This window comes from Stegostoma tigrinum, chromosome 8 (genome assembly GCF_030684315.1).
Source record: "Stegostoma tigrinum isolate sSteTig4 chromosome 8, sSteTig4.hap1, whole genome shotgun sequence".
Taxonomy (NCBI): domain Eukaryota; kingdom Metazoa; phylum Chordata; class Chondrichthyes; order Orectolobiformes; family Stegostomatidae; genus Stegostoma; species Stegostoma tigrinum.
In genome coordinates, this window is record NC_081361.1 from 99,894,618 (window position 1) to 100,038,796 (window position 144,179).

Below are 144,179 nucleotides of genomic sequence, written 5' to 3' on the forward strand. Positions count from 1 at the left end.
CTGTACAAAACTCTGGTGCGGCCGCACTTGGAGTATTGCGTACAGTTCTGGTCACCGCATTATAAGGAGGATGTGGAAGCTTTGGAAAGGGTGCAGAGGAGATTTACTAGGATGTTGCCTGGTATGGAGGGAAGGTCTTACGAGGAAAGGCTGAGGGACTTGGTGCTGTTTTCATTAGAGAGAAGATTGAGAGGGGACTTAATTGAAACATATAAAATAATCAGAGGGTTAGATAGGGTGGATAGAGAGAGCCTTTTTCCTAGGATGGTGACGGCAAGCACGAGGGGGCATAGCTTTAAATTGATGGGTGAAAGATATAGGACAGATGTCAGAGGTAGTTTCTTTACTCAGAGAGTAGTAAGGGAATGGAACGCTTTGCCTGCAACGGTAGTAGATTCGCCAACTTTGGGTACATTTAAGTCATCATTGGATAAGCATATGGACGTACGTGGAATAGTGTAGGTTAGATGGGCTTCAGATCGGTATGACAGGTCGGCACAACGTCGAGGGCCGAAGGGCCTGTACTGTTCTATGTTCTATAATATTATTTAAATGGGGACGAACTTCAGAAAACGACAGCACAAAGGGGTTTTGAATTTGGTTTTAATAGTCACCAAGAACACCCAAGATAGTTGACCACCAGTTTCCTTCCACCTAAGCAATCTTGTTATACTTTTGATAATTATCGCCTTTCAAAAGTTTCCACTGAGCCCATTGCTGCCAAACTCACAGCTAGTGCAATCTAATCACTCATTGCATGAAAGTGTTTTTCTCACGTCCCTCTTGCTTGTTCTGCCAATTACCTCTTAACTCCTCCATCCGCGGCAAGGCTCCTCCAAACTTCTCCACCGCAATCTCTCATGATTTGAACATCTCTACTGACTCTACTCTCAACCTTCTATTCTAGAAGAACAACCACAGCTTCTCCAAACTCTTTGTAGGAACCATTCCCATGAATTTTTGCTGCACCTTTCTAATTCCTTCTCATCCTTCCAAAAGCAATGCTCAGAATAGTCTGCATTGCTCCAGTTAAGGCCCAACTTGTGTTTAGCAGAGGTTCATGATAACTAACTTGCTTTTGTACTTTATACTCCTATTACAAAGCCCAGGTTTCAGATGTCTGATTGATCACTCTCTCATCCTGTCTAGCCACCTTCACTGATTTGTGCTCTTCTCTCCTGAGGACCCACTGCTCCTTTGCTCACTTGATTTTGACAATTCTCATTCTTCCTACCAGGATGGAATTCCCTCCCTCATGGCATTGTGGGTATGTCTACATCTCATGGCCTGCAGTGGTTCAAGAAATCACCTCACCACCACTTTCTCAAGGCAACTGGGAACAGGGGCAATAAATGCTAGGCCCAGCCAGCAACACCCACATCCTATAAATGAACAAAAAAATGAATCATTTCATACTTCCCAACATTAAATTTCAGCTGCTATTTGTCTTCCCAAGCTACGTCTGTCAGGCACAAGACACATGAATGGCGGAAGTGGCTCAAAGGGCCAACCCCCTTCCCATTTCCTTAGACCATGGCTCATCATCTACCTCAACACCATTCACCTGCACTACTGCCTTATCACTTGATGCCATTTAGTCTCCAGAATGCTATCCATAAAGTAGCAGCATCACTCAGCTCAATCTCATTAGACACAGAAAAGAGTTGAACTTTAGAAGGAACGTGACAGTGACAACTATCCTTGACATAAAGGTAGCATATGACCGAGTGCAACCCTTGCAAAGCTGGACTCATTAACAACATGGGGGAAAACTCTCTGCTGCTTGGAGTTATGCTTAACATAAAGATGGTTGGACTTACCGGAAATCAGTAATCATAGCTCCAAGACACCTCTGCAAGAGTTCCTCAGGGTAGTGTCCTAGGCCCAACTATATACCGTTGCTTCTTAAATGACCTCCCCTTCATCATCGCCACATTATAGGAAGGATGTGGAAGCTTTGGAAAGGGTGCAAAGGAGATTTACCAGGATGTTGCCTGGTATGGAGGGAAGGTCTTATGAGGAAGCGCTGAGGGACTTGAGGCTGTTTTCATTAGAGAGAAGAAGGTTAAGAGGGGATTTAATAGAGACACACAGGACGATCAGAGGATTAGATAGGGTGGACAGTGAGAGCCTTTTTCCTCAGATGGTGATGGTGAGCACGAGGGGACACAGCTTTAAATTGAGGGGTGATTGATATAGGACAGATGTCAGAGGTAGGTTCTTTACTCAGAGAGTAGTAAGGGTGTGGAATGCCCCGCCTGCAACAGTAGTAGACTCGCCAAGTTTAAGGGCATTTAAATGGTCACTGGATAAACATATGGATGATAATGGAATAGTGTAGGTTAGATGGGCTTCAGTTTGGTTTCACAGGTCAGCGCAACATCGAGGGCTGAAGGGCCTGCACTGTGCTGTAATGTTCTATGTTCTATAAGGGTGGGGATGCTCGCTGATGATTTCACAGTGTTCAGCACCATTCAACTCTCCTCAAATGCTGAAGCCGTCAATGCCCAAACACAGCAGGCCAATACACTACTCTAGAGAATTGGGAGAAGTTGGGGCTACTTTCTGTAGAGAAAAGAAAGAGGGGCAAAGGTTTAAAACGTCTTGTAAAAGAAACAAATGTGAAATGAGAACATTTTCCACACGATGAGTAGTTAGGGTCCAGGACATACTGCTTAGGAGTGTGGTAGAGGGAAGTTCAACAGAGAAATTCCAAAGGATACAAAATGATTGGTCAAATAGAAACAACTCTGTGGGATTGCAGGGAAAGGGCAGGAGCTTAGCACCAAGTCAAAATATTCAGAGTCTTGTCTGCTTCTGCACTATAACAATTCTCTGATCAGCATTAGAAAAGATAGGAGGCAACTTTGAGTGTAACATAAACACCAGCAATGGACTGGTCGGAATGGCCTGTTTCTGTGCCTTCAGGCCTCTGTGATGTGTTACATTGTTCATTTTACAAGGAAATTAAAGCTTTTTTTGACTGGGAAATGCTGACCTTCAGCAGGACTGGATATCCTTATACATGAGCCTACAAAGTTAACATGCAGGTACCACAATCAGTTACAAAATACATAACAAAAACCTCCATGAGAACTGCTCAGCATGAAACATTCTTACACTGCATGAGCTGAGAACCTGCCTTCAAGCACTCACTGGGCCAAATGGCCTCCTTCAGTATTGTAAATGTCCATGATTCACTCAGGGATGGATCTTATGAATGACTTGTTTTTTATTTATTCCCAGGATGAGGGCGTCACTGGCGAAGTCAGCGTTTACCACCTATCCCAGAAGGTTAAGAGTAAACCACATCGCCGTGGGTCTGGAGTCACATATCGTCCAGACCAGTATGGATGATGGTTTCCTTCCCTAAAGGACATTACTGAACCGGATGGATTTTTACCCTCAACAATGCATCCATGGTCATCATTAGACGCTTAATTCTAGATATTTTATTGGATTCAAATTCCGCCATCTGCCAAAGCAGGATTTAAACCAGGGTCCCCAGAATGTTACCTGAGTCTCTGGATTAACAGTCCAGCAACAATTCCACTAGGCCACTGCTACAGAGGGAGTGCAATATTTGCCAGACTACTGAGCTATGTAGACATTTGATAGGACCAGACCCATATTCCCTGGAATTTCCACAAATGAGATATGGAATTTAAACACAAATTTCCTCAGGGGTTTAAAAAGGTGGATGCTGAGAAAATGTACCTCCTGGTTGGGGACTCTAGAACAGCATCTCAGTATAAGAATAAGAGGCCAGCCATATGAGACAAGGAGAAATTTCTTCACTCGGCTTTGTGAATCTGTGGAATGCTTTACCTCCACATTTTGAAAACTTTTTCACTAAATACACTCAAGACAGAGCACTGGGAATGAAATGATGTGGTGATAATGCAAGAACATACAGGTAAGGCAGATGATCAGTCATGACCGTTTCAATGGCACAAACAGGCTCAAAGCCATTTTGTTCCTATTTCCCACGTTATAACCTGTGTTGAGAATATCTGGTGACAGATTTCGTTTCTATGATTAATCTTATCAATAAGTTCAAAAGATTAAGAAAGCAACTTGAATGCTTTTTTAACAAATAAAAGACCAAGCCCCTGCCTTGTCTTGTACTGATGTACCAATTACAGTAAACCTGCAAACTCCATGACTCCACAAGCTAAATTCAGTCACACACTGGATAGGATTGAGAGAGCCCTCTGGTGACTGAAGTTTCTAAAGTTGGTAAAGTACACCAACCTTTAACTCTCTCCTTCCCCAATCCTGTCACAGCTACAGCTCGTTGTTCGAAAGGATGGCACAAAAACAGGGTTTGATTCAGTTTTGTAATTCAGATTGCAAGCTTCATCTCTAAAAGGTTTCTCTTCACAAGTTTCACCACTATTCTTATGCACCCGTGATATTTTTCACCTAATTATTTTAAACGTAGATACTGCTAAATTCATGTGATAGGATTCTCATGCAAGGTTCTATCATCTAAAGGAATACAGTTCACACCTAAACCTGCTGCCTGATCCTACATGAGCTGCTGTTTCTCCTGCAAAGCCATGGTAAATTAATGCTGCTCATGTCAACTTTATTGCAATGTCATTTTACTATTTCCTTGAAAACCTACAGCAGAGAATGCAGGGCTAAATTACTGCCCATTTCTTTCCCAAATTAAGCCATTAGAGGTAGAAAGAGCAAGAGTTTAATTAAGACCAACATGCCTGTACTTGCAAATGAAAAGCTTCTTTAGATGCATTTTATTCACTTGAAGCTTCTGCAACTAGAAACATGTAAAGCTGTAGTATTACAAAATACTACAGCACAGAAACAGGCCATTCGACCCAATGGTCTGTTCTGTTATTTATGCTCCACATTAGCCTTCTCTCCCCTTCACTGAATCCTCTTAGAATATCCTTCTGTTCCTTTGTCCATAATCTGCTCATCCAGCTTTAAATGCAGTTATGTTGTTTGTTCAATCAATACTGGTGTAAGTTCTGTTCACAAAGTAAAGATAATTCTCCTGAATTCCACATTGGGTTTATTAGTGACTATTTTACATTAATGAACTCCACTTCGAGTCTGTCTTCACTGTATACATCACATACACCCTTGGCCACATCATCCCATTCAGGGCAGGGTTCACCTGTAACCACAAACCTGTGACTTTCAATGGCAACTGTGACTGAATACTAGAACATCAAGACGATACTAGAACAAGTACAGGACAAGCCTGTGTGTAGGCTGTGCTAAGATATTTTACATTGTGTTCTGTCATTAGAGACGTTGTATCTCTAATTGGGAACAAACTAAACCTGCTTCACAGTACTTGAGTCATCTGTACAGACACCAGTTTGACCGCTACACGAGCCAAACTGGAACACTGGCAAAGTTTCTACTTAAATCAACACCAGCTGCATCATGTCCAAGTGCCAACTTTCTCAGTTTAAAAAAAGTTGTGTCAAGTCCACACTGAAAGGTCAGCACTTCTAAACCATTGTGCTGCTGCTTTCTGTCAGCACTCTGCAAAGGTTCAACTCTTATTTATTTGAAAAGGACGAGTGAACAATAGATTAAGTTTTAGTTTGAAGAATTTCCCACTGCACAATCCACACAGCAATCGCAACAAGTTTTGCTCCTGCATCTTTAATCCAGAGTGCTTGTCTTCAGGCTGAATAAGGTAAACTCCACGGAGAAGGGACTTGTCCAGTTAACCTTGCCTTCAATCTTTTAAGGAAAACTCCTGCCTGAGAATGCGCTTTTCCTCTTCAACAAAACTTTTCTCCCTGTTGGCTTGTCCCTGATTTCGCTTACGTTTTTCCTTCTGCTGAAACGTTTCAATCTTGCGTTTCTTTGCAGACAAGTCATTCCCATCTTCTTCATCTGAAAGCAGAAAAATATTCACCCACATAAACTCAGTTTGATATCTAATGATCACATGAAAACCAACTACAATAGATTTCTTAGTTTCAGTTAGAAGTGGCCTGACTTGCAGCAAATAGAGTTAGGCAAATAAAACAGCCAATATCTTTTATTTAATTCATTCACAGTATGAGAGTGTCACTGGCCACTTACTGCCCATCCCGAATTGCCCAGACAGCAGTTAAGAGTCATCCACATTGCTGTGAGCCTGAAGTTTCATGTAGGCCAGGCCAGGTAAGTTAGGCAGACTTCCTTCACTAAAGGGCATTAGTGACCCAGATTTTCTTGACAATCAGCAATGGTTTCATGAGACTCTTAATTCCAGATCTGCCGTGGCAGGATTCGAATCCGGGTGCCCAGAACATTACCTGGGTCTCTGGATTAACCCTAACCCTATCGCCGTCACTTCCCTCTCGAGACATTTACCATAGGGAGAGTTCAACCTCCATTGCAATTCTGAGCTTTCATTTAGATAACAGCAAGAACCCAAAACAAGAAGGAAAATAGTGGAGGAAAAATTAAGTTCAAGTTTTTGGAATTTGGCTCAAATGGAAACAAACTGATGAATGATCCTGAAGCATATCTGGAGAGAGGCTAATGGTAATCTTTCAACCCTCTGTTCTGTTTGAGCTGGATTATTCAATGCATTCATACAAAAATCTAGACAGATTTTTCACAAGACTATCTTTTCCCTCACACACTCCATTAATTACCATAGAATAGTAACAGATTAATTGAATTTTGAGAAGATTGTTGCGGTGACACGCACGAGAATTCCTAGAAGCATGGCATTCCAACCGGAACTCCATCAACAAACACATTGATTTGGAGCCAATCTACCACCCTCTGAGAAAAAGAACAGGAAATGATATCACCAACACAGGAAATGATATCACCAACACAGGAAATGACATCACCAACCCAAGGAAACCTAAACATATAAATAGAAAGCGGGACATAACACCAGCGCTTCGTCGGAGGCTCACTGATGATGTTACATAGAATGGTGACGAAACGTCTGAAAAATGAACCTTCCAGCTCAGCGAGCAAACTCACATCCAGATTAATTGAAATGAAGTGGCCAATTAGGAATCTTCCAAAGTTGGCCTTACTCATGGATATGAGAATGTATCCATACAGAATACAACCAGTCCTGCAAAAGCTCACACAGGTAATTTGGAAAGCTCATAACTAAATTATAGATACAATTGAAAAATAACAAAAAACACAGAAAATAATTTTCAGATTGTCTTTTAACTTAAAAGTCCACAGCTTTCAGGAGATTTTCAAAAAAGCTTTAAGACCAGAGAAGTCTTGTTCAATCAGTAATGGCAGGAAGGAATCAGAAGCTGAAGTCTGAGAAGTAGTCAGGAGGATAGGAATCTTATAGCACAATGAACTGGCCAATAGGTCATGACGTCTGGGTGCCTACCCCCAGTATAAGGACAGCTGTAGATGAGATAGGAGGATGGTGGCCAGTGACTATGACACCCGAGAGACAGTCACTAACAGCTCTGGAAGTTGACTACTTGGAAGGCCATTGGACAACGTGAGCAGAAACAAACAGCTTAGATAACCAACAGAAAACAAAGGCCGGTTTCTTCCCATCAACCCTACTAGCCTCATTACGTGAATTATCACAATTAAAACAGCCTTCACTGGCCATGTCCTTGCAAATCTCTTCAACCCTTTCTGCTGCATGATCACATCATGCTGGATGTTGGTTAACAGATCTGGTTTGCGGTACAGAACCACCTCTCGGCTCTTAAATTCTAGGCAGTGTGATCAAGGAAGGAGAATACCCGACATGCTTTCCTAACTGCAACAGCTTCTGTCAATCATCTATCCGTGTGAGTAAGTTCACAGAATTATGACAGAGGCCAGGTCCCCATCACTTGGCATCCACAAACCTCTGGGCTCAGGATCTTCCTGAAACAAACTGACATTTAACATGGAATGTATTTAAACACAGTTAAAGTGTGCCAAGTGTTTGAGCCACTGGGGCTTGCTCCTACCTGAATCGGAGATTTCGGGCTCCTCTGGAAGCAAGGTGCGCTGTGGAGCATCCTCACCATTGTCCTGGTACATACATGACCACTTAACGGCCATGTCCACCCCTGAGGGTGGCTTTTTCTCTTCCGCTGCATATGTGTCAGGTGGAGGCACAGCATTTGTTTTCCAGACCTTGAACTCTCTTGGAGGCTGTCAAATGAGCAGAAAAATTTAGCCATGTAAACCATCAGGACAGAAAAATAAACAAACAATCCTTTCACTAAAAACAATCTTAGTTATATCAATAAAAGCCATGCTCTGATGGAAGGCCATCAAACCAAAAGGTCAACTGTTTTTCCTCTCACACGCTGCCTGATCTGCTTACTTTCTCTTCCATTTTTAAATTCTTACTGCATTTATATTAGGTATTGGGAGCGGGAGGCTGCTGGTCAGCTCAGTTGGCTGGAAGGCTGGTTTACAATGAAGACTAATATCAAGTGTTAGCATGAAGATCTCTCTTCTCAACCTCTCTCCTCACCTAAGGCATAGTGACCCTCAAATCATCACCAGTCACCGCTCGCTAATGCAACTAACACCTGAAGAAGGGCCGAGGCTCTGAAAGCATGTGGTTTCAAATAAACCTTCTGGACTATAACCTGGTGTGGTGTGATTTCTGACTTTATCTATGCCAGTCCAACGTTGGCACTTCCACATCATCTCTCCAATAACAGAGTAACTCCATGGTCCAGCAGGGCTATGAAGACTTGACCTGTAACTTTAACATATTACAAAGATGGTTCATATTTAATATTGCTTGGGTGGACTGAAGTTTTTAAAGGATTGAAGAGGTAACAAGTAGGTTAAACCAGGGAAACCCAGTGGATGTTATCTATCTAGACTTCCAAAAGGCCTTTGATACAGTGCCTCACGGGAGGCTGCTGAGCAAGGTGAGGGCCCATGGTGTACGCGGTGAGCTACTGGCTTGGATTGAGGATTGGTTGTCTGATAGAAGGCAGAGAGTTGGGATAAAAGGCTCTTTTTCGGAATGGCAACCGGTGACAAGTGGAGTCCCACAGGGTTCAGTGTTGGGATTGCAGCTGTTCACCTTGTATATTAATGATCTGGATGAAGGGACTGGGAGCATTCTGGCGAAATCTGCCGATGATATGAAGATAGGTGGACAGGCAGGTAGTACTGAAGAGGTGGGGAAGCTGCAGAAAGATTTAGACAGTTTAGGAGAGTGGTCCAGGAAATGGCTGATGAAATTCAATGTGAATAAATGTGAGGTTTTGCATTTTGGAAAAAAGAATACAGGCATGGACTATTTTCCAAATGGTGAGAAAATTCGCAAAGCAGAAGTACAAAGGGATCTGGGAGTGTTGGTCCAGGATTCTCTAAAAGTTAACTTGCAGCTTGAGTCTGTGAGAGAGAGCGCCTGTGTGTGAGAGAGAGAGAGCGAGCGAGCGCATGTGTGAAAGAGAGAGAGCGCGTGTGAGAGAGAGAGCGCGTGTGTGAGAGAGAGAGCGCGTGTGTGAGAGAGAGAGCGCGTGTGTGAGAGAGAGAGCGCGTGTGTGAGAGAGAGAGCGCGTGTGTGAGAGAGAGAGCGCGTGTGTGAGAGAGAGAGCGCGTGTGTGCGAGAGCGTGAGAGAGTGTGCGCGCGTGTGAGAGCGCGCGCGACAGAGAGCGCGCGAGAGAGAGCGCGCGAGAGACAGAGCGCGCGCGAGAGAGCGCGCGCGAGACAGAGCGCGCGCGAGACAGAGCGCGCGCGAGACAGAGCGCGCGCGCGGGACAGCGCGCGAGACAGCGCGCGAGAGAGAGCGCGTGTGTGCGAGAGCGCGCGAGAGAGCGCGAGAGAGAGCGCGCGAGAGAGCGCGAGAGAGAGCGCGAGAGAGAGCGCGCGAGAGAGCGCGCGCGCGAGACAGAGCGCGCGCGCGAGACAGAGCGCGCGCGAGACAGAGCGCGCGCGAGACAGAGCGCGCGCGAGACAGAGCGCGCGCGAGACAGAGCGCGCGCGAGACAGAGCGCGCGCGAGACAGAGCGCGCGCGAGACAGAGCGCGCGCGAGACAGAGCGCGCGCGAGACAGAGCGCGCGCGAGACAGAGCGCGCGCGAGACAGAGCGCGCGCGAGACAGAGCGCGCGCGAGACAGAGCGCGCGCGAGACAGAGCGCGCGCGAGACAGAGCGCGCGCGAGACAGAGCGCGCGCGAGACAGAGCGCGCGCGAGACAGAGCGCGCGCGAGACAGAGCGCGCGCGAGACAGAGCGCGCGCGAGACAGAGCGCGCGCGAGACAGAGCGCGCGCGAGACAGAGCGCGCGCGAGACAGAGCGCGCGCGAGACAGAGCGCGCGCGAGACAGAGCGCGCGCGAGACAGAGCGCGCGCGAGACAGAGCGCGCGCGAGACAGAGCGCGCGCGAGACAGAGCGCGCGCGAGACAGAGCGCGCGCGAGACAGAGCGCGCGCGAGACAGAGCGCGCGCGAGACAGAGCGCGCGCGAGACAGAGCGCGCGCGAGACAGAGCGCGCGCGAGACAGAGCGCGAGCGAGAGAGAGCGCGCGCGAGAGAGAGCGCGCGCGAGACAGAGCGAGAGAGAGCGCGCGCGAGACAGAGCGAGAGAGAGCGCGCGCGAGACAGAGCGAGAGAGAGCGCGAGAGAGAGCGCGAAAGAGAGAGCGCGAAAGAGAGAGCGCGAAAGAGAGAGCGCGAAAGAGAGAGCGCGAAAGAGAGAGCGCGAAAGAGAGAGCGCGAAAGAGAGAGCGCGAAAGAGAGAGCGCGAAAGAGAGAGCGCGAAAGAGAGAGCGCGAAAGAGAGAGCGCGAGAGAGAGCGCGAGAGAGAGCGCGCGAGAGAGAGCGCGAGAGAGAGCGCGCGAGAGAGAGCGCGAGAGAGAGCGCGAAAGAGAGCGCGCGAGAGAGAGCGCGAGAGAGAGCGCGAGAGAGAGCGAGAGCGCGCGCGAGAGAGAACGAGAGAGAGCGCGCGCGAGAGAGAACGAGAGAGAGCGCGCGCGAGAGAGAACGAGAGAGAGCGCGCGCGAGAGAGAACGAGAGAGAGCGCGCGCGAGAGAGAACGAGAGAGAGCGCGCGCGAGAGAACGAGAGAGAGCGCGCGCGAGAGAGAGCGCGCGCGAGAGAGAGCGGGCGCGAGAGAGAGCGGGCGCGAGAGAGAGCGGGCGCGAGAGAGAGCGGGCGCGAGAGAGAGCGGGCGCGAGAGAGAGCGCGCGCGAGAGAGAGCGGGCGCGAGAGAGAGCGGGCGCGAGAGAGAGCGGGCGCGAGAGAGAGCGGGCGCGAGAGAGAGCGGGCGCGAGAGAGAGCGCGCGCGAGACAGAGCGCGCGCGAGACAGAGCGCGCGCGAGACAGAGCGCGCGCGAGACAGAGCGCGCGCGAGACAGAGCGCGCGCGAGACAGAGCGCGCGCGAGACAGAGCGCGCGCGAGACAGAGCGCGCGCGAGACAGAGCGAGAGAGAGCGCGCGCGAGACAGAGCGAGAGAGAGCGCGCGCGAGACAGAGCGAGAGAGAGCGCGCGCGAGACAGAGCGAGAGAGAGCGCGAGAGAGAGCGCGAGAGAGAGCGCGAGAGAGAGCGCGAGAGAGAGCGCGAGAGAGAGCGCGAGAGAGAGCGCGAGAGAGAGCGCGAGAGAGAGCGCGAAAGAGAGCGCGAAAGAGAGAGCGCGAAAGAGAGAGCGCGAAAGAGAGAGCGCGAAAGAGAGAGCGCGAAAGAGAGAGCGCGAGAGAGAGAGCGCGAGAGAGAGAGCGCGAGAGAGAGAGCGCGAGAGAGAGAGCGCGAGAGAGAGAGCGCGAGAGAGAGAGCGCGAGAGAGAGAGCGCGAGAGAGAGAGCGCGAGAGAGAGCAAGAGAGAGCGCGCGCGCGAGAGCGAGAGAGAGCGCGCGCGAGAGAGCGAGAGAGAGCGCGCGCGAGAGAGAGAGCGAGAAAGAGCGCGCGCGAGAGAGAGCGCGCGCGAGACAGAGCGAGAGAGAGCGCGCGCGAGACAGAGCGAGAGACAGCGCGCGCGAGACAGAGCGAGAGAGAGCGCGCGCGAGACAGAGCGAGAGAGAGCGCGCGCGAGACAGAGCGAGAGAGAGCGCGCGCGAGACAGAGCGAGAGAGAGCGCGCGCGAGACAGAGCGAGAGAGAGCGCGCGCGAGACAGAGCGAGAGAGAGCGCGCGCGAGACAGAGCGAGAGAGAGCGCGCGCGAGACAGAGCGAGAGAGAGCGCGCGCGAGACAGAGCGAGAGAGAGCGCGCGCGAGACAGAGCGAGAGAGAGCGCGCGCGAGACAGAGCGAGAGAGAGCGCGCGCGAGACAGAGCGAGAGAGAGCGCGCGAGACAGAGCGAGAGAGAGCGCGCGCGCGAGACAGAGCGAGAGAGAGCGCGCGCGCGAGACAGAGCGAGAGAGAGCGCGCGCGCGAGACAGAGCGAGAGAGCGCGCGCGAGACAGAGCGAGAGAGAGCGCGCGCAAGACAGAGCGCGCGCGGGGGAGAGAGCGTGCGGGGGAGAGAGCGCGCGGGGGAGAGAGCGAGACAGAGCGTGCGCGAGAGCGAGAGAGAGAGAGCGAGAGAGAGAGCGAGAGAGAGCGCGCGAGAGAGAGAGCGCGCGCGAGAGAGAGCGAGAGAGAGAGCGAGAGAGCGAGCGAGAGAGCGAGCGCGAGAGAGAGCGAGAGAGCGCGCGCGAGAGAGAGCGAGAGAGCGCGCGCGAGAGAGAGCGAGAGAGCGCGCGCGAGAGAGAGCGAGAGAGCGCGCGCGAGAGAGAGCGAGAGAGCGCGCGCGAGAGAGAGCGAGAGAGCGCGCGCGAGAGAGAGCGAGAGAGCGCGCGCGAGAGCGAGCGAGAGAGCGCGCGCGAGAGCGAGCGAGAGAGCGAGCGAGAGAGCGCGCGCGAGAGCGAGCGAGAGAGCGCGCGCGAGAGAGAGCGCGCGCGAGACAGAGCGAGAGAGAGCGCGCGCGAGACAGAGCGAGAGAGAGCGCGAGAGAGAGCGCGAGAGAGAGAGCGCGAGAGAGAGAGCGCGAGAGAGAGAGCGCGAGAGAGAGAGCGCGAAAGAGAGAGCGCGAAAGAGAGAGCGCGAAAGAGAGAGCGCGAAAGAGAGAGCGCGAAAGAGAGAGCGCGAAAGAGAGAGCGCGAAAGAGAGAGCGCGAAAGAGAGAGCGCGAAAGAGAGAGCGCGAAAGAGAGAGCGCGAGAGAGAGCTCGAGAGAGAGCAAGAGAGCGCGCGCGAGAGCGAACGAGAGAGAGCGCGCGCGAGAGCGAACGAGAGAGAGCGCGCGCGAGAGCGAACGAGAGAGAGCGCGCGCGAGAGCGAACGAGAGAGAGCGCGCGCGAGAGCGAACGAGAGAGAGCGCGCGCGAGAGCGAACGAGAGAGAGCGCGCGCGAGAGAGAACGAGAGAGAGCGCGCGCGAGAGAGAACGAGAGAGAGCGCGCGCGAGAGAGAACGAGAGAGAGCGCGCGCGAGAGAGAACGAGAGAGAGCGCGCGCGAGAGAGAACGAGAGAGAGCGCGCGCGAGAGAGAACCAGAGAGAGCGCGCGCGAGAGAGAACCAGAGAGAGCGCGCGCGAGAGAGAGCGAGAGAGCGCGCGCGCGAGAGAGCGAGAAAGAGCGCGCGCGCGAGAGAGCGAGAAAGAGCGCGCGCGAGAGAGAGCGAGAGCGAGAAAGAGCGCGCGCGAGAGAGAGCGCGCGCGAGACAGAGCGAGAGAGAGCGCGCGCGAGACAGAGCGAGAGAGAGCGCGCGCGAGACAGAGCGAGAGAGAGCGCGCGCGAGACAGAGCGAGAGAGAGCGCGCGCGAGACAGAGCGAGAGAGAGCGCGCGCGAGACAGAGCGAGAGAGAGCGCGCGCGAGACAGAGCGAGAGAGAGCGCGCGCGAGACAGAGCGAGAGAGAGCGCGCGCGAGACAGAGCGAGAGAGAGCGCGCGCGAGACAGAGCGAGAGAGAGCGCGCGCGAGACAGAGCGAGAGAGAGCGCGCGCGAGACAGAGCGAGAGAGAGCGCGCGCGCGAGACAGAGCGAGAGAGAGCGCGCGCGCGAGACAGAGCGAGAGAGAGCGCGCGCGCGAGACAGAGCGAGAGAGAGCGCGCGCGCGAGACAGAGCGAGAGAGAGCGCGCGCGAGACAGAGCGAGAGAGCGCGCGCGAGACAGAGCGAGAGAGAGCGCGCGCGAGACAGAGCGCGCGCGGGGGAGAGAGCGTGCGGGGGAGAGAGCGCGCGCGAGAGAGAGCGAGACAGAGCGAGAGAGAGCGCGCGCGAGACAGAGCGAGAGAGAGCGCGAGAGAGAGCGCGAGAGAGAGCGCGAGAGAGAGCGCGAGAGAGAGCGCGAGAGAGAGCGCGAAAGAGAGAGCGCGAAAGAGAGAGCGCGAAAGAGAGAGCGCGAAAGAGAGAGCGCGAGAGAGAGAGCGCGAAAGAGAGAGCGCGAAAGAGAGAGCGCGAGAGAGAGCGCGAGAGCGCGCGCGAGAGAGAGCGAGAGAGAGCGCGCGCGAGAGAGAGCGAGAGAGAGCGCGCGCGAGAGCGAACGAGAGAGAGCGCGCGCGAGAGAGAACGAGAGAGAGCGCGCGCGAGAGAGAACGAGAGAGAGCGCGCGCGAGAGAGAACGAGAGAGAGCGCGCGCGAGAGAGAACGAGAGAGAGCGCGCGCGAGAGAGAACGAGAGAGAGCGCGCGCGAGAGAGAACGAGAGAGAGCGCGCGCGAGAGAGAACGAGAGAGAGCGCGCGCGAGAGAGAACGAGAGAGAGCGCGCGCGAGAGAGAACGAGAGAGAGCGCGCGCGAGAGAGAACGAGAGAGAGCGCGCGCGAGAGAGAACGAGAGAGAGCGCGCGCGAGAGAGAACGAGAGAGAGCGCGCGCGAGAGAGAACCAGAGAGAGCGCGCGCGAGAGAGAACCAGAGAGAGCGCGCGCGAGAGAGAGCGAGAGAGCGCGCGCGCGAGAGAGCGAGAGAGAGCGCGCGAGAGAGAGCGAGAGCGAGAGAGAGCGCGCGCGAGAGAGAGCGCGCGCGAGACAGAGCGCGCGCGAGACAGAGCGCGCGCGAGACAGAGCGCGCGCGAGACAGAGCGCGCGCGAGACAGAGCGCGCGCGAGACAGAGCGCGCGCGAGACAGAGCGCGCGCGAGACAGAGCGAGAGAGAGCGCGCGCGAGACAGAGCGAGAGAGAGCGCGCGCGAGACAGAGCGAGAGAGAGCGCGCGCGAGACAGAGCGAGAGAGAGCGCGCGCGAGACAGAGCGAGAGAGAGCGCGCGCGCGAGACAGAGCGAGAGAGAGCGCGCGCGCGAGACAGAGCGAGAGAGAGCGCGCGCGCGAGACAGAGCGAGAGAGAGCGCGCGCGCGAGACAGAGCGAGAGAGAGCGCGCGCGCGAGACAGAGCGAGAGAGAGCGCGCGCGCGAGACAGAGCGAGAGAGAGCGCGCGCGCGAGACAGAGCGAGAGAGAGCGCGCGCGCGAGACAGAGCGAGAGAGAGCGCGCGCGCGAGACAGAGCGAGAGAGAGCGCGCGCGAGAGCGAGAGAGAGAGAGCGAGAGAGAGAGAGCGAGAGCGCGCGCGAGAGAGAGCGCGCGCGAGAGAGAGCGCGCGCGAGAGAGAGCGCGCGCGAGAGAGAGCGCGCGCGAGAGAGAGCGCGCGCGAGAGAGAGCGCGCGCGAGAGAGCGCGCGCGCGAGAGAGCGCGCGCGCGAGAGAGCGCGCGCGCGAGAGAGCGCGCGCGCGAGAGAGAGCGCGCGCGAGAGAGAGCGCGCGCGAGAGAGAGCGCGAGAGAGAGCGAGAGAGCGCGCGAGAGAGAGCGAGAGAGCGCGCGCGAGAGAGAGCGAGAGAGCGCGCGCGAGAGAGAGCGAGAGAGCGCGCGCGAGAGAGAGCGAGAGAGCGCGCGCGAGAGAGAGCGAGAGAGCGCGCGCGAGAGAGAGCGCGCGAGAGAGAGCGAGAGAGCGCGCGCGAGAGAGAGCGAGAGAGCGCGCGCGAGAGAGAGCGAGAGAGCGCGCGCGAGAGAGAGCGAGAGAGCGCGCGCGAGAGAGAGCGAGAGAGCGCGCGCGAGAGAGAGCGAGAGAGCGCGCGCGAGAGAGAGCGAGAGAGCGCGCGCGAGAGAGAGCGAGAGAGCGCGCGCGAGAGAGAGCGAGAGAGCGCGCGCGAGAGAGAGCGAGAGAGCGCGCGCGAGAGAGAGCGAGAGAGCGCGCGCGAGAGCGAGCGAGAGAGCGCGCGCGAGAGCGAGCGAGAGAGCGCGCGCGAGAGAGAGCGAGAGAGCGCGCGCGAGAGCGAGCGAGAGAGCGCGCGCGAGAGCGAGAGAGAGCGCGCGCGAGAGAGAGCGCGCGCGAGAGAGAGCGCGAGAGAGCGCGCGAGAGAGAGCGAGAGAGCGCGCGCGAGAGAGAGCGAGAGAGCGCGCGCGAGAGAGAGCGAGAGAGCGCGCGCGAGAGAGAGCGAGAGAGCGCGCGCGAGAGAGAGCGAGAGAGCGCGCGCGAGAGAGAGCGAGAGAGCGCGCGCGAGAGAGAGCGAGAGAGCGCGCGCGAGAGAGAGCGAGAGAGCGCGCGCGAGAGAGAGCGAGAGAGCGCGCGCGAGAGAGAGCGAGAGAGCGCGCGCGAGAGAGAGCGAGAGAGCGCGCGCGAGAGAGCGAGAGAGAGCGCGCGCGAGAGAGCGAGAGAGAGCGCGCGCGAGACAGAGCGAGAGAGCGCGCGCGAGACAGAGCGAGAGAGAGCGCGCGCGAGACAGAGCGAGAGAGAGCGCGCGCGCGACAGAGCGAGAGAGAGCGCGCGCGAGAGAGAACGAGCGAGAGAGAGTATATGAGTGTATATGTGGGTGAGTGTGTATATGTGGGTGAGTGTGTATATGTGGGTGAGTGTGTATATGAGTGTATATGTGGGTGAGTGTGTATATGTGGGTGAGTGTGTATATGAGTGTATATGTGGGTAAGTGTGTATATGAGTGTGAGTGTGTGTATGAGTGTATATGTGTGTGAGTGTGTATATGAGTGTATATGTGGGTGAGTGTGTGTATGAGTGTATATGTGGGTGAGTGTATATGTGGGTGAGTGTATATGTGGGTGAGTGTATATGTGGGTGAGTGTATATGTGGGTGAGTGTATATGTGGGTGAGTGTGTGTATATGAGTGTATACGTGGGTGAGTGTGTATGTGTGTATATGTGGGTGCGTGTATATGAGTGTATATGTGGGTGAGTGTGTATATGTGGGTGAGTGTGTGTATGTGGGTGAGTGTGTGTATGTGGGTGAGTGTGTGTATGTGGGTGAGTGTGTATATGTGGGTGAGTGTGTATATGAGTGCATATGTGGGTGAGTGTGTATATGAGTGTGAGTGTATATATGAGTGTGAATGTGTGTATGAGCGTATATGTGGGTGAGTGTGTATATGAGTGTATATGTGGGTGAGTGTGTACATGAGTGTGAGTGTGTGTATGAGTGTATATGTGGGTGAGTGTGTATATGAGTGCATATGTGGGTGAGTGTGTATATGAGTGTGAGTGTGTATATGAGTGTGAGTGTGTGTATGAGTGTATATGAGTGTATATGTGGGTGAGTGTGTATATGTGTGTGTGTGTATATGTGGGTGAGTGTGTATACGAGTGTATATGTGGGTGAGTGTGTATATGTGGGTGAGTGTGTATATGTGGGTGAGTGTGTATATGAGTGTATATGTGGGTGAGTGTGTGTATGAGTGTATATGTGGGTGAGTGTATATGTGGGTGAGTGTATATGTGCGTGACTGTATATATGAGTGTATATGTGTGTGTGTGTATATGTGGGTGAGTGTGTGTATGAGTGTATATGTGGGTGAGTGTGTGTATGAGTGTATATGTGAGTGAGTGTGTATATGTGGGTGAGTGTGTATATGAGTGTATATGTGGGTGAGTGTGTATATGAGTGTATATGTGGGTGAGTGTGTATATGAGTGTATATGTGGGTGAGTGTGTGTATGAGTGTATATGTGGGTGAGTGTATATGTGGGTGAGTGTATATGTGGGTGAGTGTATATGTGGGTGAGTGTATATGTGGGTGAGTGTATATGTGGGTGAGTGTATATGTGCGTGACTGTATATATGAGTGTATATGTGTGTGTGTATATGTGGGTGAGTGTGTGTATGAGTGTATATGTGGGTGAGTGTGTGTATGAGTGTATATGTGAGTGAGTGTGTATATGTGGGTGAGTGTGTGTATGAGTGTATATGTGGGTGAGTGTGTATATGAGTGTATATGTGGGTGAGTGTGTATATGTGGGTGAGTGTGTGTATGTGGGTGAGTGTGTGTATGTGGGTGTATATGTGGGTGAGTGTGTATGAGTGTATATGTGGGTGAGTGTGTATATGTGGGTGAGTGTGTATATGAGTGTATATGTGGGTGAGTGTGTATATGTGGGTGAGTGTGTATATGTGGGTGAGTGTGTATATGTGGGTGAGTGTGTGTATATGAGTGTATATGTGGGTGAGTGTGTATATGAGTGTGAGTGTGTATATGAGTGTATATGTGGGTAAGTGTGTATATGAGTGTGAGTGTGTGTATGAGTGTAGATGTGGGTGAGTGTGTATATGAGTGTATATGTGGGTGAGTGTGTATATGTGTGTGAGTGTGTATATGAGTGTATATGTGTGTGAGTGTGTATGTGGGTGAGTGTGTGTATGAGTGTATATGTGGTTGAGTGTGTATATGTGTGTGAGTGTGTATATGAGTGTATATGTGGGTGAGTGTGTGTATGAGTGTATATGTGGGTGAGTGTATATGTGGGTGAGTGTATATGTGGGTGAGTGTATATGTGGGTGAGTGTATATGTGGGTGAGTGTGTGTATATGAGTGTATACGTGGGTGAGTGTGTATGTGTGTATATGTGGGTGTGTGTATATGAGTGTATATGCGGGTGAGTGTGTATATGTGGGTGAGTGTGTGTATGTGGGTGAGTGTGTATATGTGGGTGAGTGTGTGTATGTGGGTGAGTGTGTGTATGTGGGTGAGTGTGTGTATGTGGGTGAGTGTGTGTATGTGGGTGAGTGTGTATATGTGGGTGAGTGTGTATATGTGGGTGAGTATGTGTATATGAGTGTATATGTGGGTGAGTGTGTATAGAACATAGAACATAGAACAGTACAGCACAGAACAGGCCCTTCAGCCCACAATGTTGTGCCGACCATTGATCCTCATGTATGCACCCTCAAATTTCTGTGACCATATGCGTGTCCAGCAGTCTCTTAAATGACCCCAATGACCTTGCTTCCACAACTGCTGCTGGCAACGCATTCCATGCTCTCACAACTCTCTGCGTAAAGAACCTGCCTCTGACATCCCCTCTATACTTTCCACCAAACAGCTTAAAACTATGACCCCTCGTGCTAGCCATTTCTGCCCTGGGAAATAGTCTCTGGCTATCAACTCTATCTATGCCTCTCATTATCTTGTATATGTGGGTGAGTGTGTATATGAGTGTATATGAGTGTATATGTGGGTGAGTGTGTATATGAGTGAGAGTGTGTATATGAGTGTATATGTGGGTGAGTGTGTATATGAGTGTGAGTGTGTGTATGAGTGTATATGTGGGTGAGTGTGTATATGAGTGTATATGTGGGTGAGTGTGTATATGTGGGTGAGTGTGTATATGTGGGTGAGTGTGTATATGAGTGTATATGTGGGTGAGTGTGTACATGAGTGTGAGTGTGTGTATGAGTGTATATGTGGGTGAGTGTGTATATGAGTGCATATGTGGGTGAGTGTGTATATGAGTGCATATGTGGGTGAGTGTGTGTATGAGTGTATATGTGGGTGAGTGTGTATATGAGTGTGTGTATATGAGTGTATATGTGGGTGAGTGTGTATATGTGGGTGAGTGTGTATATGTGGGTGAGTGTGTATATGAGTGTATATGTGGGTGAGTGTGTATATGTGGGTGAGTGTGTGTATATGTGGGTGAGTGTATATGTGGGTGAGTGTATATGTGGGTGAGTGTGTATGTGGGTGAGTGTGTATATGAGGGTGAGTGTGTATATGTGGGTGAGTGTGTGTATGTGGGTGAGTGTGTGTATGTGGGTGAGTGTGTGTATGTGGGTGAGTGTGTGTATGTGGGTGAGTGTGTGTATGAGTGTATATGTGTGTGTGTGTATATGTGGGTGAGTGTGTGTATGAGTGTATATGTGGGCGAGTGTGTATATGTGGGTGAGTGTGTGTATGTGGGTGAGTGTGTGTATGTGGGTGAGTGTGTATGTGGGTGAGTGTGTGTATGAGTGTATATGTGTGTGTGTATATGTGGGTGAGTGTGTGTATGAGTGTATTTGTGGGTGAGTGTGTATATGTGGGTGAGTGTGTATATGAGTGTATATGTGGGTGAGTGTGTATATGTGGGTGAGTGTGTGTATGTGGGTGAGTGTGTGTATGTGGGTGAGTGTGTGTATGAGTGTATATGTGGGTGAGTGTGTATATGTGGGTGAGTGTGTATATGAGGGTGAGTGTGTATATGAGGGTGAGTGTGTATATGAGGGTGAGTGTGTATATGTGGGTGAGTGTGTATATGAGTGTATATGTGGGTGAGTGTGTATATGTGGGTGAGTGTGTATATGTGGGTGAGTGTGTATATGTGGGTGAGTGTGTGTATGAGTGTATATGTGGGTGAGTGTGTGTATGTGGGTGAGTGTATGTGGGTGAGTGTGTGTATGTGTGTATATGTGGGTGAGTGTGTATATGTGGGTGAGTGTGTATATGTGGGTGAGTGTGTATATGAGTGTATATGTGGGTGAGTGTGTATATGTGGGTGAGTGTGTGTATGAGTGTATATGTGGGTGAGTGTATATGTGGGTGAGTGTATATGTGGGTGAGTGTGTATGTGGGTGAGTGTGTGTATGTGGGTGAGTGTGTGTATGTGGGTGAGTGTGTGTATGTGGGTGAGTGTGTGTATGTGGGTGAGTGTGTGTATGTGGGTGAGTGTGTGTATGTGTGTATATGTGGGTGAGTGTGTGTATGTTGGTGAGAGTGTGTATGAGTGTATATGTGTGTGTGTATATGTGGGTGGGTGTGTGTATGTGTGTATATCTGGGTGAGTGTGTATATGAGTGTATATGTGGGTGAGTGTGTATATGTGGGTGAGTGTGTGTATGAGTGTATATGTGGGTGAGTGTGTGTATGTGGGTGAGTGTGTGTATGTGTGTATATGTGGGTGAGTGTGTATGTGGGTGAGTGTGTATATGTGGGTGAGTGTATATATGAGTGTATATGTGGGTGAGTGTGTATATGTGGGTGAGTGTATGAGTGTATATGTGTGTGTGTGTATATGTGGGTGAGTGTGTATATGTGGGTGAGTGTGTATATGTGGGTGAGTGTGTATATGTTGGTGAGTGTGTATATGTTGGTGAGTGTGTATATGTTGGTGAGTGTGTATGTGGGTGAGTGTGTATGTGGGTGAGTGTGTATGTGGGTGAGTGTGTATATGTGGGTGAGGATGTGTATATGAGTGTATATGTGGGTGAGTGTGTATAGAACATAGAACAGTACAGCACAGAACAGGCCCTTCAGCCCACAATGTTGTGCCGACCATTGATCCTCATGTATGCACCCTCAAATTTCTGTGACCATATGCATGTCCAGCAGTCTCTTAAATGACCCCAATGACCTTGCTTCCACAACTGCTGCTGGCAACGCATTCCATGCTCTCACAACTCTCTGCGTAAAGAACCTGCCTCTGACATCCCCTCTATACTTTCCACCAAACAGCTTAAAACTATGACCCCTCGTGCTAGCCATTTCTGCCCTGGGAAATAGAATTGATAGCCAGAGACTATCTATGCCTCTCATTATCTTGTATATGTGGGTGAGTGTGTATACGAGTGTATATGTGGGTGAGTGTGTATATGAGTGTGAGTGTGTATATGAGTGTATATGTGGGTGAGTGTGTATATGAGTGTGAGTGTGTGTATGAGTGTATATGTGGGTGAGTGTGTATATGAGTGTATATGTGGGTGAGTGTGTATATGTGGGTGAGTGTGTGTATGTGGGTGAGTGTGTGTATGAGTGTATATGTGTGTGTGTATATGTGGGTGAGTGTGTGTATGAGTGTATATATGTGGGTGAGTGTGTATATGTGGGTGAGTGTGTGTATGTGGGTGAGTGTGTGTATGTGGGTGAGTGTGTGTATGTGGGTGAGTGTGTGTATGAGTGTATATGTGTGTGTGTGTATATGTGGGTGAGTGTGTGTATATGAGTGTATATGTGGGTGAGTGTGTATATGTGGGTGTGTGTATATGAGTGTATATGTGGGTGAGTGTGTATATGTGGGTGAGTGTGTATATGTGGGTGAGTGTGTGTATGAGTGTATATGTGGGTGAGTGTGTATATGTGGGTGAGTGTGTGTATGTGGGTGAGTGTGTGTATGTGGGTGAGTGTGTGTATGAGTGTATGTGGGTGAGTGTGTATATGTGGGTGAGTGTGTGTATGAGTGTATATGTGGGTGAGTGTGTATATGAGTGTATATGTGGGTGAGTGTGTATATGTGGGTGTGTGTATATGAGTGTATATGTGGGTGAGTGTGTATATGTGGGTGAGTGTGTATATTTGGGTGAGTGTGTGTATGAGTGTATATGTGGGTGTGTGTGTATATGTGGGTGAGAGTGTGTATGAGTGTATATGTGGGTGAGTGTATATGTGGGTGAGTGTATATGTGGGTGAGTGTATATGTGGGTGAGTGTATATGTGGGTGAGTGTATATGTGGGTGAGTGTATATGTGGGTGAGTGTGTATATGAGTGTATATGTGGGTGAGTGTGTATATGTGGGTGAGTGTGTATGTGGGTGAGTGTGTGTATGTGGGTGAGTGTGTGTATGTGGGTGAGTGTGTGTATGAGTGTATATGTGTGTGTGTGTATATGTGGGTGAGTGTGTATATGAGTGTATATGTGGGTGAGTGTGTATATGTGGGTGTGTGTATATGAGTGTATATGTGGGTGAGTGTGTATATGTGGGTGAGTGTGTATATTTGGGTGAGTGTGTGTATGAGTGTATATGTGGGTGAGTGTGTATATGTGGGTGAGAGTGTGTATGAGTGTATATGTGGGTGAGTGTATATGTGGGTGAGTGTATATGTGGGTGAGTGTATATGTGGGTGAGTGTGTATATGAGTGTATATGTGGGTGAGTGTGTATATGTGGGTGAGTGTGTATGTGGGTGAGTGTGTGTATGTGGGTGAGTGTGTGTATGTGGGTGAGTGTGTGTATGAGTGTATATGTGTGTGTGTGTATATGTGGGTGAGTGTGTATATGAGTGTATATGTGGGTGAGTGTGTATATGAGTGTATATGTGGGTGAGTGTGTGTATGTGGGTGAGTGTGTGTATGTGTGTGTATGTGGGTGAGTGTGTATATGTGGGTGAGTGTGTATGAGTGTATATGTGGGTGAGTGTGTATATGTGGGTGAGTGTGTGTATGTGGGTGAGTGTGTGTATGTGGGTGAGTGTGTGTATGAGGGTGAGTGTGTATATGAGTGTGTATGTGTGTGAGTGTATATGTGGGTGAGTGTGTATATGTGGGTGAGTATGTGTGTGAGTGTGTGTATGTGGGTGAGTGTGTGTATGAGTGTGATTGTGTGTATGAGTGTGAGTGTGTGTATGAGTGTGAGTGTGTGTATGAGTGTGTGTATGAGTGTGAGTGTGTATGTGGGTGAGTGTGTGTATGAGTGTGAGTGTGTGTATGAGTGTGTGTGAGTGTGTATGAGTGTGAGTGTGCATGTGGGTGAGTGTGGGTCAAACTGCGGTCCTTCCTGTTCCCTGGTGTCCACTTTGTTTCTGTCCGGGTACATGCGCAGGTCATTGTTGAAGAATAAATACACTTTTGACCTTCCGGACTCTGCTCTCACCTCCTCCGGGGCCCTCACGACCCGCTTCTCCCAGTTGATGAGGCCGCTCCCCGGCCTGCCCAGGAAGCTGGGTCTGGAGACGCTGCTGAACAGCTCGTCCGGCCGGGGCAGGGCGGCCTGCGAGCCCGGGACCTGGGCCCGGGCCTGGTCACCGCCACCGCCCGGCTCCGGGACACCCACATCCGGCTCCGGCTCGCTGTCCGACCCCGAACTCCCGTAAGCGGCGAAATAGGAGAGAGGGTCCCGGTCCGCCATAGCCACCGGCACCGGCCGCCAAGGAGGCAGCGAGTGAACAACAGTGAACCCACTCAATCTGACGGGCTCGACCTCCCACACTCACCGCCCCCTGCAGGACACCATGGGAATGGGCTCTGCCCTCCCTGACTTACCGCCCCCTGTGGGTCGCCAGGGGAATGAGTTCTGACATCCGAGACCCACTGCCCCCTACGGGTCGCCAGGGGAATGAGTTCTGACATCCGAGACCCCCTGCCCCCTACGGGTCGCCAGGGGAATGAGTTCTGACATCCCAGACCCACTGCCCCCTATGGGTCTCCAGGGGAATGAGTCCTGACGTCCCAGACCCAATGTCCCCTACGGGTCTCCAGGGGAATGAGTTCTGACATCCCAGACCCACTGCCCCCTATGGGTCTCCAGGGGAATGAGTTCTGACATCCCAGACCCACTGCCCCCTATGGGTCTCCAGGGGAATGAGCTCTGACATCCCAGACCCACTGCCCCCTATGGGTCTCCAGGGGAATGAGCTCTGACATCCCAGACCTACTGCCCCCTATGGGTCTCCAGGGGAATGAGCTCTGACATCCCAGACTCACTGCCCCCTATGGGGCTCCAGGGGAATGAGTTCTGACATCCCAGACCCACTGCCCCCTATGGGTCTCCAGGGGAATGAGTTCTGACATCCCAGACCCACTGCCCCCTACGGGTCGCCAGGGGAATGAGCTCTGACATCCCAGTGTTAAAAAAATAAAGAAAACCCACAAACAGAAACTTGTCGACACACAGAATGTAGAACACTGAAAGAGTGATTTATCCCACAGCCATATTTCATGGGAGGAAGTGGAGTACATACTAGGTCAAGATGGAAATACAGAGAAAGTTTCTCATGGTTTTCGTAATAATTTGGGGCATATTGTTTTTCCTCTTAAAATAATATCAGGGCAGCAATAATTTAAAGGTATAATGAACCAAAACAGACCATCAGGTCTCCACCCCCTTCCATTCCCTCCAGAGAAATCAAGTTCAACTGTCGTTTGCTGGTAAAGTCCAGTTTTGGAAAGATTCCTTAGTTATTGGTGTGCTGCTGGGTCTAGGGTATGGAGGTGTAATGAGGGCTGGGATAGGTTGGAATTTTTATCACTGGAGTGTAGGAGTTTGAGGGGTGACCTTGTTGTAGAAACACAGAATCCCTACGGTGTGAAAGCAGGACATTCAGCCCACTGTGTCCACACTAACCCCTGAAGAGCATCCCGCCCAGATCCAGCCCCGTACCCCTAACCCTGCATTTCCCATGGCTAACCCACCCAGCCTGCACATCCCTGGACACTATGGGCAACACAGTATGGCCAATCCTCCCACACTGCACATCTTCTGGACTGTGGGAGGAAATCAGAGCATCCAGAGGAAACCCATGCAGTCACGGGGAGAACTCCACACAGACTGTCACCTGAGGGTAGATTTGAACCTGGGTCCGAACCACTGAGCCACCCCATAACTGTAGGGGTTTATAAAGCCATGAGGGTCATGGAAAGGACAAAAATGGCTAAGGTCATTTTCCCAGGGCAGGGGGGGTCAAACCTAAAGGGTGTTTTTAAGATGAGAGGACAAAGATTTAAAAGGGATATGACAGGGAACGTTTTCAGACAGCAGGTGGTTTGTAAGTGGAATGAACTGCCAGAGAAAGTGGCACAATCAGAATATTTAAAAGACATTAGGACAGGTACATGAATACAAGCAGTTTGGAGGGATATGGGCCCAAAAGCAGGCAAGTGGGACTGGTTCGGTTTGGGAAACTTGGTTGGCCATGGATGGGTTGGACTCTGGGTCTATTTCCGTGCTGTACAGCTCTATGACTTTTGACCAATGTCCTGTACAACCACAACATGGCATCCCAGCTCCTAAATTCAATGAAAGCCGAAAGAACAGCGGATGCTGTAAATCAGGAAAACAAAGTTGCTGGAAAAGCTCAGCAGGTCTGGCAGCATCTGTGAAGGGGAAAACAGAGTTAATGTTCGGGTCCAGTGACCCTTCCTCAGAACTCCTATGCTCAATGATCTGAGCAATGAAGACAAGCATGTCAAATGTCTTCTTTACCACCTTGTCTACCTGTGACTCACCTTTCATAGCTTCAGTAGTTTGAGTGAGTGTGAGGTAGCAGAGAAAGAATGGTGTAAGCTCTGCTGCTTCAGTGGGATTCCTTCACTGCCAGCCATTCCCCTAACCATCCTGATCACTGGCACCTTCCTGAGCTAGGAATTTTAATTACCTTTTAGAATTGCCTTGTTCTTCCTGCAGACCACTGCTTGTCTCAACAGCTGTACTACTGTTTCTAAGGTGAGGTCTTCCATAGACTACAATCATTCTGATTGAAATTCATCAGCTATACTGGCCATAATGTAGCCTTGTATTAAATCTGGATGGGAAATGCTGATGAATCTCACTTAGATTTATTGCAGTATAAGGAAAACGTCACCTTAGAAAAGGTGGCATTTGTGGTCACCACAATTACAAGGTGTGCACTCACTGATGATTTCCTACATTAAAGATTAAGACCATTCGTTACATTGAGTAGTTCAAAGCTGTTTTAAGAACTGCAGAATCAATGGAATGTGTTCTTTTCTAAACATCTCTCAGACGTAAGAACTGAAATGTTACTCTGCCCTCATATTATTGAATTCCTACATTGCAGAAAGAGGCCATTCAGCCCATTAAATCTGTACTGGTCCTCCAACAAGCATCCCACCCACACCCATTCCCCAGTTTATCCCCTGATTTCCTACAGACAATCCACCTTACCTACATATCTTTGGACTGTGGGAGGAAACTGGAATACCCAGAGGAAACCCATGCAGGCACAGGGAGAACGTGCAAACTCCACACCGAGGGTGGAATCGAACCTGGGTCCCAGACAATGTGAGGCAGCAGTGCTAACGACTGAGACACCGCACCACTCCATGTGGTTCAGGGTTGTGTTTTGCACAGAGAGTCAATGTGCTGAGTGTTGAGCAGGGCAGACAGCTGAATGCAAATGGGGCAGTGAGTGAGGCTCTGAGTACAATGATATCAGAAACACCAACACCTGTACATGTGCCTATCAGTAGAGCATCTGATGTACGTCAATGATACTAACACCAATAACATGCTGTACCAGGGCTATAACCAGGAGAAGCCTTGTCATGGAATCTGCTCTTTCCCAGTTCTCACTGCTCCTCATTTTGAAGTTCTCATCGTTAATGCAATAACATCAGCTGCTGTTCCTGTGGAGTAGCTCATTAATTCATTCGGCTTCACATTTAAGTGATTCTGTACCTTGAAAGCCTTTTTCACCAAAGTGCCCTGTTTTGAGTTGGAGTTGACCCTTCTGTATGTCGAAACTCTTTGGAGTTTGTAAATTTGGGTTTCACAGCTTTTCTAAGAGATCAAACGATTGATCTAAAGTCCTGAATTTACCTGCCTGTGTGTGTGGCTCGCCAGTGCTTCTCAGAGTCTCACTGCAGCACTGTCCAGCCCTGGGGGCCTCAGGGAATCTCTTGGCTGCTAATTATTCCCAGCTGATTCGATGAGGGAGGGGGCAAGTGCTGAAAACTGTTCTTGTGGAAAATAAAAGCTGATGGTGTGGGGGGGGGGGGGGGCGGGGGCTAACATTCCAGCATGAAGACTGGTTGGCTGGCAGAAAACAGGCAGGATGTGACCCGTGAAATCCGACAGGGGTTTGCAGCCTGATATAATTTATGTCGATGACTTAGATGAAGGGAGTGAACATGCAGATGCTAAATTAACAAATAACACCAAATGAGGGGCAACAATATGTAAGAAATAAGGTTACAGGAGAATGAATGGCAAAAATCTGACTGATGGTGCAGAAGTTTTATTCTGGCAGGAAGAGTTACAAAAATCAACATTAATTAAGAGAGAATGGCTGCAGAATTCCAGGGAGCAGAGGGATTTGGAGTGTTCTGAGTCACAGAAAATTAGTTTGCACAGACAGCACATAATCAAGGCCGGAATCAATGAAAAGCTCTCCTTTATTTCAAGAGAAATTCAACATGGAAGTGTGGATGTTATGATCCAATTGGACAGGGCATTGGTGAGACCACATCTGGAATACTGTGTGCAGTTTTGGACTCCCTATTTAGATAAGGATGTAAATATGTTAGAAGTAGTTCACAGGAGGTTTGCTGGATTGATCCTGGGAATGAGTGCGTTGTCTAATGAGGGAAGATTGGACAGACTGGGCTTGTTTCCCTTGGAGTTTAGGAGGGTGAGGGGTGACCTGATTGAAGTGTATCAGATCCTGAATGGTCTTAACCATATGGATACGGAGAAAAAATACTTTTCTCTCAAAGTTTGGAACATTTTGCCACATGAGGTGGTAATGACAGGGTTGAATATCAATTATTTCAAAGGCAGAGGTGGCTAGATTGTTGTCGGGTAGGGAATTGGGGGATTATCAGGGAGGAATGTGGAACCTGGAGCAGATCAACCACCATCTCATTGAATGGCAGAGGGGGTTTAGTAGCAAAAAGTGGAAGTGGGTCATTTCCCCTGTCAACTCGAATGTAAGGGTGTACATGGCAAAGTGGGAGACACCATCTCATCAAACAGCTGATCAGGCACAAACATAGGCATTTCTTGCCTTTGACCCTGCTCTGTCCCAGCTTCTTTGTTGGCATGGTTTGAGATATTTCTTCACAACGCCATAGTTGTGTGACCCTGCACTATAGAAAATTGTGTTATAAAGAAATTGCTTTGGAAAGTTGCTGTATGTGTACAGCAGAAAGTTCACATTATCCAAGCAACGCCCCACTATTCATCAATCATGTTACAGCCACGATAACAAGGAATGGTGCTGGACGAACACAGCAGGCCAAGCAGCATCTGAGGAGCATGAAAGCTGACGTTTCGGGCCTCAGCCACAGCCAATTCGCCTTTAGGAAACACGTGTTATAGCAGATAACCAAGTGTAATGCTGGGTGAACACAGCAGGCCAAGCAGCATCTCTCCTCCACCCCTCATCCCAAGTACTGAGCATTTGCCACCAGGCATTCAGTTTCAGTTTTCATGCCAGTCTTGGTTAAAGCAGGTTCTAGAGCAGATAGCCCTATTGCCTGAGGAAATCTGATCCGAGTGTGTGTGCTGACAATGATCCTTTGCTCTCCTGGTTTACTTAGCTTGGAAGTTTCACTTGGAAATGCATGAGGAACAATCCTTGAGCTGAAAGGGGAAAAGCAGGGGATTTGAACATCAGAAACAATTCACAGAGACCAATGCCAAGTTTACAATTTAGAAATACTGTATTTTAACTGATTAAATCGTAAGAAAAGTCCATCACCATTTACCAGGAGGTTGCTTATTCTAATGCATTACATTCCACCAGCTAATTGCTGACAGCCATTATAATCAAATGACCAACAGAACTGAATCTCAGAATTGACTAGTGATTGATACCAAAGTCCCGAGTTATCATTAAACCCTGAGATAACTATTTACACGAGGAGTTGAATTAAATACCCCACATCGACTTGATGGAGCGAATGGCCTAGTTCTGCTCCCACACCTTATGGTCATGTCAGAAACTGGAACGTTTGACTCAAATTCTAAAATGTTCCATTTAAATCAAGAGTCTCATGAACTTGTTGTGAATCAGTTTCGAACGCCTCTTCAGCGTACAAGCTGATCCATTTTACAGAACGCTGGGAAAACGATAAAACCGAGACTCACAGCTGCTTAGTAATGTACAGTCAGTGGAGCTGTGAATAGTGCAATTATCTTCTGGGATCACCCTGATCATGTCTCACAATTTTACGAGTAGAGACAGATCCATAATAGCAGTCCACTCAAAACATCAATCTCCGAAGTACCTTAAAAGTCTGTTCTTTCACAAGATATTCGTCACGACACATTATGTACAACGTTCCTCATTTATTAATGGAATTAAACACCCAACAAGTTCTCCCAGAACAGCAAGAATGAGGGCCCCACGCATGACAGCAGTTGGGAGTTAAAATATTTTGTATTGAACAGGTTGAAATACCAATAAGTACAGTATGGAGACCTCCCTGTTCCCATTTTGTTCAGTCAGAAGGCTGGATCAGAGAATTTGGAGTTTTCTTTTAAATCTAGAAGGAAAACAGTGCTCAAAATCAGAGTAGATAGGGAGAAACATTTCTGAAGAAGGGTCTAGGCCCGAAACGTCAGCTTTCCTGCTCCCCTGATGCTGCTTGGCCTGCTGTGTTCCCCCAGCTCCACACCTTGTTATCTCAGGCAGGGAGAAATATTGGTGGAAGAGTTGAGAACGACATGGCACAGATTTAAAGTGATTGACATCATGAAGGTCTGAGTCAGAGGCAGAGACAGGTCCAACTGAGGCGTTCAAAACAGAATTGGCCTACTCCTTGAAATGGAACAATTTGCAGGATTACGAAGGAGAAGGCAGGAGAATGGCACTAGTTTGGGAAAGGCAGCACAGATTCAGTGGGCTGAATAGCCTCCCCTTGGACTGTAACAGGTTTACAACTATTGTTGAAAACAGATATTTTGTTTTCGATTAGCCTATTGGGACAAGGTGCACCAATTCAAAGGAATAACCAACATTTAGACTGCATGAGCAAAGACTGTTGATCGGTAGAGACATTACCATGGAGATTGCACCTATTAATAAGACCATAAGACACAGGAGCAGAAATTAGGCCATTCGGCTCATCGAGTCTGCTCCACCATTCAATCATGACCGAGATGTTCATCAGCCCCATTCTCCCACTTCCTCCCCATAAGCCTTGATCCCCTAATGGTGATTGACAATTCACTGCCAGGCTTTTTCTAAACTTGAAATCAGGCCAAATTGACTGTGTTTGGTCAGGGCTGGGAAGTGAACCTGCAAATATTGTCCAATTATTTTGATGACTTGACCCAGGCACACTGTGTTAATGCATTCTGCCTGCCAACAGGGTCCTGCCCTGTAATATAGACAACTTCCAGTAAACACTGTGAGCCTGAACATTGTCCTTCGCGCACTCAGGGCTATCCAGCATACAGTGTTCAATTAGAGAATCACACTAAAAGTTACAGAGTGGGTCATGGATTTTGTGAATGTGGCCGTTTTGGGTACAGGGTCAGTGCTGTGCTTGGTTTGAACAGCCAAATAGACTGTTGTTTGATGTAATCCACCAGAACATATTATTTAAATAGAAAAAGACTTCCAAAAGCTATGGAACAGAGGGGCTTGAGAGCCTCCGTACATGAATCCCAAAAAGATAGTGTTCGAGATCACTGAAAAATAAGAAAGGCAGATGGAGTTTTGTTCTTTATATCAAAGGGAATGAGATATAAAAATAGGAAAGTGTTGCTAAAAGTTTACAAGGAATTAGTCAGACTACTGCAGAGTTTTGGGCCCTTATTTAAGGAAAGAAAGACTGGCATTGGAGAGTCTAGAGAAAGTTCATTAGGCTGATACCAGGTGTGGAGTCTGTGTCTAATGAAGTGATGGTGGGTGGAGTGGGCCTGGGCCCGTTGGAGTTTTGAAGAATGACTGCAGACACTATTGAAACACATCGGGGGCTTTAACAGGGTCGATGCGAAATGTTGTTTCTGCCTGTGGGCGAGTCTAGGGCCAGAGGGCATCATCTCAGAGTAAGGGGTCATCCATTTAAGAGAGATGAGGAGGAATTTCTTCTGTCATAGGTGAGTGAGTCTGTGGAGCTCTTTACCACAGAGGACTGTTGAGGCTGGGTTATATCTTTAAGGCTGAGACAGACAGATTTTTAATCAGTAAGGGAATCAAGGGTAATGGGGAGAGGGTAGGAAAATAGAGTTGAGGATTATCACGAACATGTTGAATGGCAGAGAAGACATGATGGGCTGAATGGCTCCTTCCTATGAAAACGGTGTAAGATACACTCCTCATGGAATTGAGCAAAGCAGCGTGAGCACTAGGCTCAATTCTATAACCACTTCATCTACTTGAGATTGTGTGTAGTCAACTCTGTTCTGAACCCAGCTCACTCTGGCTGTTGCCCTAAGCTGCCCTCTGGCTTTTCCGCTAGGATTCCATGTGTAACTCGGAATGGAATCTTGGAGCCTTCCCGAAATGTAGATCTTCGGTAAACTTTACTCCCACCCTGTGAGTGAAGAGGGAGGGAAGGCAGCTGAGTGGTGACTGAATAGAGGCATTTATCCTGACGGAAGATTTTGATGCGGTGAATGTTTTTTTTGTGGAGAAAAGTATAACCAGAAGTCATCAATATAAGATCATCACCAAGAAATCCAATTGGGAGTTCAGAAGGAATCACTTCACCCAGGCAGTAGTGAGAATGTGCAGATCAAAGTTTGAAAACACAGGCCAACAGATTTAAGAACAGCTTCTTCCCCGCCGTTATCAGACCTACGAACGGACCCCTCATATATCAGAGCTGATCTTTCTCTGCACCTTCTCTGCAGTTGTAACACTACATTCTGCTCTATTACCCTGATGTACTTATATAATGGATGATTTGCCTGAATAGCAAGCAAAACAATACTTTTCACTGTATCTCAGTACATGCGATAATAATAAATGAAACCACATGGAATGGCAATGCTCCCCAGTATGGAGAGATTGTCCTACGATCAATGGCTAAAATGGTTGGGACTCTGCTCACTGGAGTTTAGAAGATTGAGAGGTGATCTCATTGAAAAATATCGGATTCTTAAGGGGCTAGACAGGGTCAATGCTGAGGGGATGTTTCCCCTCATGGGAGAGTCTAGGACAGGAGGGTATAGTCTCAGAGTAAAGGGCCACCAATTTAAGACTGAGATGAGGAGGGATTTCTTCTCCCAGAGGGTTGAGTGTCTTTGGAACTCCTTGCCTCAGAGAGCTGTGGGGGCAGAGTCCTTGTGTCTATTCAAGGCTGAGATAGACAGATTCGTGATCAGGGGGAATCAAAGTCACGGGGAAAAGGTAGGAAAGTGATACGAGGAATGTCATAACAGGGTCGAGGGACAGAATGGCCTACACCTGTTGCTATTTCTTGTGGTGTCATCCTGTTCATTTCAACCACTCCATAAGTACTTTTAGGGGAAGCTGGAGAGGCCTGTGAACAGGGATTGAATAGAGGGTGATGATGATAAGAGTTGGAGGAGGGAAGTTGGAGGGGCAAATGGAGTTTAACGACTGGCCAGATATGGAAGGGCCCATTGGCCTGTTAGTGTATCCTCCACAACCTGATGGAAAAGTGAAGGTCTCTGTCCTTTTCAGGGTGTGTTTAGTTGGACTCCTCGTTTGATGGACTGCAGAGGTCTGCAACAAAATACATCCTAAAGCTTTCCAGCGGTACATTCAAATACAAGAAAACCAGTGAGTTAGTAGATAAAGTGAAGCATTAACAAAACCAAAAATGGCACGTTAAAAATGAAAAAATAGCACAAATGTTTCTAACTACAATTTCATGAAACGTGTGCTGTACATTTGCGACATGTTGATACGGGGAAAATGCTCTGATGTAGGAGATCCCACTTTCAGATCGCAATAATGTTCCACTTCCTCATTTCAGAGGATCAATTAAACTGTTTACACAGCAGCAGCGAGTCTCCTAGAACCAGACCCATCCTGACCATCCAAGGTCAAGGAGCAGTATTAATCTAGCTCCCTGTTGTCTGAAGTTTGTGCATTAAATAGCTGCTGAGTTCATCTACATAACACCCATTAATTTACTTTCAAGACACTTTTGTTCAGTATGAAGTGTATTTGGAGGGGTCTGGAAAGTTGTGATAAGGCAACAAATAATTCACACATTTTCTTCCCCCCAAATTTTATGGAGATTTCTATAGAAAAAACACAGGAGCCCACTCACATCTTTCCTGTTTTACCTCCAGTCATCTGGCAGGATAAAAGATTTGAGAACATTATTCCTTCTCAGGTTAGGTTTCTACTTGTTAATACATCTATAAAAACCAAAAGAATTTCTATCGCAAATAAATCAACACCAACAGGCCCCATGATGATGATTAGGTAGCAGAAAATGAACGTTTGAATTTCCTATGTACAGATTTAAAACAAATAAAATGCAAGTGAGTGAATAGAATTAAACTGGTTATGTCAGTATGAGCGTGGCTAACTATAGAGTCAAAGAGCAGAAATTATCTCCCCTCTCTGAGGTGGTGAAAAGGGGGAATAATTGGGCAGATCGGCCCTGGAGAGAAACCTGGCCAGTTATACCTGTTGGAAACTTCCTTGTTGTGCTGGCAACGAAGGCCCTTATGTGGATAATGATTGGCCATTTATGGGCCTTGACTCACTAGTTCCCCAATCACCTGCTGGCAGAGCTGGCCCAGTGAATGTGAAAGAGGGTGTTCTCCCACTGCCCCAGCCTGGGGTGGGTGGTGGTGTACAAGGTCATTTGGGTGCAGCGCACACACACGCGCACAGTGCTCTGGCCCAATCTTATCGCCTACTGCAACCCCATAAAGGTTCTCCCCTGTCAGTGTCCTGGTGCCTGTACCGCAGGGGCAGGAGCATGGCACCACCCAGTATCCTGTGGTATTACAGCCTCAGGCCACAGAGCTTATCGCCACAAAGAACGCAAGGGTCTCCTTCTCCTAGTTTGTGGAAGGTCCATGTGCACACTCACATGCACGCAGTCAGGCGTGTGCTCACACACACACACACACACACACACACACACACAGACACACACACCAGATAATGAGACAGCACACGTGCACAAACACAGTCAGCCACATGTGCACACACACACACAGACGCAGTCAGACACACAGACACAGACGCAGTCAGACACACAGACACAGACGCAGTCAGACACACACACACAGACGCAGTCAGACACACAGACATGCTGACCCAGAGTAAGTACAGTTACCAGTGACACTTTGCCAGCTCCTACAGCTGCTGGAAAGCTCAGAAAGATGGGAATAACTGCTTCTTGCTGTGGAGAGGAGGGGCTTTGCTCGTAGGAAATGGAACACAAAAACATAAGGCAATTATACATTTACAAAAGCAACCAGTATTGTACCCAAATTTAACAAAGACATATAGAGCCATAAACATCGGACTCTGTGTGATTTTCAACATCGATATCCATGGGTTTTCAGCGCAGGTCAGTTTCAGGAGGGTGACTGGTCACGGTGCACGGGAACGCAGAGGCAAAAACACAGCGTCACTGGAATTACTGCAGGCTCTATCAGCCTCTGCTTCAAGTTCAGGGGGAAGGGAAGGAGCTCCTGGCTCCCCTGGCCTGGGCAGGGATAATGTCGTAGGCATGGTTTCCACATTGCTCAGTGTGCCTGCCTTCTCCAACAAAGACACAGATTTCAAATCCAACGGAGAGAGAGTGGGCGAGGCCGACGGCACTGGGCTGTATTCACCTTCAGGATGAAACAGGATGTTAGCTTCTGTCCTCTGACTGTTGGACTCAATGGATGGGAACACCGACAGGTTGTTGGTTCCAGATATATCTTTGGACATCTCATAACTGCTCGAGAAAGTTCCTGCTTCAAGGGGAAGAAAAAGAAATGAGGAGAGAGATCAACCAAACAGGATGAATACTGATTCAACATTGTTTGCTATTAAATTGTTTAATTCCAAAGTGCAAGAGGCTGGTGAAGAAATTGCAGGGGCCCTGGCTGATATATTTGCATCATCGTTAGCCACAGAAGACCGGACGGTAGCAAATGTTGTTCAGGAAGAGCTGCAAAGAAAACCCTGGGAATTATAGACCGGTAAGCTTAACATTTACAGTAGTTAAGTTACCTGAGAAGATTCTGGCGGATAAGATATGCATGCATTTAGAAAGACATAGTTTGATTAGGATGGATCAGAATGGCTTTGTGTCTGGGTAATCATGCCTCATAAATTTGTTAGAGTCCTTTGATGAAGTGTCCAGGAAGGTTGATGAGGGAAGGGCAGTAGATGTATTCTATATGGATTTCAGTAAGACCTTTAAGGTTCGATGTGGTAGGCTGATGTGGAAGGTTAGATTGTGTGTAATTCAGGAAAAGTTGGAAAATTGGATACACAGGATAATAAAGTGCAGAGCTGGATGAACACAGCAGGCTAAACAGCAGCTCCTAAGATGCTGCTTGGCCTGCTGTGTTCATCCAGCTCCACACTTTGTTAATTCGGATTCTCCAGCATCTGCAGTTCCCATCATCTCTGATACAAATCGGATACACAATTGGCTCGATGATAGGAAGCAGACAGTACTGGTGGAAGGACACTTGTTGGACTGGAGGCCTGTGACTTGTGGTGTGCCTCAGGGGTCAGTGCTGGGCCCATTGTGTTTGCTATTGATATCAATGATTTGGATGAGAATGTACAAGGCATAATTAGTAAGTTTGTGGATGACACTAAAATAGGCAGTATTGTGGACAGTGAGGAGAGTTATCAGAAATTGCAGCAGGATGTTGATCATCCAGGGAAGTGGGCTGAGAAATGGCAAATGGAGTCTAATGTAGATAAGTGTGAGGTATTGTGTTTTGGGGGAGTCAAATCAAGGCAGGAGATTTAACATAGAACATAGACATAGAACATAGAACATTACAATGGTAGGGCCTGAAGGAGTGTAGTGGAACAGGGGAATCTTGGAGTTCAGGTGCACTGTTCCCTGAAAGTGGAGTCACAGGTAGACAGGGCAGTGAAGAATGGTTTGGATGCACTGGCCTCCATCAGTCAGGGTATTGAGTAGGGAAGTTGGGAAGTTATGTTGCAGTTGTACAGGATATTGGTGAGGCTGCATTTCAAGTATTGTGTTCAGTTCTGGCCACTTTGCTATAGGAAGGATGTTATTAAACTGTAAAGAGTGCAGAAGAAATTTACAGGGATGTTGCCAGGACTCGAGTGACTAAGTTAGAGGGAGAGGTTGGACAAGCCAGGACTTTTTCTTTAGAGTGTAGGAGACTGAGGGGGTCTCTTACAGAAGTGTATAAGATCATGAGAGACAGGGATAGGGTGAATGCACTCAGTCTTTTTCCCAGGATTGGGGAATCAAGGACCAGAGGGCATCAGTTTAAGGTAAGAGGGGAACGAATACATGGGAACCTGAGGGGAAACTTTTTTACGCAGAGGGTGCTACGCATATGGAATGAGCTGCCAGCGGAAGTGGTTGAGGTGGGTACATTAACAACATTTAAAAGGCATTTGGACAAATACACAAATAGGAAAAGTTTAGAAGGATATGGGCCAAGTGCAGGGAATTGGGGCTAGCGTGGATGGACATTTTGGTCAAAATGGACCAGTTTGGTCTCTGTGCTGTAGGACTCTATGATTCCATGCCTCAAAGAATATTTATTTGAAGAATGCTAATCTAGTTAAAGTTGCAAATCTAGAGACAAGCTTGAAAAAGGCCAGATTTTCAATCCAGCTAAGCCCAAGTACAAAAATATTCCAGCTTGGCAAACCCTGTTCATAGTGTCATACATAGAACATTACAGCACAGTGCAGGCCCTTCAGCCCTCGATGTTGTGCCAACCTGTGAAACCAATCTGAAGTCCATCTAACCTACACTATTCCATTATCATCCATATGTTTATCCAATGACCATTTAAATGCCCTTAAAGTTGGTGAGTCAACAGGAACAGCATAGTACAGGATGGAAACAGGCCCTTTGGCCCAACTGGTCCTTGCTATCCACATTTCCTAAACTGAACTAGTCCCATTTGCCTGCATTTGGCCCATATCCTTCTAAACCTTTCCCATCCACTATCCCAGCACCTCCTCCTGCCTTACTGTTCTTTTGTGCTTTGGGATTTTCACTGGATTTGTGTAATCCATTAAAAATGACAGTAAAGAGGGAATGGTGGCCGCACACAGCCTACACGATGAAGTAAAAAAGGTTTGGCGTGACCAAGGACAAACTGTACTGGAGGTTCCCCACTTTGCAAAGAGATCAACGCATCCTTTGATGTGATGAGAGAGCAGAAAATCTAGTTCTTTTTACCTTTCTGGATCAGCTTTTCATTTTTAATCTTCTGCACCTCGTCTGTTATTCTCTGAACGAGGAAGTTCTGTGTACCCTCGCGCCTGATGGAGTTGATCAGCGTGTCCAACCCTTTTGGGTTCTCTGCCAGGTAATCCAGTAACTTTCCGGTCTTTCGTCTGTTCAATCCCTGGTAGGAAATCTCCTCTGTATCTTCCTTCGACAATATCCTTTTCGCTCGCAGGTAATCAAAATGCCTTTCCGCAATGACTTTCTCACAAAGGTATGGCCTCAGTTTCTCTAAAACCTGCAGTCGAGAGGTGAAAGATGTGAGCAAAAACAGTCAGTGTTTCCGAGCAAATCCTAACCCCTGTCTCTGCTTCTTTAACACAGCATCTCTCTCTACAAAGCTGCTCAGTTTTGAGAGGAATCCTCATGAACATCGGAAAAAGGTTGAAACTGTGGTGAACAATGACGAACATTTGCCTTTCTTTAGGACCAAAGCTAAAAAAGTAGGTCTCTCTCTCTCTCCTTTCTCTCCGATTTGATCACCAGATCAGCTCAGGGACAACGTTCTCTTTTTGTTTTGTTTCAAGGAATTGACTTTGCTCGTTAGCAGAACTCTGCACAAACGAAACCCTCAGAATGTGATCGGAGATGGATGAGATCTAACCTCGAGGAGAGGGGTTTAAAAAAGACACAAGGGGAATTTTTTCTTTTACACAGAGTGTGGTTCGAACGTCCTGAGGAAGTGGTGGATACGGGCACAGTTGCAATGTTTAAAGGACATTTGGATAAGTACATGAAGAGGAAAGGTTTGGAGGGATATGGGCCAGGAGCAGGCAGGTGGGACTCATTTAGTTTAGGATCATGGTCAGCTCAGACTGGTTGGACCAAAGGGTCTGTTTCTGTGCTGTGTGGCTCTATGATTCTTGAAGCTTCAGAGTGCCTTATCCCAATACTTGAGAACTTTCTGCTGGTCCTGAGCTCTCACACCGTTACAGTGTGCACAGTTCAGGACAGGCTCTAATAAGATATAGACCTTCATAGAATCCCGACAGTGAGAGGGCAGGCCATTCTGCCTATCAATCCCATACTGACATGCCCCCAAAACAACCCCTGTCATTTCTGCCTAACCTGCACATCTTTGGACTATGGGAGGAAACTGGAACACCCTGGAGGAAACTCACGCAGACACAGGTGAGAGCCTACAAGCTCCATACAGATAGTCACCCAGGCTGGAACTGAGCCCAGGTCCCTGGCCTTGTGAGGCCAGGGTGCAAACCACTGAGCCACCATGCTCAGCGGAGCAGAATGAGGCCGTTCAGCCCATCCAATCTGGAGACCGATCAGAACCCAGTCAGAGAGGAGGCTCAGGGACCCCAGCCAAAACAAAATTCAAAAACAAGAGGTGGACAGGCATAGAAAGAAATTCGAAAATATGAATGGAAATTTTGTCTTTGCTTCAAGCAAGCTGAAATACCGAGGTTTGGATGTGTAGCGGCAATAAAAAGTCTCATTTACAGGACCTCGCGAAGGATCCTTTGCCGGCACAGATCCATGGGAACATCACCACCGACAACTTCCTGTCTCACCACTCCTTCAGTGCCACTGAGTCAAATTCCTGCAGCTTCCTTTCTAATAGCACCGTTGGTGTGCCCACACCACACAGACAGTTCAAGAACATGGCTCGCCAACACCTTCTCAAAGGGCAATAAGGTGGGGGAAGGGGGTGCGTATTGACAGCTGATCCAACCCACTGATGCCTACATCCTGTCTACAAATGCAAGGGAAAAACACAACCAGACAGCACTGCCCAGATCTGTGACCATCCCTCAGGAAGGATGTGTTGATTCTGGATGGGCTAAGTTCATCAGAATTGTATTGGAGGTATTGAAGGAGGCAGTGTCATAGTGGTTAATTGACTGGATCAGCCACCCAGAAGCCCAGGATCTTAGGTCCTGGGTTCAATTTCCTCTGTGGTAGACAGCGAAATAGGAATTCAATAAACATCTGGAATTAAAAGCTAAATCAATGGCAACCATGTGACTGCCATCACTTGTTAATAAGTTAGAAGTCATATGACACCAGGTTATGGTCCAACAGGTTTACCTAAAGATCACAAGCTTTCGGAGAGCTGCTCCTTCGTTAGATGATGACAAAGTTACTAGTGGTGTACCGCAAGGGTCCAGTTACTAGTGGTGTACCACAAGGGTCCCTGTTACTAGTGGTGTACCGCAAGGGTCCAGTTACTAGTGGTGTACCACAAGGGTCCCTGTTACTACTGGTGTACCGCAAGGGTCCCTGTTACTAGTGGTGTACCGCAAGGGTGGGTGTTGGGTCCACTGCTGTTTGTCATTTTTATAAATGACCTGGATGAGGGCGTAGAAGGATGGGTTAGTAAATTTGCAGACGACACTAAGGTCGGTGGAGTTGTGGATAGTGACGAAGGATGCTGTAGGTTGCAGAGAGACATAGATAAGCTGCAGAGCTGGTCTGAGACGTGGCAAATGGAGTTTAATGCAGACAAGTGTAAGGTGATGCACTTTGGTAGGAGTAACCGGAAGGCAAAGTACTGGGCTAACGGTAAGATTCTTAGTAATGTAGATGAGCAGAGAGATCTCGGTGTCCGTGTTCACAGATCCTTGAACTTGACTGCCAGACTACTCGGACCCCTTGGCATCAGGGTAGCCCACAAACCCACCAACACACTAAAACAGCAGCTAATGAACTTAAAAGACCCTGTACAGACAACAAATAAAACGAACGTCATCTACAAAATACCTTGCAAGAACTGTGACAAACACTACATTGGACAAACAGGCAGAAAGCTAGCCACCAGGATACATGAACATCAACTAGCCACAAAAAGACATGACCCACTATCACTAGTATCCTTATATACAGATGAGGAAGGACACCACTTTGATTGGGACAACACATCCATCCTAGGACAAGCCAAACAGAGACACGCACGAGAATTCCTAGAAGCATGGCATTCCAACCGGAACTCCATCAAGAAACACATTGGCTCCAAATCAATCTACCATCCCCTGAGAAAAAGAACAGGAAATGACATCACCAACCCAAGGAAACCTAAACAGATAAATAGAAAGCGGGACATAACACCAGCGCTTCGTCGGAGGCTCACTGATGATGTTACCTAGAATGGTGACGAAATGTCTGAAAACTAACCTTCCAGCTCAGTGAGCAAACTCACATCCACAGATCCTTGAAAGTTGCCACCCAGGTTGACAGGGCTGTTAAGAAGGCATACAGTGTTGTAGCTTTTATTAATAGAGGGATCGAGTTCTGGAACCATGAGGTTATGGTGAAGCTGTACAAAACTCTGGTGCGGCCGCACTTGGAGTATTGCGTACAGTTCTGGTCACCACATTATAAGAAGGATGTGGAAGCTTTGGAACGGGTGCAGAGGAGATTTACTAGGATGTTGCCTGGTATGGAGGGAAGGCCTTACGAGGAAAGGCTGAGGGACTTGAGGTTATTTTCTTTAGAGAGAAGAACATTGAGAGGTGACTTAATTGAAACATATAAAATAATCAGAGGGTTAGATAGGGTGGATAGGGAGAGCCTTTTTCCTAGGATGGTGACGGCGAGCACGAGGGGGCATAGCTTTAAATTGAGGGGTGAAAGATATAGGACAGATGTCAGAGGTGGTTTCTTTACTCAGAGAGTAGTAAGGGAATGGAACGCTTTGCCTGCAACGGTAGTAGATTCGCCAACTTTAGGTACATTTAAGTTGTCATTGGATAAGCATATGGACGTACATGGAATAGTGTAGGTTAGATGGGCTTGAGATCGGTATGACAGGTCGGCACAACGTCGAGGGCCAAAGGGCCTGTACTGTGCTGTAATGTTCTATGTTCTAAGTCTACCCCAGTCTAACACTGGCACCTTGTTATTAAAACCAGCCTGCTTCACTAATGCCATTTGCCATCCTTAGCTCAGAGATAATAGGAACTGCTGACGCTGGAGTCTGAGAGAACAAGGTGTGGAGCTGGATGAACACAGCAGGCCAGGCAGCACCAGAGGGGCAGGAAAGCTGACATTTCGGGTCGTGAGATGGTGTGCCTACATGTGACTCCAGACCGTGGTTGATTCTGACGCTCTCTGAAATAACGAAGCAAACACTTGGTTCTAATAGCAGTTAGGGACGGGCAACAAACATTGGCTGACAACTAAATTAACAGACAGCTCAGTGTCATTACAAGGCTCAATGCTGTTCAGTGAAATTGACATCGGAGCATTCTTGTGATTGCCCTGATGAACACAACACGAAATATGGCACCGCATCTTGCTTTTCTGAAAAATCTGAAGTGAGGAATACGCTGATTGAGTAAGATGAAGAGGAGTGGAATAATATAACAGTGAAATGGCCTCTTTCTTTGCTCTACATATTTTGTGATGTGAACTTTAACTTCACAGCCCACTTTTGAAATGACTCAGATGCACAGAAAAACACTCAGAAGTGATATTTATACTTCACATCTAGACCGGTATCTCAAAGCTAATTTATTCACACGCAAATGACTTCCACCCTTAACAGAGTGAGTTATTTTGAACGTAGAGGGAAACTCCCTCGGCATCAGCATATATCAAATTTACACAGTAAAGCATGAAAAATAAATACAGGATTCCAAACACTGACTAAAATAGTCTCGTGCAGCTTTTGATACACACACACACGCATACACACAGAGTCAATATTTAAGAATTATGATCAATTTTTTTGCCAAACAATTTCTAAATGAGGTAAACAATGTATCCGACATTATGCTAAACCAAACTCAGGTCTTTTACTAATCTGAAGGGCCGTTGTCCTCCTGCTAACATCAGACACTGTCTGTTCATATGCTGTGATGAATTGTGTGAAATTATTTGCTGCATGGGAAGTTCATGCAGTGATATTTTAAGCTCATTGAGCAACAACATCATGCACTTATACCATGCTTTTAATATTGTACAATGTTTGGAGGATTGTTATCAAAACGGGCCTGATCCCACATCACCTGAGGGAATAGGACAGGTGTCTGAATGCTTGCTGTAAGGCTGAGGTTTTAGAGAGCTCCTTAAATGGGGACAGCAGAGCTCAGAGCTTCAGGTACTCAGTCTGCTTTGTTGCGGCTTCCTTTGCATCAGCTTTGTGCGGGTTTTCTTGCCATAAATTCCTGTCATTTTGTACCAAAAACTACCTCATCCACAGTCACATTTCTCAATGCAAACCCTGGCTATACACTCAGTGGAAACGATCTCCAAAATGTTCATTTCTTTATCGAAATGTTAATCATTTTCTACATTACAGCGGGGCCTACACTCCTAATGTTGCGCCGTTGGTTTGACTGCTCTCTCTAAGATATTCTGAGGTCATTGTTGCTGCTGCATAACGTCCTTTTAAAGTTGGTGTCTTAGAATCAGAATGTGGCCATTCAGCCCCTGGGGATGGTTCTACAATTTCATTCAATGGGAGTTAATTTGTATCACAGCTCCACCTACCTAGTGTGATTCCAAAAACCTAATAAGAAACTTTTCTTCTTAGAAGTTCAATCTTAGCTTGCTATTTTTAACTCCCCATTCTCCCATTGACGCAAAAGTTTTATGTAGGAGACAGGGAGAGATTTTCCACTGTGCTCGGTGAGGAAATTGTTCCTGACATCACCCTTGAATGGCCTAGTTCCAATATGCTGGCTCCTTCTGGTTGCGACATTCCACAACCAGAGTTTGGGGGATCTATGGCACAGAACAAAGGCTATTCATTCCATTGAATACACACCAATCAAAAAACAACCACCTTAACTATTCTAATCCCATTTCCCAGCACTTGGCCCATTGCCTTGTACGCCTTGGCATCGCAAGTGCACATTTATACACTTCTTCAATGTGATGAGGGTTTCTGCCTCTCCCACCCTTACAGGCTGAGTTCCAGACTCCCATCACCTTCTGGGTGAAAACATTTTTCCTCATATTCCCTCTAAACCTCCTGCCCCTTCCCTTAAACCCATGCCCCTGCTCAGTGAATCCGTCCATCCAGGGGAAAGGTTTCCTCCTGTCTATGCCCTTCATCATTTTCTCCATCTCGATCCTCTAAGGAAACCAATCCCAAACTGTCCAATCCCTCTCCAGCCCTGGCAACATCTTGGTAAATCTCCTCTCCCCTCTCCCCCGTGCTATCAGACCCCTTTAGTAAAGTTGGTTTCAGAATTAATCCAAAGAAAATACTTTCTCTCTATCCACCATCGCTTTTTATTCATTTTAAACCTCTCTCAGTGTAACATGTAGATTGGCATTGCAGCCTGTCCTCAATTTCTTTTCCAATTCATTCACGGGAGGTGCAGTGCCATCCAAGAGCCAAATTACAACTAACGGGAGATGTTTCAATTTGGAGTTTTGTTCAGAGAGATGTACAATCGTTTACAGGGCCCATTCTTTACAGAAAGGACCCTGTTCAAGCTCGGCACCTTGCTGAATTTCCCGGAAGCACGGCCCACCTATTTCTCATCCTGATTTCTCCATGGCAACTCCTTGGCCAAGTTAAGTTGACTCACCAATGGAATCAATACCCCTTCTCTCTTGTCAGAGAAGCTGTTGTGTCTGTTTGAAGTTTGTCACTGTTGCAGCTTTCCTGAAGACTGCAGGATGAGATGTTTCATTAACCTGGCTCTTTTCTTCAGCAAGATCTAAGGCACTATGCTGCCAACTGCCTCATCTTTTCTGCTTTTCACGCTCATGTGTTTATCCCGCTGACCCTCACACATGTCAATGCGACTTCTCATCATCACTCATTACTGTAATGGCGATACAGTCATACCCACTAACCTCTTGCTATGCCATTATTTTGTTCTGAATACTATATGCACTTAAGTAAAGATGAGTAACAATTACATAAAGATAGGCTGGCACAGTGGTTAGCATGCTGCCTCATAGTGCCAGGGACCCGGGTTCATTTCCAGCTTCAGGCAACGGGCTGTGTGGGTTTAGCACATTCTCACCATGTCTGTGTGGGTTTAGCATGTTCTCCCCGTGTCTGCGTGGGTTTAGCATGTTCTCCCCGTGTCTGTGTGGGTTTAGCATGTTCTCCCCGTGTCTGCGTGGGTTTAGCACATTCTCCCCATGTCTGTGTGGTTTTCCTCCCACAGCTCAAAGATGTGCAGGTTAGGTCGATTGGCCATGCTAAATTGCCCGCAGTGTGCAGGCTTGGTGGATTAGCCACGAGAAGTGCATGCTTACAGGGATGGGGAAGTGGATCTGAGTGGGACGCTCCTCAGAGGGTCAGTGTGGACTCAGTGGACTGAATGACCTGCTTCCACACTGTAGGGATTCTATGATAAAGAGCCATTAATTTTGCCTTTTTACCATTCTCTCACCTTTGACTCAAATTGCTCGCTGTTGTTTTATAGTTGTGTACTGTCCATAAGACCAGAAGACCATAAGACCACAGGAGTGGAAGTAAGGCCATTGGGCCCATCAAGTCCACTCCGCCATTTAAGTCATGGCTGATGGACATTTCAACACCACTTCCCTGCACTCTCCCCATAGCCCTTGATTCCTTCTGAGATCAAGAATTTGTCGATCTCTGCCTTGAAGGCATCCAACGTCCCGGCCTTCACTGCACTCCGTGGCAATGAATTCCACAAGCCCACCACTCTCTGGCTGAAGAAATGTCGTCTCATTTCAGTTTTAAATTTACCCCCTCAAATTTTAAGGCTGTGCCCACGGGTCCTAGTCTCCCCACCTAACGGAAGCAACTTCCTAGCGTCCACCCCTTCTAAACCATACATTATCTTGTAAGTTTCTATTAGATCTCCCCTCAACCTTCTAAACTCTAATGAGTACAATCCCAGGATCCTTAGCCGTTCATCATATGTTAAACCTACCATTCCAGGGATCATCCGTGTGAATCTCTGCTGGACACACTCCAGGGCTAGTATGTCCTTCCTGAGGTGTGGGGCCCAAAATTGGACATAGTATTCTAAATGGGGCCTAACTAGAGCCTTATAAAGCCTCAGAAGCACATCGCTGCTTTTATATTCCAACCCTCTTGAGATAAACGACAACATTACATTCGCTTTCTTAATTACAGACTCTACCTGCAAGTTAACTTTTAGAGAATCCTGGACCAACACTCTCAGATCCCTTTGCACTTCTGCTTTGCGAATTTTCTCACCATTTAGAAAATAGTCCATGCCTGTATTCTTTTTTCCAAAGTGCAAAACCTCACATTTATTCACATTGAATTTCATCAGCCATTTCCTGGACCACTCTCCTAAACTGTCTAAATCTTTCTGCAGCTTCCTCACCTCCTCAGTACTACCTGCCTGTCCACCTATCTTCGTATCATCGGCAAACTTCACCAGAATGCCCCCAGTCCCTTCATCCAGATCATCAATATATAAGGTGAACAGCTGCGGCCCCAACACTGAACCCTGTGGGACACCACTCGTCACCGGCTGCCATTCCGAAAACGAGCCTTTTATCCCAACTCTCTGCCTTCTGTCAGACAGCCAATCCTCAATCCAAGCCAGTAGCTCACCTCAAACACCATGGGCCCTCACCTTGCTCAGCAGCCTCCCGTGAGGCACCGTATCAAAGGCCTTTTGGAAGTCTAGATAGATAACATCCACTGGGTTTCCCTGGTCTAACATACTTGTTACCTCTTCAAAGAATTCTAACAGGTTTGTCAGGCACGACGTCCCCTAACTAAAACTATGCTGACTTGTTCTAATCTGACCCTGCACTTGCAGGAATTTAGAAATCTCATCCTTGACAATGGATTCAAGAATTTTACCAACTACCGAGGTTAGGCTAATCGGCCTATAATTTTCCATCTTTTGCCTTGATCCTTTCTTAAACAAGTGAGTTACAACAGCAATTTTCCAATCATCTGGGACTTTCCCTGACTCCAGTGACTTTTGAAAGATCACGACCAAAGCCTCTGCTATTTCCTCAGCCACCTCCCTCAGAACTCTAGGAAGTAGCCCATCAGGGCCAGGAGATTTAAAAATTTTTAGACCCTTTAGCTTTTCTAGCACTTTCTCTTTTGTAATGCCTACCGTACTCAACTCTGCCCCCTGGCTCTCCCTAATTGTTGGCATACTACTCATGTCTTCCACTGTGAAGACTGACGCAAAGTACTTCTTAAGTTCTTCAGCTATTTCCTTTTCTCCCATCACTAGCCTTCCAGCGTCAATTTGGAACAGCCCAATATCTACTTTTGCGTCTCGTTTGTTTCTTATGTATTGAAAGAAGCTTTTACTATCATTTCTAATATTACTAGCTAGCCTACCTTTATATTTGATCCTCTACTTCCGTATTGCTCTCTTTGTTATCCTCTGTTTGTTTTTGTAGCCTTCCCAATCTTCTGATTTCCCAGTGCTCTTCGCCACTTTATAGGCTGTCTCTTTTTCTTTGATATATTTCCTGACTCCCTTTGTCAGCCATGGCTGTCTAATCCCACCCCGGATAATCTTTCTTTTCTTTGGGATGAACCTCTGTACTGTGTCCTCAATCACACCCAGAAACTCCTGCCATTGTTGGTCTACTGTCTTCCCCACTAGGCTCTGCTTCCAGTCGATTTTCGTCAATTCCTCTCTCATGCCCCTGTAATTACCTCTATTTAACTGTAACACCACTACATCCGATTTTGCCTTCTCTCTTTCAAACTGCAGACTGAACTCTACCATATTATGATCGCTGCCTCCCAAGTGTTCCCTTACTTTAAGGTCTTTTGTAAAGTCTGGCACATTACATAGCACTAAGTCCAGAATAGCTTGCTCCCTTGTGGGCTCCATCACAAGCTGTTCCAAAAGGCCATCCTGCAAACATTCCATGAATTCCCTTTCTTTGGACCCACTGGCAACATTATTCACCCAGTCCACCTGCATATTGAAGTCCCCCATGATCACTGTGACCTTGCCTTTCTGACATGCACTGTCTATTTCTCGGTGCATCTTGCGCCCCTGGTCCTGATCACTGTTAGGAGGTCTGTACATAACTCCAATCATAGTTTTTTTGCCTTTGTGGTTCCTCAATTCCACCCACACAGACTCCACATCTGACCCTATGTCATTCAGTGCTGTAGATTTAATTTCATTCTTAACTAACAAGGCAACCCCACCCCCTCTGCCCACCTCCCTGTCTTTTTGATATGTTGTGAATCCTTGGATGTTTAACTGCCAGTCCTTATGGATGCATGATTCTCTAACCTCAAATAACGCCGATCTTGCTAACATTGATTTCACTTTGTGCATTGTAGCCTCTGTCTAAGACTTTTTTTCGCAACCTTTGATCTGTACATCCTTGCTTACTATGGTCTGCCTGTGCATGCTCGTAAACAAAGTCACTGTACTCCGGTGCATGTGACGATAAATCAGCCAACCAACTAACCAGGCTCCCTGCTTCACTGTCAGACAGTGAACAGTCACACTGTGAGCTGAGATGGTAAGTATGATGTCAAAGAGAGGAAACCCCAGCACAAAGAGTTCACCATTATCTCCCAACATCTGAAATCTGCCGAGTCATTAACTCCTTATATGGATAACTCTGTCCCCTGATCAAGGTGATACCATCACCACAATGTATTGTAACTCGGATATAAAGCCTCAGGAGGGACAGCAACCCACATCTCCCTTTGAAACACAAAGGGCAATCAGCAGAAGCCTTGCCAACACACAATTCACTCTCTGTGTAAAATAAAAAAAGCTTCCCCTCGTGTCTTTATTGAATTTTTCTCCTCTCGCCTGAAAAAGATGATCTTGAAATTCCCCACCCTAGGGAAAACACCTTGTCTATTCACCCTATCCACACCCCTCATGATTTTATAAACCTCTATAAGGTCACCCCTCATCCTCCGATGCTCCAGGGAAAAATGTCCCAGCATATCCAGCCTCTCCTCATATCTCAAACCCTCCATTCCCGAAGCGTCTGTCTGTGCAGTGTCTGTGGCCCCGTTACTTTAGAAATGCAGATGAACTCAAAAAAAAACAACCTGTAACTTCCCCAACACTCTCTGTCAATCATACAACTGGAGGCATAAACATTAATCACATCACTCTCCTGTACAGGATCAACACGCCTGAACACAGCCAGCTATCCTCACACGAGGGACAACGGTTTACTGCTCCTCGCCCTCAGCAACATTCTCACATCTGATCCGCTGGTGCTCCCAAACCTCCAGTAGAGCAACCGAATTTGCAAACTTTCCTGACTACCGTGTGTTTTGGGTTTTAAAAAGGGATTTTTCTGCACAGATGTTCAGTATTGATGAAGCTGGTTATTACAGAGAATGTACTCCAACACACCATCCAGCCTGACCAGCCCATTACCGGTGCCTGAGATAACAAGGTGTGGAGCTGGATAAACACAGCAGGCCAAGCAGCATCAGAGGAGCAGGAAAGCTGACGTTTCGGGCCTAGACCCTTCGTCAGAGAGGGGGATGGGGAGAAGGTTCTGGAATACATAGGGAGAGAGGGGGAGGCAGACCGAAGATGGGGAGAAAAGAAGATAGGTGGAGAGAGTATAGGTGGGGAGGTTGGGAGGGGTTAGGTCAGTCCAGGGAAGACGGACAGGTCAAGGAGGTGGGATGAGGTTAGTAGGTAGGAGATGGAGGTGCGGCTTCGGGTGGGAGGAAGGGATGGGTGAGAGGAAGAACAGGTTAGGGAAGTGGAGACAGGCTGGGCTGGTTGTGTGGTGCAGTGGGGGGAGGGGACGAACTGGGCTGGTTTAGGGATGCGGTGGGGGAAGGGGAGATTTTGAAGCTGGTGAAGTCCACATTGATACCATTGGGCTGCAGGGTTCCCAAGCGGAATATGAGTTGCTGTTCCTGCAACCTTCGGGTGGCATCATTGTGGCACTGCAGGAGGCCCATGATGGACACATCGTCTGAGGAATGGGAGGGGGAGTGGAAATGGTTTGCGACTGGGAGGTGCAGTTGTTTATTGTGAACCGAGTGGAGGTGTTCTGCAAAGTGGTCCCCAAGCCTCCGCTTGGTTTCCCCAATGTAGAGGAAGCCACACCGTGTACAATGGATACAGTATACCACATTGGCAGATGTGCAGGTGAACCTCTGCTTAATGTGGAAGGTCATCTTGGGGCCTGGAATGGGGGTGAGGGAGGAGGTGTGGGGGCCTGTGTAGCATTTCCTGCGGTTGCAGGGGAAGGTGCCGGGTGTGGTGGGGTTGGAGGGGAGAGTGGAGCAGTCAAGGGAGTCCCGGAGAGAGTGGTCACTCCGGAAGGCAGACAAGGGTGGGGATGGAAAAATGGCTTGGGTGATGGGGTCGTATTTTAGATGGCGGAAGTGTCGGACGATGATGCGTTGTATCCGGAGGTTGGTGGGGTGGTATGTGAGAACGAGGGGGATCCTCTTGGGGCAATTGTGGCAGGGACGGGGTGTCAGAGATGTGTTGTGGGAAATGCGGGAGACACGGTTAAGGGTGGACACTTCCGCCATCTACAATCCAACCCCACCACCCAAGACATTTTTCCATCCCCACCCTTGTCTGCCTTCCGGAGAGACGACTCTCTCCGGGACTCCCTTGTCTGCTCCACTCTCCCCTCCAACCCCACCACACCCGGCACCTTCCCCTGCAACCGCAGGAAGTGCTACACTTGCTCCCACACCTCCTCCCTCACCCCCATCCCAGGCTCCAAGATGGCCTTCCATATTAAGCAGATGTTCACCTGCACATCTGCCAATGTGGTATACTGTATCCACTGTACCTGGTGTGGCTTCCTCTACATTGCGGAAACCAAGTGGAGGCTTGGGGATCACTTAGCAGAACACCTATGCTCGGTTCGTAATATACAACTGCACCTCCCAGTCGCGAACCATCTTAACTCCCCCTCCCATTCCTCAGACGACATGTCCATCATGGGCCTCCTGCAGTGCCACAATGATGCCACCCGAAGGTTGCAGGAACAGCAACTCATATTCCGCTTGGGAACCCTGCAGCCCAATGGAATCAATGTGGACTTCACAAGCTTCAAAATCTGCCCTTCCCCCACTGCATCACTAAACCAGCCCAGCCTGTCTCTGCTTCCCTCACCTGTTCTTCCTCTCACCCATCCCTTCCTCCCACCTCAAGCCGCACCTCCATTTCCTACCTACCACCTCATCCCGCCTCCTTGACCTGTCCATCTTCCCTAGACTGACCTATCCCCTCCCTACTTCCCCACCTATACTTTCCTCTCCACCTATCTTCTTTACTCTCCATCTTCGGTCTGCCTCACCCTCGGTCCCTATTTATTCCAGAACCTTCTCCCCATCGCCTTCTCTGATGAAGGGTCTAGGCCCGAAACATCAGCTTTTGTGCTCCTGAGATGCTGCTTGGCCTGCTGTGTTCATTCAGCTTCACACTTTGTTTTGGAAGGGTCCTGATCCAAAACATCAGCCTTCCTGCTCCTCTGATGCTGCTTGGCCTGCTGTGTTCATCCAGCTCTACACCTTGTTATCTCAGATTCTCCAGCATTGGCAGTTCTTACTATTTCCATTACCAGTGTCAGTTGTCCTCACTAAATTTTGGAAATGCAAATCAGGGCGGGGCTTACACACTTAATGGTGAGGTCCTGGGGAGCATTGCTGAACAGAGAGATCTTGGAGTGCAGGTTCATTGTTCCTTGAAAGTCGAGTCCCAAGTAGACAGGATAGTGAAGACGGCATTTGGTATGCTTGCCTTAATTGGTCAATACAGTGAGAATAGGAGTTGGGATGTCACATTGTGGCTGTACAGAACATTGGTTCGGCTACTTTTGGAATACTGTCTTCAATTCTGGTTCTCCTGCTATAGGAAGGGTGTTGTGAAACATGAAAGGGTTCAGAAAGGATTTACAAGGATGTTGCCAGGTTGGAGGGTTTGAGCTACAGGGAGAGGCTGAATAGACTGGGGCTATTTTCCCTGGAACGTTGGAGGCTGAGGGGTGACCTTATAGAGATTTATAAAATCATGAGGGGCATGGATTGGGTAAATAGACAAGGTGTTTTCCGTGGGGTGGGGGAGTCCAAAACTCGAGGGCATAGGTTTAAGGTGACAGGGGAAAGATTTTTCAGGGACCTGGGGCAACTTTTTTCATGCAGAAGGTGGCACATTTATGGAGTGAACTGCTAGAGGAAGTGGTGGAGGCTGGTACAATTACAACATTTAAAAGGCATCTGGATGGGTACATGAATAGGAGGTGTTCAGAGTATATGGGTCAAATGCTGGCAAATGGGACTAGATCAGTTTCGGATATCTGGTCAGCTGAAGAATCTGTTTCCATGCTGTATATCTCTATGACTCAAAGACAGTCCCTCAGTCACCAAAACTTGCCAAAAATTGGAACAGAAAGGGGGCCTTCAGCCCTTGCACATTTTTAATCATGTGATATTACAACAGAAAATAATCAGAGGCAACTCCCCGACCAGCTTAACGGAATTAAATTTAATCAGATCACAGATGGGAGGTTTGTGCTTATTGTCACAGTGTTAAAGTGGCCTTGATATTCTGTTTGTGGTCTCAGCAGGGAGAGCTGACGTTCGATCATGATCTCTAAATTGAAAGATAAGTGAAGTAAAGTATTTGCAAAATATTCATTCAAGAAATTGTTGAGTTGCAGCCAAAAATTTTGAACAATGCAAAGAAACAAAACGAACCAGATGAGTAATTCATGGCAGGATGCACAGTCTGACAAAGACCAACCAATCTCGATCTGAATTATACTCATTAAAAGCTACAGTCCCCGGTGGGGCATTCAGTCCAGGAACTATCCTTGCCTAGAAAATGCAAGGTTCCACTTCTTGAACAGTTTGTAAATCAGTTAGGGGAAGAAATGACACAAGAGGATAATTTGTATTTTTAAAAAGCGGTTGACTACATCCAAATGTAATTGAAGCTGTTACCAAATTTAGTTACTTACGAGAATAGGGGTGGGGAATGTCTAGCTTAAGCTCACCTGACAGGAAACAGCACTGACTGGGAAAACAGTTTTGTCACGGAGTTCAAATGACAAGTTAAGCAAGTGTTCTTGCCCATTTCCCAATTAGTGAATAAATTTTACACTTTCAAGATGATCAAACGACAGAACCCTTAGGAACATTAACATACAGACAGATCTGGGTGTGCAGGTCTACAGTTTCCTAAAAGTGGCGACACAGGTGGCCAAGGTGATTAAGAATGCATTTGGCATGCTTGCTTTCATCGGCCTGGGCATGGAGTACAAGAGTTGGCAAACGATGCTGCAGCTATATAAAACACTTGTTAGGCCGCATTTGGAGTATTGTGTGCAGTTTCGGTCGCCACATTACCAGAAGGACGTGGAAGTTTTGGCAAGAGTGCAGCAGGTTCACCAGGGTGTTGCCTGGTCTCCAGGGCATTGGCTACGAGGAAAGGTTAAAAAGACTAGGAGATAGTAAGAACTGCAGATGCTGGAGTCAGAGATAACAAAGTGTGAAGCTGGAGGAACACAGCAGGCCAGGCAGCATCAGAGGAGCAGGAAAGCTGATGTTTTGGGAGCAGCCCGCTGTGTTCTTCCAGTTCCACGCTGTGTTGTCGCTTAAAAAGACTAGGATTGTTTTCACTGGAGAGACGGTGGCTGAGATGAGAACTGATAGATGTCTAAAAAATAATGAGGCACAGATAGGGTGGATTGTCAGAGGCTTTTTCCCAGGGTTGATGTTTCTGTACAAGAGGGCACAAATTCAAGGTGAGAGGGGGAAAGTTTCAGGGAGGTGCGAGAGGGAAGTTTCTCACACAGTAACAGGAGCCTGGAATGCACTGCTAGAGCAGGCACACTGGCGACATTTAAGAGGCACCTGGATGGTTACATGAATTGGGAGGGAATAGAGGGATACGGACCGAATCAAGGCAGAATGTTTGTGTTTTTAGTTAGTTGGGGCCTGATGATCAGCACAGACTTGAAGGGCCGAACAGCCTGTTTGACCCGAGCAGTCACTTGATAGGACAGAAGCTGAGGAAAGGAAAATACTGCTGAAGCTGTTTATCTTGCACTCATCAGATCAAATGCAAGAATGCCAAATTTCAACGGATCACAACAATTTATACTGAGGGAGAAGAGGCAGCTATTTGCTATAACCTGCCAAGGTATAGCCTTAGAGAATGCTGCAGGGAATATAGGTTGTCCAAGGTCTCACATAGATAAAAAAAATCTCAGGATCTGAACGTGTCCCTCTTGTTCGAAGACAACAAGTTCTTGTGTCTGAAGAGAACAAGTTCTTGTGTTTGTTACCTCTAGCATCCTGAACAAGTCACATTATATGACTGACTTATTGTCTTAAATTGGATGTCAGTGTAACCATAAACACACCCAAGATTGGAATCGTGGGACTGCAGCTAACAGGGTACAGACTGCATTCAGCCTGTGACACCCAAAACAAAACACGAGGTACGGTGGCTCAGTGGTGAGCTCTGCAGCCTCACAGCGCCAGGGACTCAGGTTCAATTTCAGCCTCGGGCAACTGTCTGTGCGGAGTTTGCACATTCTCCCTCTGTCTGCGTGGGTTTCCTCCGGGTGCTCTGGTTTCCTCCCACAGTCCAAAGAAGCACAGGTTAGATGGATTGACCACATGGTATTGAAGGCTAGGTGGGTTAGCTATGGGGAAAAACAGCGAAAGGACGGGTCTGGATGGGTTCAGAGGGCCGGTGTGGACTTGATGGGCTGAATGGCCTGGTTCCGCACCATAGGGATTCTATAGAAACATCTACTTGATTGGCTGACTGTCAGTTCCAACGAAAGTTCCATCTGAGATGCAACATGGATTTTCCTCCAGGACACAAGAAGCCACTGGGGAGTTACGACCGGACTGGGATTGTGGCGTGGGGGCTTGGAGGTTCCCTGGCTGGAGCAAGAGTGGGGCTGGCATGTGGGGACTCAGAAGAAAAATCAGCAGACTCTCAGGGTCTCAAAATGTAACTTTTTTTTTCCCCTTTATCCATTCACGGGATGATGGTGTCACCGGCCGAGCAGCACTTATTGCGCATCCATTGGTGCCTAGAGAGCAGTTAAGAGTCAACTACATTGCTGTGGGTCTGGAGTCACATGCAGGCCAGACCAGGTAAGGATGGCAGTTTCCTTCCCTAAAGAACCAGAGGTAACAAAGTGTGGGGCTGGATGAACACAGCAGGCCAAGCAGCATCTTAGGAGCAGGAAAGCTGACGTTTCGGGCCTAGATAAAGGGTCAATGCCTGAAACGTCAGCTTTCCTGCTCCTATGATGCTGCTTGGCCTGCTGTGTTCATCCAGCCACACACCTTGTTATCTCGGATTCTCCAGCATCTGCAGGTCCTATTCTCTCTATTAGTGAACCAGGTGGGTTTTTCCCAACAATTGACAGTGGATTCATGGTCATGATTTGACTCTTAATTCCAGATATTTGTTGAAATCAAATTCCACCATCGTGGGATTCGAACCCCAGTCCCCAGAACATTATCTGGGTCTCTGGATTAACAGTCCAGCCATAATACCACGAGGCCATCACCTCCCTGCTTGACAATAGGGCTCCCTGCCCCAGAAATTGACGTGAGAGAGCTTATTTCTCTGCAATATCACTTTCCGAACCACTGACACTTGCTGAGCATTCCTCAATGCATTCAGAGCTAAAACTAATATCCAACTTACACTAACAGTCAAACGAGTAACATGCCTCATTTCTGCATGTTGAAAGCAATATGTTTGTACACAGCAGTGCATTCTCCGCAAAAAGGAATATTTTCCAGACTTGTGGCATGTTTTGGTCATGGGCAGACAAGACTCTGAATCATGTATTAACTGTCCGCGAAAGGATCTCAATCGTTGTTGAGGCTTCCTCGTCTCAACCTAAGAGGGCCTGACCTCTTTCCGACACTGATCAAATGTTTACACCATCTCCAAACACACCTCAGTAGGTGGTATTACACTTTGCCAATTCTGTTCCTTGCAACATGGATACTCCTGCGTCTGTGGAGCCTTTCCAGCACCTTCTGTTTTCATATCACATTAACAACATCTGCAGTATTCTGCTTCTACACACCTCCTCCATCCCTGCACTGCCCATAATCAATCACCCAGATCAAAATATCCCAATCAAAGCAAAACCCTCCTGTACACTCTCTCAGAACTCCTGCTCCTTTCTGCCCTTCACATTGTTACTATCCCAATTTATATTAGGACAAATAAAATCTCCAATCACAACTGCTGTCTAACTTTTGTACCTCTTTTATTAACTTGTTCCTGCACATTGCTCCCATGAGCTGGTGATGGCACATGTGAAGTAACTACGACTAAAGCAATTTTTTTTTTAAATGAGGTATGAGGGAAGGGTGGGAAAAATCCAGGGCAAACAAAAGCAGGAAAACAAGCTGTTCAAGCAGTTGCTTCAAAGAAATGCTGAGAATTTTATCGGATGTACCCTGCTTTTAAAGTAAGTCTTCCTGTGGTTTAAAAACTCCATTTCCCTGACTAGCAGGACCCTGTGATCCTTTGTGGTTTGACAATAATTTTCTGACGGGCCAATTATCTCTGTGGTCCACTTGATGTTTTCTCAGTACAGTAGCACATGGGCTGACATCTCAAGTGAACATTTTCCTCACACCATTTCACCACAAAATAAACTTCATGGTCAAAGAAACTTCACCGTAAATATTGGACTGTGAAAATGAAACATCTTTATTTAGAGACTGATCCAAATCACTTCTATTTTACTTAGACACCTCATTTCTAATCTGTGCAAGTGCTTTGTTTCAGTAATTGCTCGGGAGTAATTAGACTCTTATGATTAATTATTGACTGAAAAGAAAGGACAATTACCATTTTAAAACTTGACGTTAGGCAATTATTCCTCAGAATTAAGTTGACTCCACAAAGAGTCAGCATACCCTTGATGGGATGAATGGCCTCCATCTGCACCATAGGTCCCTCTGTGACTTCTGGCAGCGAACAATGAGCAGAAATACATTCTCCACGAATGGCAGATGTCAGTTCTGTACATTTACGTTCCACGCACATTCTTCAGATATTTCAAAGACAGCCTGATGGCTATCACTCACTATTGCCAAAGTAACGAAATGGAATTCTTTCTGTTGTATCAGCTAGATAAATCAAAATCCCAAAATATACTGGCATTTTTTGCTCTCGATTCCAAAATGTGTATTTTAATTGGACTGCTGCACAAACAAAATTACAGAAGGTAGTTCAGTAGCTGGTTCACAAAACTGTGCAGAACCAATGGGCTGCAACACTTAAAGCTACCGAAGAAACAGTTTGGACTGTGCTCGCTTGTGACTACAAAGATACTGAGGAGCTGACAATACCCTGCTCAACACTCTGTGGACTGTGTCCCAAACTAGAGGCACCTTTTACACATTTCCCTTTGAAGAATATGGAAGGAGGGGGGCCAATAATCCTGTTTCAATGGTACTAGATTGTGCTAGTAGGGTTGGAAGTTAGAATACAGAACATAGAACAATACAGCGCAGAACAGGCCCTTCGGCCCTCAATGTTGCGCCGACCTGTGAACTAATCTAAGCCCCTCGCCCTACACTATCCCATCATCATCCATCTGCTTATCCAAGGACTGTTTAAATGCCCCTAATGTGGCTGAGTTAACTACATTGGCAGGCAGGGCGTTCCACGCCCTTAACACTCTCTGAGTAAAGAACCTGCCTCTGACATCTGTCTTAAATCTATCACCCCTCAATTTGTAGCTGTGCCCCCTTGTACAAGCTGAAGTCATCATCCTCAAAAAAGACTCTCACTGCCCACCCTATCTAATCCTCTGGTCATCTTGTATGTCTCTATTAAATCCCCTCTTAGCCTCCTTCTCTCCAATAAGTATAGATCCAAGTCCCTCAGCCTTTCTTCATAAGTTCTGCACTCCAGACCAGGCAACATCCTGGTAAATGTCCTCTGCACCTTTTCCAATGCTTCCACATCCTTCCTGTAATGGGGCGACAGCACTGCACACAATTCCTCAACCTCTCCACCCCTCTCACCCACTCCAACCTCTCCCCTGCAGAACGGGCAGCCCTCCACTCCAACCCCAAACTCACCATCAAACCCGCAGAAAAGGGTGGCACAGTGGTAGTATGGCGCACTGACCACTACATCGCTGAGGCCAAACGCCAACTCTCCGACACCTCCTCCTACCGCCCCCTTGATCATGCTTGGGAACCCTGCAGCCCAATGGTATCAATGTGGACTTCGCCAGCTTCAGGATCTCCCCCCCACCCCGCTGCATCACAAAACCAGCCCAGCCTGTCTCTGCCTCCCTAACCCGTTCTTCCTCTCACCCATCCCTTCCTTCCACCCCAAGCCGCACCTCCAATTCCTACCTACTAACCTCATCCCACCTCCTTGACCTGTCCATCTTCCCTGGACTGACCTATCCCCTCCCTACCTCTCCAACTATCTTCTTTTCTCTCCATCTTCGGTCCGCCTCCCCCTCTCTCCCTATTTATTCCAGAACCCTCACCCCAACCCCCTCTCTGATGAAGGGTCTAGGCCCGAAACGTCAGCTTTTGTGCTCCTGAGATGCTGCTGGGCCTGCTGTGTTCATCCAGCTTCACACTTTATTATCTTGGATTCTCCAGCATCTGCAGTTCCCATTACCACTGACACAATTCTTCTCTGTGCCAGCCTGGGTTCGAGAGTTATTGTGCTACATAGTCACAGAACTATCCCCTAGTCATGTGTGTTGCAGATAAAGACCCTTTCACACTCTAAACAAAGAACAATGAACAGTACAGCATTGGAACAGGCCCTTCAGACCACCAACACTGTGCTGACACATGAAACCTTTCTAAACTAAAAACTTTTTGCCTGTATCGCTCTGTTCCCTGCCTAGTCATGTTTCTATCAAGAAGACTGTTAAACATTGCTATTGCATGCACCTCCACCCCCTCCTGTGGCAGTACATTCCTGGTACTTACAACTCTATATTTAAAAAAAACCTCTCTCTCACATCTCCTTTAAACTTAACCTTGGTGGGTTAAACCTATGTCACCCCGTAATTGACATTCCTACCCTGGGAAAAAGACTCCAACTATCCATTCTACCCATGCCTTGCATAGTTTTGTAAGCTTCCATCAGGTCACCTCTCATTCTTCCATGTTCAAGCGCAAACAAACCGAGTTTGTGCAATCTCTCCTCAAGCCTAAGACACTCCAAACCAAACAACATCCAGTGAACCTTTTCTGTACCCGCTCCAAAACCTCCAAATCCTTCTTGTAGTGCAGCGACCAGAACTGTACACAATATTCCAAATGTGGCCGGACCAGAGTTCTATACAGGGGAGGCGAAGGCCTAGTGGTATTATCGCTGGCCTGCTAATCCAGAGACCCAGACAATGTTCTGGGGACCTGGGTTCGAATCCTGCCACAGCAAATGGTGGAATTTGAATTCAATAATTATCTGGAATTAAGAATCTAATGGTGACCGTGAACCCATTGTCAATTGGTGGAAAACCCCATCTGGTTCACTAAAGCCCTTTAGGGAAGGAAACTGTCATCCTTACCTAGTCTAGCCGATATGTGACTCCAGGCCCACAGCAATGTGGTTGACTCTTAACCGCCCTCTGGGCAGTAAATGCTGCCTGGCCAGCGATGCCCTGATCCCATGAATGAATAAAGTAAAAGAAAGCTGCAACATGGCTTACCAATTTAACGACTCTCTACCCCAACTGGTGCAGGCAACCATATCATACAACTTCTGGACCACCTTATCCACTTGTGTCACCACTTTCAGAAAATTGTGGGAACTGCATATGTAGGACATAGGACCCATCCCCTCCCTATCTCACTACCTACACTAACCTTTACTGGCTCCATCCTCACCTCTTTGACTCGCCTGTCTCCTCTCCACCTATCTTCTCCTCTATCCATCTTTGATCTGCCTCCCCCTCTCTCCCTATTTATTTCAGAACCCTCTTCCCCTCCCCCTTTTCTGATGAAGGGTCTAGGCCCGAAACGTCAGCTTTTGTGCTCCTGAGATGCTGCTGGGCCTGCTGTGTTCACCCAGCTCCACACTTTGTTATCTCGGATTCTCCAGCATCTGCAGTTCCCATTATCTCTGATACAATTGCTGCAGTGTTGTCTCTCTGGAGTTTGAGAGTGGGTCATTAACATGGTCAGAGAGATTGATGGACATCCTCAGGAAGGATGTTCTGGCCCTGGATCGGGTTCAGAGGAGGTTCGCGAGAATGATCCCAGGAATGAATAGCTTAACATCTGAGGAACGTTTGAGGACTCTGGATCTATACTCAGCGGAGTTTAGAAGGATGAGCGGGGGTGGTGGAGTGTGGGTCTAGTTGAAACTTACTGAATACTGAATGGCCTGGACAGAGTGGATGTTGGGAAGATGCGTCCATTGGTAGGAGAGATTAGCACCCGAGGGGACAGCCTTAGAGAAACGGGAAGACCTTTTGGAATGGAGATAAGGAGAAATTTCTTCAGCCAGAGAGTGGTGAATCGATGGAATTCACTTCCACAGAAGGCTGTGGGGGCCAGGGCATTGAGTACATTTAAGACTGAAATAGATTTGTTCTTGATTGTCAAGGGGATCAAGGGGAGAAAGCAGGAGAATGGGTTTGAGGAACTTATCAGCCATGATTGAATGGCGGAGCAGACTCAGTGGGCTCAACGGCCTAATTTCTGCTCCTATGTCTTATGGTCTTATTATGTCCTAACTGCGAAAAAAACATAGAACTGTGCTGCTGAACATTTGGCATAGAACGAGTCCACAGTCTCCGCTGTTTGATGGTGTATGGCTTGGAGGAGACCTGGGCAGTGGAGGAGTCCTCATGCATCTGCTGCCCTTTGTTCTTTCAGATGGTAGAAGTTCAGATTTGGAAATTCCTGTTGCGTAGCTTTCTGTTAAATATACCTGTTCTGTTCACATCAAACAGACCTCCTGATAGTCAGTTCAAAATTAATTCCACACTCTAAGTAGTGATATCATTTTCCCTGATTCCCCTGATAATTTAAGAACATTTTACAAAACTCCTGCATGGGATGTGGACCATATTAGTGAGGACAACATTTGTGGCCCATTCCTAATTGACCTTGAACTGAGTGGCCTGCCTGTCCATTTCAGGGAGCAATTAAAGTGTCGACCACATTGCTGTGGGTCTGGAGTCACATGTAGACCAGACCAGATGGCAGATTTCCATCCCTAAAGGACATGAGTGAACCAGATGGATTAACGCAACAACGATCATTGTTGTCATGGTTACTGTCACTAAGACTGGTTTAATTTTTCACATTTGTTGATTAAATTTTAAGTCCACATTTGGTGAGGTTTAAACTTTTTTTTTGATTTATAAAGCCAATTTTAAACAAAAGCAAACAAGTTTCACTGGCTGGGCGTCTGTTGGTACCATTCCTAAGTTCTCAGGAAAAGGTGGTGGGGTTCCCCAGAGCTTAAGCCTGGTCCTCTGCATTACCAGGTCACTGAGATGACCACTATCTTGCCTCACTGACCATTATTGGATACCCTTTTTTTGCAGCTCCTAATTTTTGAATTCCCTGCCCAGTGGACATATTTTCTGTATCCAGCTACAAAATGACACAGCAATAATTTTAAAGACCTCCACCAAAGAGAGAGAAGTGAGTGGCTCTAATCTGGAACTTGCTGCCCGCAAAACTGATGGAGTGGGAAACGGAATAGCTCCAAAGTCTGTTCAGTTTTAACAAATATACTATAGCCTCTCATTTCTGCTACTAATCCCTGTAATCTCGTCTTCTGCATTGCCACAATGTGAAGTCACCACAAAACAAATCTGTTCTCACCAAGTTTCTATAAACGTTTGACATAGCCTTGTTCCTTTTCAATTCAGTCCTTCTGGAATTAAATCCTCTGTTTTTTTTCCCCTTCTTACCCTTTTGCTCTCACCCTGCCTCTTGAAAATATTTTAAAAAAGAGCCCATTTCTAATACCTGTCAGTTCTGAAGACTTGAAACATTAACACTATGTCTCTCTCTCCACAGATGCTGAGCTTCTCCAGCTTTCGCTGTTTGTTCCTGAATTCCAACACCCGCAGGATTCTGCTTTTAGTCCCAGCATGTTGTTTGTTTTTTTTTAAATTAATCATACGATGTATGTGTCACTACTTTATTAATTTTCATATCTACAACCTGTAGAAGCCTTTATCCCTGATTTAATCTGTTATTGAGTCAGCTCATTACGTTTTAGTGTGATTCAGTGAATCGCAGTTTCTTGCCTCTGAGTCAGAGGGCTGTGAGTTAGGTTCCACACTCTGTGTTTTAAGCACAGAAAGTTAACACAGCAGTGCAGTGCCAAGAGACAGCCATTTACCCACTGGAGGGGCTTGAAGTAGCCCAACCAGACCAGGATGGCTCTCTACAGAACAAATCTGGTCAGCCCCATTCACCCATACTATCCCACAGCTGCCGCAAGTTTAGTTTCCTGAAATGCCATCCCAATAGTGTTTTGAAATCATTCGCTGTCTCTGTTTGTGTCACTCTCACGGTCAAAGAGTTCCAGATCATTACCACTCACTGTGCGAAACGGCCCTTCCTCACATCCCCCCTGCTGCACCTCAAACCTCAAATCTGTGACTCCCAGTCTTCCTATCATCAGCTAACAGTGACAGTTTTCCCTTGTTCTGCCTTATCCAAACACTGCTCAAATCTTTCAAATCATAAGATTGTAAAGAAATAGGAAGAGGAAGGCCATTCACCTCCACGTACCTGCTCCACCATTCATTGGGGTCATGGCTAATATACATTCCTCACATCCACACTCATCCACTTTCCCCTTAGCCCTTGATTCCCTGGCTAATTTCTATCTCAGCCTGAAACATTTATCCAGTCTCCCCTTGCCTCTGTTCCAAGGGAAACAACCCAATTCTTTTTAAAAGTTTGCTGGGCATCGTTGGCCAGATTAGCATTTTATTGTCCACTTCTAACTGTCCTTGAGAAGTGGTGCCGAGTTGTTCCAAGTTAAGCTTCTTGTGAAAACCGTCCCCAATCCTGGAACCACTCAGGAAAATCTCCTCTGCACCCTCTCTAGGATTGTCCCTGAAGTGTGTCAGCCAGAACTGGAGGGCAAACCCAACTCATGGCTGAGATGTTGAACTGTGACCTTGCCTACCCTCTCAGGTGGACAGCAAGGATCCCTCTGACCCTACTCTGGAGAAGAGCTGAGGCACTCTCCCTGGTGGCCTGGCCAATTTTTGCTCCTCAATCAACACAAGTTTGTAATATGGCCATAGGACCAGGGACAGGCCATTCGGCTCTTGAAGCCATAATTCAATAACGTTGTGGAAGGTCTGGTTATGGTCTCATTGTCTGCACGCCCCAACTCTCGCTCTCTCTCTCTCACTTTCACACTCATGCAAACACTCATTCCCCTTCTCTCACACACACACACACGCACACACACGCACGCACACACACACACGCACACACACACACGCACGCACACACACGCACGCACGCACACGCACACACTCACGCGCACAATAACACTTGACTCCCTCATTGATCAAAATTCAAACTCCATTTTGAACTGAATTAAAATCTAGTCAACTTCAGCAGGCAAGAGGGAAAGCACAAGGAATGTTGGACCTCATTTCAAAGGGAATGGACTATAATAGTAGGCTGGTCTTGCTAAAAATAGATTAGGCACTGGTGAGACCACAGCTGGAATACTCTGACTAGCTTTAGGCCCCTTATCTAAGGAAAGATAGACTGGCATTGGAGACAGTCCAGAGAAGGTTGACCCAGCCAAGAGCCTGTATGGAGGGAGTTCTATGAGAAGATGCTGCGATAGGTTGGGTCTGTGTTCATTGGAGTACAGAAGAATGATAGGCGACCTTATTGAAACATACAGGACTTGACAGGGTAGATGTGGGAAGGTCTTTTCCCCTGGTTGGAGAGTCTGGGACCAGAGGGCTTCATCTCGGAGTAAGGGGGTCACACATTTAAGACAGAGATGAGGAGGAATTTCTTCAGTTCCTGGGTGGCACAGGGTGGTGAGGGTGGTGTTGGAGAGCGAGGGCCTGGGCAGCACGCTGTACCACGGTGATGCTGAGTGCCAGTGCGGTGCAGACTGGAAGCTCGGAGTGGAGCGGGATAGTTGTTGAACTGGGGTGGCACGGCTATCAGAGCATGTACTGAGATGCTGCTATTTGAAATTCTTTAGCGGACTGTAATGTCAATCCTTTCACTGTCTTATTTCTAACTTTTTTTAGTCACAGTAAGTAACACTACTACTTTTCCTGTTAGAGATAGTGGGAACTACCAAGGATGGAGAATCCTGTATCCTCTACATTGGGGAAATCAAGCAGAGGCTTGGGGACTGCTTTGCAGAACACCTACGCTCAGATCGCGCCAAATGACTGCACCTCCCAGTCGCGAACCATTTCAACTCCCCCTCCCACTCTCTGGACGACATGTCCATCATGGGCCTCCTGCACTACCACAATGATGCCACCCGAAGGTTGCAGGAACAGTAACTCATATTCCGCCTGGGAACCCTGCAGCCATATGGTATCAATGTGGGCTTCACCAGCTTCAAAATCTCCCCTTCCCCCACTGCATCCCTAAACCAGCCCAGCTCGTCCCCACCTCCCTAAGCTGTCTGTCCTCCCTCCCACCTATCCCCTCCTCCCATCTCAAGTCTCATCCCCACCTAATAGCCTCATCTCGCCTCTTTGACCTGTCCATCCTCCCTGGACCGATCTATCTCCTCCCTACCTCCCCACCTACACTCACCTTTACTGGCTCCATCCCCGCCTCTTTGACCAGTCTGTCTCCTCTCCACCTATCTTCTCCTTTATCCATCTGCCATCCACCTCCCTATTTATTTCAGAACCCCCTTCCCCTCCCCCATTTCTGAAGAAGGGTCCAGGCCTGAAACATCAGCTTTTGTGCTCCTAAGATGCTGCTTGGCCTGTTGTGTTCATCCAGCTCCACACTTTGTTATCTACGTTTCCTTTCATCCTTCTTATGTTTCCAAGATTTATACCTAAGATGGTGCCCTTAAAGGCAGCCATTGCAAATACTTTTCACTGTACTCCCGTACTGGCGTACACGTGACAATAAAAGAATATTCAATTCTATTCTACAATCCATTGTGATTGTATCGAATGGTGGAGCAGGGTCAAAGGGCCAAAAGATCTAATCTTGCTCCTATTTTCTATGTTTCTATACAAATAATTATCAAATTCTGACAGTGCTGCATGAGATGTTAGGTCAAGCAAATTAAAGTTTGTTCAAAAGAGATCAGTTTTAAAGATTCGAAGCAGGTAGAAGAGAGAGCGAGAGAAAAAGAGAGGGTTTTGTGGAGGGAATTCTGGAGTTCAGGGCCTCAGCAGCATAAGGCAGCAATGGTGAAGCAATTAAAACAGCAGCTTTGCAGTGAGGATTGTCAAACTGCAAAGGATTACAAGATACAAACAAGAAACAAGGACATGGACAGACAGGAAAACAAAGAGAGAACTTTACATACGAAGAAAATGTTTCTCCAAGGTCAGCATTAGAAGAAGAGAATAAAAATTAAACACAACACAGTTAAAAATGTCAAATTTTCTATTTGCAAATGGCATGCATAATTTTAAAATACATTCTCGATTTTAAAGTTCTCTTCTCGATTATCATCTTGCAGGGAGGGGTCTTTCACAGCCAGTGTTAACTCCAATTTCTGCATACAGTGTCAATGTGCCTCTAACCCACAGACACCCAGGCTAGTTTAATTCAAGAGCTAAAAGATCTGACGCTGCTGAACATCATGTGACACTTCCAAAAAAAACTGTTTCCAAGAAACATTACTGCAAAATAAAATAAAGCTGAAACCCCAGTGCAGAAGGAACTTAGTGTCAGCAATTAGACCTTTCGTAACATTGATCAGAGAAAGGTGACACTGAGTTCAGTCACATTGTGGAGTCTCTCTCAGCCCAAAAGCTACACCCTTGCATTGTCCATGTATCAGATACCTCCCAGTTCTCAGCTGGGCCTTTCCCCACTGCCCAGGTGTACCTGTGCCGAGGTGAGCCAATCCACGCTGCTCTAGTTGCACCAGCATTAGTGCCCAGGTGTACATATCCAGGTGTACCCGCTCCCCAGTTACACCGCCCTCAGTGCCCAGGTGTACCTGCTCCCCAGTTACACCGACCTCAGTGCCCAGGTGTACCTGCTCCCCAGTTACACCGACCTCAGTGCCCAGGTGTACCCGCTCCCCAGTTACACCGACCTCAGTGCCCAGGTGTACCCGCTCCCCAGTTACACCGACCTCAGTGCCCAGGTGTACCTGCTCCCCAGTTACACCGACCTCAGTGCCCAGGTGTACCCGCTCCCCAGTTACACCGACTTCAGTGCCCAGGCGTACCTGCGCCCCAGTTACACCGACTTCAGTGCCCAGGCGTACCCGCTCCCCAGTTACACCAACCTCAGTGCCCAGGTGTACCCATGCCCCAGTTACACCAACCTCAGTGCCCAGGTGTACCTGCTCCCCAGTTACACCGACCTCAGTGCCCAGGTGTACCCGCTCCCCAGTTACACCGACCTCAGTGCCCAGGTGTACCCGCTCCCCAGTTACACCGACCTCAGTGCCCAGGCGTACCTGCGCCCCAGTTACACCGACTTCAGTGCCCAGGTGTACCCGCTCCCCAGTTACACCAACCTCAGTGCCCAGGTGTACCCATGCCCCAGTTACACCGACCTCAGTGCCCAGGTGTACCTGCTCCCCAGTTACACCGACCTCAGTGCCCAGGTGTACCCGCTCCCCAGTTACACCGACCTCAGTGCCCAGGTGTACCCGCGCCCCAGTTACACCGACCTCAGTGCCCAGGTGTACCCGCTCCCCAGTTACACCGACCTCAGTGCCCAGGTGTACCTGCTCCCCAGTTACACCAACCTCAGTGCCCAGGTGTACCCATGCCCCAGTTACACCAACCTCAGTGCCCAGGTGTACCTGCTCCCCAGTTACACCGACCTCAGTGCCCAGGTGTACCCGCTCCCCAGTTACACCGACCTCAGTGCCCAGGTGTACCCGCTCCCCAGTTACACCGACCTCAGTGCCCAGGTGTACCCGCTCCCCAGTTACACCGACCTCAGTGCCCAGGTGTACCCGCTCCCCAGTTACACCTACCTCAGTGTCCAGGTGTACCTGCTCCCCAGTTACACCAACCTCAGTGCCCAGGTGTACCCGCTCCCCAGTTACACCGACCTCAGTGCCCAGGTGTACCCGCTCCCCAGTTACACCGACTTCAGTGCCCAGGCGTACCTGCGCCCCAGTTACACCGACTTCAGTGCCCAGGTGTACCCGCTCCCCAGTTACACCAACCTCAGTGCCCAGGTGTACCCATGCCCCAGTTACACCGACCTCAGTGCCCAGGTGTACCCGCTCCCCAGTTACACCGGTCTCAGTGCCCAGGTGTACCCATGCCCCAGTTACACCAACCTCAGTGCCCAGGTGTACCTGCTCCCCAGTTACACCAACCTCAGTGCCCAGGTGTACCCGCGCCCTAGTTACACCGGCCTCAGTGCCCAGGTGTACCCGTGCCCCAGTTACACCGGCCTCAGTGCCCAGGTGTACCCACACTGCAGTGTCCAAGGTACAGCTTCCATCCTGGGCAGAGCAGCTCGGTGCCCCAGTGTGCCCACTAGCCTCAGACCTACTCACTTGTCCTGCCCTGTAAGGGGGCAGGTGAGCACCAGAGACTGGGGCAAAAGAAAACCCGTTCCCCTTTCACATTTCGCTCAAACAGCGGCAACAAACTTACTTCCTTTTTTATTTCAGCCATTTCGTCCTCGGTGAGCTGCGCAGCCTCCATGGGTGTGGGTGCCAGGAGGGGAGCCCTGCAGTTTCTCTGTGCCCGGGTGTGAGGGGGGTGGGGGCTTCCCCTGGGTAGTGCCAATGCCGGGGATCACGGAGCCGGGCCGGAGTTACGTGCAGCAACTTTTACATGTTTGCATTGTTGGACTGTACACTTTCTTCCTGGTTTTCCTTCTGAGCAGACACACACTCTCTGAAGGTTGTAAAGTCTAACCAATTACAACTTCCGTCCCTCCGCTAACACTGACGTAAAGCACGTTTAGCGAAACTCTGACTGAGAGGAATTAGCTATTATGCGGAAGTTCACTGTACCTTCACATTATGGCTGGATAACCCAGCCCCAGCTTTTACTGCAACGTCTCTTTTCGCCCAAAACACTCTCATTGGCTGAAAAAAAATTCCCTTTTCTGCCCTGTTGTAAAATTGGACCTTTAAGTGATTGCGATTAAGAACAGTTGCATTAAAAAGTTTCATATGTGGATATTCAGCCCATCTAATCATCCCTGGGCAAGTCTGCTGGCATTTTACTACCTCTCCTCCAGTGGTCCCCAGCATTACAGAAACCCGTCTTCGATTCACTCCATGTGGTATCAAGAAACGGTTGGAGACACTGGATGCTGCAAAGGCTACAGGCCCTGACAACATTCCGGCAATAATACTGAAGACTTGTGCTCCAGAACTTGCCGCTCCCCTGGCCAAGCTGTCCCTGAACAGCTACAACACGGGTATCTACCTGACAGTGTGGAAACTTGCTCAAGTATGTCCTGTACACAAAAAGCAGGACAAATCCAACCCGGCCAATTACTACCCCATCAGTCTCCTCTCGACCATCAGTAAAGTGATGGAAGGTGTCAGTAACAGAGCTACCAAGCAGCACCTACTCAGTAATAACCTGCACAGTGACACTCAGTTTGGGTTCTGCCAGGGCCACTCAGCTCCTGACCCCATTACAGCCTTGGCTCAAACATGGATAAAAGAGCTGAATCCCAGAGGTGAGGTGAGAGTGACAGCCCCTGACATCAAGGCTGCATTTGACCAAGTGTGGCATCAAGGAGCCCTGGCAAAACTGCAATCAGTGGGTATCAGGGGGCAAACTCTCCGGTGGTTGGGGTCACACCTGACGCAATGTTCAGCACCATTCATGATTCATCAGATACTGAAACAGTCCATGTCCAAACGCAATGAGATCTGGACAATATCCAGACTTGTGTTGACAAGTGGCAAGTGACATTTGCATCATACAAATGCCAGACTAACTCATCACTAATAAGAGACAATCTAACCACTGCCCCTTGACATTCAAGGGTGTTACCCTCACAGAATCCCCCACTATCAGCATCCTGGGTGTAATCATAGACCAGAAGCTCCACAGGACTCACCACATAAACACAGTGGCTACAAGAGCAGGTCAGACGCTAGAAATCTAGCAACAAATAACACAAATCTTGACTCCCCAAAGCCTGCCCACCATCTGCAAGGTGTAAGTCAGGAGTGTGATGGAATACTCCCCACTTGCCTGGATGGGTGCAGCCTCAACAACACTCAAGAAGCTTCACACTATTCAAGACGAACCACATCCACAAGCATCCACTCCCTCCAACCCTCAGTAGCAGCAGTGTGTACTATCTACAAGATGCACTGCAGAAATTCACCAAAGATCCTCCCACAGCACCTTCTGAACCCACGACCACTTCCATCTTGAAGAACACCAAGATTGGTGGTGTAGTAGACAGTGAAGAACGTTATCTAAGATTACAAAGGGATCTCAATCAACTGGGCCAATGGGCTGAGGAATGGTGTATATTCAATCTGGATAAATGCAATGTGTTGCATTTTAATACAACAAACAAGAGTAGGGCTTATACAATTAATGATAGGACTTATGTAATGTTGTAGAACAGAAGAACCTAGAAGTGCAGGCACATAATGATTTGAAACTTGTGTCAGAGTAGACAGGGTGATTAAAAAAGCATTTAGCAGGCTTGCCTTCATTGTTCAGACTTTTGAGCAGAGGAGTTGGGACATCATGTTGAGGTTGTACAAATGGTGGTGAGGCCTCTCATGGAGTACTGTGTCCATTTCTGATTGTCCAGTTGCAGGAAGGGTACTAATAAGCTGGGGAGGGCTCAGAAGAGATTTGCCAGGATGCTAGATAACACGGTGTGAAGCTGGATGAACACGGCAGGCCAAGCAGCATCAGAAGAGCAGGAAAGCTGACGTTTTGGGTCAAGACCCTTGTTCAGGAACATCAGCCTTCCTGCTCCTCTGGTGCTGCTTGGCCTGCTGTGTTCATCCAGCTCTACACCGTGTTACCTCAGATTCTCCAGCATCTGCAGTTCCTGTCATCTTTGCCAGGATGTTGCTGGGTATGGAAGGTTTCAGTTACAAAGAAAGACTGGATAGGCTGGGATTTTTTTCACTAGAGCATAGGAGGTTGGAGAGGTGACCTGACAGATATTGTAGCTTTCGTGGTCAACACTATCTGTGGAATGTTTTCCATTAAAAGGAACCGTTGCTGCCTAATGATTCTTGAACAATTTTCTGGACTCACTACTCACTGGTACTTAGACTGTTTGTTCTAGATTCACACCATCTTTTGACTAAAGAAATCAGTTACCAATTTGTCTGAGAGGCCAAAGGACAATTCAACTCAATTGAGGCCTTGTTATAACTTTGCATAACTGCATAGTTCAGATTGTGCTTCCAGGTCATTCATGAAACTATCTGCAGACTCTCCTGGGAGTTGATATCTGATGTTGAAGTATTTTATTTATTCTTGGAATGAAATACCGATCAAAAGCTATTGCGGGGTTGTCAAGTGTAATTTGCTTATTCACTAGTCTGTTGTCAGTGCAGCACGTGATCTGATGTTCTTCCCATTTGTTCCCCATTTGATTTAGTGTCCAATCCAGAAGTGGGCTTTCCACACTCGCCAATTTACTAAGCTGGGTCTGAAAGTTTAAGTCTTTCTGATGAGAAAATTGGTGAATTTTATTGCTAGACACTTGAAATTGTTGATTATTTCTTGGTTTAGAAGGATATTGGACTTTGAACATTATTTTGTGTTCTTGCAGCTTTCTTAGTTGATTAAAGTTGTTGACGGTTTGATGTTGTAAAGGTTGTAAAACTGAAAGCCGTTGAAGTTTCCATTGATCTAAATATTGGTTTCAATATATCTCGTTTGCCTTTACCAATATGGCGTCCGCATGGGTATGAAGATGTACTTTTTCCAGGATTGCCATAGGATATCCAAAAGATCTGTGGGTAGAACTTTCCCAAGATGGCTTCACTCATCAAGAAGCAATGAATTTTTTGACTCTGTCCAAGATGGCTACCTTGCCATGGTTCAAGCTGATCTTTGCTGTATCCAAGGTATTTTCATGCTCACTTTGATACCACTTGATCATGTTTGCACTCTTGAATTAAAACCAATAATTTCACTGTTACCACTTTGATAATCCAAACTGTGATAATGATTCTTATCTCTGATTTCTATTTTCTTTTTCAATCACTTTTTCTTTAAGCCTTTACCTGAAGAATTATTTCATCTTGCTGTTGATAACTTTCTTGACAAGCAAATAGTTCAAAAGTTTGTTAATTCACTACAAAATATCTTTGCCCCATATTCCCAAGTCTAGGTGTCAAGTTGGAAACATAACGTTTTCTCCATTCCTTTGTGAGATCGATTCTGTTTCGGTGTGCTGTAAACAGCCGGTATTAGTGAGTGGTTGCATGAATCTGCTTAATGGCTTATTGCCTTTTACCATTCTCACCATTTTGTATTGGCTTGTTTTCCCCATTACTGATTGTAAAATGCTTCTTGAGACCCACAACATTCCTGTGGTTTCTCTGGAGGAGTTTTTTTATTCAGAGATATTTCCAAACTCTATCGCAGCTGTTTAGCTCCATGGATTTTCTGGTGTCTAGGTGGTTTTAAAGATGTATAGATGATTTCTCTAAAACAATTCACTCCTTCTCCAGATGACCTCTGTTCGATTTCTTTAACTCCACTGCCGTCTCTGCAGTGAATCCTGTTCCTATCACCATCTATCATCATGACATTTTTTTAGTAGGGAGGATTGTAATGTTTAACTTTTTAAATTTGTTTTCCTTATTTTTCTGCTTTGTACCAAAGATTCCATACCTAGGTATCTTTGTACATAAGGTGGTGCCCGAAATGGTGACTTGTAAACTTTTCACTATACTCATGTGACAATAAAGATCATTTTCAATTTTCAGTTTCCAATTTGAGACGACACTGTGAGTTGGATTCATGTCAGGCTGGCTGAGGAGAAGACAAAATCATGTGCTGTCTTCAGCCTTAAACTTCGAAGTAACACTACTAATTTTACATTAATATTATTCACATACTTGGTAATCATGGATAACCAGGGTTTGATATTATGGTTACACTAGGGAAGGAGTAATTTATCTTATCAGTGTGTTCATATCCACATATTGTCGAGACTGTCTCTCATTCTAGTGTGTTCTAACTCTGCCCACACTGCACTCTTTCTGCTCGGCAATCTGCATTTCTGTGACATCATCATATTATTGCTCCAGGTTCCTGAGGCTCAGGCACAACAAAGACCAATTGGTCCATGAGCCTGCTGCAATGTCCATTAAGATCATTGCTGATCTTCAACATTCACTCTCCTGCCCAGCACGGAACCCTGGCCTCAGGGTAGGGCCCTCAGTGTGGACCCCCAGCCTCAGGGTGGGAACCCCAGCGCAGACCCCCGGCCTGGGGGTGGGGCATCCAGTATGGACCCCCAGCCTCAGGGTGGAACCCCCAGCACGGACCCCCAGTGCAGACGCCCAGCCTCAGGGTGGGACCCCCAGCGCAGACTCCCAGTGCAGACGCCCAGCCTCAGGGTGGGACCCCCAGCACGGACCCCCAGTGCAGACGCCCAGCCTCAGGGTGGGACCCCCAGCGCAGACTCCCAGCCTCGGGGTCGGACCCCCAGCGCGGACCCCCGGCCTGGGGGTGGGGCATCCAGTATGGACCCCCAGCCTTGGGGTGGAGACCCCAGTGGGGACACCTGGCCTCAGGGTGGGGCCCGACGTGGACATATCTGTACTGTCTGCATTTATTCTTCTTTCTCTCTTTCTCTGCTTTCCAAGGACTGTCATGCTGAACTTTTAACTTTACTTTTCTAATTTATACGTAAGATTTTGTACCTAGGCACGTTTGTACCTGAGATTGCGCCAAAAAAATGTGTCTCTGCAGTTTTCACTGTATTCCTGCATTCCCTATGCTTTTGTACTTGTGGCAGTAAAGTCTAAATCTAATTCTAAAAATAGCCCATCATCTCTTGACTCTCTGAGATGTCAAAAATATATTGACCTTAGCCTTGAACAGAGTCAGTGACTGAGCATTGCCAACCCAGTGAGATTGAGAATTTCAAAGATTCACAAACCTCTGTGGGAAGCAGGATATAGTTTCGAACTATAAGGAGAAAAGAGGCCGTATTTTTCACATCTTGTTTGTATTTCCTCAGCTTCCTGAAAATTTCCACTCCATGCCCTGGAGTGGGAAACTGAAATCCTAATGATAATAAAATGTGAGGCTGGATGAACACAGCAGGCCAAGCAGCAAGTGTTCATCCAGCCTCACATTTTATTATCTTGGAATTCTCCAGCATCTGCAGTCCCCATTATCTCTGAAATCCTAATGCACTATTTTAACTGGTTTTGCTGGGTGTTATAAATTTATCAAGTCAAGTTCATTTTCATGGTCTTTCACCCTTGCTTTAGAATGAAGTATTCTATTGGTCATTTTATGACTTTATCTGCTCATGGCCTCAATGTCTCAACATCCTAAGTGCCTTTTCTAACTCACCTCTAAGTGGCCTGGGATTAGATGTAAAACTTATTTTCTGTCTGTTAACCCTAACAAATTCTTTAATTGCTTTAATCACATAGAAAATAGGAACACCAGCAGGCCACTCGAGCCTACCCCATTATCCAATAACATAAGACGATAAATTGTAGGAGGAGAATAGACCGTTCAGCCCATTGCATTTGCTCTGCTATTTAATCATGGCATGATAAGTTTCTCAAACTCATTGTCCTATCTTCTCCCTGTAACTCTTGACCTCTTACCAATCAAGAACTATATTTTTGTCTTAAAATACTCAATGACTTGGTCTCCATAGCCCTCTGCAGCAACATATGCATTCAATCCCTCCCCCACCTATGCCCAGTAGCAGCGGCACGGTGGCTCAGCGGTTAGCACTGCAGTCTCACAGCACCGGGGACCCGGGTTCGATTCCAGCCTCAGGGCGACTGTCTGTGTGGAGTTTGCACGTTCTCCCCGTGACTGCGTGGGTTTCCTCCGGGTGCTCCGGTTTCCTCCCATTGTCCAAAGATGTGCAGGCTAGGTGGATCGGCCATGCTAAATTGCCCATAATGTTCAGGGATGTGTGGGTTATAGGGGGGTGTGTCAGGGTGGGATGCTTCAAGGGGTGGTGAGGACTTGTTGGGCTGAAGGGCCTGTTTCCACTCTGTAGGGAATCTAATCTACTATCTACAAGATGCACTGCAGAAATTCACCAAAGATCCTCAGGCAGCGCCTTCCAAACCCACGACCACCCCCATCCAGAAGGACAAGGGCATCCGACATATGAGAATACTGCCACCATCCAAGCCAGTCACCATCCTGACTTGGAAATGTATTGCCATTCCTTCGCTGTCGCTGGGTCAAACTGCAGCAATTCCCTCCCTAAGAGCATTGAGGGAGGACTGCAGTGGTTCAAGAAGACAACTCACCACTACCTTCTCAAGGGGCAACTAGGGATGGGCAAGAAACGCTGGGCCCAGCCAGTGATGCCCACATCCCACAAAATTAACTATAAAAAAGATTCCAGTTTAAAGGTGAAGAACCAAAATAAATCACTAGGGGGTGCCAGAGATAGTGGGAACTGTAGATGCTGGAGAATCAGAGATAAAGCGTGGAGCTGGTTGAACACAGCAGGCCAAGCAGCATCTCAGGAGCACAAAAGCCGACGTTTCAGGTCTAGACCCTGCCAACAGCCACCTCTGGCCAATTGCAATAAGTCGGTAATTAGCCCTAGCCCAGAAAGGACCATACATGTCTGATATTCCCACTCCCCTATCTCCCACCTCCTAACCATTCATGAAAAAGAAGTGGCTTTAATTTTGCTCCAACATTAGTCTAATTTGGGTGTTGAAGAATCTGCTTGAACAAATGCAGAGTGAGACACACTAGTCTAGGTCATTGAATATCATTTCACTTTAACTTCAGTGCCTGCTGCTAGATTCAAACCTTTTGAAATCTGTAACTACAGCATCACTGCGAAGAGAAATGATCTCATCCCAATGGTATGATTGATGGATCTTATTTGAATCCAAGTATCACATCAGTCAAATGTTGCACACTCTAAGTACATGAAACATAGAAATAAAACAGAAAGCAGCAGGAGGCCATTCAGCCCTTCCAGCCTGCTCTGCCATTCAGTAGGATCATGACTGATCATTGAGCTCAATATCCTAATCCCACCCTCCACGCCATCCCATATCCCTTGATCCCTTTAGCCACAAGATCCATATTTATTTCCTTTTTAATAACACACAATGTTTTCGTCTCAACCACTTTCGGTGGTAGGAAATTCCACAGGGTCACCACGCTCTGGGTGCAGAAATTCCTCCTCATTTCTCCTAAAGGTTTTTCCCTTACCCTTACACTATAACCCTTGGTTCAGGACTCCCACATCATTGGGAACGCCCTCTCTACCTTTACCCAGTCTAGTCATGTTAGAATTCTATGAGATTCCGCCCTGATTCTTCTAAACTCCAGTGAATAAAATCCTAAATAACCCAATCTCTCCTCATTCGCCAGTCCTGCCAACTGTAGAAACTGTTTAGGAGTCTATAGGATCCTGGAAGATGACCACCAATGTATCCACTATTTCTAGGGCCACTCCTTTAAGTGCTCTGGGATGTAGATTATTACCCACTTTATTGTCAACTATTAACAATCCTCTTTCCCTTCTGTTCATAGATTGTAAATAATTGCCTCGTGATTACCTCCGTATTTTATAAGATTGTAGCTGTCATTGAATAACAAATAGTGGTCACTTTGATGTGCTGACCATTTCCTTTCAGTTGCCAGTCCCTCACCTCAAGTTATTTGCAGATAATGGCTCTAAGTGCATAACTCTCTTCCTTATTTCAGAATTCTGTGAGCTAGCCAAAACAGACATATTGCTCACAAGATCCTTGCTTGGCCTATTACTAAATGGAGCACTAGAGACTTTAGAACAGACCCCAGACGGATTGCACCAGCTCATGTCTGCCAAGTCAAATAATTCCACATTATAGCTTCCTTCTGTTTCTACTTTCGGAACAGTTTTGTACCCAATTTTCAACTATTTGTGGCAAATGTTTTGCGCAAGTCAAACTAATATTCAGCATGTTGCTTTATTCTCTGGCCTGCGGACGTCTATCAGACATCATGACCTGGCACGTGGTTTATGATAATGAATGGGTTCTCATGCACATTTTCTAACTCCAAGGGAGGTGGAATCTCATTGATTAACTTGCATTTTCTTTTCTATTGCAGTTACCCTTTTTATTGTTCACCCCGTGCCAAACCCCCAGACTCTCTCCACTTCCTCAGGAGGCTAAGGAAATTCGGCATGTCCACAAGGACTCTTGCCAAAAAGTTTTATAAATGCACCAAAGAAAGCATCCTACCCAGATGCAGCACAGCTTGGTATGGCAACTGCTCTACCCAAGGCACAAGAAACTACAGAGAGTTGTGAACACAGCCCAATCCATCATGAAAACCAATCTTGCTTCCATTGAACAAAGAACAATACAGCACTGACACATTTTGTCCTTCTATAATGAAACTATCTTCACTTCCAGCATCCATATCCCTCTATTCCCATTGACTCCGTCTACACTACACGCTGCCTTGGGAAAGGGTGATGAAGGGTCTAGGCCTGAAAAGTCAGCTTTCCTGCTCCTCTGATGCTGCTCGGCCTGCTGTGTTCATCCAGTTCTACACCTTGTTATCTCACACTATATTCTGCATTCTGTTCTATTACCCTGATGTGCCTATGTAAGGTATGATTTGCCTGGATAGCACGCAAAACAATACTTTTCACTGTGTCTTGGTAAATGTGACAATAATAAATCAAATCAAAAAGGAGGGATTGTGATTGAAGCTGTTCACTTTTAATGGATTTTGCTTGTTTTACTGTTTGCTGGTGAATTCCTCTGATCAATGGTTTCTGATTTGGAGGGGAACTTGCAGGCGATGGTGCTTCCCTGTATCTGCTGCCCTTGTCCTTCTAAATGTTATGAATTTGGAAGGTGCTGTTGGAGGGGTCTTGGTGAATTTCTGCAGTGAATCTTATGGATGGTACACACTGCTGCCACTGAGCCTCGGTGGTGGAGGGAGTGGACATTTCATATTCCTTGCATTTCTACTGATGTAAAATGGTATACAGACTGTGCAGAAACAACACTGTCAGGTGTGGCTCACACAATCGCATTCACACCTCTGAGTCATAGTGGTCTGGGTTCAAGCCTCCTTCAAAAGCTGAAGTGCAGTACACAAGGCTGATGCCACAGTGCAGCACTGAGGGAATGCTGCCCTGTCAGAGGAGTGTATTTCAGAGGAGTTATTAACTAAAACCCCAACCTGCCTCTTCCGATGGATGTAACCACAATGCCATGTCACTGAAGAGAAGGTTAATTCTCCTTGGTTTCCTGCTCAAGATTAAGAGTCTAATGATGATCATGAACCCATTGTAGATTGTCAGGAAAAACCCGTCTGGTTCACTAAGATCCTTCAGGGAAGGAAGCTGCCATCCTCACCTGGTCTGGCCTACATTGACTCCGGGCAATTAGGGATGGACAATAAATGCTGCCTAGCCAGTGATATCCTCGTCCTGTTAATGAATAAAGGAAAAGGAAATCACATGATCTCCAGCCTATCAAATTGCCTTGGTCCTTTGCAATTCACCTACCTTTGCAACAAATCCAGGACAGATGCCATTTCCCTGGCCCTGCACTCATCCCAGGAACATGTGGATAACAAGGATACCTGCAACTGGCTCCTACTGATTGACTACAGCTCTGCCTTCAACGCCATAATTCCCAAAAAAACTCATCTCTAAACCCAGAGACCTATGCCTCAGCTCCTGACCAACAGACTGTGATCAGTAAGGATAGGCAACAAAGCCTTCTCCATCGCAATCCCTAATCTACCGTACATCAAGGACGTTTCAGAGATGACCACAGGACCCCTAGGTGTCAGGGTAGCTCAGAAACCGATAACCACCCTATGGCTGCGACTGATGAGCACAAAGGATCCCATACCCGCAACCAGAAAAACTGGTGTAATACACAAAATACCATGCAAGGACTGTGAGAAACATTACACAGGCCAAACTAGAAGAAAACTGACAATAAAGATACATGAACACCAACTAGCCACCAAGAGACACGGCCAATTCTCACTGGTCTCAATACACATGGACAAAGAAGGACACGAATTCGACTGGGACAACACATCCAATATAGCATCAGCCAAACAGAGACAGGCCAGGGAATTCCTGGAGGACTGGCATTCCAACCAGAACTCCACCAACAAACACATTGAACTGGATCCGATATATAAAACACTGAGAAACAGAACCAGAAGTGATACCGACCGCCCCAGCAAACCAAGACATAGAAATAACAATTTTCACCGGAGGCACACCGGCGGTTACCGAGCAGGGTGACAAAACATTTGCAACCAAACCCACCGATTCAGCGATCAGTGATCCCACCCACACATCAACGAATACCAGTCACGTCTAGACATCGAGCAGTTTTTCCGCCGCCTCCACTTCTCTAACCGTGAGCCTAACCCTCCCTCCACTGACCCCTTCACCCGCCTCCGCCACAAATCCTCTTCCTGGACACCACCCCCAGGCCTCCTACCCTTCCTTGCCCTCTTCATCTCTAACTGCCGTCGAGACATTAACCGCCTCAACCTCTCCACCCCTCTCACCCACTCCAACCTCTCCCCCGCAGAACGGACAGCCCTCTGCTCCCTCCACTCCAACCCCAACCTCACCATCAAACCCGCAGACAAGGGTGGCGCAGTGGTAGCATGGCGCACTGACCTCTACATCGCCGAGGCCAAACGCCAACTCTCCGACACCTCCTCCTACTGCCCCTTTAAGCATGACCCCAGCCCTGAGCACCAAACCATCATCTCCCAAACCATCCACAACCTCATCACCTCAGGGGACCTCCCACCCATAGCCTCCAACTACATTGTTCCCCAACCCCGCACCGCCTGTTTCTAACTCTTTCCCAAAATCCACAAACCCGCCTGCCCTGGTCAACCCATTGTCTCAGCCTGTTCCTCCCCCACCGAACTCATCTCCACCTATCTAGAGTCTATTTTCTCCCCCTTGGCCCAGGAACTCCCTTCCTACGCCCGTGACACCAACCACGCCCTCCACCTCCTCCAGAACTTTCAATTCCCCAGTCCCCAACTCATTTTCACCATGGACGTCCAGTCCCTATACACCTGTATTCCTCATGCAGATGGCCTTAAGGCCCTCTGCTTCTTCCTGTCCCGCAGGCCTGACCAGTTCCCCTCCACCGACACCCCCATTCGCCTAGCCAAACTCGTCCTCCCCCTCAACAACTTCTTTTTCGATTCCTCCCACTTCCTACAGACAAAGCGGGTGGCCATGGGTACCTGCATGGGCTCAAGCTATGCCTGCCTCTTTGTAGGTTACGTGGAACAGTCCCTCTTCCGCACCTACACAGGCCCCAAACCCCACCTCTTCCTCCATTACATTGATGACTGTATCGGCGCTGCCTGTTGCTCCCCAGAGGAGCACGAACAGTTCATCCACTTCACCAACACCTTCCACCCCAACCTCAAGTTCACCTGGGCCATCTCTGGCACATCCCTCACCTTCCTGGACCTCTCAGTCTCCACCTCAGGTAACCAGCTAGAAACTGATGTCCATTTCAAGCCCAATGACTCCCACAGCTACCTGGAATACACCTCCTCCCACCCACTTTCCTGCAAAAATTCCATCCCCTATTCCCAATTCCTTCGCTTGCACCGCATCTGCTCCCACGATGAGGCATTCCACTCCCACAAATCCCAGATGTCCTCGTTCTTCAAGGACCGCAACTAGCCCTCACAGTGATCAAGAACGCCCTCGACTGTGTCTCCTGCATTTCCCACACCTCATCCCTCACACCCTGTCCCTGCAATAACCGCCCAAAGAGAATCCCCCTTGTCGTCAAATACCACCCCACCAACCTCCGGATACAACGCATCATCCTCCGACACTTCCACCATCTACGATCTGACCCCACCACTAAAGACATTTTTCCCACCCCACCCTTGTCTGCCTTCCGGAGGGACCGCTCTCTCCGCGACTCCCTTGTCCTCTCCACACTCCCCTCCAACCCCACCACACCCGGCACCTTCCCCTGCAACCGCAGGAAGTGCTACACTTGCCCCCACACCTCCTCCCTCACCCCCATCTCAGGCCCCAAGATGACTTTCCACATCAGATGTTCACCTGCACATCTGCCAATGTGGTATACTGCATCTGCTGTACACGGTGTGACTTCCTCTACATTGGGGAAACCAAGCGGAGGCTTGGGGACCGCTTTGCAGAACACCTATGCTCGGTTCGCAATAAACAACTGCACCTCCCAGTCGCGACCCATTTCCACTCCCCCTCCCATTCTCTAGATGACATGTCCATCATGGGCCTCCTGCACTGCCACAATGATGCCACCCGAAGGTTGCAGGAACAGCAACTTATATTCCGCTTGGGAACCCTGCAGCCCAATGGTATCAATGTGGATTTCACCAGCTTCAAAATCTCCCCGTCCCCCAGTGCATCCCAAAACCAGCCCAGCTCGTCCCCTCCCCCCACTGCATCACACAACCAGCCCAGCTCGTCCCCGCCTATCTAACCTGTTCGTCCTCTCACCCATCCCTTCCTCCCACCCCAAGCTGCACCTCCATTTCCTACCTACTAACCTCATCCCGGCCCCTTGACCTGTCTGTCCTCCCTGGACTGACCTATCCCATCCCTACCTCTACCCCTATAGTCTTCTCTCCAACTATCTTCTCCTCTATCCATCTTCGGTCCGCCTCCCCCTCTCTCCCTATTTATTCCAGTTCCCTCTCCCCCTCCCCCTTTTCTGATGAAGGGTCTAGGCCTGAAACGTCAGCTTTTGTGCTGCTAAGATGCTGCTTGTCCTGCTGTGTTCGTCCAGCCCCACACTTTGTTAACACCGATTCAGCGAGCAGGTTTACAACCTCGACCACAACCCAAGCTACAAATATTCTCAAGAACTTTGAACCAGATGGTATTTCTCCCCCAACAATGGTTTCGTGGTCATCCCGAAACCCGTAGATTTTACTTGAGTATCTACAATGGTGGGATTCAAACCTGTGGCATCAGAGCATCAGAGCTGAGTGTCCAAATTCATAGTGTAGTGATAATACCACCAGGTCATTTCTTCTCCTCAAACAGAACTGCAAACAGAAACACTAGATGTGGTGGTAATGTCACTGGTTTAATAACATTACCTTTGGGGATGTGAATTCAAGTCTCAATGTTGCCAAATCCAAATCCAATTAATTGGAATTGAGAAGTAGCCTCTACTATTGTGACAGCGGTTATTGCATTGCCCTTAATGGGCTTTGCCTGTAAACTATTGAATTGGAAACACAGGCAATTTACTGTTTGTGGTTACCAAGGAGATGGGACTAGAAGATAACAAAGTGTGAGGCTGGATGAACACAGCAGGCCCAGCGGCATCTCAGGGGCACAAAAGCTGACGTTTCGGGCCTAGACCCTTCATCAGAGAGGGGGATGGGGTGAGGGTTCTGGAATAAATAGGGAGAGAGGGGGAGGCGGACCGAAGATGGAGAGAAAAGAAGATAGGTGGAGGGGAGAGTATAGGTGGGGAGGTAGGGAGGGGATAGGTCAGTCCAGGGAAGACGGACAGGTCAAGGAGGTGGGATGAGGTTAGTAGGTAGGAGATGGAGGTGCCGCTTGGGGTGGGAGGAAGGGATGGGTGAGAGGAAGAACAGGTTAGGGAGGCAGAGACAGGTTGGACTGGTTTTGGGATGCAGTGGGGGGAGGGGAAGAGCTGGTCTGGTTGTGTGGTGCAGTGGGGGGAGGGGATGAACTGGGATGGTTTTGGGATGCGGTGGGGGAAGGGGAGATTTTGAAGCTGGTGAACTCCCTGTGTCTGTGTAGGTTTTTGCTGAGTATGCCAGTTTCCTTCCACAGAAACATTAGTCGCATCAAATTTCACTCTCTTCCATGCAAACCCATTGCTGTTAACCAGTTTAACACATCACACCGCTGTTGTAGTTTTGTGAGAGGGATTTGATCCAATATCATTAAGTATTCGAAAGATGCATCACTAACAATAATTTCCACTCTTGTCAGTAGAATTAATTAATTTTCAGGATACTACTACAAGCATTTCGAATGTTTAAAAAATTTGAACCTGTACTATTTCTCCTTTAGATCATGGTAAAATCCTTATTAAAAGCTGGGTTTTGAAATGAAAAATACATGGACATTTTATTTAAGATTGTCTTAACCTGTTTGTGGTCACATGAAACAAACAACAAATTCAGTCATAGATAAAAAGATTATTACTGAAAAAAACTGTATAAAATCAATCTTCTTTGATATTTTGCCCCAGCAAAAGTTGAAATATTTAAACACCGTTAAATAATATAGCAATCATCTCACTGTTAAAAGGGTGTTTGGTGAGAGGAATCGGAAAAGACTGTTGCAGTTTGATTACAGAAGTGGCTAAGATTGGTGTAAAATGCATGGATGCATGTGATGAGAAAGTCATTTGGAAGCATAATTAATTTTGAACAGACAGTCCTTTTCGTAAAACAGCAGCCTGCTTGCAATGTTGCTTTGAATGCATATTTCTTTGAAATTATGAATATGAGTTTCAGTATTGGGTGGTATAAGTTAAAATGGACCAAACACATTCAATGTAGCATTGACAATGGCTTTTATTTCATTCACATGAAGCAGATGAAGAACACAACAAGCAATCAAACTTGACCACAGTGAGAACTGGCAATGCTTTGCAGCAAACTGAAGACAGAGATGCCTTTGACACACACACTGGGCAAACAAGTTAGTCTGACTTAAACAGAACCATTTCCCCAAGTAAGATCTAAGGCAAAATGGAACTGGATCTTTTAGAATTATTCATTAAGATCTGTGCAATGTCAAAGGAGGTTGTGGAATGCAAACGGAGGAGACCGTTTAAGGCATGCAAGTTGCCAAGCGTTGTATTCCAAAACTGGTGCTGTGAAATATTAACTAGCAATTTTTTAATTCGTGGGAGAAAGAAGGAAGCTGCCTACAGAATCAAAATAAAGAAAACCTAATCCTCACTTATAAAACAATCACCTCTGCAGTATCGAAATAAAAACTCTAATAATTCTCTTATATGATTAGATTCACCCTTTTAACATCTGAATATATATATATGCATACATACACAAACATATATATATATATATATCTTCATCAGAGTTTCTAAGCAGTTCATTCAAAGAAAACGAAGTTATACATAGTTTTAATCACAAGGTGACAGTAATAGTCTACTCGAGCCCAGCCTTACAAAACAGAGCGTTCAGAGCATAGTGGAAGAGAAGGGTTTAGAAGAACTAATGTAAAGATTGTAATTTCAGAATAGGTTCAGTTATATAGTAATCACATTATTGCCAATCTAAAGAAATATCCCTTTCTTGTTAGAAAACAAAGGAACTCCATATTTCAAGTGCATTTGTTGAGAAGGATGGAGCAGCAAGTGAGACCTCCATCAACCTTGGCCAGTTCAGTGTTGGTGACTGGAATCAACGTGTAGTCCTTCAGTTTCTCAAATTCCTGGGAGGACAAAACAGAGGTGAAGTGTTTAAAATCTTCTCCAACTCACAGGTCGCCATTTGTATCACTGAGACTTTTTGTCTTGCACCAATCAGGACTAACACAAGAATGCCAAATTACAAATTTCCCAACAGAGCCAAGGCTAACAGAGAGCTTCAAAAAGACCAGAAGCTGGAAGTGCTTCAATCCCCCTGAGTTTCTACAGTGACGTTTCAACACTTGGTCAGGGTGATCTGCTCGATCTATGAAAACAGTCAACAACAGATTTTGAGAAATATATCTTTATTCAAAGTGACAAGTTTGAGGGTGTGCCAAACAAATCAATGGAAAGAAGAGTGCTCAGGTGAAGGGGAAGTGATGGCTTCTCAGGGGACTATTAATCCAGAGAATGAGATAATGTTCTTGAGTTCAAATCCTGCCACAGCAGATGGTGGAATTTGCATTTAATAAACATTAAGAGTGTAATGATGACTGTGAATTGTCGCATCTAGGAATTCTCACAAGTTCTAATTTCACTTATATTTGCATTGCAAGCAAAACAAAAAGATAGCAATAACATCAATTTCATTCCCATCACTACAATATCTCAACATCATTCCTGTCACCCGATGTTCCTTGGTCTGTTTGATGACATAGGGTTCAAACAAAGAAATTGAGCCAATTCTCACAAAGAAAAGTTTTTAAAGTTACTCAAAGCTGCCATTCAGTTAATATGCAAACATATAAATACAGAAAACAAATGGCATGTCTGACAGCATTTTGAAAAAATGCCAAGTGAGACAAAAATAGTTTACTTCTTACAAAATGGAGATAACAGAGTGTGGAGCTGGACGAACACAGCAGGCCAGGCAGCATCAGAGGAAAAGGGACCCTCAACCCCTCAGCTAGCTGACTCCAGCTCCTCACTGTGTTATCTCTGACTCCAGCTTTGGCAGTTCTTACTATCTCCTGCTTACAAAATTCCCTCATTCCCAAAGGTGATATCTGAAAATCTTTCTGAGTGATTCATCTCTGTACTGCGTTTTGTTTCATTTACTTCAATTATTTGCAAGTCTTTCATTTTATTACCAAATGCATAGCCATAGCTTGTCTACCAAGGCTGGACTGTGGGTCTAAGCTTGAGGATCTTCAAAGAACTGGCAGACATATGATGGGCCGATTGGCGACTTTTTATATGGTGAGGTACTATGATTTCATTGGGAAAAGATCACAGCTGCTGCGTAACAATTCTTCTTTGTATTTATTCAGTGGGAACACCGTCAATAATAATCTAAAAACTCTCGACATTGAACAATGTACAGGGATGAGGGACAGGAGCAGGGGGCTGCGATTGGTGGGAGAGTATTTGCATCTAAAGAAATCACAGGCCTCTTTCAGTCCTGCAGACTTCACGATTTTAACTTGATAGCACAGACTTATCCTGGATTGTAGTTTTTTAATAATAACAAGGAAACTTAAGAACCAAAATGCACTGAGGAAGGGTCACTGAACCCGAAACATTAACTCTGATTTTTTTTCTTCACAGATGCTGCCAGATCTGCTGAGCTTTTCCAGCAACTTCTGTTTTTGTTCTTGGTTTACAGCATCCGCAGTTCTTTTCGGTTTTTAACCTTAAGAACCATTTTGTTCCCCTTACTTGAGGTGAGATATGTTGTATTGGAGGCAATTCATAGCAGGTTCAGTAAATTGATTCAAGAGATGAGGGGTTTGTCTGAAGAAGAGAGATTGAACAGTTTAGGCCAAAACACAGTGGAGTTTAAAAGAACGAGAGGAGATCTACTTGAAGTATGTCAGACGCTAAAGGAGATCCACAAAGTAGACATAGGGAGAATTTTTCCTCATGTGGGGCAATCTAGAATGACAGTTCACAGTTTTAGGATAAGGAGTGGTACATTTAAATCAGAGATGAGGAGAAATTATTTCTCTCTGAGGATCGTGAATCTGTGGAATTCAATCCCCAGAGTGTGGTGGATGCTGGGACACTAAGGAAATTTAAGGAGGAGATTTTTAATTAGTAATGGGTTGAGGGGTTATGGAGAGTGGGCAGGAAAATGGGGGTGAGACAGAGATGAGATCAGCCTTGACGAATGGTCTACTGCTGATCCAAGCTCATTTTTTATTCATTCGTGGGATGTAGGAGTCGCTGGCTGGACCAGCGTTCATCTCCCATCCCTAATTGCCCAGAGGGCTGTTGAGAGTCAGATCAGGTAAGGGTGCCCCTAAAAGGCATTAGTGAACAAGATGGGTTTTTATGATAATTGATAGCAGTTTCACGGTCATCAATAGATTCTTAATTCCTGACATTTTAATGTATTCAATTTGAATGTCACCATTTGCTGCGGAAGGATTCAAAGCTGGATGCCCAGAACATAAACTGAGGCTCTGGATTAATAGCCTAGCGATAATACCACAAGGTTCTTACATAAACAGCAACTTATTGTAAAATCTCCTTTTGTGAGCAGAAGTTCTTTAAAAAGTTCACCAAAATGAGAGCAATATGTTTGGTTTACCTTAGCGCTTGCTGGAAACTCCTTAGCAGTTCGGTGCAGCAGAACATGCCCCTTCTCTGGGATGTTGAGGTAAACACAGTTTGCAGCTTCATCATCTAGCAACGTTAGCTTGTTGTAACTGTGCTCACTCATCTCCTGCATTTGCTGTTGAGTAAAGAAATTCAGTCAAACTCAGTGAACCAGCCACAGTAGAGCCACAGTTAACTGGTTTAAATCAGCAGTGACCACCTCTTCCTTTATGTGATAATCTGGTAGGAGCAGGGTAAAACTTTCCAGCCAGTTCCACAATGTCGTTTGTTCATGAACTGATCATTGGTCCAACTAAAGACAGTCAGGTCCAGTTTCTCTTCACTACTGAGAGAACTAGGTTTAAAAAATGTGTACATTTTGGTTATTACACTCTGAAATATTCAGTCATAGATTATGAAGGATTCACAGCACAGAAACAGGCCATTCGGCCCAAAAGATCTGTGCCAGTCTCTTTGCTCTGTGTGAACCTCCTCTCTTTTGTCTTTATCACACTATCAGCACATTCCTCCGTTCTTTATCACTTTATGTTTACCTGACTTTCCCTTAAATGTATCTGTACTATTCATTTAGTTGTTTTTTTTGTGGTGGTGAGTTCCACATTTTCACCAGCATCTGTAAACAGTTTCTCCTGTATTAGTTAATGGTTTTAGTAATGGCTCTTGGAGCTGGCCTCGCTCTACCAGAAAGAATGGGAATGTGAGTTTTCTTTTTCCATTGATTCACAGGATGTGCGTGTCACTAGGCAGTGTTAGTACCTAATTGCCCAGATCACCGTGGGTCTGGAGTCACATGTAGGTCAGACTAGGTACAGATGGCAGTTTCCTTCCCTAAAGGGCATTATTGAACCAGATGGGTTTTTCTAACAACTGACAATGGATTCATGGTCATCATCAGACTCTTAATTCCAGACTTTTATTGAATTCAAATTCCACCATCTGCCGTGGTGGGATTCAGACCTGGATTCCTGGAATTATATCTGGGTCACAGAAATAACAGTCCAGTGATAATATCACTGGGACTTCGTCTCCGCTTGAGTTGCAACTCAAGTTTGAAACTTCAACAGTGTTTCTTTCTCCTACCATTCCGACTTGGAATTGTATTATTAGATTTTCAGCGTCACTGGGTCAAAATCCCTGATCTCCCTCCTCTACAGTTTTGGGGATGTTACAACACCCTAACAAATGCAGCAGTTCAGCTTGAGAGCTGTACATCATCTTCTCCAGGGTAATTAGGAATGGACGATAAATATGACCCAGCCAGTGACTCCCACACTTGTCCAATGAATAAAAGAACTCATCCACTTGTATGTTTTATTTCTCCATTTTTTTTGTGCCTTCCTTCACACTGTTACGGCTACACTACTGATCTTTACCCACTCAGGAGCTTCTATTGACAGGGACACACATTAGGAGCTGACACCCTCAAACCGTTAACACGTACAATTTCAGTAACAGAAAAGCAAAATACTGCAGATGCCGGAAATTTGAAATAAAAACAGAAAATGTGAGAAATGCCCGATGGATCTGGTGAGATCTGTGGAGAGAGAAACAGATTTAATATTTTGAGTCCCGTGACTCTTCTTCACAACCAAACGGTGGTAATGGGTTTAGCCGATCGAAAGGATGGCATGGGAAACAAGGGGAGGGCTCAGAGAGCAACGAGGGCAGGAGAGAATACATTACATTAAAGATACTATTGAACAAAATGCACAGGGAGAGTGACAGTTTTAGCAATGAAACAAAGCATTGATCCAGCGTGTGCGTTAACGACAGAACAATGAACAACTGTGTCTGACAGTAAAACATACGGAGACAAGATTCAAACCATTAAGCATTTGTTGCCTCAAATTGTCGAACTCAATACTGGAGAGATTTCCATATTTTAGATGTTGATAATTCCCAATAATATGCCTCCAATGTCAAGATTATTCAGCTTGTCAATTGTTTTTATTTATATTTTTGCCTCACCAATTACATTGCATCCTCTCATTCTCCACCACTGCTACATTTCACCAAAATAATTCGCAGCTCTTACCGTTCCTAGAAAGAGTAATAATTTTTTATAATGGAATCCCTAGAATTTGGAAACAGGCCTTTCAGCCAACTGGCCTTCTGACATCTTACCCAGAAACATGCTCCTGCTATATCCCTGCATTTCCCACAGCTAACACACCTAGCTACACATCCCTGGACAACGCACCAAACATGCACATCTTCAGACTATGGGCGGGAACCGGAGCACCCGGAGAAAACCCACTCAGATGCAGGGAGAATATACAAACTCCACACAGAAAGTCACCTGAGGGTGGAATTGAACCTGGGTGCCTGGCACTGTGAGGCAGCAGAGTTAACCACTGAGCCACTGGGAGCTATTTGCTTAAAGCCACTGCCAAGTCTTCATTTTCCAGAGAATCATAGAATCCCCAGAGTGTGGAAACAGGCCATTCAGCCCAGTGAGTCCACACTGACCCTCCAAAGGGCATCCCACCCAGACCCAACCCCTTCCCCTATCTCAGTAACCCTGCATTCCCATGGCTAACTCACTGAACCTACACAACCTTGGACACTCTGGGCAACTTAACATGGCCAGTCCACCCAACCTGCACATCTTTGGAGTGCAGGAGGAAACCCACGCAGACGCAGGGAGAATGTGCGGACTCCAGACAGACAACAAATAATTTTTGTGTCTCGGTGTGAGTAATGGTCTACCTCTCTTGAATGATTGTTCACACAGCGTATTTGGGATGCTGTTAGCATCCTGGAGTGAATGAACGGAGATTCACAGAGGCTGGGGTTGGAAAACTGGTGCCGGGGAAATTCTCTCAGGAAGTTTTTTTGTTTGCTTATGAGCGGTGTCAACATAGCTCCGGCTCATTGGCACGGAGCAAATCTTGCTGAGCTCTTCAGTGGAATGTATTCATGGCTGGGAGTGGATACCGGCTCAAATCCCTAGCTCAACATTGCAAGAATCTGCCAACTCGTCTGGTTAGGAAAGATATTGAAATTGTGGACATTTTTGTCTTTAAAATGTATTCAGGCATTCAGTCACATTGCAGGCATTGCTGACTGGGTCATCATTTTTCACCTATCCTGAATTGCTCAGAAGAAAGAGATGGTGACTTGCCTACTTGCATTTAGTTAAGCAGCTTGCTGGGTCATTTCGGAGGGCACTGCTGTGGGCAGGAGTCACGTGTAGGCCAGGTGAGGGTATGGGTGGCAGATTTCTCTCCCTGAGCCAGAAGGTTTTTACTGTGAGCCACCGTGACAGAAACCAGTAGCTGGACATTACAAGGGGTGTTTCTGCTGGGTTGTAGGGAACTGGCAACTCACTGATCACACAGGAAGAAATCATTAAGGGTCAACTGAACTGGTTAACGGGCCTAATCTGTGGGCTCTAGTAGCTCAGTTGGCTGGATGGCTGGTTAGCAATGTAGAATGCTGCCAACAGCGTGGGTTCAATCCCCACATGGGCTGACGTTACTGTGACGGGCTCTCCTTCTCAACCTCTCCCCTTGCCTGAGGTGTGGTGACCCTCAGTTAAACCCTCACCGATCTTTAATGAGAAGTGGCCCACCAAGTTTTTTGTTACATTCATTAACAGGATGAGGGTATCGCTGACTAGGCAGCATTTATTGCCCATCCCTAATTGCCCAGAGGGCAGGTGAGAGTCAACCACATTGCTGTGGGTCTGGAGTCACATGTAGGACAGACCAGGTAAGGATGCCAGTTTCCTTCCCTAAAGGGCATTAGTGAACCAGATGGGTTTTTTCAACAATCGACAATAGAGTCACAGTCATCGTTAGATTCTTAATTCCAGATATTTTATTGAATTCAAATTCCACCATTTGCCGTGATGGGATTCAAACCTGGGTCCCCATATCTGGGTCCCTGGATTAACAGTCCAGTGACAATGCCACTAGGCCATTGGCAATGTTACCCTACTGACTGAAATATGGCCTTGCCTCGCCCTTCCACTAATATGGTGACTGTGGGCAGGCCAATTCCTTTTCTGAGATGTGCTGTCACATTTGGAGCATGCTTCAGGTCTGGAAGGTAGCAGTCTCATTAGCCCATCACCACCAATACTTCAAAACCCAATCCCTCAACTGTGCTGTGGCGCACCAGCCCTTCCTCCCCAGAGACACCCCTTGGGTCCCATCAATCCCAGCAGTGCCCACTACGGACATCCAACACCAGCAGAGGGCAGGGCTGATTCTTATGTGACATTGCTCCTGTCTGTCCCTGGGTCAGTAACACTGCGATAATGCAAAGGTAACTTTCACTGCCTGAGGAAGTGATGCCATTTTTGTCCCTATGTCTGTATGACATCACTGACAATGTGGAGCACTCCTCAGCATTAACCTTTTCCGCACCTTTCAGCCTCATGCAACACAGTTCCTACATCATCGATAATAAAATGTGAGGCTGGATGAACACAGCAGGCCAAGCAGCATCTCAGGAGCACAGATGCTGCTTGGCCTGCTGTGTTCATCCAGCCTCACATTTTATTATCTTGGGATCTCCAGCATCTGCAGTTCCCATTATCTCTCTCCTACATCATCGACTTTTCTTTGTGCAACGATGGGTCATAACAGTCATCTCAAGGCAGGCCAAGAGACAGCACGTTAATAAGCAGAGCTCCAAAAAGAGCGCTGTGAGATAACGCCAGCAAGAGAAAAAGACAGAGACAGGGAGAGAGTCAACTGGGAGCTCAAGATGGTAAACCAGCTGGGGATGGTCGCATTGAACCAGGCCATATCCTGCGGTGCCGTTAACGTGAAATAAAACAGTCTTCACTCCCTCCCAGAATCTGCACATGTAAGTAAAACTTCTAACTATTCGACTACAGAAGCCACCACACCCATTAAATTCTGACTTCACGTTTTACATCAGAAAGAAAATCTTTCAACAAGTAACAGCCCCACCAGGATACCGGACTGTTCTTACCTCCATCTTTAGAAGTTTTTTTTTGTCCAGACCTACTTTGATCTTCGCCTCTTTATATTTTATTAACTCAGTTTTTACTTAATAACTCTCAGCAACAGTTGTATGATAACTCAGCATTTATCGTGTGTAAGATGTAAGTTCTGTCAATCAGTGTTTAAATTGGAACTCTTAAAAAAACCTACAAGGAGGATCAGTTAACTCTAGCAGGTGCCCCATTATGAATATCCAACTTGTAGCTGCCTGTATTTACGAGCATAATCCTACACAGAGCCGTGTGGAGCAGAATCCCAAAGACCAAACATACAAATGTTTCCTCCTACTCACAAGTGGCTATTTTATATTGTCTTTCATTGTGTTCAGGCAATCAACTTGCAAACTCACTCAAGGACAGTACCCATTTGTAACCTGGGCACTGCCTGTTCATATTCTCACAAACCACTCTCACATGGTCAAAGTCCAGCTTCCCGATATCTGAATATTTGGCCAAAACTGTAGGGACTTAGGAGCAAGCCTGGGGCATTTGAGCATTCGAGCCTGCTCTGCTATTTAATAACATAAAAGCTGATTGTGTTGTAGTCTCCGCTTTGCCGTCCTGTATGCTCCCCATAATCTTCGACTCCCCTGACTATCAAAACAATCTATCTAACGCAGACTTGAATAAATTCAATGACAGTAATGATTAAGAGAGAAGATTATCACACAAGAGAAATATGCACCAGTTACAATCCATGAACCTCTTTCAGAATTCTGGGGAAATAAACTTGCATTCTTTCCCCCCAAAGAGCCCTCACTGTTGCTTGGTCAAAACAAGGTCAACTAATTCTTTCCAGAAACTAAACTGGACAAACAGGCAAGAAGCTGATCCCTACACACAGAATGGGTCTACAATTCCTGCTGTTTCTTTGTGCCTGCGCCTCTTTCTACAGTGCCACCGCATCTGCAAGGCAGATTGAATAGCAAGAAGCATCAGCTGAGTGTTCCCTCTCAGTCTTTGTTTGTGTAGGAATGGCTGGCTTCCAAGAACAGGCGTGTTTTCGGGATCTCCTGGACAGTTCAGATGAATGGAAGCTGTTCATTGAGTGCAGCAGATGTCACTGCTTTCTGGATGGCAGGGGAGTTTAAAAATAAATCAGGGTTATAAAAGTCAGTGCAGTAAGGTGGGGCTTGCCCGTGGTCAATGATGTATTGGCAGAGGTGTGGTACAACCTGCTGTCTGGCTGTTCCCCTTCCCAACAGTGGAACAGGCAATTAAAAATAGAAGGGAAAGATGGCTGTCTCTGTAATGCTGTGCAGCACAGTAGTGGTGTCGGTCTGGGTATGGATTAGCTGCAATAACCTATACAGTATCTTCAACATAAGGAAGGTTCTGGGGCAATGTTCCTGTTCGCTAATTTGATCCCCAGTCAGTCAGTGAAGGATGAAACCGGACGCAAGTATTTTCTTCTGATTTATGTGTTTATTTACAGAATGCAGCACAATTATTATCTGTTTCCTACCCATTAGCCCAGCGACCAGCCGTGTTATAGAAAACACACAAAACAAAGATACAAATTGCCCCTTCAAAGGGCACTGGAGCATAAGAGAAAGCCCCGAGAGGAACTTACTCATTCAAATACAAATCAGAATTGGAGGGGCTGTGAGCCAGCCTCTCTTTCCAAGCGCTAATTCTGTTCACCTGTGCATCTTAATGATGTACTTTATGTCACACTGCCACTGCTTCTGTATATGTTCTTCAGATATCCCAAAAAGCTTCGCAGGACAATGATCAAACAAAATTCAACACCAAACCACAGAACATAGAACATTACAGCGCAGTACAGGCCATTCGGCCCTCAATGTTGCGCTGAAACCAATCTGAAGCCCATCTAACCTACGCTATTCCGTTATCATCCATGTGCTTACCCAATAACCATTTAAATGCCCTTAAAGTTGGCGAGCCTACTACTGTTGCAGGCAGGGCATTCCACGCCCTTACTACTCTCTGAGTAAAGGACCCACCTGTGGCGTCTCTCCTATATCTATCACCCCTCAATTTAAAGCTACGTCCCCTCATGCTAGCCATCGCCATCCGAGGAAAAAGACTCTCAGTGTCCACCCTATCTAATCCTCTGGTCATCATGTATGTCTCTACTAAGTCAACTCTTAGCCTTCTTCTCTCTAACGAAAACAGCCTCAGGTCCCTCAGCCTTTCCTTATAAGACCTTCCCTCCATACCAGGCAATATCCTGGTAAATCTCCTCTGCACCCTTTCCAATGCTTCCACATGCTTCTTATAATACGGCGACCAGGACCATATAACAACAGTTACCAAATGCTCAGAACACTGTAAATCCACTGTAAAAGTTACAGTAATAGGCCATTCGGCCCCTCAAGCCTGCTCCACCATTCAATAGGATCACAGATGATCCGACATTCCTCATGTCTACTTCCCTGAGTTTTCCCTGTAGCCCTTAGATTCGTAACATGTGCTTTAGCTTTCTTCCCACAGATGCTGCCAGGCCTGCTGAGTTTCTGCTTCTGTTACCATGGTAAAGAATGGAGAGCAGGATCTTGGGCAGATCACAACTCCTCTGCCAAAAGGGATCCTCAGATCAAACATGGTGTCTCTCACCCTCTCACTGAACTGAAATCAATTCACTCAGAACCAAGTCCAAACTGAACTGGGGACTTACATAGAACATAGAACATTACAGCACAGTACAGGCCCTTCGGCCCTCGATGTTGTGCCGACCTGTCATACCGATCTCAAGCCCATCTAACCTACACTATTCCATGTACGTCCATATGCTTGTCCAATGATGACTTAAATGTACTTAAAGTTGGCGAATCTACTACCGTTGCAGGCAAAGCGTTCCATTCCCTTACTACTCTGAGTAAAGAAACTACCACTGACATCTGTCCTATATCTTTCACCCCTCAATTTAAAGCTATGCCCCCTCACGCTCGCCGTCACCATCCTAGGAAAAAGGCTCTCCCTATCCACCCTATCTAACCCTCTGATTATTTCCTGAAGGTCAGTGTGTACCTTAGTCACAGGCTAAGTACTAGTTCTGCCAGGGATTTGGGCAAATTTGCTTTGCTGAAAGAAAGATAATTTTGAACATGAATTAGGCCACCTCTTCTCAAACTGCTGTTCCAAGATTAAGAGCCAGCAGATTATGAGAGATGTCAGTTTACTCAGAGCTGGACCAGCTCCAGTAAAAACCAGCTGCTGAGCATAAATCCTACCATAGCAATCTGGAGAGCTTAGCTACATCATTCACTGATGCCCAGTGTCTTCCTGATAGTGGTGGGAAGGTACATGAACTGGAAACAAAACATTCAATGCTTCAGACAAGGGGGAATGCAGACTGAAATAAGAAAGAACACACACAAGGTTGTATTTAACTATAGTTACGACAAAGAGATTTGGAAGAGTGTGGAGGACAAATGCACAGTGACTCCCACCACCACCGACATCCAATTCAAAATTCTCACATTATTAATTTCTATTCCAAGCCAAGTCCAGCAGAAGTCCGTTAAAGAAATTTCCTCATTGTGGGTTTGACTGACTTTCATGGAACTCAGCCTTATTTAAGATATTGCTTCATCGCACAGCTGTTAACAATTCTTCTGTTATTTATAAACGTCCGTCCCCTTGGCGGATAAAAGATTATCCGATTTATTTTGTTATATCTTTTGCCTTTGTCCTTGTTCCCTTCCTGTAACTGGAGCTGCATTTTACTAGCACCCTGGTGAGATGCTGTTGTCTGGGCGAGGATGAGGGATGGTGCGTCACATGGTATGGAAAGGCAGGAACAAGGTGCCCATCAACTTCTGTGCCAGGACATTCTGCCAGCAATATCATGGGAATGTTTGATGGGGCTGGCATGGAGAGAGCTTTACTCTGTATCTAACCCTGTGCTGTCCCTGTCCTGGGAGTGTTTCACAGGGTGCAGTGTAGAGGGAACTTTACTCTGTATCTAACCCCGTGCTGTCCCTGTCCTGGGAGTGTTTCACAGGGTGCAGTGTAAAGGGAGCTTTACTCTGTGTCTAACCCTGTGCTGTCCCTGTCCTGGGAGTATTTCACAGGGTGTAGTGTAGAGGGAGCTTCACTCTGTGTCTAACCCTGTGCTGTCCCTGTCCTGGGAGTGTTTCACAGGGTGCAGTGTAAAGGGAGCTTTACTCTGTATCTAACCCCGTGCTGTCCCTGTCCTGGGAGTGTTTCACAGGGTGCAGTGTAAAGGGAGCTTTACTCTGTGTCTAACCCTGTGCTGTCCCTGTCCTGGGAGTGTTTCACAGGGTGCAGTGTAAAGGGAGCTTTACTCTGTGTCTAACCCTGTGCTGTCCCTGTCCTGGGAGTGTTTCACAGGGTGCAGTGTAAAGGGAGCTTTACTCTGTATCTAACCCCGTGCTGTCCCTGTCCTGGGAGTGTTTCACAGGGTGCAGTGTAAAGGGAGCTTTACTCTGTGTCTAACCCCGTGCTGTCCCTGTCCTGGGAGTGTTGAATGGGGAACAGTGTAGAGAGAACCAGCCCGCCTTCCTCCCACAGCCCTGGCCACACTGATTGACTGGCGGCTAGAAAATGGCAGCAGCTCCAATGATATTTATTGAGCCAGGCCGAGAATGCATCTGAGCTACCGGCAAAGTCAATGCAGAGCCACTTGCCACTCTTCAGCCTGTTACCAGGATGTGCAGAATTGGACTCCATCAGAATTGGGGGAAACTTGCACAACAAAAAGAAATTGAAAAATTGCCCAATGTTCAGCACCATTCGCCACTGCTCAGATTCCGAAGCAGTCTGTGTCCAAATGCAACAAGATCGGGACAGTATCAGGCTTGGGCTGACAACTGGCAAATAACTGCAGATGCTGGAGTCTGTGGCAGTACAGTGAGGAGCTGGAGGAAGGCCAGGGAGCAGCACAGGAGCAGGGAGGTCGATGTTTCTGAAACAGCAGCTTTCCTGCTCCTCTGATGCTCCCTGACCAGCTGTGTTCCTCCAGCTCCACACTGTGTTCACTCTGAATTGGCAGGTAACATTCACACCACACAAAAGCCAGGCTATGACTAGGAATGTGAGTGTCAGGAATGTGAGCGTCAGGAATGCGATGGAATACTCCCCACTTGCCCGGAAGGGGCCAATTCCAACAACGCTAAAGAAGCTCAACACCATCCAGGGCAAAGCAGCCCCCAACTGACTGGGATAACAAAGTGTGGGGCTGGATGAACACGGCAGGCCAAGCAGCATCTTAGAAGCACGAATGCTGACATTTTGAGCCTAGACCCTCTCCGCTATCTATCTTCGGTCCGCCTCCCTCCCTCTCCCTATTAATTCCAGAACCCTCACCCCATCCCCTTCTCTGATGAAGAGTCTAGGCCTGAAACGTCAGCTTTTCTGCTCCTGAGATGCTGCTTGGCCTGCTGTGTTCATCCAGCTCCACACTTTGTTATCTCGGATTCTGCAGCATCTGCAGTTCCCATTATCTCTGACCCCAAATGACTGGCACCACATTCACAAGCATCCACTCCCTCTACCACTAATGCTCAGTAGCAGCTGCATGTACCATCTACAAGATGCACTGCAGAAAATCCTTAATCCACAACCACTTCCATCTCGAAGGACAAGGGGAGCAGATACATGGGAACACCACCTCCTGTAAGTTCCCCTCCAAGCCACCCATCATCCTGTCCTGGAAATATATCATTGTTCTTTCACCGTTACTGGGTCAAAATCCTGGAATTCCCTTCCTAAGGGCATTGTGAGTCCACTTTTGGGGTGGACTGCAGTGGTTCAAGAAGGCAGATCATCATCACCTTCTCTGGAGCAAATCAGAACATGCAATAAATGTTGGCACAGTCAACGATGCTTACATCCCATGAGTGATATTTTGAAGAAAGACCCTGTACAACAATACCCTATATAACAACATAAGTTCTGGTCCCTGGCTAATGGACTGAATCTCTATTGTGCCTTATCATCCCATTGCCATCATGCCTTTCTGGTCAGTTGTTTGATCCTGCCTTTATATAGCACCATTCCTGAGTGTGGTGCTTGTAGCCATCGTAATGCTATTGAATTGTTGTCAATATTGCTATTGTGTAAAACTAGAGACTGGGAGAGACGTGCAGAAATGATTCTTCATATGCAGTGTGACAATACAGTAATGTGGAACTCTCTCCCACAAAGCTCATTGTTCAATGTGCTGGGTAAACTCTGAGGCACCTGGGGTTTAAGGAAGCATTGAGGCATTGTGGGGAAGTGGAATGAGGATGTGCAGCAGCAATTACCAAGGAATTGAACAGTATGGCTTAAGGGGGTAGGTGGCCCCCTCCTGTTATGACCTACATACCTTCAGAGCATTCTGAGCATGTGGGCTGGAGCCAATGGCAATCAGACCAGGACCTGCCATAGTGCAGTAAGTCTTCAGGTGCAGAGTACCTGTCACTTCAACTGTGGAAACTGCATAGTCCTGTAATGAACAAACAAAAGCTTATTCCTTTGACTGCTGAATCACACCAACGCCTCCAACTTACAACTAATTGCACATAAGCAGCGGTATATCCATTAGCTGCTTTAAGATTGTTCTATATTGATTTGACGTTTTGCCTGCAGTGCTCTGACTGTTATTTTTCTGTGGAGTGGGTCACTTCATCTTTCCAATGATAAGTCAATTGTTTCAATATGAGTCTCCCAGGAGGGTTGGAGGAGGCTATTTACTGCAGGGTAAATAGGTAATATCATAGCTACACACACACACACACTCACTCACACACACACATACACACACACACACACACTCACACACACACACACACTCACTCACTCACACACACACACACACTCTCACACACACAGTCACTCATACACACACACACTCACACACACACACACACTCACTCACTCACACACACACACACTCTCACACACAGTCACTCATACACACACACACTCACACACATACACACACACACACTCAGTCTCACACACATACACACACACTCACACACACACACACTCTCACACACATACACACACTCACTCACACACACACACTCTCACACATACACACACACACACACACACACACACTCTCACACACACACTCTCACACATACACACACACACACACACTCACACACACACACATCTCACACACACTCACACACATACACACACTCACACACACACACATCTCACACACACACTCACACACATATACACACACACACACACACACATCTCACACACACACACCAATGCAACATGTAATTAAGCCAATAAATCCACCCACATCCACGCAAGCTGACGGATCATACTTTAAAAGCAGTTTAAAAGTAGGAAGTAAATAATAAAATGTGAGGCTGGATGAACACAGCAGGCCAAGCAGCATCTCAGGAGCACAAAAGCTGACGTTTCGGGCCTAGACCCTTCATCAGAGAGGGGGATGGGGGGAGGGAACTGGAATAAATAGGGAGAGAGGGGGAGGCGGACCGAAGATGGAGAGTAAAGAAGATAGGTGGAGAGGGTGTAGGTGGGGAGGTCGGGAGGGGATAGGTCAGTCCAGGGAAGACGGACAGGTCAAGGAGGTGGGATGAGGTTAGTAGGTAGCTGGGGGTGCGGCTTGGGGTGGGAGGAAGGGATGGGTGAGAGGAAGAACCGGTTAGGGAGGCAGAGACAGGTTGGACTGGTTTTGGGATGCAGTGGGTGGGGGGGAAGAGCTGGGCTGGTTGTGTGGTGCAGTGGGGGGAGGGGATGAACTGGGCTGGTTTAGGGATGCAGTAGGGGAAGGGGAGATTTTGAAACTGGTGAAGTCCACATTGATACCATATGGCTGCAGGGTTCCCAGGCGGAATATGAGTTGCTGTTCCTGCAACCTTCGGGTGGCATCATTGTGGCAGTGCAGGAGGCCCATGATGGACATGTCATCAAGAGAATGGGAGGGGGAGTGGAAATGGTTCGCGACTGGGAGGTGCAGTTGTTTGTTGCGAACTGAGCGGAGGTGTTCTGCAAAGCGGTCCCCAAGCCTCCGCTTGGTTTCCCCAATGTAGAGAAAGCCGCACCGGGTACAGTGGATGCAGTATACCACATTGGCAGATGTGCAGGTGAACCTCTGTTTAATGTGGAATGTCATCTTGGGGCCTGGGATGGGGGTGAGGGAGGAGGTGTGGGGACAAGTGTAGCATTTCCTGCGGTTGCAGGGGAAGGTGCCGGGTGTGGTGGGGTTGGAGGGCAGTGTGGAGCGAACAAGGGAGTCACGGAGAGAGTGGTCTCTCCGGAAAGCAGACAGGGGTGGGGATGGAAAAATGTCTTGGGTGGTGGGGTCGGATTGTAAATGGCGGAAGTGTCGGAGGATAATGCGTTGTATCCGGAGGTTGGTAGGGTGGTGTGTGAGAACGAGGGGGATCCTCTTGGGGCGGTTGTGGCGGGGGCGGGGTGTGAGGGATGTGTCGCGGGAAATGCGGGAGACGCGGTCAAGGGCGTTCTCAATCACCGTGGGGGGGAAGTTGCGGTCCTTAAAGAACTTGGACATCTGGGATGTGCGGGAGTGGAATGTCTTATCGTGGGAGCAGATGCGGTGGAGGCGGAGGAATTGGGAATAGGGGATGGAATTTTTGCAGGAGGGTGGGTGGGAGGAGGTGTATTCTAGGTAGCTGTGGGAGTCGGTGGGCTTGAAATGGACATCAGTTACAAGCTGGTTGCCCGAGATGGAGACTGAGAGGTCCAGGAAGGTGAGGGATGTGCTGGAGATGGCCCAGGTGAACTGAAGGTTGGGGTGGAAGGTGTTGGTGAAGTGGATGAACTGTTCGAGCTCCTCTGGGGAGCAAGAGGCGGCGCCGATACAGTCATCAATGTACCGGAGGAAGAGGTGGGGTTTGCGCCCCAAGAGGATCCCCCTCGTTCTCACACACCACCCTACCAACCTCCGGATACAACGCATTATCCTCCGACACTTCCGCCATTTACAATCCGACCCCACCACCCAAGACATTTTTCCATCCCCACCCCTGTCTGCTTTCCGGAGAGACCACTCTCTCCGTGACTCCCTTGTTCGCTCCACACTGCCCTCCAACCCCACCACACCCGGCACCTTCCCCTGCAACCGCAGGAAATGCTACACTTGTCCCCACACCTCCTCCCTCACCCCTATCCCAGGCCCCAAGATGACATTCCACATTAAGCAGAGGTTCACCTGCACATCTGCCAATGTGGTATACTGCATCCACTGTACCCGGTGCGGCTTTCTCTACATTGGGGAAACCAAGCGGAGGCTTGGGGACCGCTTTGCAGAACACCTCCGCTCAGTTCGCAACAAACAACTGCACCTCCCAGTCGCGAACCATTTCCACTCCCCCTCCCATTCTCTTGATGACATGTCCATCATGGGCCTCCTGCACTGCCACAATGATGCCACCCGAAGGTTGCAGGAACAGCAACTCATATTCCGCCTGGGAACCCTGCAGCCATATGGTATCAATGTGGACTTCACCAGTTTCAAAATCTCCCCTTCCCCTACTGCATCCCTAAACCAGCCCAGTTCATCCCCTCCCCCCACTGCACCACACAACCAGCCCAGCTCTTCCCCCCCACCCACTGCATCCCAAAACCAGTCCAACCTGTCTCTGCCTCCCTAACCGGTTCTTCCTCTCACCCATCCCTTCCTCCCACCCCAAGCCGCACCCCCAGCTACCTACTAACCTCATCCCACCTCCTTGACCTGTCCGTCTTCCCTGGACTGACCTATCCCCTCCCGACCTCCCCACCTACACCCTCTCCACCTATCTTCTTTACTCTCCATCTTCGGTCCGCCTCCCCCTCTCTCCCTATTTATTCCAGTTCCCTCCCCCCATCCCCCTCTCTGATGAAGGGTCTAGGCCCGAAACGTCAGCTTTTGTGCTCCTGAGATGCTGCTTGGCCTGCTGTGTTCATCCAGCCTCACATTTTATTATCTTGGAATCTCCAGCATCTGCAGTTCCCATTATCTCTAAAAGTAGGAAGTACCCATTAAAACTGAGAAGAGGAAACATATTTCTGTCAGAGGATTGGGAGTCTTTGGAATTCCCTTTCCAAAAGGCAGTGGATGCATGTGCTTTAAAGACTTTTAATACAGAGGTGGGCAGATTCTTGATGGGCAAACAGGTGAAAGATTATCCAAGAGTAGGCAGAAATGGAGCAGTAACGGTAGAATCAGATTAGCCATGCTCTTAATAAATGACAGTACAAGCTTGAAAGGCTGAATGGCCTATTCTTGTTCCTTGTTTGTATCCACCTACAGACCAACAAGAATGGCTGAAGAGTGACTCTCAGTGGGAACATAGGGTGAACTTTGCTGTGGAATAATTCCACAAGGACCTCACGAGCAAAGCCACCTGAGTATGAAGGCTGTCAGCACCAACGGATAAGTCAGCACTGAGGAATGGCTCAGACTCACCGCCAAGGATTAGCACTGACAAACAGGGAGCTTTGGTCGAGTAGACAAGGAGGAACAAGTTCAACGTACGGAACAAATCACTGTTTAGGTAACTGGCAAAAGAATTAGAGAGGAGTTGTTATGATTTGAAATGTGATGTCTGAGAGACCAGTGGAAACAGATTCAATAATAACATTCCAAAGCCTGGATAAATACTTGTAATGGCAATGTTTGAAGAGCTATGTCAGGATGCAGGACTAATTAGTACTAATTAGTACCTTCTTCAAATATCCAGCACTGGTCTGACTGAGCTCTGCCTGTGTTCCTTTATTCATTCACAGGATATAAGATTCTATGATAAAGCTTACACTTTAGTGAATACACATACACCTGAGTGCGAGTCACTCAATAGTGTTGTTCAGAGCCTGAATTCTGAACTTTAGGGACAGGTTGAGTAGGCTGGGCCTACACTCCCTGGTGCGACAGAGGCTGGGGGTGGGGGGGGGCGCGGTGCGGGTGACTTTTCACAGGTTTATAAAGTCATGAGGAACATCGACAGGGTGAGCAGTACAGGTCTTCTTTCCCAGGGTGGGGGAATCCAAAACTAGGGGGGATAGGTTTAGGGTGAAAGAGGAAAGATTTAAAAGGGGTCTAAGGGGCAACTTTTTTCACACAGAGGATGGTGCGTATACAGAATGAGCTGCCAGAGGAAGTGGTGGAGGCTGGTACAGTTACAACATTTAAAAGGCATCTGGATGGGTACATGAATAGCCAGGGTTTAGAGGGATAGGGGCTAAATGGGGTCGAGGTCAGAATGGGATATCTGGTCAGCATGGACGAGTTGGACTGAAGGGTCTGTTTCATGCTGTACATCTCTACGACTCAAAGCAGAACTGCTGTCCCTGACTGGGAACGCAATCCTTGACTTACTCCCCATGATCAGCCATCAGTGTTGTGAACACCTCACCCCACACCCCGCCGAACCCGACACACCCCCTCCCTGCAAGACCCCACTCCTCCACATACATCACAAACTGAAATCGTACAGATCGATCACTCACCTTAAAAACATCTGCCACAATTTGAGCACCTTGCTGATTGGTTCTCTTCGAAAGACCAACAAAAAATTCTTTCCCTGAATAGGAGGAAGGGTAAAGATAGCAGTGTTGGAACTGTATCAACCACAGTGCTCACCTACGAGTAGATTAATGCAATTGTTAAAGGAGGAGTGTGCTGGGATAGCATTAGGTTTAGGGTTAGAATCAGTCGTAGGTCTAGAGCTAGTGTTAGCTTTAGTGTTAAGATGAGAGTTAATTTGGTGTCTGTGTTAAGGTTTGGATTAGTGTTAGGTTGGGGTAAAGGTTAAGGTTAGGGTTAGTATTAGGATAAGGTTAAGGTTACGGTTAGTATTAGGATAAGGTTAAGGTTAGTGTAAGGTTGGGGTTATGGTTAAGGTTAGGGTTAGTATTAGGATAAGGTTCGGAAGGCATACAAGACGATGAGAGGCATAGATGTTTCCCAGGGCGGAAATGATTATTCCGAGAGGGCATAATTTTAAGGTGATTGGAGGAAGTTATAAGGGAGATGTCAGAGGTGGGTTCTTCAGACGGAGAGTGGGAGCGTGTGGAATGCGCTGCCAGCAGTGGAAGTGGAGTTAGATACTTTCAAGAGACTCTTGGATAGGCACATGGAGGATAGTAAAATGTAGGGTCTGCAGGGTAAATTGATCTTAGTAAGATAATAGGTTGGCACAACATTGTGGGCTGAAGGGCCTGTACTGTGCTGTACAGTTCTACATTCTATGTTACTGACAGAGTTAAGGCTAGTTTTGGGAGAGTGGGACAATCTCAAGGAGCAGAGGGAATGAGGGACAGAGAGAGAATGCTAGGAGGGGAATCCTGTGAAAGTATGGACCTTTGACACTGATCAGCTCCCCCGACTCCCAGAATCCTACCAATACCCTAACAGATCATGACCTGAAAGGGCAAAACAAGGTGAGCCGATCAGTGCAGAAGGACTGGTGGGTGAAGACAGACTGGATTGGTTGGGCTGATATTCACTGGAGTTTAGAAGAATGAGGGGGTACAGTTTGAGGAAACACAGTAGGCCATTTCGGGCTGAGATGAGGAGGAATGTCTTCACCCGGAGAGTGGTAAGCCTGTAGAATTCCACAGAAAGGAGTTGAGGCTAAAACACTGAAGGAGTTAGGTATAGATTTAAGACTAAAAGGATCAAAGGTTATGGGGGAGAAATTGGGAACAGGGAATTGAGTTGGATGGTCAGCCATTATCATATTGAATGGTAGAACAGCTTCAAAGGGCCGAATGGCCTAATCTTTCTCCTGTTTACTATGTTTCTATACCATCATGAACAACAATGCAGTAATTGATTGCAATAATGAGACTCACAAAGATAACTAGACAGAGCAAACTGCAAACCATCACAGTCTGTAAAGATGAAGGTGACAGATTACCTAAATATGTGTGAAAGCAATGTTCTAGGGCTTTATCACAGTAATTATCAAAAGCGTCCCCATCATTATTCACAAGGCAATTTGTGCAGTTCATCCTAGTGACACAGAGCAATAATGTCTCAAGACATTTTACACTTCATGTACTTTTCATGCACAGATGAATAGCTACTTTTCTTTAAATAAAAGGTGTTTCCCCTTGTGGTCTCTACTTGTTTAGCTAATTGCCTTAAATGTATGACTTCTGGTTATAGGATCCTCATGCACTACTATCAGTTTCTCTTAGACCCAAACAATGTCTTGCAAAGATGATCATTTTTGGAACAGCTCTGTTCCACAACATCTTTTTTTATTCGAGAGCTGCAGCAGATTTTCTCAGGGTGTTAGGTCAGTGATTTCCCAAATCCTGGGAAAAGTGTAGTGTGGGATCACAGACTGCCAGCGCATGGGTAAGCAGGGAGGAGAAATGTTCTCAAAAACATCCAAATTCCAAACATCAAAACAAGTTGTCAAAGTCTATAAATATTATTAAGATTTAGAGAGACATCAACTTCTGCAGGCCGGTAAGAAGCTGGACATTTTGAATTACACAGTTACAGAGTTGTACAGCATGAAAACAGACCCTTTGGTCCACCTCAGCCACGCCAACCAGGTATCCTACATATATTTGGTCCCATTTGCCAGCATTTGGCCCATATCCCTCTAAGCTCTTCCTATTCATGTACCCATCCAGATGCCTGTTAAATGTTGTAATTGTACCAGCCTCCACCACTTCCTCTGGCAGCTCATTCTATACATGCACCACCCTCAGCATGAAAAAGTTGCCCCTCAGGTCCGCTTTAAATCTTTCCCCTCTCACGTTAAACCTATGTCCTCTAAATTTGAACTCCCCCACCCGGGGGAAAAGACCTTTGCTGTTCACCCTATCCATGCCCCTCATGATTTTATAAACCTCTATAAGGTCATCCCTCAGCCTCCATCACTCCAGGGAACACAGCCCCAGCCTATTCAGCATCTCCCTGTAGCTCAAACCCTCCAACCCTGGCAACATCCTTGTAAATCCTTTCTGAACCCTTTCATGTTTCACAAGACCCTTCCTATAGCAGGGGAACCAGAACTGAACACAGTATTCCAAAAGTGGCCTAACCAATGTCCTGTACAGCCGCAACATGACCTTCCAGCTCCTGTTCTCAATGCACTGACCAATAATAGTAAGCATACCAAACGCCATCCTCACAATCCTGTTTACCTGGGACTCCACTTTAAACGAGCTTTTTATTATTTTTTTTAATTCACTCATACAATGTGGGCATCACAGGCTGGGTCACATTCTGGACTTAATATTGAGTCCAACACCTTCAGGCTGTGAACTCACTCCCATTTTTGTTCTGTCTATTAGCTTTACTTGTTGCATTCTCTGTCAGCATGTGCTGTCTCCTCTCCCCTCACTCCAGTTGGAATGACTGTTCTTTCCTGTTTGGCAGTTAGACACACCGTTACAAAGAACAAAGAACAGTACAGCACAGGGACAGGCCCTCCGGCCCTCCAAGCCTGTGCAGACACATAGAACATAGAACATTACAGCACAGTACAGGCCCTTCGGCCCTCGATGTTGTGCCGACCTGTCATACCGATCTCAAGCCCATCTAACCTACACTATTCCACGTACGTCCATATGCTTATCCAATGACGACTTAAATGTACCTAAAGTTGGCGAATCTACTACCGTTGCAGGCAAAGCGTTCCATTCCCTTACTACTCTCTGAGTAAAGAAACTACCTCTGACATCTGTCCTATATCTTTCACCCCTCAATTTAAAGCTATGCCCCCTCGTGCTCACCGTCACCATCCTAGGAAAAAGGCTCTCCCTATCCACCCTATCTAACCCTCTGATTATTTCATATGTTTCACACACTTTGCCCTTCCATACTAAAACTGCCTTCACTTACAGGATCCATATCCCTCTATTCCCTTCCTGTTCATGTATTCGTCCAGGTGCTCCCTGAATGCTGCTATTGTATCTGCTTCCACCTGCTCCTCTGACAGCGCGTTCCAGGCACTCACCACCGTTTGTGTGAGAAACTTGCCGTGCACATCTCTTTTAAACTTCCCCTCCCACACCTTGAACCTGTGTCCCCTAGTAATTGACCCCTCCATCCTGGGAAAAGCCTCATATTTTTCACTCTATCTCTATCATTCATAATCTTATAAATTTCTATTAAGTTGCCCCTCAATCTCCTTAGTTCCAGTGAAAATAAACCCAGCCTATCCAACTTTTCTTCATTGATAAGAAACTCCCATACCTGGCAACATCCTGGTCAATCTTTTCTATACCCTCTCGAAAGCATCCACATCCTTCTGGCAGTGTGGTGACCAGGACTGTACGTAATATTCTATATGTCGCCCAACTAAAGTTCTATAAAGCTGCCGCATAACTTGTCTATCCTTATACTTAATGTCCCTTCCAATGAAAGCAAGCATGTCATATAGGATTAGTAGGAACTGCAGGTGCTGGAGAATTTGAGATAACAAGGTGTGAAGCTCGAGGGACACAGCAGGCCAGGCAGCATCACAGGAGCAGGAGAGCTGATGTTTCAGATCCAGAAGAAGGGTTCAGACCCGAAACGTCAGTTTTCCTGCCCCTCTGATGCTGCTTGGCCTGCTGTGTTCATCCAGCTCTACAGCTTGTTATGACAGACACAGCATTTAGAAATGAACAAACATTGAGAGGACTCATTGAATGGACTGACTGCTGTATCCAAAACACATACCTGTAAACAGGACATCCCCACCATCAAGAGTTGCTGTCTCATCTTTTATTTCTACGATATTAAAATTCAGTTCCTTCAGAATTTTCTTCGTAGCTTCCACCTGTTAAGGAAAAGAAATGTTCAGTTTCAATTGACAGAAAAGAACAAAGTTGTTTTGACTCAACAGTCCTTGCTGGTCATCCTTATCCACATGAGCTTTGCACAACCCCTCTTCTTAGAATCTTATGGACATACTTTGATGATATAAAGATGTATTTCAGATCACAGAATTCCTACAGTGCAGTACAGGCCATTTGGCCCAACAAGTCCACACCAACCCTCTGAAGAACATGCCGCCCTGACTCATTCCCCTACCCCCGCATATTGCATGGTGAACCCACCTAAACTGCACATCCCTGAACACTACAGGTAATTTCCCATGTCTAATCCACCTAATCTGCACATCTTTGGACTGTGGGAGGAAACCGGAGCACCTGGAGTAAACCCACGCAGACTCAGGGGGAATGTGCAAACTCCACACAGACAGTTGCCTGAGGCTGGAATCAAACCCAGGTCTCTCGAGCTGTGAGGCAGCAGTGCTAGCCACTGAGCCACCGTGCTGCGCTATGTACTTATCCAGCTTTCCCTGAAGTAGACTATTCATCTCAACCGCATACAAACAGATTGCCAGTTGGTGAACTGATTGTAAGTACATGTTGGATTGAAAAACAAAGACAAACTGTGCAAGGATACATCACCTCACATAACCATAACACAATTTCAGTAAGTGTTTCCGAAATGTGCTGGAGTGAAACCCCAATTAATGCCCTCTATAACTCTATCATAGAATCCCTACAGTATGGAAGCAGGCTCTTCAGCCCATCAAGTCCACACTGACCAGCAGCCCACCCATATCCACACACAATCCCTATATCCCTGCAATCCCTGTGGCTAATCCAGCTAGCCTACAGTTCCCTGGACACTATGGGCCATTTAGCGTGGCTAATCCACCTAATCTGCACAGCTTTGGACTGTGTGAGGAAGCCCATGCAGACATGGGGAGAATGTGCAAACTCCACACCGACAGTTAGCTGAGGGTAGGATCGAACCCAGGTCCCTGGCACTGTGAGGCAGCAGTGCTAACCACTGAGCCACCGTACGTAATTAAAGTCAACTGTTATACCTTAATCAAGTTATTCCATAGGATGGAGAATTCCATGTTCTCATCTCTCTCTGGCTAAGGAAGATGCTCGTGAATACCCTGTTGAGTTTGTTGGTGAAAACTTTATATCCATAATCTTTTTAAGCAATGAAAAGTGAGGGAGATGGAGGGGTAACTGCAGGACATGGTGACAGTGTGATGGTTCAAGCAGCTGAATGGCCTGTCTGTGCATAATGCTTCCAAGTGGAATTCAATTACAATTCATTCCAATGAAAAAATAGTGGAAGCAGAAACAGAATAAGAATGTAACGATTTGGGAGATGTGTCAGGGATGAATTTTGCAGAGAGGAATGAAGTTATTTTAACTCACTCACCAGAAAATCCTTAGCATCATCATGGCCATAAGCACACCTATGTTGGCTCCTGATATAACAGACACAATGCCTCAATGAAGGGGAGGGTTTATGGCCTAGTGAAATTGTTACTGGGCTAGTTTTCTAGAGAACTAAAATACGAGGGACTCAGGTTCATGTCCCACCACAGGAGAATTTTTTTAAGAAACAATTCTAATCATCACCATGAAATCATTGTCAATTGTTGGAAAAAAAACCTTCTGGTTCACTAGAGATAATGGGAACTGCAGATGCTGGAGAATTCCAAGATAATAAAATGTGAGGCTGGATGAACACAGCAGGCCAAGTAGCATCTCAGGAGCACAAAAGCTGACGTTTCGGGCCTAGACCCTTCATCAGAGAGGATGTGTGGATATGGATTCTACATTCAGGCCCTGACAGGGCTACAGGCCAAGAGCTGGAAAATGGGATGAGTGGAAAACTCATTCTCATTTAGCAGTGGACCTAATAGAGCCAAACAACTCCTTGTAAGATAACAGTGAATAAGCACTCTCAGTCATAGGGTTAAAGGTAACAGCTGGAGATCGGAGAGGCCTGACAACAGTGCCCCTATCTAGATTCGGGATCGAAAAATGAACTGAGTGATTAAAAATATGACACCATAAGAAACAGGGAGAGGAGCTACCTACTAACCTCATCCCACCTCCTTGACCTGTCCGTCTTCCCTGGACTGACCTATCCCCTCCCTACCTCCCCACCTATACTCTCTCCACCTATCTTCTTTACTCTTCATCTTCGGTCCGCCTCCCCCTCTCTCCCTATTTGTTCCAGCTCCCTCTCCCCATCCCCCTCTCTGATGAAGGGTCTAGGCCCGAAACGTCAGCTTTTGTGCTCCTGAGATGCTGCTTGGCCTGCTGTGTTCATCCAGCCTCACATTTTATTATCAGGGGAGTAGGCAGTTCCTTGAGCCTGCTCCACCGTTCAATAGGACCATGGCTGATCCAACATTCCTCACGTCCACTCTCCTGCCCTTTCCCCATAACTCTTGGTTCCCCGACTGATCAAGAATCTATCTACCTCAACCTTAAATATACACAAGGATTCTGCCCCCACAGCTCTCTACGTCTAGGAGTTCCAAAGACTCACAACCCTCTGGAAGAAGCAATTCCTCTTCATCTCAGTCTTAAATTGGTGCCCTTTTATTCAGACACTGTGCCCTTCTGGCCCCAGACTCTCCCATGAGGGGAAATATCCTCTCAGCATTACCCTGCCAAGCCCCCTATATCTTTCACTGAGATCACCGCTTGTTCTTCAAACCTCCAGTAAGTAGAGTCCCAACCTGATTAACCTTTGCTCATAAGACAATCCCTAGGGATCATCCTAGTGAGAGATAATGGGAACTGCAGATGCTGGAGAATCCGAGATAACAAAGTGTGGAGCTAGATGAACACAGCAGGCCAAGCAGCATCTTAGGAACTCCACACTTTGTTATCTCGATCATACTAGTGAGCCTTCTCCAAAGTGCCTCCAATGAAATAATGTCTCTTCTTAAAAAAGGGACCGAAATTGCTCACAGTGCACCAGATGTAGTCTCACCAGCACCTTGCACAGTTACAGTAAGCCTTCCCTACTCTTATACTCCAACCCCTTTGAAACAAGGGCCAACATTCTAATGGCCTTCCTGATTACCTGCTGTCCCTGTGAGCTAGCTTTCTGTGTTTCATGCATAAGTATGTGCCCTGTATGTACAGTGAATGTACACACTTTTCACCGTACTTTTTCATTGAATACACATGACAATAAATGATTCAATTCAATCACAAAGAGAGCTCCATAAGTCCATTTGTGTTGTAATTTTCTGTAGTTTTCTCCACTTAATTAATGAGGAAGATATCTTTTTCTAATGAGGTATCATTGAAGCAGAAGGGATTCCCCAATGATACACTCAGCACAAAATAAACTTTGCATTGCTTTTTCTCCTCCAGTGCTTTCATTGGGCCTTTGGCACCAGGCCAGTAAGATAAGGTGGATAATTGTGAAACGTAAGCATATCCTGCTTTCCCTGCCCTGTACACACAATCTCCACCCCCAATTAGCCTGACCTCAGTCTTACAGAGTCCTACAGCAGGGATACCAAACTGGTCCATGCCGACCAAACTGTCCATCCACGCCAAGCCCAATTCCCTGCACTTGGCCCATATCCTACTAAATGTTTTCTATCCATGTATTTGTCCATGTGCCTTTTAAATGTTGTTAATGTACCCACCTCAACCACTTCCGCTGGCAGCTCATTCCATGTGTGTACCATCCTCTGTGTAAAAATGTTTCCCCTCAGGTTCCCATGTATTCGTTCCCCTCTTACCTTAAACTGATGCCCTCTCGTCCTTGATTCCCCAACCCTGGGAAAAAGACTGAGTGCATTCACCCTATCCCTGCCTCTCATGATCTTATACACTTCTGTAAGAGACCCCGTCAGTCTCCTACGCTCTAAAGAAAAAGTCCTGGCTTGTCCAACCTCTCCCTATAACTCAGTCCCTTGAGTCCTGGCAACATCCCTGTAAATTTCTTCTGCACTTTTTCCAGTTTAATAACATCCTTCCTATAGCACGGTGACCAAAACTGAACACAATACTGCAAGTGATAATGGGAACTGCAGATGCTGGAGAATTTATTCATCCAGCTCCACACTTTGTTACAATACTCCAAGTGCAGCCTCACCAATGTCCTGTACAGCTGCAACATAACTTCCCAACTTATGTACTCAGTGCCCTGGCTGATGGAGGCCAGTGAGCCAAAAGCCTTTTTCGCTGCCCTGTCTACCTGTGACTCCACTTTCAGAGAACTATGCACCTGAACTCCAAGGTCCCTCTGCTTCACTACACTCCTTAAGGCCCTACTGTTCGCCATGAAACTCCTACCTTGATTTGACTTTTTAAAATGCAACACCTCACACTTATCTATATTAAACTCCATTTGCCATTTCTCGACCCACCTCCTCAGCTGATCAAGATCCTGCTGTAACTGTTCTTCTCTCTCAGTGGGCTCTCTCCTTTATCCTATTGTTTACTCCCTATCCCAACCCTCTCTCTATTTTCTGCGTATAAACCGATGTTTTCCAAGCTACCATCAGTTCTGAGGAAAGGTCACCGGACCTGAAACATTAACTCTGATTTTTTTCTTCACAGACGCTGCCAGACCTGCTGAGCTTTTCCAGCAACTTCTGTTTCTGTTTCTGATTACAGCATCCACAGTTCTTTTGGTTATTTTAGTACTAACCAAACCCTGTCTTTTAAAATCTTTTTTATCCCTCAGAATCTTCTCAAGTAACTTACCTCCTACAGACGTTAAGCTTACTCGTCTATAATACTTTGGAGCCCTTCCTGAATAAGGGCACAACATTCACTACCCTTCAGTCTTTTGGGTCCTCACCCGTGGCTAATGATAATGGAAATATATCAGCCAGGTTCCCTGCAATTACCTTCTCTCGCCTCTTTCAGGGCTTTTGTTTATATTTGATCAGGACCAGGAGATTTATCCACCTTCATACATTCTAATACTTTCAACACCACATCTGTTGTGTTATGGACCGTCCCGAAGATATCGCCTTCCTCAAGTTCCTAAGTCTTCATGTCTTTCTCCACGGTAAACACAGAGGAGAAATATTCTTTGAGGCCCTCACTCATCTCCTCCAGTTCCACACACACACATGTCCATTTTGATCCTTGAGGGAGTCCTGTTCTCTCTTCAAGCTCCCCACAGGGCAATTCAATTCCTCCCGTCATTCCCCTTTACCCTGCACCTAGAATCATAGAGTCCTGCAGCACAGAGACAGGTCTTTTGGCCCAAACTGGTCCATGCCATCAAAATGTCCATCCACGCCATTTCTGATTACTGTATCTCCTTCCTGCCTTGCACTTGCCTCCCTGTGCTATGGACTGTCCCGAAGATATTGCCACTAACTTGCCCAAATTCCCAAGTCTTCATGTCTTTCTCCACAGTAAACACAGAGGAGAAATATTCATTGAGGACCTTGCCCATCTCCTGCGGTTCCACACATATACGTCCATTTTGACCCTTGAGTGAGGTAATACTCTCTCTTTTTGTCTGTTACATTAAGTATACTAACATATGGGTGGATGAAATGACACATGCCATGCTGACTCCTTGCTCAGCAGACAGCTCCCTTTATTCTTTACAATTTGAAAGTGCAATGTTGCCAGGCTTTTCACCAAGTGAAACCGAACGTCCTGCACACATTAATCTGTCTTGCTTTCTGGTGATATCTTCACACAGCCTTGAATTGCATGGCATCTCTGAGAGAGCACAGAGGAGAATAAGGCTCACCCACGTGGCCAGGATTGTTCCCTTAGCAGCAAACAAAATTGAAAGAAGATGCCATCACACAAATGTACTGATTATGAGTGCAATAGGCCACTCAGGCCCTCCAACCTGCTTCCCTGCTCAAGAAGATCATAACTCATCTGATTACTCCACATACATCTCTGCCAATCCCTGGAACCTCTCATCAACTTGCACAAAAAATAGCCCCCTCTGCCTTAGAGATATTCAAACATTCCGCTTCCACCACCTTTTCAGGAAGAGAGTTCCAAAGATTCAAGGTCCTTGGTGAGAAAATAAAATCTCCCCATTGCTGTTTTAATTCGGTGATCTCTTATTTTTAAATAGTGACCCTTAGTACTAGATTCTAGTGTCAGAGGCTGACTGGTGGCCTTATAGAAGTTTATAAATTCATGAGGGGCATGGATTGGGTGAAAAGCCAAGGTATTTTCCCCAGGGTGGGGGAGTCCAAAAGTAGAGGTTTAAGGTGAGAGGGGAAAGATTTAAAAGGGACCAAATGGGCAACTTTTTCACACCGAGGGTGGTGCATGTATGGAATGAGCTGCCAGAGGAGGTGGTGGGGGCTAGTACAATTACAGCACTTAAAAGGCACCTGGATGGGTACATGAGCAGGAAGAGTTTAGAGGGGTATGGGCCAAATGCTGGCAAATGGGACCAGCTTAATGTAGGATATCTGGTTGGCGTGGCTGAGTTGGACCAAAGGGTCTGTTTCCATGCTGTACAACTCTATGACTCTATGTATCCTGTCAGGACCCCTCAGAGTTTTATAGGCTTCTATCAATTTGCCTGTTACAGTGTCTGGCTGGGGCTGTACAAGATGATCCAGGTTTAGGCAAGACAGACAAAGAAACATAGCTCCCATTCACTGATTGTACAGGAACCAGACTGAGGACAGAGAGATGAAAGGGGAAAGTCTGGAAGAATATTTGTTTATTCAGTGAGCGGTGTCACCTGGAGATTGCTGCCAATTTTGTGGGGTAGGTGGGGCTGCGGAAATGGATACAATGATTGAGTTTGAAAGGGAATTCGCTGGGCGCTTGGGAGAATTAAACATGCAAGGCTGCAGGGAGAAAGAGACTGGTCGGATGACTGTGCAGAGAGCTGGCATTCATTCAATAGACCAAATGGCCTCCTTCACGTCCCATGAATGAATGAAAACAATTATATTATTATACAACACCAAGGGAGAGCCACAACAGCGTTAGAACCTCTCGTTTATCACAAGCTTGCAACTGTAAGCACATTTTTAAACAATTTTGTTTATTGTTAAAATGCAAGACAGAAAGAAATGTTGTTTTCCAGAGATTGTCTTTGGAAACATGGGGGTAATGGTTGACAGGTTACGAACCGATCTCCCAGTTTGTTTGGAGGTCTGACTGAATATCTTCAGATTCTTTCTTCAGGTAAAGGGCAGATGATGGATAAATGCCAAAACTCTGTGAGTCACTGACAAGCTGTGAGGAACAAATGTTTCTCGAACCTGGTCAGCCATGCCTGACTGTGTCACAGCAAAGTGATTGATTTACACGAGCTACAAGGTGCAGCTTTATAGAAAGCACAAAAGGTATGTGCACAAAAAGGCCAGCACAGACTCAATGGGCTGGATCGCTTCCAGCTGCAGATCCACCGCCTCATCAGGTCGAATGTAGAGGTGCTGGTGTTGGACTAGGGTGGACGAGGTCAGAAATCTGAAAGCAGCACTCCAAAAGCTTGTGATTTCAAAATAAACCCGATGGACTATGACCTGATCTCATGTGACTTCTGATTGTATCAGCCAAGGCATTCCAAATTGTGGTTCAAAAATACTTTTCCTTGTATTGCCCAAATTTTCTGCGAGCTGTCCTAAATCCTCTGCTGGCTGAAATTTTGGTTATCAGTATCAATTTCTCCTTCTACTCTTATTAAAATCCTTCACCGTTTTAAACATCTCTTGGTCAAATCTCCTTTTGACCTTTGTGTACCAAGGAGAACAACTTCCCCAGGCTCCCCACGTAGCTGAATCCCTCAACAGTGGATCTGTTCCAATAAACCCTTTCTGTACGGTCTCTCTAAAGCCTTTATAATATTCTTACATGGTGTTGTGCACTCCAATGTGTGATGGTACCATTGAATCAGTGCTTAGGAATGTATTAGGAGAACATTGAAACATGGGAGAATACTAAGACCATTGCAAATCCCCTGGCCATCTCCCAAACTGATATGGACGAGTTGGACTGAAGGGTCTGTTTCTGTGTTGTATGACCCTATGATTTCAAATCCGATGCCTGCACATCAAACAGTTTCACAGCTACTTATTTGATTCTCCCACAGCCTTGTTGATGCACTGAACTCTAGGAGGCAGGAGAAATCACTTCTTTTTAAGCAGTTCAACAATGTGCACCGTGCCCCTCAGTCACTAGCAGCAGCGAGACCTGTACATATAAAGCGTGAACAGGAGCAGGGGTGGACCATGCAGTCCCTTGAGCCTTCTCTGGCATTGAATGGGGTCATGGCTGATCTGTTTGTGATTCGAATCCCACATTCCCATCCACCTCCGGTAATCCTCACGTCTTTGCCTAACCAGGATCACTCTGCCTCCACCTTTAAAGTACTTACACGGCTCGCTGCTGCAGAAAGGCAGCCAACGTCGTCACAGACTCATTGCACCCCGATCATGATCTCCTACAGCCTCTTCCATCAGGCGGAAGATACAGGAACCTCAACCACGTCCTGAAGCAAACCAGGCACTACCAGTCTATCTCCTCTCCACCTACCTTCTCCTCTATCCATCTTCTATCTGCCTACTCCCTCTCTCCCTATTTATTTCAGATCCCCCTTCTCCTCCCCTGTTTCTGAAGAAGGGTCTAGGCCTGAAACGTCAGCTTTCCTGCTCCTCTGATGCTGCTTGGCCTGCTGTGTTCATCCAGCTCCTTACCTTGTTATCTCAGGCTCAGGGACAGCTTCTTTCCAGCTGTTATCAGGCTGATAAACGGACTCCAGCCTCAAATAGCATAACCTGATCACCCACAAGCCTCTAAGTCTGATTGTGGATGGTCAGCCATGATCATAATGAATGGCGGTGCTGGCTCGAAGGGCCAAATGTCCTACTCCTGCATCTATTGTCTATTGCTTAAGTCTTTTTGATCTGTACGTACTTTGCTTGCTGTGGTCTGTCTGTACCACTCGTAAACAAAGCTTTTCACTCTATTTTGGTACAGGCAACAATAAAATCAATCAAATAAAAATCAAATCAAAAATTTTCAATGACACACCTACCCACCTCCTGATGCTCAGAGCTCTCACAACTTGTCAGATCCCGTCATCTCTGTTCTGAATGGGTGATCCTTCATTTTAAAACACTGCCCCCTAGCTGTGGACTGACCCACAAGAGGAAATCTCCTTCCCACTTTCACCTTGCCGATCTGATACACTTCCATCAGGTCACCTCTCACTCTCCTAAACTCCAGGGGAAACAAGTCCGGTCTGTCCAACCATTCCCCATGACCCAAATCACTCACTTCACACGCCCAAGTTAGTAAACTTCCTGTAAACTGTGCCCGATGTACTTAAATCCTTCCTTAAAGGTACAAACTGCGCCCTACCTCTTAGAATGTGTGGAAGCAGGTTATTTGGCCCATTGAGTCCACATCGACCCTCCAAAGAGCATCCCACCCAGACTCACCCCTATCCCTCCACACTCTGGGCAGGTTAGCATGGCCAATCCACCTTAACCTGCGCATCTTTGGGCTGTGGGAGGAAACCGGAGCACCCAGAGGAAACCCACACAGACACGGGGAGAAGGTATACACTCCGTACACACTTGCCTGAGGGTGGGTTCAAACCCGTGTCCCTGTGCTGTGAGGCAGCAGTGCTGGGCAAGATGTGGTCTCACTAATGCCCTGTCTAACTGAAGCATAACATCCTCACTTCTGTGTTCAATTCCTCTTATAATAAAGGATAATGTCCCATTAGTCTTCTTAATTATTTACTATATTTGACCTTTCGGGACTCATTCACTAGAACACCTAGATTCCTCTGCACCTCAGAGTCCTACAATCATCTGTGTTCAAGTAATTCTTTGTTTTTTGATCCTCTTGTCAACATGAATAACCGTGAGAGCTTCTTTACACTGACTATAGCGGTTTAGGGGAATATATGCCCATATCCCCAGAGTGAATACAGGCTCAAAGAGAAACTCATTGAGAGAATGAAGAGCTCGAATAAAGGTTTGCGGGTGACCAAGTAAGTAAATAAATATAGAATACCTCTGATCTTAAAGCGATTCACTTCAGAACATCGAACAGTACAGGCCCTTCGGCCCACGATGTTGTGCCAATCTATTATCCTACTAAGATCAATCTACCCTGCATACCCTCCATGTGCCTATCCAACAGTCACTTAAAAGTCTCTAAAGTATCTGACTCCACTACCACTGCCAGCAGTGCATTCCATGCACCCACCACTCTCTGTGTGAAGAACCTACCTCTGACATCTCCCCTATACCTTTCTCCAACCACCTTAAAATTATACCCCTCGTAATAATCATTTCCACCCTGGGAAAAAGTCTCTGACTATCCACTCTATCGATGCCTCTCATCATCTTATAAACCTCTATCATGTCATCTCTCAACTGTTTTCACTCCAATGAGAGAAGTCCTAGCTCCCTCAACCTTTCCCCATGAGACCTGCCCTCCAGTCCAGGCAGCATGGCTCTAAGCTCGAAAATGAAATTGTCTAAAATAAAAAGAGAGTGTTAGATCCCCTTTAGTAAGGAAGCCACAATCCTCAACGACCCAAGTTGATAATCGCCAATAACTAGAAAGTTGATAAGTGTCACCTGCACAGCATGGCATAAGCAGAGAACATTCGAAGGAACTGTGCACAGCCTCTGAAGAGATTTTCTGCAGTGCAGCACAACCTGTACATTTCCAATAATCTCAGGAAATCCAAGAATCAAAGAAACTCAGGTCAGGCTCTTATGATGCAGTGGTAATGTCCTTACCTCTGAGGTAGGGGACTTGGGCCCTATTAGCTCCAGAGGTCTACCCATGCATGCCTGAACAGATTGCTAGAAAATATTGAAAATATTCTTGTGTAGATTTCCAGCAAGAGGAGTTCAAGCCCAGGCTTACAGGATGTGGTTGTGTGGGAAAAATTGTGTCTTTCTAAATACGGGATGAGCAATTGGATGGTAGCATCTGGGTCCTTCCTGTTTTGTCTGAGCATGCACTTTGGCCGGGAATGCAGTCCATTCAAAATCATTCTAACAGTGCAATGTCTCAGAATATTGCTGGTGACATGGAGGCTCCTTATTCATTCATTGTATTTTTGACTCATGAGTAGAATCTGAGCTTCACCGCTGGGCCAGCATTTCTTGCCCATTCTTACTTGTTCCCTTGAGAAGATGGTGCTGAGCTGCCTTCTTGAATGGCTGCAGGCCGCCTGCTGTGGGTTGACCCGTAAAGCTCTTAGGGAGGGAAGTCCAGGATTCTGACCCAGCGCCAGTGAAGGAACGGCGATATATTTCCAAGTCAGGATGTGAACGGCTTGGAGGGGAACTTGCAGCTGGTGGGTTCCCATGTATCTGCTCCCCTTGTCCTTCTGGATTATCAGGTTTGGAAAGTGCTGTTAACGAAGGCTCGGCTAATAAAAACCAAAAGAACTGCAGATGCTGCAAATTGGGAACAAAAACAGAAATTCCTCGAAAAGCTCAGCAGGCCCTGGCCGCATCTGTGGAGAAAAAAATCAGAGTTAACGTTTCAGGACGGGTGACCCTTCTTCAGGAAGGAGGAAGTTCTGAGAAAGGGTCACTGGACCCGAAAGATTAACTCTGATTTTTTTCTCCACAGATGCTGCCAGACCTGCTGAGTTTTTTTCCAGCAACTGCTGTTTTTGAGCTTTGATGAATGTCTGCATTTTTTCTTGTTGATTGTACATACTGAGTGTCGGCGATACAGGGAATGGATACGAGTGGATGCGGCGCTAAAGAAACAGCTGCTGTGTCCTGGATGGAGTCATACTTTATGAGCGCTGTTGGGGCTGCACTGATCTAGGTCAAGTGAGAAGTATTCCATCGCACTCCTGATTTGTGCCTCGTAAATGGTGGACAGGCTTTGAGGAGTCAGGAGGGGAGTTACTTGATGCAGTATTCCTAGCCTCCGACTTGCTGTTGTAGTCATTGTCTATACAGCCAGTTTCGTTCCGTTCAGAAGTTCCATCACTGTCTTAAATCAAAATTTGTTTGGAATTGTGAAAGAAATGAAATATTCTTGGAAGTTCTTCTTCACATCACCATAAGAATAAGGAGTTTGCAGAGATCACTGAACCCTTGAATCTGCTCCACCATGTTTTTTATTCATGGAATGAGGGCATTCCTGGCTTGGCAGCATTTATTGCCCATCCATAATTACCCAGAGGGCAGTTCAGAGTCAACCACATTGTTGTGGGTCTGGAGTCACGTGTAGGCCAGACCCCAGGTAAGGATGACAGTTTCCTTCCCTAAGGGACATTCGTGAACAGGTGGGTTTTTTTGACAATCAACAATGGTCTCACCGTCATCATGAGATTCTTAATTCCAGCCATTTTATTGAATTCAAATTCCACCATCTGCTGCGTCAGGATTCGAACCTGGGTCCCCAGAATGTCACGCTGGGCCCAGCAATAATACCACTAGGCCATTGCCTCCCCCAGTGGAAATGAAATCAGAGCCAAACTGATTGTGGCCCCAACTTCCAAAACTGTTCTTTTCCTTATTCTCTTCAGACATATACTTACTGCTCAAACAGTAACAAGATCTGTTTGTGGGAGCTTGCTGTGTGAAACTGACCACTCCGTGACCCACATTCCTGCACTCCAAAGTGCACTTCCTCTGCTGTCAAACCCATTGTGTAGGAAAGGCAGTAACAGTATCCTTACTGTAAAGGATGAAAAGTCATGGAGCTGGAATACTGGGCTGGATTTTGAGTATTTGGTTCCATCTCAACACCATTCACTCCATGCCCATTAGCAATGAGAAGCTGTGGGTATCAAGTGGACAAGGAGCGGTACTGCGAACAGGTTGTAAGTCACTGCTAATAACACGAAAACCCCTTCCCTGACCATTATCGCTGCTCCTCAGACACGCTCAATGTGTGTTCATCAACTCCCTCTGCTGATACCCACAGCCTGGTGGGCAGGCATAGCTTCTGTTTTTTAAGTCCCTGTATCCAATTACAGCCACTTTGCACACAGTGTAATGTCCATATCTCTGAATCAGGAGGCCTGGGTTCAAGTGGCACCTGCTCTAAAGGTGTACAGTCCCATCTTTGAATAGGCTGATCAACTGCAACTAATTTAAGTTCAGAGAGGGCAATACGTTCCAAGTGTATGCTTCTGGGAACACGGGAAACTCCACCGAGCACGGTAGAAGCTTCTGGAGAACATTTTCCTTTTGTGACATAGGAATAGACAGACCCTTATTAACAGCAACAACTTGGATTTAGACAGCACCAATAACCCAGTAAAACACCCAAAGCTTCACAGGGCTATAGTCAGATAAAACTGAGAGTGTGACTTGTGGCCAGTTATGAGGGTGAGTGTCAGATTTTTAAGTACTATTTAAATAATGAAATTGGGACGAAAAGGTTTACATCAATCTTTGAGCGGGTTTGATTTTACCACCATTCGGACCCTCAGGCAGCACTTTCTAAACCTGTGATCACTTCCATCTACTAGAACAAGGGGAGAAGATACATGGGGACGCTAACTCCCTGCTAGTTCATCTCCAAGCCACTCAGCATCCTGACTTGGAAATATATCCTCATTCCTTCACTGTTGTTGGGTCGAAGTCCTGGAATTACGCCCCCCCCCCCCCAGCCTAAGGGGTACTGTGGATCAACCCACAGCCCATGGACTGCAGTGGTTCAAGAAGGCAGCCCACCCCCACTTTCTCAAGAGGCAATTAGGATTGGCCAATAATTGATGGACCAGGCAGAAATGCACATATCTCATGAATGAATTAAAGAAAACTCCTTTTGATACTTCTCAGAGTAAACCAAGTGTAGAAGGAGGCCATTCAGCCCACTGAGTTGGTGCTCTCCACAACAGCAATTCAAAGACTCCAACTTCTATGCCTTTTGTCCAAAGCCCTATATACCCCTTCTCTTCAGAGAATTCTCCAATTTATCTTCGAAGAAATGAATCTGCTTCCACTGCAAGGTATCAAGGTGACTGAGGGTGGGGTGGGGGTGTGGGAGGAGGTTTGTGTGGGGCACCCGCCTGTCAGAACCCCTCAGTGACACACCCTGAGCTGTCAAACTCTCTTCTCAAAGAGTCAAGACTCCCTCAGCTCAGGGCCAGAGTTCTCATGGTTGTCTGCAATTGTTTTTCCATGATGATCACCTTATTGGTGGGGGTGAGGGGGCATTTACCTTTTATATGTGTGAGTGCCTGTCATCCCTTACGCATGCCTTTAAGTGGATTGTAAAAAAAAGGATACATTACTGATGGCTGTTAAGTGCTTTTTTTGCTGTTTAAAGATTGATTCCCTGAGCACTGTGAAGATTATCTCACTGACTGGTCATCATTTCAGTGTTTAAAAGCAGTGGCACAGATCCAGAGAGACTGATTTTGCAGAAATCAATTATTTTCCTTTCCTAGAGAGGAAAAGCAGTCACGTGTGCTTGTTCATCATGAAATCAGCTTCTGGAGGTGCACTGTTTCCTTTCATGGGATGTGAATGTTATATTTTTGTGCCCATCCCTCGCTGCCCTGACAGCGAGCAGCTTGCTATTTCCATGGGTTGCTAAGAGACAACCACATGACTGCGGGTCTGGGGACAAACCCAAATACAGGTTTTTTAGGGACTTTTGAATTCCAAGGCAGAGAAGTTCAATTTCATTTGCAAGGTTGGATAAATGAACAATTCCAATATAGAGCAGCTATCCAAATGATGTTTCATGTTGAGGTTGTTCAGCACATTGATGAGGCCTCTTCTGGAGTACTGTGTGCAGTTCTGGTCACCCTGTCACGGGAAGGATACTATTAAGCTGGAGAGAGTTCAGAAATGATTGACCAGGATTTTGCTGGGAATGGAGGGTTTGAGTTTCAAAAATAGGCGATCAGACTGGGAGTTTTTTCACTACAACATAGGAGGTTGAGGGGTGACCTTATAAGGGGTATAGACAAAGTGTATTAAAAGGGTCCTTTCCCTCGGGTGAGGTAGTTCAAAACTAGGGGGCAGATTTTTAAGGTGAGAGGAGACATGAGGAGCAATATTTTTTACACATAGTGGTGGTTCACGTGTGGAATGAACTTCCAGAGGAAGTACCGGATACAGGTACAGTTATAACATTTAGAAGACATTCGGGTAAGTTCATACATAGGAAAAGATTCGAGAGATATGGGCCAAGCACAGGCAGGTGGGAGTAGTTTAATTTGGGAACATGATCAGTGAGAGCTGGCTGGACCAAAGACTCTATTTCAGTGTATAACTTTATAGTAATAGCAGACAATGTGTTTCTGGCTATACATGTTTGTAGAGTGGATTCGAACCAATTAGCCAAAATTAGTCTTTAATTTAATAAAAAAAGGAAAGAACTGTGAATGCTGGAAATCAGGAACAAAAGCAGAAGTTGCTGGAAAAGCTCAGCAGGTCAGCCAGCATCTGTAGAGAGAAATCAGAGCTAATGTTTCAGGTCCAGTGAAAGTTCTGAAGAAGGGTCACTGGACCTGAAGCATTAACTCTGATTTCTCTCCAGAACTGATTTCTCTGTTTTTGTTAGTCTTTAACTTATTCTTTCATAGGATATGGGTGTCACTAGTAAGACCAGCATTTGCTGCCCATCCCTAACTCTCCTTGGACTGAGTAAGTTGCTGGGCAGTGCCATGGCAGATGGTAGTAAAGAGTCACTAGTCAGGGTATAATTGGCCACCTCACTACCATTCTAACATTCTGTCATATTATGGTCGCTTATTTCCCAAACGTTCCTTTTACAGCATGGTATTAATGAGTTCCTTCTCATCTGAACAATATTTTCTAGAACAGACCAATCTGTAACTGATTCTTCCAAGAATTCCTTCAACCCATGTCCCCCCCCACACAGACACTCCAGTAATTTATCTTTCACTGTGTTATTGCTAAGTAGGTTTATCTAGTCCAAATGCAATTGAAGTCACCTAATGTTGCTTTGTTAACCGTGACACATGCATCACTTCCTGATTTATACCATTTCCAATACTCCTATTATTGCTCGGTGGCCTAGAAACAAATCCCACCAATGCTTGCTATCCCATAGTCATTCCTCAGCTCCACCCAAACAGCAGGGGATCCAGCTGTTGTGGGAAAGCGCAGATTGCATTGGGTACAGGCCCAAAGCCAGTCCATCTGCTGTAATACTACATCTGCAGTTTTTCAATTCTTCAGAATCACAGTGTGTCTTTTCCCGTGCTGGGGGAGAAGAAAACCCTTGTCCAGTTTCCATTTTGGTCTTTATATGCCCTTGAATAAAATAACCAAGATTACGCAGTCAATTCGCGACTGAAGAAATGACGAGTTACAGAGCAGTTTATACGAATGGCCGCCAAGATTGTTCACAGCAGCTGAAACCAAGTGGGTAGAATGATTCAAACAAAATTCCAACCAGATGTTTAGCCTAAACTGAGAAGAAAATAAAAACATCTAATGTTGACGGAAAATAGACTGCAACCCTTATCAATTCAATAGACTCAGGCAGTCTGACATCAAACTGTTTCCAACCAGCCTTTGAAACGCAATGAGGTTAAAATATTCCTTGTTTAATTTGGAACAAGTTGGCAAAAAGCATTTCCCGACATAAGTGCTAGCCATAACAAATAGGATGAGGAAGTGGTTAACGGTTTTGAATTTAATTTCTCCATTCACATTCCAAAATACCTTTAATAAGTAAGCATTTAAAATTTACAGTACCAATTAAATCATTGTCAATTCACGCTAGTTCCAATGAACAAATGTCCACTACTGCCTCTGAATACATTATCTCAGATTCAACTAAAACTACAGCATCCATTATTTATAAAATTCATACTTGCACTGTGTCCAAAAAGAAAGCCAATGTCCTTAGGTACTTTTCTGAACTGATTTTTATTCTGGGAATTTTATAACAAGTGTGCCATTTCCCCTTCCCAAAGCAGCTGCGAATTGACCTCAGCTCTGGCGTTCTCACTACCACACCCCCACCCCTGTCACTGTGTTATTTCTGAAAACAAACCTATGGCTTCATCAGAGGCCCAGTGAAATTTTAGCTCTCGGTTTGGAGAGATGGCAGCTGGCCAACATTTCAGTCCCTTGCAGGCCTGGTCAAAGTTCAATGTCCTCAGATACAAAGTCAGAAAATGCCACACAAACAGAAAAAAATCGGTATGAGTAGAGCTGCCCCATTTCTTGTCAGTTTTTTTTTCCCTTGCAGGCTCAGTCATGCTGCTGAAATATCCTTTGAAAGGACATCCCAATAAATTTTCTTTGTTTATTTGTAAGGCAAATACATGTAAAATTCATGATACACGAAAGCTCCGAGGTTGGGTGTATGTGGGTTGCAAATGGGCAGAATTCCATTTGGAATTCTGCTGACGTTCTGCTATGAAGATAACTGTTGGTATTTATATAACTTCTTCATTGAAGCAACCTTATTGAGAGGCGACCTTACTGGAACGTGCAAGGTTCTGAGGGAAGATGTGGAGAGGTTTATCCCCACTATGGGAGAGTCTAGGGCCAGAGGGCATAATCTCGGAGTTAGGGGTCACACATTTAAAACAGAGATGCGGAGGAATTTCTTTTCTCAGAGGGGACTGAATCTGTGGAACTGTCTACTGCAGAGGGGTGTCAAAACTGGGCCATCAAGTATATGAATGGCTGAAATGTATAGATTTTTAATCAGGAAGAGAATCAACTGTTATAGGATAATGGCAGGAAAGTGGAGATGAGGATGACAGGATCAGTCAAGGTCTCATTGAATGGTGCAGCAGGCTCAGGCATAATGAGCTACTTCTGCTTCTATCTCTAATGGTCTTAAGGCAGCACAAAATGTACACATTCCAAACCATTTCACGTCTGTGATCCGTGCTGCCAGGTGAGGGAGTGATGCACACCAGGGTAGTGCTATCCATAGGGTGAAACTGAATGAGAGCACCACATACTTGATCTAAGACATATCTTGACAGTATACAATGTGCAATGGGTGAGTTCCTTTGGTTTTCACATTCAGTCCTGCACCACATGCAGAAATGATAAAATGGTGAATTTATTGGATTTTTCTTTTGTTTGCAGGATTCTGATGCAGCTGATTCATTTAGAGGATGTGGACTTCACTGGCTGGCTCCAGTACTTATTGTCTATCTCCAGTTGCCCTTGAGAAGGTGGGGGTGAGCTGCCTTCTTGAACTGCTACAGTCCACATGCTGTAAGTTGACCCACGATGCCCTTAGGGAGGGAATTCCTGCATTTTGACCCAATTACATGGAAGGAACAGCAATGTTTTTCCAGCTCAGGATTGGGAGAGGAGGATGTCAATTGTTGGCTGCTTGTGCTCAAAATAGCCACAACTATTGGACATCAAAATTAATAACTGGGCTTCAAAAGTGAGGAATTCAAGAGGACATTTGATGATTCATAGAATTCCCAGAGTATGGAAGCAGGCCATTCAGCCCTTCAGATCCACACTGACCCTCTGGAGAAGATCCTACCCAGATCCATCCCCTACCCTATCTCTGTAACCCTGCATTTTCCCATGATAATCCATTCAGCTTGCACATCCCTGGACACCATGGGCAACGTTTAGCACGGCCAGTCCACCTCACTTGCACTGATTATTTGGACAGGAGATTGGAACTAGATAACAGAATTGGCGTAGACATGATGGGCCAAATGGCCTCTTTCTGCATTGTAACAATTCTGTGATTGTGTGTGTTCCAGATGCGAAACCCCTGTTATTGGTGAAACTGAGGGCGCCCCTCTCTAAGCTTTCTCCACTGATTATCTGCGATCATCCAGAGTATTAATGTAAGAGACTACCCTATGGGGTAAGAATGCTGGAAAAGGTCACGTTCATAAATAAAAGTAACGCCTTGCTGGTCATGTTATTTTGTTGAACAGCTTCCCAAAAAAAAAAGGATTCCAGAATTGTGTGATGCAGATTTTCTGACAGAAATGGAGTAAATTTTTCCTCCTCTTTCAAATCTGGAGCGCAGCCAGGTTTTATACAGTGCGTGACCCGAAAGGGTTGTAGTACGTAGGCCGTTTGTTTCCCCCTAAAAATTCTCTCTCTCTCTCTCTCCTCGAGATCTTGGTTGTAGCTTGAACTTGATTTTCAAAGGAGCAGTGTGGAGTTTTAAGATTTTACCAGGGGCTGCTCCTTATTCGTGAAAGTCTCCTTAAAACTATCCTTAAAGCCGAGTCTGATCCTGTTCTCTCACCAGTGTTTTTACCAGAGACACTGCCTAGTGATCCCGGGGCAGGAACTCGCATTTATTTCATATGTGTTGCTCTCCCTGATCTCCCATACTGACACACCAGGACTGAGTGTCCACGTATCTGTGCCTCATGTTGCTGGCTGAGTTGTGGTCAGCTAACAGTACTATCCTCACTGCTCCAGACTGGCACTGCCAGCCCAGAGTTCCAACCCAACAATCTGCTGGACAGCTGGTTTTGCAACTCAGAGTAATGCCACCCGCAGGGGTTCAATTCTTGCACCGGCCAAGGCTATCATGAAGGTCCTGCCTTCCCGAACTTGCCTCTTTCCTGAGGTGTGACGACCCTCGGATTAAACTCACCAACGGTCTCTCTGAAGAAGGGTCCAGACCCGAAACGTCAGCTTTCCTGCTCTTCTGATTCTGCTTGGCCTGCAGCTCTGCACCATGTTATCCCATGGTACAATGTGACTCACTTCTCACATCATACAACCCTTCTGTTGCAGAAAGAGGCCATTCGGCCCATCAAGTCCACACTGGCCCTTCAAAGAGCATCCCACCCAGACCCAGCCCTCCACCCTATCCTTGTAACCCCACATTTAGCATGGCCAACCCACCCTAACCTGCACATCTTTGGACTGTGGGAGGAAACTGGAGCACCCGGAGGAAACCCACGCAGACACAGGGAGAATGTGCAAACTCCACACAGACAGTTACCCGAGGCTGGGATTGTACCCACCCTCATTATAAACTGGGCATTATAATGAGTCTACAGCACAGGAGCAGGCCATTTAGCCCAACTCGTGTTTGCAAGCCCTTCCCCATCCTCCAAAAACACACACTATTAGTCTACCCTGTTACTTCTCTCCCATCCGTGAGTTTATCTCACTTTCCCTGAAATATTTCAACACTGTCGCTGTCCTTCTCACTGCCCTCAGAGTAAATACGTTGCTCTGGTATTCACCACTGAATTTACAAATATTCAAATTTGGAGCAGGAGCGGGCCACTGGCTGATTGCATCCCCCTCCACCTCCATGACCTTTCAGTGTTGGTTTTCAAGAATCTTTTCACCTCTACCATAAACGTATTCAAAGCCCCAGCTCCTCCCACCTTTTGAGGAAGCGAGTTCCAAAATCTACCAAATCTGTACAAGATCAAACTTCTCATCTTGGTCTTCAATGGATGACCATCTTATTTTTAAGCAGTGCCCCCCAGATTCTCTCTTAATCAGATTAACCAAGATTTAACTGAATGACCGATTAGTCTTACGTGTCATTATATACAATGGAGCAAAACATCCCTCTCTTTGTCTCATAAAACCACTGGAAACCAAATAAAAGACAGATTCAGTGAATAAACTGTTAATAGAATCTTTCATTTTGTTTCCAGTTGAATTGTTCTCTAAATGGTAGACACCATGACATCCCTGCCATTACCATTGAATATCTTACACAGGGCAAGTGTTTATCTTCATTTTCCTTCCACTTAAAAGAAGAAGTTGGATCATTCCATCATTAATTCACCCAATACCTTCAACTGAGGAACAGTTTACATAATCACCAGACATGAGATCATCAGTGGGAGCAACAAGACGCAATCCAATCCTCCAAACAGTTCAAAAAATGTTCTTGTACAATTAAATGGCAAAAATATGTGGGGCTGAAATATGCACAGAAAATGGAAAAGAAGACTCGTGTTAGTCTTGGACACAGTCACTTACAGACGTACTGTTTGATACCATGACAACAAATTGACATTTGCTGCTGACAGTAACTTTACAAAGCCACATGAAAACAGCCACAGTCCTACCACAACCATGTTTCTGAACCAGAAAAAAAGACAATCTTCTTTAGCAACTGTTCCATGTGTGTCTGTGTGTGTGTCTGTATGTGTGTGTCTATGTGTGTATGTCGGTGTCTGTATGTGTCTGTGTGTGTCTGTGTGTGTGTGTGTGTGTGTCTGTGTATGTGTGTCTGTGTGTGTGCATGTGTGTGTGTCTGTGTGTGTGCATGTGCATGTGTCTGTGTGTGTGTCTCTGTGTGTGTCTGTGTGTGTATGTCTGTGTGTGTGTCAATGTGTGTCTGTGTGTGTGTGACTGTGTGTGTGCTTGTGTATGTGTCTGTGTGTGTGTCTCTGTGCGTGTGTCTGTGTGTGTGCATGCCTGTGTGCGTGTGTGTCTGTGTGTGTGTGTGTGTGTGTCTGTGTATGTGTGTCTGTGTGTGTGTCTGTGTGTGTATGTCTGTGTGCGTGTGTGTCTGTGTGTGTGTATGTGTGTGCGTGTGTGTATGTGTGTGTGTGTCTATGTGTGTGTGTGTGTCTGTGTGTGAGTGTGTGTCTGTCTGTGTGTGTGTGCGTGTCTATCATAGCAACATAGAAGACCAGAGCAGGAGGAGGCCATTCAGCCCACTGAGCGTGCTTCGCCATTCTTCACCATCGTGACTGATCATCCAATTTAAAAGCTTAATCCTGCTTTCTTCCCATAGCCTTTGATCCCATTTGCCCCAAGTGCTATATTTAGTCACCTCTTGACTATGTTTTGGCATCAACTACTTCCTGTGGTAATGAATTCCACAGGCTCACCACTTTTTGGGCGAGGAAATGTCTCCTCATCTCCGTCCTAAATCATCTACCCCGATTCCTCACACTGTGACCCCTGCTTCTGGAGACAACCACAATCGGGAATATCCTCCCTGCATCGATCCTGTTCAGTCCTGTTAGAATTTTATAAATCTCTATGAGATTTCCCCCTCATTCATCTGAACTCCAGAGAAAACAATCCTAACCCAGTCATTCTCTCCTCTGACATCAGACCCACCATCCCCAGAATTAGCCTGGTAAACCCTCGCTGCAATCCTTCGAGAGCAAGAGCATCCTTCCTCAGCAAAGGAGACCAAAACTGCACACAATATTCTAGATGTGGCCTCACCAAGGCCCTGTATAACTGCAACAACACTCTCCTGCTCCTGTACTTGAAACCTCTCGCAATGAAGGCCAACAAACCATTTGCCTTCTTTACCACCTGCTGCACCTGCATGCTTACCTTCAGCAACGGGTGCACAAGGACGCCTGCTGCATATTTCCTTCTCCCAATTTACAATCATCAGGTAGTGATGTGCCTCTTGTTTTTGCTTTGAAAGTGAATAACTTCACATTTATCCAAATTATGCTGTGTCTTCCACTGATTTTTTTCTCACCCAACCTGTCGAGATCATGCTGAAGGGTCTCTGCATCCTTGGCACAATTCACCCTCCCACCAAGCTTGGCATCATTTGCAAACTTGGAAATGTTACATTCTGTTCCCTCACCCAAATCATTCATAAATGTAGCGAATAGCTGGGGTCCCATCACCGATTCCTGTGGCACCCCACTAGTTACTGCCTGCCAATTTGAAAAGGACCCATTAATTCCCACTCTTTGTTTCATCTCTGCCAACCAGTTTTCTATCCATTTCAATACACTTTCCCCAATCCCTTTAATCTTGCACATTAATCTCTTTTGTTGGGACTTTGTCAGGCTCTGTCTGAATGTCCTAATATATTACATTGACCGGCTCCCCTTTGTCAACTCTACTAGTTACATCTTCATAGAATTCCAACAGATTTGTCAAGCAGATTTCCCCTTTGTAAATCCATGTCTGATCCTGTCTCTGCTTTCTAAATGCTTTGCTGTAAAATGCTTGACAATGGATTCGAGAATTTTCCCCACCATCAATGTTCAGGTCACTGGTCTATAATTTCCTGCTTTCTCTCTACATCCCTTTTTGAATACTGGAGTGACATTAGCCACCCACCAATTTGCAGGGATTATTCTAGAGTCTATAGAATCCTGGAGGACGATCACCAATACGTCCGCCGTTGATAGAGCTACTTCCTTAAGTACTTTGGGATGTAGATTATCAGGCCTTGGGGATTTATTGGCCTTCAATCCCAACAATCTTCCCAGCACCATTTCTCTACTAATATTGATCTCCCTCAGTTCTTCCCTCTCAATCAATCTTGTTTCCTCCAACAATTCTGGTATCTGATTTGCATCCTCTTTTGTAAAGGCAGAACCAAAGTATGTATTCAGTTCCTCAGGCACTTCTTTCTCTCCTATAATACATTCTCCTCTTTCTATCTGTAGGGGACTTACATTTGTTTTTACCAATCTAATTCTCTTCACGTACCTGTAGAAACTCTTAGTGTCAGTCTTTTATGTTTACTGCAAGCTTACTTTCGTACCCTATTTTCAACTTCTTAATCAATCACTTGGTCCTTCGTTGCTGAATTCTAAACGGCTCCCACTCCTCAGATTTACTATTTTTCTTGGGCAATCTGTATGCTTCTTCCTTGGATCAGAGGCTATCTGTTTTTCCTTTGTAAGCCTTGGATTGGCCCTCTTACTCATATTGCTTTTGCAACAGACAGGAATAAACAGTTGTTGCAGATCCCCCATGCGTTCCTTGAATGTTTGCCATTACCTATCTACTGTCATCCCTTTAAATGCCTCTCCCCAATCTATCAAGGCTAACTCATGTCTCATATCCTTGTAGTTTCCTTTGTTAAGTTTCAGCACTCTCAGCTCCGAATCAACAACCTCCATCTTGATAAAAAATTCTATTATGTTATGGTCACTCATCCTTAAAGGGTCACACTCAGCTCGACTGGCAATGATTTCCTTATAAATACATAGCACCCACTCCAAGATGGCCTGCTCTCTATTTGGTTCCTCCACATATTGGTCAAGAAAACCATTCTAGGTACGGTCCAGGAATTCCTCCTCTATGGCATGTCGCTAATTTGATTTGCCGAATCTATGCGCAGATTAAAATCACTTATGATTACCGATAGAGAGAAGAAGGTTGAGAGGAGACTTAATTGAGACATATAATGTAATCAGAGGGTTAGAAAGGGTAGATAGGGAGACCCTTTTTCCTAGGATCATGACGGCGAGCACGAGGGGGCATAGCTTTAAATTGAGGGGTGAAAGACATAGGACAGATGTCAGAGATAGTTTCTTTACTCAGAGAGTAGTAAGGGAATGGAACGCTTTGCCTGCGACGGTGTTAGATTCGCCAACTTTAGGTACATTTAAGTCGTCATTGGATAAACATATGGACGTACATGGAATAGTGTAGGTTAGATGGGCTTGAGATCGGTATGACAGGTCGGCACAACATCGAGGGCCGAAGGGCCTGTACTGTGCTGTAATGTTCTATGTTCTATGTTCTATTCCTTTACAACATGCATCTCTAATTTCCCGTTTAATGCCATTCTCAACATCACCACTGCAGTTTCTGTGTGTATATGTGTGCCTATATTTATTCGCATCTATGGGTGTGTGTGTCTGTGTTCTATGTGTGTATGTGTGTGTATGTGTCTAACTGTGTATATGTGTGTGTGCGTGCATGTCTCTGTATGTAAGTGTATGTGCCTATGTCTGTTCTGGGTGTGTGTGTATAAAATGAATGTACATCCATGCACGCACAGCTAGGCATGTACACATGCATAGTTTTGATGAGCATCAGGCAATTTGTTGAAATAAACATAAACGAAACAGAACCAAATCCACCGTGAGCTCATGCACAACTGAGGATCAGCATGAGTGGGCTGGAAGCATTTAAAGAAAAACAGATGAAGCTGTAGTGGAAAATTAACTGACAACCATCCCTTTCCATGAGGAGTGTTTAATATATGTGAGGGCTTTGCAATGCTCTTGCAGGCACGCACAGCTGTACACTGTGAGGCCTGCACATACATAATGCCAACATGAGAAAATGATTTCACTGAAATTATAACATACACATTAAATCATTAGGAAAGCATGCCTCAATCTTCAGAGATCATTACAATAAAAATGGGAATTTTGACTGAGACAGTTAATGGAAGTGCCAGACATTGGTCAACTCACTTAACGACAGGCGACACAGAAGAGGAGGAGGCCATTCAGCCCATCCTGAGACTGCTGGCCAATTAGTAAGATCATGGCTAATCTTCCTAACAAGTCTGTCGGGTACGGGAACACAACAGGGGATTGGCACTGGGTAATAATACTCATTTGAAGGGTACCATGGGCAGAAAAATGGCCTCTCTCTATACCATAACAATTCTGTGGTTCTGTGAAGTTAATTTACTCACCAAAGTTCCCTAATCCTTTTAAACCTTAAGCAATAAAATAAAAACCTCAGTTTAGAATTTGTCTTGGGGAAAGACAGCTCCAGATTTCCTCTGGCCTTTGTGTGACAAAATGCTTCCTGATATCCCCACCCCCAACATGACCCAACGGCCTGGTGCAGATTTGAAGGCTTTGCCCCTTGGCCTGGGCAGTGCCCTTCCAGCTCCACATGCCCTGTGGAAATACAGCAGGCAATCTCAAGATAATAACCTTTCAGAAATGGACAATTAGGTTCAGGGTAAAAGTTCAGCACAGCAAGGGCCTGTACTGTGCTGTGCTATACTGCTCTATGTTCTAATGCGGGCATTAGTGACCAGTACCTGCTCACCCATAATCACCCTTGAAGTGAGTCGGCTGTTTCAGAGGGCATTTGGGAATCAATCACATTTGCTAGAGGAAGGAGTCACACGTAGGGCGGACCAGGTAAGAATTCCTTTTCTAAAGGTAAACTGGATGGGTTTTTATGACAATTGGTCATAGCTGCCATTGTCAATGTTATGGAGATTAGTTTTCCACTCTAGCTTTTTCAGTTCTAATTCCACATGTGTCTCAGAACTCTAGGTTGCTTGGCCAATGGGATTACCAGGAAGGGGGATGGCCTGATAATGTTAGCACTTGATTATTACTATAAGACCCATGCAATTTTCTGGAGATCCAGGTTCAAATCCCATGATGGCACATGGTGCAATCTGAATTCAATAAAGATCTGTAATTGAGTGGAACAATAGTTCTGAAAATGAAAAAGCCCATCTGGTTCACTAATGTCCTTTAGGGAAGGGAATCTGCCATCCTTACCTGGTCTGGCCTACATGTGACTCTTAATTGCCCTCTGGGCAATAAATGAAGGGTGAGCTGATGACACCCACATTCCACGAATGAAGAATAAATCCAGAACACCACTGACCAACACTTTGCTTTAAAAGCAATCCCCTTAGTCTCTCCCTTCCTTCTGTGCTTCTGATGGAGCGATTTAATTACAAGGTGCCATCTGATACAATCTGTCTCTCCCTTTGCTTGCAGACTGGCTGAGCATTCCTAGCATTTTCCTTCTTGAATTCAGATTTCCAGCCTGCGTAATATTTTGATTTTCTGTCTCAGAGCCCACTGTGCCAACAACAGCAGCCTTCAGTTTGCCAACCAAGGGGCACAGTTTCCTTTAATAAGTCTCAGGATTTGGGTAAACTCCTTTAGAGATCCTTTTTGGTTCCCTCAGTTCTGTCAGTCTATCCTCACCTTTCAAACCGATGAAGATGGGCGGCACAGTGGCTCAGTGGTGAGCTCTGCAGCCTCACAGTGCCAGGGGCCCAGGTTCAATCCCAGCCTCAGGCGACTGTCTGTGCGGAGTTTGCACATTCTCCCCGTGTCTGTGTGGGTTTCCTCCACGTGCTCCGGTTTCCTCCCACAGTCCAAAGATGTGCAGGGTGGGTGGTTTGGCCATGCTAAATGACCCATAGTGTCCAGGGACATGCAGGCTAGGTGAGTTAGCCATGATAAAATGCAGGGTTACAGTGATAGGGTAAGGGGTGTGGCTGGGATGCTGTTTGGAGGGTTGGTATGGACTTGATGGGCTGAATGGCCTGCTTCTGCACAGGAGGGATTCTTATGAGTGGCCCTGAGCAGCTAGTACAAAAGGCAGGGAAAAAGATTACACAATCAATATGATCAGGGGATCAAAGGAAGAACTAGTGATTAAACAGCATGATGTCACATAATGAAACCTCAAAGAACAGAAACAGAGTTAAATATCCCGACAGCACACTCTGTTCTGTTTATCCCAAATAATATTGATCTGTAAAACCCTCTGCAATTGTACCTTGATAGCCTATAAATTTTGTTCATTCTCTCTCTGGTAACTCACAGTTATTTCACATGACTCAATTGCGGCTTTACATAATGATTTTGACAATTACTGTTTACTGTGGAACCCTTCACGGCATCAGTGATATTTGTCAGATATATTTTGATCTGCTTCAAGCAATAAGCTGCCTGGCCTTCAGTGTAGCTCCCCACCTACTGCTGAGAGCACCAAGGGAGACTGGATTTCCCCATTACAGACCAAAATCAGTAATTGCCTGCTCTCAATTGGTTTTAAGGCCTTCCGTTTTAGATAACAATCTCAGCTCAATGTAACAAATCTAATTTCTCTCCTGCTGCTTTCCCTATCTATATGTAAATTAAACTGTCCAGTATTACAGTGGGTTCTTCTCACCCTTAAATATTCCTGTTGTGTTTCCAGACAGAAAGTCTCTCAAAGCAAAACAGACTTGCACTTAGATAGCACCCCACACAACCTCACACTGTCTTAAAGCTGCGTATATTACCACTACAATGCAAAGGAGTGCCACACTGTTGGAGGGTCAGTACTGAGGGAGTGCCGCACTGTCAGAGGGTCAGTACTGAGGGAGAGCCGCACTGTCAGAGGGTCAGTACTGAGGGAGCGCCGCACTGTCAGAGGGTCAGTACTAAGGGAGCACCGCACTGTCAGAGGGTCAGTACTGAGGGAGCACCACACTGTCAGAGGGTCAGTGCTGAGGGAGTGCCGCACTGTCGGAGGGTCAGTGCTGAAGGAGTGTCGCACTGTCAGAGGGTCAGTGCTGAGGGAGTGCCGCACTATCGGAGGGTCAGTACTGAGGGAGTGCTGCACTGTCAGAGGGTCAGTGCTGAGGGAGTGCCACACTGTCAGAGGGTCAGTACTGACGGAGTGCCACACTGTCTGAGGGTCAGTGCTGAGGGAGTGCCGCACTGTCAGAGGGTCAGTGCTGAGGGAGTGCCGCACTGTCAGAGGGTCAGTGCTGAGGGAGTGCTGCACTGTCGGAGGGTCAGTACTGCGGGAGCGGCGCACTGTCGGAGGGTCAGTACTGAGGGAGTGCTGCACTGTCGGAGGGTCAGTACTGTGGGAGCGGCGCACTGTCGGAGGATCAGTACTGTGGGAGCGGCGCACTGTCGGAGGGTCAGTGCTGAGGGAGTGCTGCACTGTCGGAGGGTCAGTACTGTGGGTACACTATGCGCGGCACAACACTGAGACTCTATGTACAGCCAGGAATCAGTTTTGAGGCAGCATCATTTTGGACGGTGACAACGTGCCCATCCAGTTATTTCTCACTTTGAATTTATGTGTGAGTGATGAGGCTGAGTGGTGGCTGAGATGGAAGGTGATGGACACAGCACGTGGCTCGCTCTGATTTTTAAAAGAACACTCCAGAGGTTTTAAATCAGATTTTCAGCCGTGAAAGTTCAAACACCTGCCTCAGAATGAACAAGTTTTGTAAAACACCTTTTGATATTGATGTCTTGTGGTGACTGGCGATGTGGTGGAGTGTGGGGTGTGGGTAGAGATGTGACAGTGTGGTGATAATGTCACTGTATTCGGAACCCTGAGATCTCCGCAAATGCTGAGGACAGGCTCTCAAATCCTACCACAGCAATTGGAGATTTAACTAATTGCATTTGATGACATGAAAATAAACTAACTCTCGTATGGAAGTGTGAATACCTGCAACTGCCCTCTGAAATGGCCACAATGCAATTAACAGTGGAACCCAAAGCCCTTGTTCGCTCCACACTGCCCTCCAACCCCACCACACCCAGCACCTTCCCCTGCAACCGCAGGAAATGCTACACTTGTCCCCACACCTCCCCCCTCACCCCTATCCCAGGCCCCAAGATGACATTCCACATTAAGCAGAGGTTCACCTGCACATCTGCCAATGTGGTATACTGCATCCACTGTACCCGGTGCAGCTTCCTCTACATTGGGGAAACCAAGCGGAGGCTTGGGGACCGCTTTGCAGAACACCTCCGCTCAGTCCGCAACAAACAACTGCACCTCCCAGTCGCAAACCATTTCCACTCCCCCTCCCATTCTCTAGATGACATGTCCATCATGGGCCTCCTGCAGTGCCACAATGATGCCACCCGAAGGTTGCAGGAACAGCAACTCATATTCCGCCTGGGAACCCTGCAGCCATATGGTATCAATGTGGACTTCACCAGTTTCAAAATCTCCCCTTCCCCTACTGCATCCCTAAACCAGCCCAGTTCGTCCCCTCCCCCCACTGCACCACACAACCAGCCCAGCTCTTCTCCCCCACTGTATCTTATAATAAAATGTGAGGCTGGATGAACACAGCAGGCCAAGCAGCATCTCAGGAGCACAAAAGCTGACGTTTCGGGCCTAGACCCTTCATCAGAGAGGGGGATGGGGGGAGGGAACTGGAATAAATAGGGAGAGAGGGGGAGGCGGACCGAAGATGGAGAGTAAAGAAGATAGGTGGAGAGAGTGTAGGTGGGGAGGTAGGGAGGGGATAGGTCAGTCCAGGGAAGACGGACAGGTCAAGGAGGTGGGATGAGGTTAGTAGGTAGCTGGGGGCGCGGCTTGGGGTGGGAGGAAGGGATGGGTGAGAGGAAGAACCGGTTAGGGAGGCAGAGCCAGGTTGGACTGGTTTTGGGATGCAGTGGGTGGGGGGGAAGAGCTGGGCTGGTTGTGTGGTGCAGTGGGGGGAGGGGACGAACTAGGCTGGTTTAGGGATGCAGTAGGGGAAGGGGAGATTTTGAAACTGGTGAAGTCCACATTGATACCATATGGCTGCAGGGTTCCCAGGCGGAATATGAGTTGCTGTTCCTGCAACCTTCGGGTGGCATCATTGTGGCAGTGCAGGAGGCCCATGATGGACTTGTCATCTAGAGAATGGGAGGGGGAGTGGAAATGGTTTGCGACTGGGAGGTGCAGTTGTTTGTTGCGAACTGAGCGGAGGTGTTCTGCAAAGCGGTCCCCAAGCCTCCGCTTGGTTTCCCCAATGTAGAGGAAGCCACACCAGGTACAGTGGATGCAGTATACCACATTGGCAGATGTGCAGGTGAACCTCTGCTTAATGTGGAATGTCATCTTGGGGCCTGGGATGGGGGTGAGGGAGGAGGTGTGGGGACAAGTGTAGCATTTCCTGCGGTTGCAGGGGAAGGTGCCGGGTGTGGTGGGGTTGGAGGGCAGTGTGGAGCGAACAAGGGAGTCACGGAGAGAGTGGTCTCTCCGGAAAGCAGACAGGGGAGGGGATGGAAAAATGTCTTGGGTGGTTAGATCGGATTGTAAATGGCGGAAGTGTCGGAGGATGATGCGTTGTATCCGGAGGTTGGTAGGGTGGTGTGTGAGAACGAGGGGGATCCTCTTAGGGTGGTAAGGTCTAGGCCCGAAACGTCAGCTTTTGTGCTCCTGAGATGCTGCTTGGCCTGCTGTGTTCATCCAGCCTCACATTTTATTATCTTGGAATTCTCCAGCATCTGCAGTTCCCATTATCTCTAACAGTGGAACCCAAACCTGGTTTTGCTGTTTGAAGTCTGGAACTGTGCTGCTTCTCTCTGGCCCCAATAACTATTTGCAAACACCACGAGAGCCACCATTAGTCGTATTCCAATCACTTTCAGTCCCTACCATCTTTCCAGTGTTTTCATGGGACATATTCTGGCATTATGGGAACTGCAGTATCTGTCTTCTGACACTGGTCAGTGCTAAATCACAAAACCATCTCTTCTGGGAAGTAACAATGTCAAAAAGTGTCAGATTCAATAGTGTGCAATGAACCAACCTAACAGCTCAACTCAAGTGTCAGTTTACTGCAAAATCTTGTGAACTCGATGGCTGTCGTAGACTTCTGTTACAAGTACTACATTCAGTTATACTGAGAACATTGGGTTCAAATCAGGGCTACACCATGAAAGAGTCTGAAACAGTCCCACATGAGAGAATAATGTGCAAGATTAAAGCTCATCGGATTGGCGAGAGTGTATTGAGACGGATAGAAGAGAGATAACAAGATGGACACAGCAGGTCAAGCAGCATCAGCGGAGCAGGGAAACTGACATTTCGGGCCTCGAACCTTCTTCAGAAATGTCAGCCTTCCTGCTCCTCTGATGCCGCTTGGTCTGCTGTATTCATCCAGCTCTACACCTTGTAAAACTGGTTGGCAGAGATGAAACAAAGAGTAAGAATTAATGGGTCCTTTACAAATTGGCAGGCAGTAACTAGTGGGGTGCCACAGGGATCAGTGATGGGACCCAGCTATTTGCTACATTTATTCATGATTTGGATGTGGGAACAAGATGTAACATTTCCAAGTTTGCAGATGATACCAAGCTCAGTGGGAGTGTCAACAAGGATGCAGAGATCCTTCAGCACGATCTAGACAGGTTGGGTGAGGGACAAATCAATGGCAGATGCAGTATAATTTGAATAAATATGAGGTTATTCACTTTGGAAGCAAAAACAAGAGGCAGATTACTATCTGAAAGGCTGTAAATTAGGAGAGGGAGTGTGCAGTGGGACCTGGGTGTCCTTGTGCACCAGTTGCTGAAGGTAAGCATGCAGGTACAGCAGGTGGTAAAGAAGGCAAATGGTTTGTTGGCCTTCATTGCGAGAGGTTTCAAGTACAGGAGCAGGAGAGTGTTGTTGCAGTTATACAGGGCCTTGGTGAGGCCACACCTGGAATACTGTGTGCAGTTTTAGTCTCCTTTGCTGAGGAAGGATGCTCTTGCTCTCAAGGGAGTGCAGCGAGGGTTTACCAGGCTGATTCCGGGGATGGTGGGTCTGATATATGAGGAGAAATTGACTCGGCTGGGATTGTTTTCGCTGGAGTTCAGATGATTGAGGGAGGATCTGATAGAGATTTTAAAAATTCTAACAGGACTGGACAGGATAGATGCAGGGAGGATATTCCCGATGGTGCGTGTGTCCAGAACCAGGTGTCACAGTGTGAGGTTTCGGGCCGATGATTTCGGATGGAGATGAGGAGACATTTCTTCACCCAGAGAGTGGTGAGCCTGTGGAATCCATTACCACAGGAAGTAGTTGATGACAAAACATTGAACGTATTCAAGAAGTGACAAGATAAAGCACTCAGGGCGAATGGGATCACAGCTTATGGGGAGAAAACAGGATTAGGCTATTGAGTTGGACCATCAGCCATGATCGGATGAATGGTGGAGCAGGATCAAAGGGCCAAATGGCCTCCTCCTGCTTCTATCTTCTATGTTTCTGTGTTTCTGTGTCCCAGTTCACTCATCAGCCCCCTCTATCTCCCCTATTTGCACTGGATCCCAGTCTGGCAACACCTCAATTTTAAAATCTTCATCCTTGTTCTCAAATCTCTCCATGGCCTTAGCCTTTCCCTGTCTCTGTAACCTCCTTCAGCCCGATAACCCTCTGGGATCTCTGTGCTGCTCGGTTTCCGGATGTAGGAGCATCTCTCTCTGTTTCTAGTGGCAGTGCTTTCAGCTGCCTGCTCTTTGATCTCTGGAATCCTCTTCGAAAACCTCACCACCTTTTTTCCCTCCTTTCAGATCCTCAGAAAACTCACTGTTTGACGAAGTCCCCATGTATCTGCCTGACAATAAGGCTCAAGTGTTGGGTTTCTTCCATGAAGCCCCTTGGGTTGTCTTAGAATACTTTTTGGAACAAGGAAAGGGAGTACAACTGGCAAATGGGACATAGCTATCGAACTTCATCCGAATACTAATGCCCTTTAGGGAAGGAATCTGCCATCCTTACCTAGTTTGGCCTCTGTGTGACTCCAGACCCACAGCAATGTGGTTGACTCTCAACTGCCCTCTGGGCAATTAGGGATGGGCAATAAATTCTGCCTGGTCAGTGACACCCGCATCCCGTGAATGAATAAAGCTCCAATTATTTCCAATTATTTATGATTTAGTCTCCTCTGGACTATAGAAAAGAAAGTTGCAGTTGAATGCAAAATTATAGTCATGGAGCTGTACAGCATGGAAACAGACCCTTCAGTCCAACTCATCTACTCCGATCAGTCATCCTATATCAATCTAGCCCCATTTGCCAGCATTTAGCCCATATCCCCCGAACGCTTACTTTACACCCAACCAGGTGCCTTTTAAATGTTGTCATTATACCAGCCTCCACCACCTCCTCTGGCAGCTCGTTCCATACACGCACCACCCTCTGTGTGAAAAGGTTGCCCTTAAGTCCCCTTTAAATCTTTCCCCTCTCACCTTAAATGCATGCCCCTCTAGTTTTGGACTCCCCCTACCCTGGGGGGAAAAGACCTTGTCTATTCACCCTCTCCATGCCCCTCATGATTTTGCAAACCTCTATAACTTCATGCCTCAGTCTCCGACACTCCGGGGAAAATAACCCCAGCCTCTCGCTATAGTACAAACCTGCCAGCCCTGGCAACATTCTTGTAAGTAGGTCAGTTGAACAGTTTCTATTTCACTTTTACTTCATGAAGTATTTCACGTTTAAGAAATTCGAGTACACAAGCACCCAATCATCAAGGACAAGGCAGAATACTTTTTTGGCAATTCATTCATTGACCACTAGAAGGAGCCTGAGAATAACCTTCCCAGGCCAGTGAGCACTACCTTCGAGGAAGTGTTCTATCTTTGAGTGCCTCCTCATCTGATTGAAAATTACACCACACAGCTCCTTTCGCCAATCACTTACAGCGAGACACTAAAACACTGGCCTGAGTTCAGGAGTTCAGAATGGGGAACAATGTTCAGTTAAAATAAACAGGGGAAGTAACAGCAAATGAGAGGCAGCGGGTAAAGCTCCAACTTATACCAGCAGGGAAGCATTGGGGAAACCAAGTGGAGGCTTGGGGACCGCTTTGCAGAACACCTCCACTCGGTTCGCACTAAACAACTGCACCTCCCAGTCACAAACCATTTCCACTCCCCCTCCCATTCTCTAGATGACATGTCCATCATGGGCCTCCTGCACTGCCACAATGATGCCACCCGAAGGTTGCAGGAACAGCAACTCATATTCCGCCTGGGAACCCTGCAGCCCAATGGTATCAATGTGGACTTCACCAGTTTCAAAATCTCCCCTTCCCCCACCGCATCCCAAAACCAGCCCAGTTCGTCCCCTCCCCCCACTGCACCACACAACCAGACCAGCTCTTCCGCTCCACCCACTGCATCCCAAAACCAGTCCAACCTGCCTCTGCCTCCCTAACCTGTTCTTCCTCTCACCCATCCCTTCCTCCCACCCCAAGCCGCACCTCCATCTCCTACCTACTAACCTCATCCCACCTCCTTGACCTGTCCATCTTCCCTGGACTGACCTATCCCCTCCCTACCTCCCCACCTCTACTCTCCTCTCCACCTATCTTCTTTTCTCTCCATCTTCGGTCCGCCTCCCCCTCTCTCCCTATTTATTCCAGAACCCTCACCCCATCCCCCTCTCTGATGAAGGTCTAGGCCCGAAACGTCAGCTTTTGTGCTCCTGAGATGCTGCTGGGCCTGCTGTGTTCATCCAGCCTCACATTTTATTATCTTGGATTCTCCAGCATCTGCAGTTCCCATTATCACCGGGAGGGAAGCATTTGTTTCTCAAATCAAGATCCCAAAAAAAGCTTTGTCTTGGCTCAAAGCCAATGCATTCCAGAGTGGGATGTTTTGACCATCACCTCATTCCTTGTCCTGACCCTGTTAGTTCTTCCAGCATACAGAAGCCAGATTACCAGAGGACTGATCTAACTTCCTGGTGAAAGTGTTAAAACAAATCTCCTGAGGTACAGCAGAGTTTAAATACAACTATAAATAACTAAGTGATTTGCTCACGGCTTTGATCTTGAGCTGAGTGTCTGACTCCCTATCTCTTAGTAAGCCTCCCTATTGCCACCTCTGCAACATCATTCAACTCTGTAGCAGCTGCAGCCTGCTGCAAAATCCCTTGCCCCTGCCTTTGTAACCTCCGAACTCGGCCAATCTATTGCTCTCGCTGACCTACATCGGCTCCCAGCCTGAAAACCCCCTGATTTTAAATTCCTCTGTTGAGTACCCTCAGACCTGACCCCTCCTAGTTTTGTAATCTCCTCTAGCCTTCTGCCCCTCGCTATGCAATCACTGCACTTCCCCCAGTTCTGGTCTGTTAACCATTCTTCATTCTTGTCACTCTATTTTTGCTGGCGATTGCCTTTCTCTGCCTGGGTGCCAAGTGCTGGGACTCCTTGAATAAACCACTTGCTTCTTTCACTGTTTAGACGCTGCTGAGAAACCGACTCTTTGACCAACCTTTTTGTTTATCTGTCCCCACGTCTGCCCTGTGGCATGGTGTCAGTCAACAGTCAGATAACGAAATAGTCCTGTGAAACATCAGGATATTTCACTACGTTAAAAACATTACATAAATGCAAGCTGCTCTGCTAAATATTAATGAAAAAGATTTTGTGTTTTCTTTAAGCACCATGTCATCTTTCACAGATCTTGGATGTTGAGCTCTTTAGAGGTTTTTATTAAGACAAAGCGTGACATGATACACAAAGCTCCTTCAATTCCAGTCAAGGTACAGTGCAATACAATCTTAGCTCTTCACAGAGAAACTACTTCTGTTTGGTGTGTGGATTATTATTTATTGTGAACTCTTGCTCACAATGCCAATACTTCTCACAACATCATCCAGTTAATGGAAGCAAAGAGCCTGCCTATGAAAGAGGCATTTCGGAGGCTCCAGAAGCTTTGCCGAGTTTTCAAAGCAGAGCGAAGGCCAGTAACATCATGCAACAGTCATGTCTGAGTAAAGCATGGAGGCTGTATGCTGGTTATTGAGGATACTGCTTGAGGAGTCTCGTTTACTCGATAGAGTCAATAGCCAGAGATTTTTCCCCAGGGCAGGATTGACTGCCACGAGGGGTCATAGTTTTAAGGTGTTAGGAGGAAGGTATAGAGGAAATGTCAGAGGGAGGTTCTTCACCCAGGAAATGTGGGAGACACGGTCAAGGGCGTTCTCGACCACTGTGGGGGGAAAGTTGCGGTCCTTGAAGAACTTGGACATCTGGGATGTGCGGGAGTGGAATGCCTCATCGTGGGAGCAGATGCGGCGGAGGCGAAGGAATTGGGAATAGGGGATGGAATTTTTGCAGGAGGGTGGGTGGGAGGAGGTGTATTCTCGGTACTGTGGGAGTCGGTGGGCTTGAAATGGACATCAGTTACAAGCTGGTTGCCTGAGATGGAGACTGAGAGGTCCAGGAAGGTGACGGATGTGCTGGAGATTGCATTTCCCACAACACATCCCTCACACCCCGCCCCCGCCACAACCGCCCAAAGAGGATCCCACTCGTTCTCACACACCACCTCACCAACCTCCGGATACAACGCATCATCCTCCGACACTTCCGCTATCTACAATCCGACCCCACCACCCAAGACATTTTTCCATCCACACCCTTGTCTGCTTTCCGGAGAGACCACTCTCTCCGTGACTCCCTTGTTCGCTCCACACTGCCCTCCAACCCCACCACACCCGGCACCTTCCCCTGCAACCGCGGGAAGTGCTACACATGCCCCCACACCTCCTCCCTCACCCCTATCCCAGGCCCCAAGATGACTTTCCATATTAAGCAGAGGTTCACCTGCACATCTGCCAATGTGGTATACTGTATCCATTGTACCCGGTGGGGCTTCCTCTACATTGGAGAAACCAAGCGGAGGCTTGGGGACCACTTTGCAGAACACCTCCGCTCGGTTCACAACAAACAATTGCACCTCCCAGTCGCAAACCATTTCCACTCCCTCTCCCATTCTCTTGATGACATGTCCATCATGGGCCTCCTGCAGTGCCACAATGATGCCACCCGAAGGTTGCAGGAACAGCAACTCATATTCGGCTTCGGAACCCTGCAGCCCAATGGTATCAATGTGGACTTCACCAGCTTCAAAATCTCCCCTTCCCCGATCGCATCCCAAAACCAACCCAGTTCGTCCCCTCCCCCCACTGCACCACACAACCAGCCCAGCTCTTCCCCTCCCCCCACTGCATCCCAAAACCAGTCCAACCTGTCTCTGCCTCCCTAACCTGTTCTTCCTCTCACCCATCCCTTCCTCCCACCCCAAGCCACACCTCCATTTCCTACCTACTAACTTCATCCCACATCCTTGACCTGTCCGTCTTCCCTGGACTGACCTATCCCCTCCCTACCTCCCCACCTCTACTCTCCTCTCCACCTATCTTTTTTTCTCTCCATCTTCGGTCCGCCTCCCCCTCTCTCCCTATTTATTCTAGTTCCCTCTCCCCATCCCTCTCTCTGATGAAGGGTCTAGGCCCGAAATGTCAGCTTTTGTGCTCCTGAGACGCTGCTTGGCCTGCTGTGTT

General features: G+C 47.0%; 3 protein-coding genes across 5 annotated transcripts in view; all 3 read right to left on the bottom strand.

Moving 5' to 3' along the window:
* Positions 1-5,024: 5,024 nt before the first annotated feature.
* On the bottom strand, positions 5,025-23,989 carry c8h1orf52 (chromosome 8 C1orf52 homolog). Its single transcript, XM_048538613.2, has 3 exons — positions 23,681-23,989; positions 7,938-8,124; positions 5,025-5,883 (listed from the first exon to the last, which is right to left on the bottom strand). Exons 1-3 carry the CDS (start codon positions 23,933-23,935, stop codon positions 5,723-5,725), a joined length of 603 nt encoding a protein of 200 aa, XP_048394570.1. The 5' UTR covers positions 23,936-23,989; the 3' UTR covers positions 5,025-5,722.
* A 3,850-nt stretch (positions 23,990-27,839) lies between these two features.
* On the bottom strand, positions 27,840-67,857 carry bcl10 (BCL10 immune signaling adaptor). Of its 2 annotated transcripts, none has more exons than XM_048539475.2 (3): positions 67,543-67,857; positions 37,843-38,128; positions 27,840-35,395 (listed from the first exon to the last, which is right to left on the bottom strand). In XM_048539475.2, exons 1-3 carry the CDS (start codon positions 67,591-67,593, stop codon positions 35,028-35,030), a joined length of 705 nt encoding a protein of 234 aa, XP_048395432.1. In that variant the 5' UTR covers positions 67,594-67,857; the 3' UTR covers positions 27,840-35,027. The 2 variants fall into 2 exon arrangements, with proteins under 2 accessions (XP_048395432.1, XP_048395431.1); XM_048539474.2 differs by having other exon boundaries at positions 27,840-35,398.
* A 14,784-nt stretch (positions 67,858-82,641) lies between these two features.
* Positions 82,642-144,179, bottom strand: part of ddah1 (dimethylarginine dimethylaminohydrolase 1) — a 147,403-nt gene continuing 85,865 nt past the window's right edge. For both annotated transcript variants that reach the window (XM_059648172.1, XM_059648171.1), the window contains exons 2-6: positions 106,661-106,760; positions 102,481-102,554; positions 97,361-97,480; positions 86,056-86,199; positions 82,642-83,545 (exon numbers count right to left, since the gene is read on the bottom strand). In XM_059648172.1, the coding sequence (XP_059504155.1) occupies positions 83,435-83,545; positions 86,056-86,199; positions 97,361-97,480; positions 102,481-102,554; positions 106,661-106,760 (549 nt within the window). In that variant the 3' untranslated portion in view covers positions 82,642-83,434. The remainder of the gene's footprint in view (positions 83,546-86,055; positions 86,200-97,360; positions 97,481-102,480; positions 102,555-106,660; positions 106,761-144,179) is intronic.

Excerpts from the sequence above, each read along its gene's own strand:
- c8h1orf52 (XM_048538613.2), bottom strand. The coding sequence starts at position 23,935 with ATGGCGGACCGGGACCCTCTCTCCTATTTCGCCGCTTACGGGAGTTCG. Across the intron at positions 8,125-23,680 it reads TCGTGAGGGCCCCGGAGGAG|CCTCCAAGAGAGTTCAAGGT; the intron begins GTGAGAGCAGAG and ends CTCATTTGACAG. Across the intron at positions 5,884-7,937 it reads GCCCGAAATCTCCGATTCAG|ATGAAGAAGATGGGAATGAC; the intron begins GTAGGAGCAAGC and ends TTCTGCTTTCAG.
- bcl10 (XM_048539474.2), bottom strand. The coding sequence starts at position 67,593 with ATGGAGGCTGCGCAGCTCACCGAGGACGAAATGGCTGAAATAAAAAAG. Across the intron at positions 38,129-67,542 it reads TGGCTGAAATAAAAAAGGAA|GTTTTAGAGAAACTGAGGCC; the intron begins GTAAGTTTGTTG and ends TCTCGACTGCAG. Across the intron at positions 35,399-37,842 it reads TGAAAAGCTGATCCAGAAAG|CAGGAACTTTCTCGAGCAGT; the intron begins GTAAAAAGAACT and ends TTCCCCTTGAAG.